The 144,179-nt window shown below is 35.4% G+C and overlaps 1 protein-coding gene and 1 long non-coding RNA gene across 2 annotated transcripts; both read right to left on the bottom strand.

The window, feature by feature from the left end:
• Positions 1-37,844: 37,844 nt before the first annotated feature.
• On the bottom strand, positions 37,845-143,113 carry LOC105198748 (ATP-binding cassette sub-family D member). The gene is made up of 9 exons (XM_039454681.1): positions 142,277-143,113; positions 122,417-122,655; positions 105,145-105,522; positions 81,800-81,894; positions 81,456-81,645; positions 44,014-44,111; positions 41,478-41,704; positions 40,006-40,459; positions 37,845-38,259 (listed from the first exon to the last, which is right to left on the bottom strand). The coding sequence occupies exons 1-9, from the start codon at positions 142,840-142,842 to the stop codon at positions 38,212-38,214; spliced, it is 2,295 nt and encodes a 764-aa protein (XP_039310615.1). The 5' UTR covers positions 142,843-143,113; the 3' UTR covers positions 37,845-38,211.
• LOC120358906 lies at positions 62,949-66,754 on the bottom strand. The gene is made up of 2 exons (XR_005575781.1): positions 64,067-66,754; positions 62,949-63,995 (listed from the first exon to the last, which is right to left on the bottom strand). It is a non-coding gene; the product is annotated as an uncharacterized LOC120358906 (long non-coding RNA).
• Positions 143,114-144,179: the final 1,066 nt, after the last annotated feature.

Genomic DNA, 144,179 nt, shown 5'->3' with positions numbered 1-144,179 from the left:
GCTGGTATACTCCACGATTCAATAGTAATTTTCTTTTGTATTTTATTATTGATTTTGAAATATATTGCAAATACATATATGCAAATAATACTTTTAAATTAAATTACAGATAGGACCTTTCGAAATGCCTGCAAGACTTAATGGCGCAGCATACAATAATTTTTTAATTAACAATTTGCCAGAATTGATGGAAAACGTACCATTAAATGTACGGCAAGACATGATGTACCAACAAGATGGAACACCATCACATAATTCGCAACGTGTTCGACAAACATTAACCGAAAAATTTCCAGAGCGGTATGCAAGTTTCTATTTAGTTTTGTTCCAAATTGATTTCATTCTAAAGTTTAAGACTTACAATAAGTTCAGGAAATTAAATTAATTTAGTTGTTAAATACGTTAATCGTTTATTTATTTGTACTTTAAAATGATGAATAAAAAGTTAATGTATTCATTTATGCCAAATTAATTCGTTGACTTGAACTGTAGGAGAAGGTAGATGCTTAAGTTATTATTTTCTTTTCAAAGATTTAAACTTAAAAATTGGTATTGTATGAATGTTGCAGATGGATTGGTCGGAATGGTCCAACAAGCTGGCCAGCACGATCACCGGATCTAACTCGGTTAGATTATTTTTTATGAGGTCACGTAAAGAAATACGTGTATAAAGAACAAGTTCATGATCGTGCAGAGTTAGTAAATAGAATTATAGAGGCTTTTGCGCTTGTGACACCTGAAATAATTAATCGTGCAGTAAGGAGTCTTCTTCGACGCGCAAGACTATGCATTGAATGGAACGGTGGTCATTTTGAGCATCTTTTGTAAATAGGTACTATACATATTAACAATCATGTAATTCTATTCCAAACTTTAACTTTTCATAACAAATAAATGTATACTTTCTATTTTTTATATTTAATGTATTCACTCTTAATCCTAATATAAAATATCACGTGAAATATGTACATCATAAAGCTAAAATAATTGTTGCAGCTAAAGTAGTACAATTTAGTTGTTGCTTACTTTTATATTTTTTGAAAATATGGATTGATAATACTAATATTTTTATTAACAGGAATCGTACTCTATTCAGCTGTAAATACAGCACTGTACTAATTGAAGAGTCCTGGATAGTCTGAGAAGCCAGAAAACATTATGAGACGAGTCTTTTAACATCAGTTGCAATTATGTTCTCTCTCACATTTTTATTTTATTTACATTACATTTTTATTTATGTTATATTTTGTTGTTTTCTGTTTGCTTCACTGATCACTATATTACTTATTATTTTTTATTGCTTTTGTACAATTTCTTTCTGTTTACTTTACACTCAATTATTCTGTTTTGTTCTTAGTCTATAAGGGTATAATCTCCGTTATTTGTTTTATGTAATTCTGCTCGATATTAGTTTGTAAGAGCACACTCATTTTCTCTGTACGTTCCTGCTTGTAATCCGTTTGTCCTTAGAGGGCTTGCCCTAGGACTGAATAAATGCACATTTATTCATGCATTCTCTCCTTTAATTTAACGCGTTTTATTATTAAAAATAAAATAAATAAAATATCATAAATGTTGAACGTGTAAAATGAGATTGTAGGGGAAAGTTGCTTACCAAAATGCGTATCGATCTACTAAAGCGTATCTATTCAATATTTAACATTTTTACTTCATATGTATAAACAACACTTAATAAAAGAAAAAGAAATGAATAAAAAATATCAAAAATTATAGGATATTTCATAACATATGAAAACTGAGAAAAGATACAGGCTTCCTGAGTATTTCTGAAGTGTTCCAATTCCTATAAAAAATTTCTGAGAAAGTTATAAAGTTATTTAAAAGTTTTAAAAAAATTGGAAGAATTATACAAAGAATTCTAAAAAAATTATCACCATAATATCTCTTCTCTTTTTACTTTTTAAATCATACACTGTGTAAAATTTCACTTAAACTTTGAAAAGAATTTGAAGATTAAAAGTATTTAAATAAGTTTTCGCTTACAAACTTATGTTTATTATTTTAATTATTATTAAGAGTTATGTATTGATATAAATTTTAACGATGTACACATACGTCTTAATATAATTTATATTAATTTTTATATTTTTGTTTTTTCAATATTTTATTAAAATATTACTTATTTAATATTATTAAAATAACTATAAAAATGTAAATCGGTAATTTAATTGATATAAACGCGATAATGTCAAACGTAATTTGATATGTCTGAATTCTACTTTATCAACATATTCAATCTTTTTCATATCATCGCATAAATTATCGATATTATTGATATGTTACCATAAAAGTTCTTATCATATGAACATGGTAATGAATTTATTTTGGCAGCTGATTCAACGGCTATCGTAACATCTTGTTATTGAATTGATATTTTGTTGAAAACATTAATTGTGCATATGTAATGTACAAATATGTTTCCTATAGTAGTAATTTCTTAATGCAAATGTCATTACGTATTTATATGACAACCTCAATTCACAGGTAAGCGCCCGCGTCGGACGATGAGTTGCGCCGCCTTTGTCTACTATGTGTACACGGCCCGTGATTCGCTAACTTTATCCTCTTATTATTCAAAAAGTAAGTGTCGGACAAATTTTTCGTACAGGAAAAATCGTCTCAGAATTTATTCAAGAACACGTCTTTACAGGGACACATGGGTCGTTCTGAATCACCCTTATATAAAGGGTGATTCAGAATAACCCGTTGTCTTTTAAGGGACGTATTCCTGGTCGAATTCTAAGACGATTTTTTCTTTGCCAAAAATTTGTCAGACGCTTAGATTTTAAAATATCAGCCGATTAAGGGATTACACCACCTTGACAGCCTAAAAATCATAGGTAACTTTGGGAATTTTTTTTGGCAAAACGGTAAAAATAGTGAAAAATTTATTTTAAGGCTTTTATAATACACATCTTTAGGAATAAAATTCGATTTTTTGTTTCCATTTTAAAAACAAAATGGCGACGTCAAAGCCGTTTTAGTAAATGCCGTTTTGCTACAATTGTCAAATCGGCGTTGCGAGGATCTGTCACTCGGTTGAACCTGGAATAAAAATAAAAATTTTATTATTTTCTACATAATATTTACTAAAGAAACACGTACGGATTTTTTGAAATATTGATTTTTATGAAAATGGCGAACATTTAAAGAAAAGATCTTGTTTTCAACCAAAAAAATTTCGCATAAAAATGTTAATAACAAGAGAAGTTTTTAATATTTCGTAAAACCCGTACGTGTTTCTTTAGATTATACAAAATAGAAGATTCCGTGCAAATTTCAAATAGATCGGATAAATAGTTTCTAAGATCCACGCAACGCCAACTTTGAAAACATGGTTTTGAAAAAAACGCGTTTAAAGTTTTGCTTTACGATATTTCGTGTGTTTAGTAGAAAATATCAAAGTTACCTTTATTCTGCAATACCTGCGCCATATAGCTGTCCTTCTACATCGATGTTTGCCTCATTTTCTTCTTTCTTGCTTCTTTTGCTTAATTTTCGAGCGTCTTTAGCGGAAGATGACATTGAACGCTCAGCAGCCTTCACGCGTCGGGCATCCGTTTCGATGCAGTAAGAGTAGCAGTTGTCGCCAATAGTTAGGTTTAAAACTTGCATGATCTCCATGATACTCGTGAATCCGTCATTAAATTTGCAAACAGAAATATCTGTCGCTAAGTCAAGGAGTATTTTATTGCTTGAAGTTGTTTTTGGTGCTATTGACCACACAACAGAATTGAAGCTTTCATTATTATTTTGTGTAAAGCCTCCTAAACAACGGTTTAAAAGATTGTCATTACTTAAATCCTCATAAATAGGTTTCACAGCATTGAAAACGTCTTTGTTTAGAGGCGGTTTATGTTGGTATTCTTCTAAATTACCAGAAGCTTTTGCCCTCTGCCACGAACACCAAGAATCTGCGCCGAGCGGACAGTAATCATGTTGCGGTTCTTCATCTGTAGAAATTTTATGGTACAACGTGGCCCATATTTCTTTCTTCATCTTCTCGACAGAATCATAATTTCGACGAATACCGTAATATATTGTTAATTCGTCGATTAATTTTGCTGTTAATTTTCCTTTCCCGCCGAGACCTTTAGTTTTTCTTAAAGCGCGAAGTCGTGTACTCATACGCTTTTGCACGTGTTCAATACATTCTTTTTTCAAAACAATAATATCTGCGTAAGGCTGAGCATCTGTAATACCTTTGAACGTTTTCGAATCTCCGTCACCAATGTATTGACAATATTTCAATCCATGTAAAATTTCAGAACGAGAAAACATCTCGACGATAGCATCTACCTCCATTTTTCCAGCTGATCCTGTATGATTTATCTGACATTCCTCGGTATGCGATTGAGATCATTCTTCATACTCTGTAGTATTTTCTTTAGTCTTCCAAAATTCACAGGCTTTACAATATTTAGATTTTATAAGCACATCCACAATTTTACCTGTGTGCCATCCAATTAATGAAGCTAGCCCATACAACGATGAAAATCCTCTCTTTCTCCATGATCCATCGCCGGACACAGTTATACCGGTAGTCTGTTCTTCTTCTAGAGATTTTTTCTTCTCCTCGGCAGCTGCGTTCTTTATTGATTTTTCGCGAACAGTTGCGGTAGTAACGGAAATGCTTCGAACGACTGTATCATAAAATGATTGAAAACTTGGATGTGGCAGATCTATAAACGCGCAAAATTTTTTAATGCCATTCAAACCAATGCCCAATAATCGCATAGCAAATACAATGCGGCGATTAATATCGTATGCGTGATTGTTAATAAGAGGACTGGCATTTATAGAACTTGGATCACATTTGTCACAAACAACAACAATCTTAAAACCTAAGCCACGACGACTTGCTTCATTGAATTTTATATTTGATCAACATTTTTTGCACACTACTAATTCGGAAATCTCAGAAAATACAGCTATAAAATTTATAAAGCAATATCCAAACGTTCTGTCCACGTGAACTTCATATTGGCCCTCAGATATTTTCAGTTTTTTAGCAGACGTGCTCACACTCTCGGTGTCTTTCTCCATAGAAAATCGGTTCATCAGTCGTTTATTATGAATCCTGCTCTTCGATCGTGTAGTACTAGTTTTAGAGCCTTTTTTCGTAGCATACACAACTTTTTTCATGATGGAATAAGCGCGAAAACTTATTATTACAAGTCTAACCAGCGTCGGCGTATAACGTTCAAACAGCGTGACTAGCTATTTTGATGCTACCTGTGTTATGGTCCCTTCTACCTACTACCTATGTATATATCCCTTCTAGATCCTTACAAAATACTTCATCTATATATCTAAAATCGAAGCTTGTTGGTCGTTGACTTAGTCTTTTATACCTTATGAACCTAAATATTCCGAATTGCTCCGAACCGCTCGACAGCGCTGCAGACGCGCTTCACTAAATTAGTTCAAAAACTTAATTAAAAATGTGAATTTTTAATTGAAACTTTAGGATCTTATTTTTAAGACTATAAACTATCATTTAAGCAAAAAAAAATTGTTTGATTTTTTGAAGCTTCCAAGGTGGTGTAACTCCTTAAGTTAAGTATCACGGGTTGAATACACATGGTATGCAGGGGCGGCGCACTCACCGTTACCCGCGGGTGTGTCGTGAGGAGCCTATGCGCTCAGCTGATACAACACACAAGTCTTTCTCCCTTCTCACGCACTCTCTCTCTCTCTCTCTCTCTCTCTCTCTCTCTCTCGCTCTCTCTACGATCACGTGAGTACTGTCACTTGCTTGCTTGTTTGCTCCGCTTTCTGAGCTTTATTTCTGCTGCTTTCTGCCCTCCGGGGCCGCTTCTTTCAGCCTCTGTCTGTCAAGGGCCTCTTTCACTTGACACCACACTGTCGCGGTGAGTGTCAACTTCACTTTTCGGTGTTCTCTCGCTGCTTTTCTGGCTATCTCTACTCCTGGAGGTTATGGGTCTCTCTTAGCGGCATTCTGCTCTTGCGCCTGCGCCGTGACTGGAGCGCTTTCGGCGTTCTGCTACTCATCGCCGGCGAGCGCGCGCCTGAGCGCGTTCTCAAACCTAGCAGCTCCACATCATCTGTGCGTCCCGCAACACTTCACGGGCCGGCCTAACAATCTCCAGCCAATCAGTATGCCTCTGTCCTGCCGAGTGTGCAAAAGGTTTCTGTCGGCGACAACAGCAATCCAATGCGAGCGCGATGCGAAACACACCTTCCACGCGGAATGCATGGAGCTCCCCACCGACTCAGCAACCTCTCCGGACATTTTTTGTCCAATTTGTCAGGAACCTTGCCACTCTCGTCTTTCCGCTCTCACACCAAGTGACTCAGCCGCTGTCTGCCCTGCTCCTCCGGAGTCCGATTCTGACTCCATTCTCTCCGCTCTGCTCTCCAAGATGTCGCGTATCGAGACACAGCTGCGGGACCTCTCCACAATCAAGACGCAACTGCTGGATCTCTCGACTATTAAGCCGCAACTTGCTGCCCTCGACGCGCGACTCTCTGCTACGTCGGACACTCTCACTGCGTCCATCCTCGATCTCAGGACGCAGCAGGATGCTCTCGGTAGGCGCATGGATGCCCTCGAGATGCGCGGTCCGTCCGGCGACCAACGGGAGTTCGAGGGGATCGAGTCAAGGCTGGAGACTCTTGAGCGGGCCAAGCTGAGCTGGGAACTTATCATCTTCGGTGCCAGGGAGCCACCTTCTGAAGCCCTCCGCGAGACTGTTTCGAGCATTGCTGCTGCCATTGGTGTGGAGGTCGCCCCTGGCGATATAACTTCGTGCTTTCGCATCCCTGCCAAGGGTGGACGACCTCGCCCTATTATCGTCAAGCTGACCACCTGCGACGCTCGGAACCAGTGGATCGCCGGGAAGAGAGCTAGGGGGATGCTGGATGGATCCGACGTTCCCGGTCTTCCGCCTGGTATCATCGACATCAACGAGCGGCTTTCTCCTCGCGCCCGTGAGGTCCTTGGCGAGGCGCGGCGCGCTGTCAGGAAGGGACGCTTACATCGCTCGTGGGTGAGAAATGGGCTCATCCTTGTCCGGCGTCACTCTAACACCCCCCCTATCCGCATCCGCGACCGTGCGCACTTGCAATCGCTGATCTCGGGGGCGCCGGTGCCCTCTTCAGGCGGGGTTGATGTCGGGCCGTCTTCGAGCGGTACACGCTCCTCCTCTGCGCCTGCGAGCGCCGCCGGTCTTTCGCGGCCTCCCCTGGCTTCACGATCGACCCCCGCGCCGCCGGCTCCACTCGGTCCCCTCCCACGGGGTGCCCCTCCTAACATTAACTCCGACGCGGCTGCCTCGGCTAGGGTCCTGCGGTCCAGAAAGGACTGACGGTCTGCCCAGGTCGCCCGTCTGCCTCCGGAGTACCTGCGTCTCTGCCACGTGAACTGCCAGTCGCTCCTCCCCCATTTCTCTGAATTCGCGGACTTTTTCCACCGGGAGACTTTCGATATTGTGGCTATGTCGGAGACTTGGCTTAAGCCTCATGTTCCCGACAACTTCGTCTCCCTTCCCGGCTATCGCGTCATTCGACGCGACCGCGAGGGGAGGGGGGAGGGGGGATTGGCGTTTACGTGCGCGGCGACATCGGCGCTTCTATCCTTGCAGCGTCCCCTGGTCCCTACAACTGCCAGCCTGAATACATGCTACTTCGCGTTTCCCCAAAGGCTTTCCGTCCTTTCCTTCTAGCCGTCATCTATCGACCTCCCAAAGTCGGTCATCTTTCCATCTTCCAAGCCGACTTTGAAAAATTCCTTCCCTCTTTCCGCAACGCAGTCATCATCGGAGACTTTAACATCGACACCAACCGCTCCACTCACGACACGGAATCTCTCTTGGATTTCTGCTCCACCAATCATCTTTTTTTCGTTCCCTTCGGCAACACTCACCATACCACCACCTCTCATACTAGAATCGACCACTGCCTCGTTAGCAGCCTCTCTCTCGTAACGTCTCACCATCAACTTCCAGTTCCGTTCCTGTCCAACCACGACCTCATCGAGGTGTCACTCAACTTTCTCATCCATCGCCTCCCTCCTCGCCTTGTCACCATCCGCGATCACTCCAGGACCGACTTACAGACTCTCCACAGTCTCCTGCTATCTCCCAACTGGCTACGCATCCGCAATTTCTCCCATGTCGACGACATGGTTCTTGCTTTCTGTCAACTCCTTACCTCTGCTCGTGACGAACTCTTCCCGTTAAAATCGTTCATAGCGAGGAGACCTCCCGCCCCTTGGATAAACGACACCATCCGTCATCTCCTGCGTAGGCGGGACGTAGCTAGGAGAGCTTTCCTCCGCCTCCCCTCTCCCTCGAGGAGGGAAACCTTTCGAGTGCTCCGCAACCAAGCCAAGGCCGCTATTAAGTCCGCCAAAAATACTTACTTGACTAAAAGGCTTGGCTCGACCTCCAGCGCAGCACGATTACGGTCCGACTTGCGCTCTCTGGGCCTCGCTAGCGCTGGGACCCAGTGTCCGCATCTAAATGTCTCCCTAGAAATCCTGAACTCCTTCTTCTCCTTAGCTCACCTCGCCTCACCCGACCCCCCTATCACGCCGCCAGGCTCTCTTCAAATCTCTCCCTCTAGCCCACCCTACTCTCTCTCTCCTCTTCCTTGCTTCTCTGTCTCTTCCTCACCTCTAGCAGACCCTTCCACCTTTTACTTCCTTCATATTACACCCGACGCTCTGTTGCGCGCTCTGCGCCACAGCACCTCCAACTCTTCCGGACCCGACGACATCAATCGTCGCCTCATCTTAATGTGTCTTCCGTGCATCTTTACTTTCATCCTTGATATCTTTAACCGGTCCTTTACCACTTCCTCCTTTCCCTCCTCCTGGAAACTCTCTCACATTATTCCACTTCCCAAATCCAAGCATCCCTCCGAACCTTCCCATTTCCGCCCTATATCCTTGCTTTGCTTCCTGTCCAAAGTGCTCGAACGCGTTGCCTTCGAGCAACTTTCCTCCCACCTATTGACCTACAACCTTCTTGATCCTCTCCAAACCGGCTTCCGAAGGGGGCATAGCACACAAACGGCTCTACTGAAGCTGCTCGACGATGTGAGACTGGCCATCGATAAAAGGATGGTCACTTTGCTCGTCCTGTTCGACTTTACAAAGGCCTTCGATACGGTCTCTCACGAGCTCCTTCTTCGTAAGCTGTGCTCCTTCCGCCTGTCTCCCTCCGCCTGCCAATGGGTGCGGTCCTACCTTACGGGGCGTCACCAGCGCGTGCGTGGCCCGGACGGCTCCTTCTCGTCTTGGATGCCTGTTCTCGCCGGGGTCCCCCAGGGCTCGGTTCTCGGCCCCCTGCTCTTTTCACTCTTCATTAACGATCTCAGATCCGTCCTAAAACATTGCAACCACATCCTGTACGCGGACGACCTTCAAATTTACATTCACTTTCCACCTGCTGAAATTGACGCCGCTCTCGCTAAGGTCAGAGCGGACATTGCCGCAATCGAGTCCTGGGCCCAGAACAACTTTCTCATCCTTAACGCTCGCAAAACCAAATCCATGCTCCTGGGGTCCTCTAAATTCATCAACAGCATCCCCTCCATCTCGTATCCAACTTCACCTCAACGGTGCACCAATTGAAACAACCGACAAGGTCACAAATCTCGGCATCTGTCTATCCAGCTCTCTCAGCTGGTCGGAACAAGTTCGCGGCACCTCGAGCCGCGTCAACGGTATCCTTTGGCGGCTAAAAGCTTTCTCCGGCTGCCTCTCCTTGCGCCTCCGTACTCAGCTCGTCACGGCTCTCATCTTCCCCGTCTTTGACTACTGTGCGGCCCTCTTTACAGATTTAACGGGGCAACAAAAACTAAAGCTAAGACGCCTAATGAACTCATGCGTGCGGTTCATTTACAATCTTCGCAAGGATGAGCACATTTCGGGGTACTACGAGAGGTTGGGGTGGCTCAGCTCTGACGACAGGAGGGAGTATCTCACATGTTGCCTCCTATTCTCTATCATCCTTAATTCGTCTCCCCCCTATCTCTCAGAAAATTTCCGTCCTCTTCACCGCCCTCTCTCACACCTGCGCTCCTCCCCCTCCTCTTCCCTCGATCTTGCCATCCCCTTCTGCCGCACCTCCACCTACCAACGTTCCTTTCATTCGACCGCATGCTCTCTTTGGAACAATCTCCCTCCTGCCGTCAGGGAGACTGCCTCAACTAGCGCCTTTAAGCGCTCGCTCTTCGGCTATTTATTGAGCCGCGGTCGTGCTATAATCCCTCCCCCCCCCCGCCAGGCACATAGCGCTCTTCAACTTCACTCACTACAAACATTACTACCACCTATACGAGGTGTGTTCAAAAAGTATCGCGAATTTTGAATTTTCGCGGGTTACGTATATTCGAATTTCGATCTTTTTGTGGCGTTATGTTGGTACTCATGTCTCTCACTTATGCCGACAAGCTCGGCCATTTTGAATGTTCACTTAATTGTTGACAGCTGCTTTGCTTGCACGTGTTTTGGATCGTCTTCGATTTTTACCTATTCAAAAAAATGGATCAAAGAACCTGTATCAAATTTTGTGTGAAAAACGAAATTAAGTGCGCGGATGCATTCCGAATGTTGACTGTGGCATACGGAGAAGCTACCTTGGACCGAAGCAACGTTTATCGGTGGTACAAAATGTTCTCAGAAGGCCGAGAAGATGTGAACGACGAAGAGCGTGCCGGACGCCCGAGCACTTCAACAACAGACGAAAAAATTAATGAAGTGGAGAAAATGGTATTGGCCAATCGTCGAATCACCGTTAGAGAAGTTGCTGAGGACCTAAACATATCGATTGGCTCGTGCCATTCGATTTTTATCAATGATTTGGGCATGAGACGGGTCGCCGCGAAATTCGTACCAAAATTGCTCAATTGCGACCAAAAACAGCATCGCATGAACATTGCTAATGAGATGTTGGACTCTGTCCGCGACGACCCAAATTTGCTCCAGAGGATCATAACTGGTGACGAATCGTGGGTTTATGGTTATGACGTGGAAACCAAAGCTCAATCATCTCAATGGAGCTGCCGCACGAACCAAGACCGAAAAAAGCGCGCCAAGTTCGGTCGAATGTGAAAGTTTTGCTGACAGTTTTCTTCGATTGCAGGGGCGTGGTGCATCATGAGTTCTTGCCACAGGGTAGAACGGTCAATAAGGAATATTACCTGCAAGTTATGCGCAATTTGCGCGAAGCAATCCGCCAGAAACGCCCGGATTTGTGGAAGAACAAAAATTGGCTTTTGCACCACGATAACGCCCCTGCTCACACGTCGTTGCTTGTGCGCGACTTTTTGGCCAAAAACAACACACTAATGATGCCGCAGCCACCGTATTCCCCAGATCTGGCCTCCTGTGACTTTTTCTTGTTCCCTAAACTGAAGAGGCCCATGAAAGGACGACGTTACGCTACGCTTGACGAGATAAAGACGGCATCGAAGGAGGAGCTGAACAAGATAAAAAAAAAATGATTTTTTGAAGTGCTTCGAAGATTGGAAAAACCGTTGGCACAAGTGTATAATATCTCATGGGGATTACTTTGAAGGGGACAAAATAGATATTCATGAATAAATAAATAATTTTTGAAAAAACACAAAATTCGCGATACTTTTTGAACACACCTCGTATGTTATTTCATTTGTTTTGTTTTGTTATTACAGAATTATTATATAGTTTAGTTATCTCAGTTATATCTACTTCTTCTTTGCAGCTTAGTATTCTCCTGCAATTTCGTTTGTTCTTAGTTTGTAAGTGATATTATTGTTACTCTCTACGTTTTTCTGTACTTCTTTGCGTCCTTAGAGGGCTTGCCTTAGGACAGAATAAATGCTTATTCATTCATTCATTCATTCTCTTTTTCTCTCTCTCTCTGTCAAATCACAATGCTAGCTTTAACTTAAAAATGTAATTAATTTTCTTCTTAATTTTAATGATTTTAATAAGAGAAGTGCCAGGAAATTCTTTGTACAGTTTGTACACATTAAATATTTATTCAGTAAAAAAATAATAGTTAAATTACATTAGTGATTCTTGTATTAAAGAAATATTTAATTACATTTAATAAATTATGTCATTGGAAGTATTCAAACAAAAATTTATTAAAATTCAATAACTTTTTTTCAGTGTAGAATCTCTTGATATAAAAAAATAATTTTAACAAAATAAAAAAAAAATATTTTTTAATAAATTTCATTATTAAAAACAATATTAATCACTACTTTACTTTTAAATTGCCGCGTTCTAACTTCTGTTCGACCAATCACGCATTCATATTCGATCATAACATAACCCATAAAATCAGTCGGCTCTTTCCTGTTGTAGAGTAAACACGTGTTGTCTGTTCGTCGCGCGTAAACATGAGTTTTATCGAGCTACATATTTTCGCACACCGAATGACTAATAATTATTTGCAGTGATTGTTACTCGAAGTGATCGTTAATTAGTTACTCAAATTTTATCGATCAAGTGAATGAATTGTGTATTATGATACTAAAGTGATAATTTACGAAAGGATCAACGAAACTTTGGTCTGTCTCATCGTGGAGACAACTAATTGATGTACAGAATAATACGTAAGTAAATGCATGTCCAAACTTGTTCATGCAAGCACGCGCGCGCTGGTTCTCTCTCTCTCTCTCTCTCTCTCTCTCTCTCTGTGACACAACAAATACTACTGTTTCTAAAAACTTGAGATGTAAATACTTTTCTAGATTTCGTGCAATTCTTTGTTCGATTCTTCGACTGTATTAAGAATTTCCTTGCACTTCTCTTATTAAAATCATTAAAATTAAGAAGAAAATTAGTTACATTTTTAAGTCAAAGCTAGCATTGTGATGTGACAGAGAGAAAGAGAGAAAGAGAGAGAGAGAGAGAGAGAGAGAGAGAGAGAGAGTGAGTGAGAGGGGAGAAAAACTTGTGTGTTGTACCAGCTGAGCGCAGCAGGCACCTCACGACACATCCACGCGTAACGGTGAGTGCGCCGCCCCTGCGTACCATCTGTATTCGACTCGTGATACGCTAACTTAATCGGCTGATATTTCAAAATCTAAGCGTCTGACAAATTTTTGGCAAAGGAAAAATCGTCTTAAAATTCGACCAGGAATACGTCCTTTGAAAGACAACGGGTTATTCTGAATCACCCTGTATATATATATATATATATATATATATATATATATATATATATATATATATCAAGAGCATAGTTTGGGACATCCTATTCTTATTCAGCTGATTGGTGCCTTACTATTTCACAAACAATATGCAATTGATAATTTTATTTATAGAGTAATAGACAAAAAAAATATTGAAAATCTTGCAATAAATGCATACTTTGAATCTTTTTGATTAAAAGCATTAATTGGAGACTGTCCTCAAATTATGCATTCAACATATGAATTGTCCTCACATTATGCATTGGACATACTTGACGGAAATGTCCTCGAATTATACTTTCTACATATTTCATGGATATACAATGTCCTCAAATTAAACATTATACCTCTACACTTTAAAAATATAGTTTATCCTCAATGTACACGTTATATATTTATGTCTTGCAAAAACGTGTTATAATATTTACTCTGAGGACAAAATACATTATAAAGGTAAAATGTTTAATTTGATAAAATGTTTAATTTGAGGACATTATATTTCCATGAAATATATCGAGTGTGCAATCCGAGGACATCCTTGATAAAAATTCCATTAGAAACAAATAGATTCCATAATAAACGCCACTTCAACGTAACATTCTAACCATTTTTTGACTATTTTACTACGCGTTTTTTTTCCTGTTATTATAGAATCTATCCGCTTTTAATAGAAGTTTTAGCAAGGACTTCCATTAGATATGTCAAGCGTATAATTTGAGGACAATTCATACGTTGAATGTATAATTTAATGAGAGTCTCCAATTAAAGCTTTTAATTAAAGAGATTCAAATACATATATGTTCTATAAGTACTAATTTCTCTTGAGGCTACCATGTGTCTTTCCAAGAATGCTAAGACGTTTACAGGTTGTCACTGTGTCTTGACTCATCGTTAATACTATCGTTTCATGAATATTGCAGTTTATTAAACGTATGTTTTAAATCTATTATTCTTTAAAAAAGATTCAGGATTATAACTTAATAATTACTACTTAAAGTTTATTAATTTTTAAGATAATTTTTTGATAATTAATTATTATTTTATATGCAAGGTATTAGATAATAGTTTTTATATGCTTCATTAGCTACAATAAATTAACTTGAATAGAAAAATTCTGTCTCATATTGCAATTTTTACAATAATACATAAGAAATTAATTAACAAAGATTTGTGAATAAATGCTTATCTATGCGACTCAGCTACAAGAGACAATCTAATATTATGTATTGATGGTTGTTGCTAGAATTAACTTTTAATGCATCATCGCACGTAGAAACCGTAATTACAGTATAAAGATTGGACTGCTTTTATTGCTACATTTAATTTCACCACTGAACCGCACAAATACATATCGATTTATAAACCTTTAATTATTTTTCTTTTATTGATTATTGTAAGACTCATACTATTGTAAAAGTCCTTGAATATTTTCAAGGATTTTCCATTTAATCTGTTCTACCCACAAGCAGTGTTATACTACATATTCTATAAAAAAAATACAATATGTAGTATAACTGCTTGTGGGTAGAACAGATATTGTATATATTGTATAAAAAAAAATAATTCACAAAAAGATTATCTTAAATATTGATTGAACATTAAATAATAATTTCCAATCCTTAACTTTTTTAAAGATTAGACTTAAAATATACGCTCAATAAAAGAAATTACTACTTAAACATACATTACATTACATCTATTATAGACTTTTAATACTACAGTGTACATGCGGAAGATTTATATGTATGTATATACAATATGTTTATTGCATTGAAGACATTTTCTTGAGTTAACCCATACTTCAGTGACATTTCGATACTTTTTGAACTCATTATTTTCTATTTTTAATTTCTTTATGTTGCTTTTCAGTTTATACAATAATTTTATCAGGAAATTAATAAATATATGTAAATGAGTCTATATATATTTATTATTATGCTTGTGTGCGCTTCTGCTGGAAGGTTGAAGATTGTGAATTATCGTTTGAGATTCATCAACATATAAAACAATTACTTTTTTATAAATAAATAATATTTTGAAAGTATTAAAAATATATAACCGTCAGAAATGTATTATTAAACAAACTTATTTATTTTTATAAAGAACCAATTTTTTTAAAGCGTTGCTTGTAAACGTTAAGTCTTAAAGTCTATATATTAATAGTAAATATTATATACGTAAATGGTATATATACATATATATTCAGCATTCTTTCAGAATAGAAGATTAATTTTCACTCGTAAATCTTTATTTATTTATTATAATTAAACTTTAAAAAGGCTTTTAAAATATATATCTGAAAAACTAATAAGCAATCTCTCTTTAATTCCTGGTAATTAATCGATTATATAAGATAATGTAAATGATGAATAGTTTTATTGTAAATTATTGGTTAGATTCATAAAAATAAATTGTTAAAAATATTATAACTTTTATTATTGAAAATACAGTAATTACGCTTACAATTAAATAGTATTGTTGTACATTTTATAAATCTTAAAGACTAGAACAGTCATTATTTATACTAAAGATATAATTTTATATATATGAATTGTGTAATATATTTCTTTTCTAAAATAATTTAATCAAAATGTATCGATCTTAGTACAAAACTAAATGAAATTATATATCGGCGCAATAACAGTAATAATGATTATTTTGTAATCAGGTTTCTTGAATGCAGGTTTTCAAATGATTATTGCATTAATCTAATTTATTCTGATAATTTTTTCAAGTTAGTTTTTTAAAAATAAATGCATCAATGTTTTTGAAACATCACAAAAAAATATGACAGTTTCTCTCAACATATAATTATTTTAAACAAAAATATAACCAAAAAATTTATTTTTTTACCGGTAAGTTTTACTTTTTCTGCAAAATTAAAAGAATATAAAAAAATATGTAATAAAATAAAAATTATAATAAAATTAAAAATCTTGTAAAAATTTTTAAACTTTGATAAATTTAAAAAATTTTCTTAACAAGTTTGGTTTTATAGAAGGTTTTTGGTTTTACAGCACTTTTTCTACGTTTTTCTAGGAACTAATTTATCTCAGCATTTTGTTACGCAAATATTCTTTTTTTCTAGTTTTATCTTTGCGCTGATTATCGATCCAGGATTTTAATAGTTCAGGCGTCCTTTTCTTTAAGCATGTATTCTGAAGAATCACAGCTCTACATTCGCTCATTGATGGTAATTTGACCAGTTTATGAATATCACCAAAACGTTTTGTTATTGTTTCTTTTTCCATTTGTGTCCATTTAATACGTTTTATTGATCTTTGTTATATGGCTGTAATAAAAACTCAATTTATTATATATTAATAAAAAAATATTTTAAACAAAATCACCTAATATTCTTATACACTGATTGTAAGAAAAAAACCAAAATATTACTAACCGAATGTTTTACGTGTTTTTTTTTTCAATATTTAATCACTGAAAGATAGTGAATAATCACTGATGATCACAGTGTAAGTATAGCACATATATAAATATAAATCAGAAAAATTTCACTGATTTAGATTTAGAGAGTATATTTTGTTATTATAATTAAGTTTTATAACTAATAAATATTAAGAAAAACATCATAAAATATATTTAATTTTTAATATTTCTTTTCCTCCCAGTGTATAAGATGTAAATGTATAAAATAAAATTAATATAAAATGGTAATGAATTTTTTGTTAACTTACAACTTGAATTGTTATATGTATTAGAATTTAAAATTTCATCGTCACTATTATCACTTAATAAACTTTTATAAATACGTCTTCTCAAAAGTCGTGGTTGACGTTCATCTTTATTATTAAAATTATTTGTGTTATTTTGATTAAGCTCATCATCATCAGTTACTGCATCTTCTGTTTGAATACTTTCATCATCCGTATCATCTTTGTCAGAGTCTGACAAAGCAACTTGTAACTAATTAAAAAATTAAACAACAAAGTTGAAAAATTAATAATTTTAACTTAGTTAATTTTAAATAAAGCAATTTTTTATTTCAATGAGTTATTATTGAAATATATTGATTAATTTTTAGGACTTCCGTTTCCGGTAGCGAGAGTGATAGTCGTGTGTTTGTAAGGTGTGTTTGGTGAGATTGTGTTTTTGAGAAGAAGAAGGGCAGGATTGGAGTGTGAGGGGGTGAAGGGACGGAGAAGTAGCAGGTGGAGTTGGGAGAATAAGGGATAGGGCAGGGGTAAGGGAAGAGGGAGACAGGAGTGATAGTAGGGTTGGGACGGGATTTGGAGGTTAGACGGGATAGTAGGTATAGAGAAAAGAGAGGAAGCAGAAAAGAGGGAGGGTAGCGACATCGGGCGGTAGAAGTGAGAAGCATAGCAGGAGAGAGTTAGTGCAGTCGCGGGAAATTTTGAATTGGAGTAATCTACTGAGTATCTAATATAATATCTTAACATATAATTTGATATTTTTACATTTTCTAAACTTAATTGATTTGTTTTCTTAGATTAAAAGTCATAATCTTAAATATAAAAAGAGTCATTCTAGTAAATACTTTAAATAGGAAAATTGGCAGATTAGAAGAAAGACGAGATGGAGGAAGGAAAGAAGGGAGGGAAAGAGAGGGAAAAAGAAGTAGAGGGGAACGGAGAGGAAAAGAGAAGAGTAGGAAGGCCGAGCAAGGCAGAAAGTCTTATGAGGGAAAGATCAAACAGTGCGCCACTGCTAGAATTGTTGAAGAGAGGACAGAAAAGGAAGGGTGAACAGGGGGAGGAGACTAGAGTAGAGGAGGGAGAAATCTTTAAGAGGAGCAATATGGTAAAGAGATCGCCGGTACACAAGAAGAAGAAGGGCTAAGGGAGATATTACGGGAGATAAGGGAAGGTTTTAAAGAAATGAAAAGTGAATTGAGAGAATTGAGGGACGGTAGAGAAGAGATGAGGGAATGGATGGAGGAAATGAGGAAAAGAGTAGACAATTTGGAGAGAAGAGTGGAGGATATAGAGAAAGGTAGGGGAACGGCGGAGAAGGTGACGGGAGGAAGGGAGAAGGATAAAGGAGAAGAGATAGAGCAGATGCAGATAAGAGGAAAGAGTGAAACGAAGGAACTAGAAGAAAGGATGAGGAGACTAGAATTAGAAAGGGAAAAGGGGGAAAGGGAGAAGAGGAAAAGGAATATAATTATAAAGGGGGTAAGAGTAAAGGAGGAGGGAAAGGAGGAATTAAAAAGAGAGATTGAAAAGATAGTAGAGGCAACGGGGGTGGTAGCGAGAGTGGAAGGGGTGAGGAGGATAGGGAATAAAGATAAAGATAAAGATAAGGGGGAGGGGTCATGGTATGGGTGAGATTAGCGAGTGTGAGGGAGAAAATTGATGTGATGAAGGGAAAGATGAAGCTGAGGGATAGGAAGGAGTGGATCGTGGACGACTTGACGGAAAAAGAGAGAAGGATAGAGTGGTGGATAAAGAGGGAAGCAGAAAGGAATAGAAGAAAAAGAAAGAAGGTAAGAGCAGGATATATGAAAATGTGGATCGAGGATAAATTGTGGATATGGGATGAGATCAAAGATTAATTAAGGGAATGGAGGGGAAGAGATGTAAGAGTAGTGGAGAGAGGGGGAAAGGAGGAGAAAGGGAAAGAGTTTTTTAATAGGGGGAGGTGGGGTAGGAGAGAGGGAGAAGGATGGGAATAAGGGAAATGGAAAATATGATAGAAGGAGGAATAGAAAAAGGAGGGACAGTAAAGAATATAAAATAGGTTTTTGGAATGTAGCAGGCATGGAAAATAAAGAGGAGGACTTTAAGGAGAAATTGAAGAAATGGGATGTGATGTTTTTGAGTGAGACATGGTTACAGAAGAAAGGATGGGAGAGAGTGAAAAGATGGTTACCGAAGGGATATATTTGGGAGGTGCAAGAAGCGGGAAGAAAGAGCAAAAAAGGGAGGGCAATGGGGGGGATGATTGTAGGGATTAGGGATGGGATAGAAAGAGGAAAAGAGAATAGGAAAAGGAGAGAGGTGGGTTTACAGGTGAGTAAAGTCAAATTAGGGGGAGAATGGTGGAAACTAGTGGGTGTATACGTGAATGGGGATTTAGAGGAAAAAACGAGACAATTAAGAGAGTGGATGGAGGAGAGAGAGGAGGGGGTAAGTATATTAATAGGGGGGGATTTTAATGCGAGAACGGGCAGAGAGAGGGGAGGTATAGGAGAGGAGGAAGAGGGAGGGGTAGGGGAAAGAGAGGGAAATTCAAAAGATGGGAAGATGAATGCAGAGGGAAAGAAACTGTGTGGTTTTTTAAAGGAATTAGGATGGTCAATTCTGAACGGATGTATAAAGGGAGATGAGGAGAATGGACATATACTGGTGAGAAGGGGGGACTGTAATTGACTACGTAATCGGAAATGAGGATACGAGAGGTAAAGTGGTAAAGATGAAGGTGGAGGACTGGGTGGACTCGGACCATCAGCCATTAACGGTGTATGTGAAGGGGGGAGGAAGGAGGGAAGAAAGGATTGGGAAAAGAAAAGGAAGAGAAAGAAGAGAGGTGTGGACGGAAGAGGGAAGGAAGAAATTTGAGGAATACATGGGCAAGAGGGATAATGTTTCGGAGGTGGTTGAGGAGGATTGGAGGAAATTGAAAAAGAGAGTGGAAAGAGCATTGGAAAGAGTAGAGAGAGAAGAGAAGAAGGTGCGGAGAGGATGGTGGGATATAGAATGTAGGAATATGAAAAGAGAAGTAAGGGAAGAATTTAAAAAGTGGAAGAAAAGAGGAGGGAACGGGGAGAAATATAAGGAGATGAGGAAGGGATACAGAGAATATTGTAAGGAAAGGAAAAGAAGGGAAAGAGAAAGATGGGAGAAAGAATTGGAAGGTGTAAGAACGGAAAGGGATGTTTGGAGGGTAGTAAATAGGGGGAGGAGAAAGAAAAAGAGAGTCACGGAAGGGATCGAAAAGAGGGAATGGGAGGGACACTTTAGAAAGGTGTTGGGGGGAGTAGAGTGGAGGGTGAGAAGGGTGGTGAGGGGAAGAGAAGGAGTGGAAGATGATATCAGTAGGGAAGAAATAGCAAGGGCGGTAAGTAAACTGAAGGAGGGAAAAGCGGCGGGAGGGGATGGTATCGTAAATGAAGTATGGAAATATGGGGGAAGAGAAATAAAGGAATGGCTGTGGGAAATATGTGACAGAGTGTGGAGAGGAGTGGGGCGGCCGGAGGAGTGGAGGGAGGGGGTGGTAGTGCCGATAGTGAAAAAGGGGGAAGGGGAGAGGGTTGAAGACTATAGAGGGATCACGCTAACGCAGATGGCGTACAAGGTGTACGCAGCGGTACTTGCGGAGAGATTGAAGGAGGAGGTGGAGAGGAAGGGGATACTCCCACCGAGTCAAACGGGGTTTAGGAGAGGGGTAGGCACAATTGATCTGATTTACGTGCTGAATTATATGATAAACAAGAGGGTGGCAGTAAGAAAAGGCAAGATGGTAGTGCTATATATAGACCTGAAAGCTGCGTTTGACTCGGTGGATAGGGAAATCCTCATACAGATGATGAGGGAGAGGGGAGTTAGAGAAAGCTTGGTCGTGAGGTGCAAGGAGGTACTGGAGGAGACCCTAAGTAGAGTGAGGGTGGGGGAAAAGGTAGGGGAAAACTTTTGGACGGGGAAAGGGGTAAGACAGGGATGCCCTCTGAGCCCATGCTTATTCACGCTATTGCTGGCGGATTTGGATGAGGAGTTAGAGAGGGAGGGATGGGGAGGAGTGAGGGTAAAGGGAAGGAAATTATACTCTCTAGCGTATGCAGATGATGTGGCAGTGGTTGCAGAGGAGGAGACAGGGATGAAAGGGATGATTAAGGCATTAGGAAGCTACATAGAACGGAAGGGACTAGAGGTCAATGTAGAAAAGACGAAAATAATGAGGTGTAGAAGGGGAGGCGGAAGACAGAAAAAGATGGTGTGGAAATGGAAAGGAAGAGAGATAGAAGAGGTGAGAAAATACAAATACCTAGGGTATGTAATGATGGCAAATGGGGGTCAGAAAGAACATATAGAGGAGAGAGTTAACAAGGGAGCAGTGGTGATGAGAGAAGTATGGGGAATAGGAAAGAGGAGATTTGGAAAGAACTGGGCTAGAAGGATGTGGTTATTTGATAGATTGGTATGGACGGTGGTTAGCTATGGGGCAGAAATCTGGGGGTGGAAAGAAAGGGAAAAGGTAGAGAAGATACAGGACAGGTTCTTGAAGTGGATTGTGGGGGTTGGGAGGTACACGCCGGGGTACATGGTGAGGGAGGAAGTGCAGAGGGAAAAGTTAAGGGGGAGGGCAGGGTTGAGGGCATGGAGCTATGAAAAGAAACCGGCGAGAAGGAGGGGAAGGAGAGTTGGCAAGGTTGTGTTTGGAGGAAATGAGAGACAGGGCGAAGGTAGGAAAAGTAGTGGGTAAATGGGAAGAGGAAAGGAGAGATTTTTATGAGGAGAAGAGCTGGAACCTAACTGAGATAGAAAAGATGAGAGAGGGGGGAGAGCTGAGGGGAGAAGAGGTAGTGGCAAGAGAGAGAAGGTGGCAGGAGGAGGAAAGATGGAAGAAAATTAGGGGCTCTAGACATAACTTATGGTATGGTAGGGTGAAAGGTAAGGGGGTGCCAGAGTACCTAAAGAAGGGATGGAAGGAACAAAAATGGCAGAGAGTGGCGAAGTTTAGGTTAGGAGACGGGATGATGGGGAATAGATATTGGGAAGGGGATGAAGAAAGGAAGTGTAGGATATGTGGAGGGGGAATGGAAACTTTGGAGCACGTATGGGAGGAATGCACGAATTGGGGGGTTGAAAAAGAATGGCAGGAGATGGTGGATGAGGTCTTGGGAGAAGACGGGGAGGGAGAGATTTGGATGAGGAGATTAGAGGAGATGAGGGAGGGAGGAGGGTGGTTGGGTGTGAATGAGAGTGTGGAAGGAAGAGAGGAAAATGCGGCGGAAACGGAGGTCCGGAGAATGAGTGTGGATGTATGGATGGATGAGTGATCTTTCTCTCTCTCTCAGGTGTTGGATAGGATGCGAGGAATAAAATTGCGAAGTTTAAATTTTGTAAGCGGAGCGGAGGTCCGCAGTGTACTCCGCAAGGAATAAAGTACCATATATATATATATATATATATATTGATTAATTTTTATTTGCTTAGTTACATATTTATTTATGTAAAAAGAAAAAATATGTTTTTCCACAAAAAAATAATGTTTTATAAAAACCTTAATTTACAAATAAAATATTAAATTTATTTCATGACCCATATTGTTTTGTATTTAAAGTAAAATCTAATTTTAATAAATTACAACATATATTCCAATTTAATAGTTTATCTTAAATTTAACTTTTAATTTGAATTTAGTTAATTTAATCTTAATGCAACTTTGAACATTACTGAAGTTACTTTGATTTAACTTTAATTTAGAGTAGTTTGAAAAATATTAACTTACCCAACTTTGGTCTCTATTTTGATCATTTTCTTCATTTTCTTTATTACCTATAGCAGCTTGCAGTAAACGAGATACTTCAGTTATGTCAATCAGACCATTAGGGACTCGGTAAACATCTTTATGAATTTGTTTATCATGTCCCATAAAATTTGCAACATCAGAAACTTGGTTTTCTTCTACTCGCAGCATAGCAATGTAAGTAGCGAGATGCTTGCGAAGCATTGTACCCCGTAAACTGGTAGGAACCAATGCACCACAGTTAGCAGCAAATTTTCGCATTATATTACAGGCTCTAATATATCCTTTTTGTGGAGAACTTGTTCGAGGTACAGCAAAGACATATTTGTTTTTTGAGTTTACTGCAGCTTCAGAGCGATATTTGAGTAAAATGTCAATATCCGAAATTAAAAATGTATGCAATAATAAAGGAACGTTTCTTCCTCTCTTGCCTCGTATGACTATACGAACAAATTGCTTGGCTTGTTTTTGAGAATCTTCTGATATATTATTAAATATATCAGCATTAAAAATTTGGTCAATTGTTTCTTGATTTTTATAATTTTCAATGGTGAGTCTCTCAAGCTCACCGGCTCTTCGTCGATTAAATAACTGAAGAAGAATAAGAGTGCCGTCTGATAATTTTTTCCATGCATTAAGATCAAATCCTTTTTGAAGTATTTTCATAGCTTCTTCACATAAATTTTTTGAATAGGTATGTAACTTTTGAATGTCTGATTTTGATGGAAGGATAATTTGTTTTGTCCGGCGTTTATTTGCACGATCTTCCAGAACTTTCTTGTTAATTGTCACTGGATAATCATTGTCAAATAATAGCATAAAATCCTCAATAGCTTTCTTTGCATCAATGTCTTTTCTCTTAATACATTCAGCAGCTTGTATACGAGCACATTTTTTTAAGATTGTTCCTAGAGTAGTTACGTTATAAGGCGTTTGAAAAACTTGTGACTCTGAATCATAATTTGCACATATTTTAACTGCCTTTATAACATCATCGTAGTTTTCAGGCTGGAAAATGGATGCAAAGTCAGATATTTTATTATTGATTTCTTTGATTGTTAATTTGAAACGGCCAAGAAGACGTAAATAATTTCTAATCATATCGTATTGATGAGAAAGTGTATATGTATCGCACAATTTATTGCCAAATAAAATTATAAGTTCATCGTATTTAATCGATCTTGAAATATTATCATCGCGAAGTGCCGGCATGATTTTTCGACGCATCACATGATTAGCACGATATTGTATATATCCCATTAACTGTTTTCCTTTAATGAGTTGATTTTTTCGTCCTTTCTCATAAACTGGGTTACATTTTTTGTAATGCATCCTCAAAGTCCTTCTAGAAAAAAATCCTTTACAATGATGACAACATATGTAATTTTCGGCAGTACTTTGAAATTTTGCTTGAGGACGTCGACAAGATATGAGAATTCCTGTATTTAAATCAGCATCGGTGTTATGAAGATAATTCCCATATTTTCGAATTTTTTCAATAACTACGCGTCGTTCTTTATTGCCCTTTGGAAAATGTATAAATTTTTGTACATCTGGTATATTTTTATGTTTCAATTCTAAATGACGAGCAAATTTTTTTTGCAATGTTTTACAATACGGACAAAAATATCGTTTAAGTGAATAACCCATATTTTCGTTTTTTGAAACAGGTACATAAACATCACGAATATCAACCGGAGGTGCATCATTATTAGAAAAATTCAAATTAGTACTCATATTTTCATTACAAATTTGTTCAGCAGTACAATTTATTTCATTTATGCTACTCGGTATATAATTCGAGCTAGCACCAAGTGTATTATCAGTGTCGTTCTTGGAGACAGTGTCTTCAGTGATGTTAGATTCAATGTTTCTTTCTAATGAATTTGAATGAGAATCCTGCATATTGTTTATTATTTTATTAGAATTTTTAATTTGTTCAACATTAGATGACACATTTTTGGGGGAAACACTCGAGATATTTTGCCATTCATCTCCGATAAATTTCACAATTTCAGACGCGCCACTCGGTGTACTACTTTCAACAGATATTTCTGAATCAATCAATGAATTTTGATTAATTCTAAATGAAGATTTGTTTAGTTGATTATTTATTGCTGGTAGCGTTTTTGAAATAACTATCGAACAATCTTTCACATTGGAATTTTGACGATTAAATAATGATGATTTTGATCTTTTATAGTATTAATATCATCCAACTTCTTTTGCAAGGCTTCATATGAATCTAATAATTAATATTGTAGTATATAATATTGAACAATTCAAAGTTTTAGTTTCTAAACAAAAATTTTATAAACAAGTTATATATGTCCTCAAACTATACTTTCTATAGAACTCATCGAATAACCTAACCCAGTAAATACCAACTATAGTATAGTAACAACATTAACGTTGTAATTTTACACATTATATTAAAAATGTAGCATTATACGTAACTGTTACGCTCTTGAGTGTGAAGTTATAACATTTAACTAATAATTATTGTTTACTATAAGGATAAATTAATTAAAATTAACTTACCATCAATGCTTAATAAATAACCTTCATATGATGATCCCTTTATTTTAATAAGACAATTTAATCTTTGAACAATTTTGACTTTTTTTGAAAGAGATATGAAATACTCTTGATTGTCAAACCTTACTAATGAATACATGATGTAAATATTTAATCAAAATTGTTAATTTTTCCAAACTTTAACTAAGATTATAATTATTCTGAAATGTATAGAAAACTGTAGAACACCTTCTGATTGAGGAGAAGAACAAGAATACACGTCTAATCAAACAGCAAAGTATCTAGCTAAACGCATGGACAGGATCAGACAGGATCTCTAGACTGAGCGATCCTCGAGTTTTTGAGGAGTGGGGGTAATACTCGGGAAAAGACTCTATCCGCCGTTGTGCGTTCTCTCTCGCTTTGCGCATGCGTATAAAACGTATATTGTTGTAAGAGAAGATTGAAAGAGAATATTAAGCATTTTCATATTGAAATAGTACCATATACAAGACCCAAAGTGTCAAAATGTCCCGAAGTAAGCGTTGACCCAAGCAAATGTCTTCATTAAATGCTTTAGGCATATATAATCGATTCCAGGAAATTTTCCGGTGAAAGCTAACACGCTATGAGATACGTTCACCCCCTCCCACTCCAAGCATATATATTTCCGTGGAAACTGTTTTTCAAATGGCCAGACACCGCTCGAATTTCTATTGTCGCACATAATAAACAATTCCCCCCGTACCGCGAACAGCGGACGGTCATCTCTAGCAGCGCGTATACAATTGGCGGGAAACCGGGATAAGTCGTAGATTTTACAAACGTCGCTATATTTGCGAACATTGATATATGATAAAAGATATTTCTGCTTATCTTGTATGTCATCTCGAAAGAGGTGGAACATTTTTTAGCGAACACCCTGTATGTAACAAACGACGATCGCGTGACAAACGCGACTTGTAAACATCAACATTCCCGCGCTTAACAACGAGTGTGCTCAAGGTTGACCACCCAATACTCTCCACGAGTGTCCGTTTGGTTACTGTCCTACCAGGCACGGGTCAACGTGGAAATATTTTATTGTTAAATTTTTATTTACCGACGTATATGTACCACAATGTATTCATACAATATCCTCATCTGATTAAACAGTTAAAACCGTTATTACTTTTTGTGTTAGAAATTATTGGAAATCGTATAATTTTATTTTCTTAGCCAATAAAATATAGCTTAGTATATCGTTACTTTTAAATCTTTTCACTAAAAGCATTGTTTGGGGACAATCTCTATATTGTACGAACTATTTATGCACTCGAGAACGTTCTCAAATTAACCGTGTGTTCTGGAATTTTAAGGGCATATGTTCCGTGTGTCAGAAAAAGATTTTATCCAAATCTTTCTCGATATACTTCATACAGTGGGAATTTGTTAACCGTGGTTTCTTGTACAAGAAAAATAAATATTTATGTTAATATCTTTAATCAGTGACAAAGATTTAGTTTTATTTGGCATATAAATTGAAATCATTTTGATCATTACGGAGATTGCTTTCTTGCTATGGAGAATATAAGGACCAAGGCAATTAAACAAAAATTTCTTTGAGACATGTCCCCAAAGTATTGAAATGTCCCCGAAGTATACGTTGACTCAAGAAAATGTCTTCATTAAATGCTTTAGGCATATATAATCGATTCCAGGAAGTTTTCCGGTGAAAGCTAACACGCTATGTGATACGTTCATCCCTTTTCATTCCAAGCATCTATATTTGCGTGGAAACTGTTCTTCAAATGGCCAGACACCGCTCGAATTTCTATTGTCGCACATAACAAACAATTCCCTCCGTACCAGTAAAAGCGGACGGTAATCTCTAGTAGCGCGGATACAATTGGCGGAAAACCGGGTGAAGTCGTTGATTTTACAAAGATCGCTAAATTTGCGAACATTGTAGTATGATAAAGGATATTTCTGCTTATATTGTATGTCATCCCAAAAAGGTGGAATTTTTTTAGATACAACAATGTATTCATACAATTAACTTATCTGATTAAACTGTTAAAGCCGTCGTTGACTTTTATGTTAGAAATTATTGAAAATTGTATGATTTTATTTTTTCAGCCAATAAAATACAGCTTAATATATCGTTACACTTTTAAATTTTTTCACTAAAAGCATTGTTTGGGGACAATCTCTATATTGTACGAACTATGTATGCACTCGAGAACGTTTTCAAATTAACCGTGCGTTCTGGAATTTTAAGGGCATATATTTTGTGTGTCTGTGAGAAGGTTTTATCGAAATCTTTCTAGATATACTTCATTCAGTTGGAATTTTTTAACCGTGGGTCCTTGTACAAAAAAAATAAATATTCATGTTAATATCTTTAATCAGTGACAAAGATTTAGTTTCATTCGACATATGCATTGAAATCATTTCGATCACAACGGATGTTTATTTCTTGCTATGGCGAAGATAAGGACCAAGGCAATCAATCAAGAATTTCTTTGAGACACCTCTCGAATTTCTATTGTCGCACATAACAAACAATTCCCCCCGTACCGCGAACAGCGTACGGTCATCTCTAGCAGCGCGTATACAATTGGCGGGAAACCGGGATAAGTCGTAGATTTTACAAACGTCGCTATATTTGCGAACATTGATATATGATAAAAGATATTTCTGCTTATCTTGTATGTCATCTCGAAAGAGGTGGAACATTTTTTAGCGAACACCCTGTATGTAACAAGCGACTATCGCGTGACAAACGCGACTTGTAAACATCAACATTCCCGCGCTTAACAACGAGTGTGCTCAAGGTTGACCACCCAATACTCTCCACGAGTGTCCGTTTGGTTACTGTCCTACCAGGCACGGGTCAACGTGGAAATATTTTATTGTTAAATTTTTATTTACCGACGTATATGTACCACAATGTATTCATACAATTTCCTCATCTGATTAAACAGTTAAAACCGTCATTATTTTTTGTGTTAGAAATTATTGGAAATTGTATAATTTTATTTTCTTAGCCAATAAAATACAGCTTAGTATATCATTACAATTTTAAATCTTTTTACTAAAAGCATTGTTTGGGGACAATCTTTAAATTGTATAAACTATGTATGCACTCAAGAACGTTTTCAAATTAACCGTGTGTTCTAAAATTTTAAGGGCATATATTCTGTGTGTCAGTGAAAAGATTTTATCGAAATCTTTCTAGATATACTTTATACAGTTGGAATTTTTTAACCGTAGGTTCTTGAAATAAATATTATTTGAATTATGTACAACTCGAAGAACGTTGTTATAAAACCATTATGTCGGAACTTAAATTTGTTTGTTTTAAATTTATCAAGCTATATGTTAGTTTAATAACGTTTTCATCACGATATTATATCTATGGTATAATTTAAAGACAGTTTCCCATCAATGTTTTCATTAAAATATTTAATGATACATAAAGATAATATTGCATGCTTCTTTATTGCCTTGGAAATAAAATTTTTAATTACATTTTAAGATTATTATTTTTTTTATAACTATTTATCTAATACTGACGTAATGATACTAAACTTGAGTAACAATACAATAATTAATTACTATTAATCTTTTAATATGTTTTCACGTTTCTCTTAAAAAGAATACATGTAAAATATGCATTATATGATTTAATGTAGTCAATGTATTGTTTGAGGACACTCCTCTAGAAGGCTCCACTCTACAGTCCGAATCATATAAAATTTTTGCCCCAAAGTATGCGTTAAATATAGAAATATATAAGTACCCAATGTATGCGATAAAACTCAAATTTTTTTGAGACCAGTCCCAAAAGTATCGAAATGTCCCGACAGTATGCCTTGGCCCCTTGAAAGTGTCCTCATAGGATGCTCCTGATATATATATATATATATATATATATATATATATATATATATATATACATACATACATATATATACATGTAAATACATATATACATAGGGGAAAGTAGGTAAATTGCACGCACCTTAGGGAAATTTATCGCAGTGAAGTGATTTTTAAAGTTGAAATCGATACGAGTACAGAAATAGAAACTTTAAACATTTTTTTATCAGTATGTATTGTCATATTGAACAATTTTTTATTTGGTAATGCTATGTTCAGCAAAAAGAAGCAAGTGGTTAAACGAAAAAATTTCTCGGGCCTTGGGTAATTGTACGTGCGGTTGGATAAATGGACGCGGAGGAAAAATGAGGTTATAGCTCATTCTTTTAACTACACTACACTGCACTACACTGTACTAGTGGCACTACAGTTGATCTCACGTGGTCTCACGCCTTTCAAGATGGATGTGTAAAATTGTCGACGGCGGACTTGATTTGATAAAAAAACAATTACTTGATGACTATTTAATTAAATTTAATAAACAATAGCTCAAAGAACGCAGGAAAAAACGTACTTTTGTTAGGTATAACAAAATTAAACAAATAAAGTAAAAATACGGACTCATTGCCTTATTTTCTATACGCCAAAATTGCAAGAAAAATTATGATTTTACTTTTTCTTATTTTTTTAATTAACTAAGTTTTTAAATGATATAACGTATGGTTATATATTTAAAAAATGCCTTCAGCCTACAAATATCGTCGTGATATAATTTCTATTCATCGGGAAGGTGCCAAACTACGAAGCGTACAATTACCCAGTGCGTACAATAACCCTACTTTCCCCTATATACATATGATTTCAGAAGAAATGTAATTACTATTTATTTTATGTTTAAATCTGCTTCTATTTAATATTACATTGCATTACATTTATCTAACAGAATCAGGTGACAACCAAGTATGCACTCGAAAAGAAATCTTTACCATGATTAAAGATGACTGAGAATCGGATTTGGACACGCAGCTTATGGTGTTAGAAAAAAAATTAGCTGAAAAGACTAAGATGTATTTTAAAATACATCCGGATAACGTAAATGACTTGAAAAAGCAGTTGTGTAATTTGAAATCAAGATGGAAAGCATCGTCTGGAAGACCCAAACGATTCTTTCAGCAAAATGAAAAATGGCTGAATTCTTCAATAACTGTTACGGTTAGTAATTTAGGAATATCTTTGTAATATCAATGATTTTAAAATTTTTTACTAAAATTGGAATATAAATTTGCGTTTTATTATATATTAAAATTACAATTTCTGTATAATAAATTAAATATATATTTTGTAGAACGCTTCTACTATCGGACCTTCTACGGCATCTGGTACGATTAGTCGATCTTGCACGGACTTCGCAAGTTCTAGTGATCGAACAAAAAGAAGAAGAACCGAAGAATTGCATGCAACATACAGCACAGCGGAGTTCGCTTTTGTAACTGAAATGAGCCTTCGCTCTTCCGGGGCCCCTCAAGCTGCAAAGGTTTTGCAGGATGTCACTACAAAGTCCCCAATGCGAGCTTCAAAGTACCAGTCAGCTTTAAAATTGAGTGCGACCCCACGTGCAACTGAGGTATCTAGCGATGAGGCACTTGCTTTAATTATTGGATCAAAATTATCTAAAAGTGCGTACCAGAACATCAAGAACTTGCAGAAAAAGGTCGGCGCTACTTTTTTACCGTCATACGAAAAAGTGTTGCAAGCTAAAATCCGTTGTTATCCATCGGATATAAGAATAATTGAAACCACGGCAGAGGTCAAATTGCAAGCATGTAAGCATGTAGTTTCTCGATGCGCTTACGAGATTGTGTTCAGGATCGGTTGCTCGGATGTGCTCGCCGGATGTCTGGGTTCGTGTTAAATGATAACGCCGTGGTTTAGTGGTGAAAACAAAATAGCTTAAATGTATTTTGAAATGTTGGTTTCGTACAAAATAATCATAATGTCCCGATATCGTTACGGATAATATTGAAATACGCGAATTACGGCACCGGAGTGCTTAATTGCGCAATAGTCAGACCCGCGTGAAACTAAAAGAACGGACACAATTTATTCGCGGCGTACTTAATATCTAAACACAAAGAAGAAACGGATTCAAGTAACTAGGGGGAACGGACGGACGCGTGTTATGCGCTAGGCGCTCGGAGGTAGCAATCGGAGTTGCTCGGTTAAATAATCATCGGTTCCGCGGACAAAATATATAATTCGCGGCGTAACTTAATATAAAAGAACGGACTCGGATAATTATAGAAACAAACGGACTCGGATAAGTCAGAAAACGAACGGACGGATTCGGTTTACGCGCTGGGCGTGCGGAATCAGTGACCGGCGCGCCACGTGCCGTGTTCCGAAAGCGCTGCCACTCTAGCCGGCCCGTCCGCGCGCGCTGATATGTGCGTTCAGCCGCGCGGAACGGTATATAAGCCGGCAGTGGGCAGCCGAGAGAGAGATCCTCCTGAACATCCGATCTCACCGGATCCTGACCAGCGCCAGGCATACTCGGCGCCTCCTAGCTCGGGCATTCTCGAGCACCTCCTCGAGAACGGGCATTCTCGTTCCAGCCATCCCACGATGGGTATACTCGTCGTTCCCGAGGCCGGGTATGCTCAGCCAATCCGATCCGCTCAGCCGCGCGACGGGCATTCTCGTCGTGCGGCCAATCCAATCCGCTTAGCCGTGTGACGGACATCCTCGTCACCCGGCCAATCCGGACCGTTCAGCCGGATGACGGGGATTCTCGTGCGTCCGGCTGATCCGCATCCGTTATGCCGTGCGGCGGGCATTCTCACTGCACGGCCTATCCATTCCGTTCGGCTGGACGACGGGCATTCTCGTCGTCCGGCCAATCCGACCAGACCGTTCCGTGTGTCCCCGGGCATTCTCGGAGACCGTCCGCACCGACACCGCTCCTGTGTCCGCATACCGTACCTCACGGAGTGTTCACCCCGCAAGATGAGGCCGCTCAGGCCGACACCATCGACGACCCTCGCGCAGCGCGGAACCGTCCGCCGCGCCGCGAGCCGCTGATACCGAGACCGTAACCGGTCAGCCACACGGGTCAATCACGACCCGATCACGGCACTCAGAGTTCGCCGCCGCGCGTGATAGCACGTGGTGGTATTATGTAAGTCGAGCGTACGCACGTGCTCGGCTGTGGTGCGTCTGACGGTCGGTCGGTCTAGAGTTGGCGGCACGGTGGAGGGACGTAATGTTACAAGCATTATTGGACCATAATCTGCAAGACTTTTGCAAGTACAACATGACATAATAAAAAAGTTATCACCACAAATTGTCAGCAAGCTTCGATTTATTTTGAAGTGGGGGTGCGATGGAAGCTCGGGACAAAGTGAATATAAACAAAAGTTCAGCGATGCTGATAGCTCAGACGCAAATGTATTTTTAACATCTGTTGTTCCACTGCAACTTATAGCCATGGACACTAAATTAAATAAAAAAATAATAGTGTGGAAAAACCTAAGGTCTTCGTCTCCTCAATACTGTAGCCAATAAGGCTACAATTTCTGTAGGAAAGCATAGAGTCAACTTGCGCGGAGGAGAAATACATTGAAGATCAAATTGCATTTCTCGTTGCTTTTAACATTGTTGCTGACGTAAAAGAAGTTACAGTAAATTACGAATTAGTTTTTCCAATGATAGATAGAAAGGTTATTAATTCGATAACGGGAACAAAGTCTTCTCTACGTTTGTGCAATGCAACATCGAAGGATTTTAATAACATCGATTTGGTTATTAACAAAAAAATAAACGCTTCCAATCTGCGTTTTGGAATATCATCGCTACATGTGTGGATTCGATTTTTCGAATATTTCTTGCACATCGGCTACAAACTCGAAATTGAAAAGTGGCAAGCGCGTACAGAAGATGAGAAAAAACAATAGCAGATCGTAAAAAAGCGATCCAGAAAGGATTTAAGGACATGCTGGATCTTAAAATTGACTTTCCAAAACAAGGATTCGGTAATACTAATGACGGCAACACCGCTCGGCGCTTTTTTGAAGATGAATCGTTGTGTGCTCAAATTCTTGGAGTGGACGAAACGTTGATGAGGCAATGTCACGTTATCTTGCAAGTTATAGCGAGTGGTTTCCCTGTGAACGTGGAAAAGTTTAAGGAGTATTGTTTAGGAATCGCAAAAAAATTTGTAGAACTTTATCCGTGGTACTACATGCCCACGGCTATACACAAAATATTGATTCACGGACATCAAATTATAGAGTGGGGCCCGTTGCCAATAAGGCAACTATCTGAAAATGCGCAACAATCCCGGAACAAAGACATCAAAAACTTTCGGGAAGGTTTTTCTCGAAAATGTTCCAGGGAAAAGATGTTTTTCACCGGCTCCTAGTATCTTCAGATTCATTTATTACGAACTTGAGCAATATGCAGCCCAAGCAAGGAAAAAGTTTGTCATTGGAGGCCTTACAACTTTTATTGCCTCCAGATGGTTCTACAAATCAATGCATCCTTGATATTGCTGAAAATTGTGATTCTGCCTCAGACAATGATTCGGACTAATTTTTTAAATTGTATGTACTTGGAACTTTTTAAATACATTTTGACTCAGTTTCGCTTATACTATTGACAATGAAAAATCGATTAGTTCTGTATCGCTGTATTTGTCATATTTATTATACACTGTTTTATTTAATTTATTTCAGTTTTATTTAATTTATTTTATTTTAGTTTTATTCAATTTATGGCGACATTTTAAACTTGATTTTTTGACTTTTTGATTGATTTCAATACGTTGTATTTTAATATTACCGAGTCTTTAAAAATTTTGTTTTTTAAATACAACTTTTTGCAATGTTCGAAAATAGAAGCTGTTGCGTTGTTATGGTGAAAACTGTTTTGAATTTGTTAATCCTATATTTATAATCACAAAAATCCTTATATACAAATTTACATTAATATCTAATAACTTTTTATTAAATAAGTCGGCCATTTTAGATCCGCCCTTTTGAATTTTTTACTTTTACCCTCATTTTCAAATTCAGCGACCCCAAAAACCTTTATACACAGAATTTCAATCATATTCGAATCTTTTTCGACTTTTGGCCAGCTTTTCGGGCGTTTCAGATCATTGTGCGACGCTCGGTAACCTGTGGTAGGAGGCCAGGGTAAAGCAAGAGGTCGTCGAGTGGATTATGATTGCAGACGCGAACGACGCTTGGTAACTTGTGGCAGGAGCCCAAGGTGGAAGAGGAGGTCATCATTTTGGTTTGAATCGCCGAGGACAACGCTCGGTTATCCGTGGCTGGGGATGGAGCAGAAGAAAGTCTAAATTTTTTTTCTTCCACAATGGTGCTATTTGGGAGTGACGCTGGCGACGCTTAGTAACTCGTGACAATGGCCCAGGGTAGAGGTCGTCGAGCTTCTCTAGAAATCTTCACCTTTGGAGATGAATTTTAAAGATCGTTCTTTTGTCACGCGTTGAGAGTGAACTCCGATCCATTTTTTTTTCTTCTGGATTGCACGACGCTCGGTAACTTAAGGCAGGAGCCCAGGGTAGAGTAGAGATCGTCAGATTAGAGTCTTTTGTGTAAAAATTTTATCTTAAAATTTTGTTTGGGATGCAGGCAACAAGAATTCTTAACTAAAAGATTTTTTCTCTTGCGGGGTTATGCGTTTGACATTGGTATTCGTCGGATTTTAATTTGTTTCAGTTAAAAATTCGTTTGTGACATCTTTGGTACGAGAAAAATTTCATCTTTTGCGGAGTTTGATTTCTTCGACTTTCTAAAGAAGACTGCATCGCCTCGGGTTTTTGAGCTATGATTTTCCTCGTGGGACTGAGGGCAAATGCTGAGGCAAGAGCTTGGTGAGTCTTTTGAGACGTTGGGTTAGGTTCCTGGTAGATACCCCCATCTTGTTCAAAGTTTTTGAAGAAAGAAGATTCCTCAAAAGAATTTTTTTGAAAGAATTTCTCTGAAGAAGCTGTTCTTCGAGAGAGGAGGATTTCTTCGATAAATATGAATTCCAGTACTGTCGTTTGGGCCCAAGGAAGAGAGACTCGGAATCTTGTGGCAGCAGCTCAAGAAGGAGAGTAGTAACACTCATTGTCAGATGAGTTCTGGAGACGACTAGAAGTCTGGTCATTTAAGAGAAAATCTGGACGACAACTTTTAAAAAGGGGAGCAGTGTTGTGCCCATTCGAGCGAGCTTAAAAAGCTGGCCGAAGGAAGGTCAATCGATCAGACAAAGGAGCACGACCGGCTTAGGGTCCGCCAACTCTTATGGGAGATTTTTGTATAGTATTTTGGCGCCATCTATTATACCACCAACTCAAAAGTACGAACTATGTAGCCAGAAATCCATGGTAACAATTTGATTAATAACAACTGCTCTGTGAATAATAATAACTGATAGTAACAGTAAAATTGCGGTGAGAGATATTGTTATTATTTAAAGTTTAAAAAATAGTTAGAACGTGTTGCGTGCCAGGTTGCAAATCAGGTAATAAAGCACCGCGTCATCAATTTTCAAAAAATCCATTGAGATGTGAACAATGGATAAATAATTTAAATTTGGATTTTTTAAAAAATATGTGTGCACAAGAATTATCTAAATATACAGTCTGCTACAGACATTTTTGCGAACAAGATTATAGATGTTCTTCACATCGTCGTATATTAATAGATTCAGCAATTCCTGTTTGTAATCCCGATAATAGTGATATTATAGTTGATAATGAGCAACAAACATTGCACGTTTCGGAAGAAAGCGATCAACGTATTGACAATCCACAATCTGACCTTATGGATATGGCTCAGATAAAACAAGTGCAGCATAACAGTGAACAATTAATATAGCAACAAAAAGCAATACAGCAAAGCAATCAATAACAAATGGAAAATATAAATAAAATTAAAGAAGGATTAGAAAAAAATAATAAGGAACAAAAGAAAAATATGATTGAAATTGAAAAAAGATTAGAAAAGAAGATGGACAGAATGGAGAAGCACTTTGGAATATTTAAAAAAAAAGAAAGTATCACGAAAACCCAATTTGCAACAAATTACTCGAACTAGAAGTTTAACTCCCACTTCCCGAATGTTATATCATACTGTTGTTTCCTTAAGACGTGCAAATATTCGGTTGAAACGTCTTGGTAAACCTAAAATTGAACAGCCTAGGACAAAATTAGAGATTGCAGAATGATGTGCAAGAACAATTTATGAACATGCTAGCAAGAAACAGTGACATACATTCCAAGGTACACAATTTAACTTAAATTCACAATGATAATAAGAAAGCCTTCTTCGGTCGCAGCTAGATCTTAGTGCCTATTTATTCATGTAATTTTATATACTTCTTCGAATTTAATCAGAATTAAATTATTTTCATTTTTATTTTTTTTATTCATGTAACGATAACGTTGAATATTCAAGTATTATAATTGAATAATCACTTAAGTTTATAATAGTTTACTTTAAATTTAAAGTAATAATTTTACTTTATCTGTATAGTATATATTTTACTGTATACTGACTGTGTGTTCAGTTTCAAAGTCTTGTTTCAGATTCGCACGCAAAGACACGCAGTCGGGGGTACATAGATCAAAATAAATACATAAATACGGTCTATAAGAAAATACAAGAAAATATGAGAAAATAGAAGAGTCGTTCACAGCTTGTCATAATGCTTAAAATTAATTAAATAACGAGAGTCTGATATTATAAATTATTGACTCTGTTACAATTTGTTAAGTAATGAGAGATATGCATAATGTAAACAATCAGTATCTATTTGCAAATTAAGGCTATTATTCTGTGATTGTATGTGTAGCATTTCTGATGTTAGTCGCCTGCCCAAAAACCGCTCATTGTTTAGGATTTTTATGTTCTCCCAATCAAAGTCATGGTTAAAATTCAATCTGTCTTCGGTGATTACGGAGTGACTGTTCGTATTCCATTTATTATGGTTACGATGTTCAGTGATTCTTGTTTTCAATTTTCGGCCCGTTTGTCTTACGTATGAAGCATCGCAATTCTTACACATAATCTTGTAAACTACATTTTTCTTATGGTTGTTTGGGAGAACATCTTTCTGCACTTTAATAAATCTGCTCAATTTATTAAGACTGAAAAAAGACAATTTTACATTAAGTTTCTTGGTAATAGTCTTAAATTTCTCGGAAATTGAAGGAATATATGGCAGTAAAAACCATGGTGCTCTATTGTTTGTGTCAATATCTGTGTTCTCGTCTATCTGATTAATTGTCTTTTTATTAATAAGCGATTTAAGGCGGCTGTTTATTGTCTCGAAAATAAATTCTACAGGATAATCATTGGTTAGGAGTGTGTTTACAATAAGCTCAATATTCTTACTGTGGAATTTAGGGTCAGATAGTAAAAACGCTCTGTCAACCATTCCCATAATTGTTCCTCTTTTTTGAGACAAGGGGTGACCTGATAAAAAATTTAAGTATCTTCCCGAGAACGTAGGCTTGTGATACCAATCAAAAATTAGAGAACCCTCATTCTTAATAATGGTGATGTCCAAAAAATCTATCTCTCCCCTATTTCCAATGTAAACTGCATTCTGGGGTGAAACGAATTAAACGTGTTTAACGTAAGGTCAATCAGATTTCCCGGAACTGCCATCACCACGTCATCAACATATCTAAAATAAAAGGGTGGATGCACTCCGATTTTTTCTAAGGCCCAGGATTCCAGATGCCGACAATATTTTATGTTTTAAGCTTTTTATTTACAATTTAAAATCATTTGTTTCCATTGTAGAAACAGAATAACTTTTAAAACTAAAAGAATAAAATTTTATTTCAATAAGTTTTTCTTTTACAATTAAGATGTATATTTTGTATAAATGTGATATATCGCATCTTCAACCAGTCTAAAAATAGGAAAACATATTTTTACAATGCACAATTCTAGAAATATATGTACATTTACATGTATCCACACACCATAATAATTTAACTATCATTTTTTATTTATATCAATATTTTATTAATGATATAGAAAATAGAATACGATTTATATATGTAAAAAGATAGATAGATAGATATATATCTTGTATATTTTTTTCATAGTTATACTCATATCTTGTATATTATATCATATATTTTCCTTTACTCATTTGTAATATAAAATTCCATAGACTATTTTTTCAACTGATTCCCACATAGGTATTTTCAGGATGTATATCGCTCAGCTCCTAAAAAAGATATTACAAATAAATAAAAATAGTAATATAAGAAAAAATGCAATTATATAATATTTACATAGTAATTATATAATATTTATTTTTTTGCATAAAATATAATTTAAGAAAGAGTCATTATGTTTCTTTTGTAGTTTTTTCCTTAATCAATTGGCGCAATCAATTTTTCTTTATATTCAGTTTTTAATAATTTGTTTATAACAATTAATTGCAGAATTGATTTTTGCAACGTGCTTTTTATATCAATAATGTTTTTTTCATGCTCCAGTTCTATATCCAATTGTTATTTTTTGGCTATTTTTGTTGATTTGGTCATGGGTTTTAATAGGTTAATGGAAAATATAAGCTAATTGGAGAAATTCTGATATAATGAAGTTTTTACGTATAGACTATGGTTTTTTAAAAAAATATTAAAATTAAAAAAATTCTGAGAATACAAATATTCTTAACCTTCAGCTGACACACTGATTGTGAGTGTCGTACACCCACAGTATTTTACAAAAATGCTTGACATTCTTAAATCATTTGCTCCTTCTCTTTTAAATATTTCAAATACAGTAGAGCCTTCCATATCCAAAGTTCCATTCAAATACTTTAACATCCGAAATTCCAGTATCCGAATACTTAATATCCGAACGTTTTACTGTCCGAATGTTATAATATATTGTGAAATTAATTTTGTTTTCTTCACATAAAAAATTTAATTTTTTTTTAAATATATTGTATAAAATTTTTTTTTGTTCAAAATTTATGTGTATTTGTTTGAATAAATAATTGAATAAAATTTAATATAAAAAATTTAATATAAAAATGTGTTTATTCTATTATTCGAAAATTACCTTATCCGAACAATTTTAGCTCTATTATTTCGGTGAGGCTTCACTGTATATTCAACTTCTCGATTTTCGTACCTATTTAGTTTTTCTTCTTGGCCTGATTTCTATCGATTGAAGAAAAAATTGATCCAATTTTATGCATTAGGTACCGAGATATACTCACAATCAGTTGAAAATGGTCGAATGATGTACACCCATGTGTGGCAAAACATCGAATTCAATATAGTGTTAGCTCAAGGTTAAGGTTTTTTTTTGTTTTTTCCAAATAATATAAAAAACTTAATCTTTAAGAACAAGTTTATAAATTGATTAGTATATAGACATTTCTGAATTAAAAAAAAATCTTTTAAATGTATAGCCTTTTTTAAATAAATTTATAAAATAGCAATGAGTGTTGTGGAAAAGTTTTAAGTAAGTTAATTGCAAACAAAATATAAGTATTTGAATAAATTATATTTACGGAATAAAATGTAAAAAATATTTTGGAAAAAACGTTTTGTTGTATTATTTTCGTAAAAAAGTTTTACTGTACCGTTTTTGTTAAAAATAAAATGTTTATGGCTTAAATAATTCTCTTTAAGTAGAAAAATTTTACTAGAGTTTTACCAGAGTTTTTAGTGAAAAAATGTAACAAATGTGTCGCTTGTTATTACATTTGAAGAATCAGCATAATTTTTTTAACTTTTCCACAATATTGATTAGTATTATAAGAAAATATTTTTAAACAATAAATTATTGTTACTTAAATTGTGTGGCTTACTTATTATTTTTAAATGACAATGCTATTTTTAATTTTAATATTTATAAATAAATCTTGTGTATTAAAAAATGAATGAAAAGTAATGTGATTCCATTGTACTTTGTTAAGATGAAGAAAATACCATTTATAAAATATTTAACATACCTGCAACATGTGATAGTGGTTAATCTTTGTTTTCTCTCGTGTCGCATCTTTCTCAATAGTTTCCCGATTTGGTAATATCGGTAACTCATTCATGTCCAGTGGACCGAAAGTCCAGCCTCCTTCTCCATCGAATTTCAATAATAACTTATGGTATTTAGCGAGCGACGCCACACGATGAGTGATTGTCAATAAAGTGATTCCTTTCTTCTTCGCGGTTTCGTACATTATTCCTTCAGCTTCGAGGCTGACAGCACTTGTACATTCGTCCAAAAGAGCATATTGTGGAGCATGATACAAAAGACGAGTCATTGCAAGCCGTTGTTTCTCGCCACCCGATAAAGTAGAGTCCCAGTCACCGAGAGCATCAAAACCTTCTGGTTCTCGATCCACGATACCTCGCAGATCCACATCATCCAACAATTGTAGCAGTTTTTTATCCAAGCAATTCTCCGATCTGCAATAACATAAATGCAATATATACCTTTTCTATTCATATTTCAATAAAAAATCGGACGTTACCTTCGAAACATATTATAAAATTTATAGAATGTCTGATCATTACTACCACAATGCAATTTACACAAAAAGTCGAATTGCCCGGCTTATCGCCAATGTAAGCGCGTAAAAAAAATAACACCTAGTGGAGATCATTGCCAGGAGCGCACGAATTATTGTTTACAAGCAGCATTGACTATAATTAATATGCATATACAGGGTGTATAACAAGTCCGGGGCCCCTTGATTATTTTAATAATTGTGAGAAAAGATGTAGACTTTCTGATTATTTCTGAGTATTTCTAAAAAAATATTCCAATTTGCACAAAAATTATGAAAAAAATTTTTATCAGTGTAAAAAACACAAATTTGAACCATTTAAGACTTTGTAAACAAAAAGTTGAGTCATTTTGAGGTCATACTTAATGAAATTTTTAAACAGCATTCTAAAAACAACTACATATTGTTGTGCGGGTTCGGTCGAGCTTGAGAGGGAAGATCAATCAATCAGAAAAAGCGCGGCCGGCTTTTGTTCTGTTTGGAGAGCTGTCAAGAGATATTTTGAATAATTCCGCCACGATTTGATTGTACAAAGTTCTATGATTAAAGTTAGAGTTTCTTTTGTAAAAAAGTGTCTTTTCTTTTGTGTTGCGTGAACGAGTGTCTTTGCGCGAATGGACTGTGTGTTCGTCTCGTCGAGTATAACAATAAAAAAAATTTTGCCAATTTGAAAAAGATCGTTTCTCTCTTCATATAAAATGTGCAGGGTTCTTTGCTTCTGTTACATTATATTAAATTTTGCTGTTAATTTTTAACAGTGTATAATTAATTTTTCATAAATTATAAGAAAATTTCAAACATGCTTACACTTAAATAGCAGTCGTATATATTATAATTTATTTATACATAATAATTTACTTATAATCTCGAAGTTTCGACTTTGTTTTTAATGTAATAGACATAAAATGCATATGAACCTAGAATGTGCTGGATAGATGATTTGATCTCGAAGGCAACCCACTGTCATGTATGGTTTCTGTGGGATATAAAATAGGGCAGGTCTGCTATGTTCGGAAGAATTTCTTTCGGCTGGTCTGATGAGGGTTCCATCATAAACGGGCCAAAGTCCAGAAATAATACGGAAAAGAGAGCTCTTACCGCAACCATTGGGTCCAGTAATTAAAAGATGGTCACCCGGTTTTATCTGTGAATTATAAATAAATACATATAAATGTAAAATAAATAATTGTATCAATATATTATATACAGGGTGTCCCAAAAAGGTTGGGACACCTAAATATCTCGGGAAATGTAAGTTTTACAGAAAAATGTTTTAGACAAAAGTTGCATGGTTTTAAGGGGGACATAAGATGGTGTCATTAATTTGACCTTGAATAGTTGCTTGAAGGTCACGTGAAAAGCACCTTCAATTTTTTAAATGGGACTGCCAACTTTTTATTACATATTCTTGTAGCTTATCTCGAGACCTTTTTAATACACTACAAGAAAGTTTATTTTTGTTGAGTACTTTTTGAGTTGTGAGGTTTGAAAGCTACGGTGTACTGTAACTTTTAAGCATCACAACTCGGAAAGTACTTAACAAAAATAAACTTTGTTGTAATGTTTTGGAAAAGTCTCGAAATAAACTACAAGAATATGCAATAAAAAATATAGATTGTTAGAGAAGTACCAATACCCTTTAATTAAGGAACTACCAATACTCTAATATTGTATTTTTTATTGCATATTCTTATAGCTTATTTTGAGACTTTTTCAAAACAATACAAGAAAGTTTATTTTTGTTATGTACATTCCGAGTTGTGACGCTTAAAAGTTACAGTACACCGTAGCTTTCAAGCCTCACAATTTGAAAAGTACTCAACAAAAATAAACTTTTTTGTAAATAGTATTTTGGAAAGGTGATACCAGCTAGATTCTGAAATCAAAAATAAGGTGTTTTATTTAAAAAAGTTAATGTGATTTCGATCTGACCTTGACGATGCCATCCAAGGTCAAACTGATAAGATCAGTAAATAGATCTTTTAAAACACTATAATTTTTGTCTAAAACATTTTTTCCTAAAATGCTTAATTTTCGAGATATTTGACCGTTGCCAAACTTTTGGGACATCCTGTATATACACACACACGCGCGCGCGTGCGCACGCACGACGCACGCACGCACGCACACGCACACACAAATACACACACGCACGTGTGTTTGCAAAATATAAGAATGGATGTGTATCATTACATTTATTTGGATATAATGAAGAAGTAGTAATAAAATATAAATAAAAGATAATAGAAATATTATAAAAATAGAATAAAAATAATGTATAATAGTAGAAGAAAAACGGAATTGTGAGATACGTGTAAAGTAGTGAGATACCATGATATCTAGTATAAATTGTTTAGAATTCTATGAGCAACCGTGAAAATTACTTCGTAACATTCTATTTAAACACTATAACATAATGACTGATTGGGCGGATTCCAGCATGGGACCGATAGCACACCACCACTCACAGCAGCCAATGCCTAAATTTTTTCCGTTGGTTGGGTTAGATAAGTCAAGATGATTGGTTGGTGGGCTATCGCCTCGTTCGCTATCGGATCCCGTCCTGACTGATCACTAGTTTTCACTATAAAAGCTAAATTTCAGTTTTGCTGATAACAGCGATTTTTATAGATAATATTCTCTACGCAATTTTGAAAAATATATTAGATGTTAATTTTTTAACTTCAGTTTAACTTAAAGATCTTGAATGTGGCTTCAACTAATGAAATTGAATTGAATTTTTGTTGTAATATGTGTATGGATTCGACATATAAAGTCATATTAAATAGTGAGAGGGATCATGAGACGATCCATTAGATCGCACAATAAGAACGCTTTTGCGATTTTACAATCTCGTAATGAATGTTACATAATGCTTATTAACAACAAAGAAATTATTTTAAAAAGTTATTTTTTAAGAAAAAATATCAAAAATAATTTTTTTCAAATAAAACATATTTTATAAAATATTTATAAAACCTTGTTTTGTGGTACTTTTGCATGTATAAGATTTACAAAAAATAATTAATTTGTGACTTTTTATAATTAAAGGTGCCTTTTATGACATTAGTTGTTCTATTCCATGACTTTCTAGTATTTCACAAACATATTTTCCCTCTTCAATAAATTGTAAATTATGTCCGTTCTCTATATACCTGATGAACTACTTACTGGGTTACTGGTAGAACTCTATAGCTAACAAACTAGTGTTGAGAAGAATTGTGTCGTATTAACACTTATTAAGTTATTAAGAAAAACGAACATTCCACTACCCCTTTTCTCCCTCTATATAATTGTATTACATATAAAAGTATGTTATTAAATTTCAAATTTGTATATGTAACCTCTTGCAGTGATTATATAATAAACGTAGCAAGTTCTGCTTGAAAATTGAATGTTAGAATGCAATAATTTTGAACGTGTATAAAATATTCATGATAATAAATTACTTACGCGGACTGTTAAGTTGGGTACAATTACTTCGCAATTTGGCGTGACTATCGGCACGTTGATTAGACTTATACTGCCATCCGTACTTTCGCGAACAATTCCTGACAAATGATAAAGTTACTATAACTGCTTCGTAATAAAATAATAAATGAGAAGTATTAAATTACACAGGTCAACACTGAACATGTAACATGGAAGTTATAATTCCTTATATATAATTTCTTATAGATTTTTATTATATATTTCTAGTCACTAAATCCGAATTTAGAAGAAAAATTTTGCTATCACGTTAGGTTTTTCAGAAAATTGAGAAATTGATCAAATGTTCCAAAAAAGGTTTTTGGTCATATTTAAAACAATTTTGCAGATGAACCTGACATGCTACAAACCATCACTAGGAATTGAATTAAAGTGTTACGTCCTGCGAAGTAACGATTCTTTTCCTTCATGAACAGTGGATGTATTAATAAACAGGGCCAAGCAACGATGATTCACTTAATATTATAATCTCACCCCATTTCCAAGAATAGGGTGATACATACAGCAATGATAAGATGTCACAAATTAAGAAACCATTAATTCATCAATTATGGGGGTTTGAGATGACACCGTTGCTCAACGCCGGAAACACCAAAAGTAGTAAAATCAGGGAGCTGGAAGATGCAAGTATGCAGCCCTTTCGGTTTCCAAATACCCGGAGCTCACATAGCAATAAATTGATTAAAATTTTGGCATGTAATGTTTTTCCAGAGTTCATTGTCAAACTGGCCGGTTTCTCGGGATGATTACCGAGGAATATAAAACAATCGTAAAACCGAATATTGGATGTGGGCGTATAATAATTGGTGTACACGGCCCTTCATAGAACAAAAAAAAAATAGACAAAAACGGTATAAATAGGTGAGTTTTAGCGGAACACGCAGTCTTAATGTTCAATTCGATTCACAGTTCCGTGACATCTTATATGTCCAAGTTTTGTGACTTTGAATCCGCGGATTTTAAACTTGTTTGAGCCGTAAATTTTTGATTGGAAAGTGGCATTGTTTGAAACGGGCCTACTTGGAGTCTGCCGATTGTTATGTATCACACGCGGAATGTCCTTGACCGGACCATCCGTCTCCCGCTGAGTACAGCTCAGTTTATAGGTGGTTCCGAGAGTTTTGCATTGTCTGCACCAACACCATCAACACCAACACTACAACCACCAAGTAGTAAGTTCCAAATTACCCGTTTATTTCTTATTTTTGTTCTCGTTTTCTGACCACCTTTTCTCTCTCTTGCGAACGACTTTGGTATAAATATATATACTTTATAAATTCATTACCCTTCCCTTCTCAACTCTTTCTCTCTCTCTCTTTTCCCACAATCTTTCACCTTTCTCTAGATTAAATCAAATTCTGTTCGAGTTAATCCAAAAGAATCTTTTATCTCAATCTCTTCATTTCTCTGAATTTACTTGAACTCTGTTCGATTTAATCCGAAACAATCTTTTACTTCAATCTCTTTAATTCTCTAGATTCAGTCGAGCTTTGTTCGAGTTAATTCGAAAGAATCTTTTATTTCAATTTACTTCTTTTTCGGGATTTAATCAAACTCCGTTCGATTTGATCTGATAGAACCTTTTATGTTTAATTCAATCTTTCGCAAAACCAGAGAGAAACAGAGTCATTTTTTATTTTAATGGATAACCCAAAAGTCCTTACAGTGCACAAAAATAAGTCCCAAGCAGCCGTAAAGCGTCGCCGAAACCATAAGAACAGGAGAATCCGTAAAACGTTACATAAATCTATTGTAGAAAGAATTGAAGCTCTTACCACGGAAGTCGACGCGATTTACTCACTTCCCTCATATTCGCCGGTTGTTCTTGACGAAGAATTTCTATCCTCCCTCGAACCTCGTGCTAATTCACCGGACTCAGTATTTAGTCAAGCTACGTATAGAATCTTTTCTGACTTCCCCATTTCCCTCTCTCTTCCTTTTCTTACATCTCCGGCTCCACGATTTGGAGGAAGAACTTTCTTTAGATCCCCCAGTCCTCGGGTTGTATGATCTCGAGGACGAGGATCCCCTCTCCTTTTTCCGCTCCCAAAATAGAATTTTCAGACGAACTCCCACCACTTCCCCGTTGCTATTTTGCCTCTGGTCCTCTCTAATCCTTAGAATCTATATTGTCAGTGCTCCCATTATCCTCCGCCCCTCTTTCTCCTGGCCCGTTTTTGATCGGACTCGATGAGTTTGATCTTGAAGCAGTTCGTGTCTTTCTTCCTCATTCTCCTCTCGAGATGCACCAATTTCCGTGTACCTTCCCCATACATATCCCAATTATCTAGTCCCGAAATTAATATTCCTAAACCACTTTCGCCCCAACTCCGCCGTTCTAAACGAAATTTTGACATAAACACACGCACATAAATACACTTAAGGACAATTAGAATTGTAACACGAGCAATTAATATTATAAAAAAATACTAGGGTAAATAAAAAATTATCCGCACTTTTGCTAGAACACGTTTTTAAATTTGTCACTCTGCGTTTTGGGCAGGTAGGTTTTAAGTTGGTACTACTGGAGTCCCATAATTAAAGCTGAACCTTGATCGCGTCAAATTGCTTACTGTTATGAGCGTGTAAATATGACTGCTCCGCTAAAAGTTTGCATCAAGGAGGAACAAAGAGCTGTAATACGATTTCTTTGGTCGGAAGACGTGAAAGGTGCTAGAATTCATCGGAGCCTTTTATAACAATATGCCGATTTACCAGTATCAACTTTTGATCTTGCTGAACCTTTTTGTTGGTAGTGGAAGTTGACGGGCGTCCTGCTCCCTCTTCGTGTGTCACACTTATGCGTCCACTTTTAAATTTTTTGATCCATTCATATACTTCTGCGTGATAAAACACTGTCTCCTTAATGTGTTGAAAGCCTCCGATGAATTTCAGCACCTTTCACTTTTTCTGACTAAATTAATCGTATCACAGCTTTCTGTTTCCTTTTTGGTGCAAACTTCTAGTGACGCAGACATATCTACATGCTTATAGCTTAAAACAAACTGACGCGATTAAGGTTCAGCTTTGATTAAGGCAACCCAGTAGTGCCAACTTAAAGCCTACCTGCCCGGAACGCAGTATCACAAACTTAAAAACGTGTTATAGCAAAAGTGCGGATAATTTTTGACTTACCCTTGTAGCATTACCCACTGTAAAACTAATAGTATTAAACACTGTAATTATCATATTAAATGATATAATTATAACAATAGAAGCGTTAGTTTAATCTGTTTTTTTCCTTTTGTTAAACAATATAATTGTAAGAATAGAAACATTTAATTCCTTCTTTTCTTTATGATATAATTATAACAAACGTTAATCTAATCTCTCCTTTCCTTTGTTTAAATGATATTGTGATCACAATGAATCATCATTCGTTTCCATTGAGTAAATAACTAATTTTTGTAACAGAGTTAGTTTTACAATCTCCTCTTTGTACCGTTCAATATCAACCATGATATGTAAGATATAAGTAAAGGAATAAAACTATATAGTTGTAACGTTACGCCCCTCCGCCGCACCGCCACTCCGGTCCAAACGCCGAACACAACGCGTAAGACCGAGCACGTGCACGCGCTCAGCTAAGCTTGCCGCGATCACGCGCTACCGTGCGTGCCGCGCGCCGCGTTCGGCAAGCGTTCCTATTCCGGCCGGCCCAACCGCGCGCGCTGATTGATACGTTCGACCGCGCGGACCGCTATATAAGTCGGTAGCGGGCAGCCGAAATCAGATAGCTCCGAGCCACCGATCTCACACCTACTCCGCTTCTGCGCCGGGTATCCTCGGCGCTCCTTAGCTTGGGTATTCTCAAGCACTTCCTCGGGAACGGGCATACTCGTCGATCCTAACGGCTGGGAATACTCGGCCGATTCCATTCTTCGTCCGCGACGGAAATACTCGTCGTTTCCGCGGCTGGGTATTCTCGGCCAATAGGAACCGTCCGTCCTGCAAGTCCGTTCTCGGGGATTCTCGAGAACGGACCAACACCGTCGTCGGGAATACTCGACGCCTTCCTCTGGCTCAATCCGTAAACCTACTCCCCACGGGGTGACAACACCCCACGGGGTGAGACCACTTAAGTCTCTAACGTCGACAACTCTCGCGTATCGCGGAACCGTCCGCTGCACCACGCGCCGCCGATTCCGCGATCACGACCGTCCGTCGCGCGGGCCAATCAAGGCCCGTTTAACTGCACGTCAAGTTAGCCGCTTTACGGCGACTCCGATTATTACCTCCGAGCGCAGCGCATAATTCCAGTCCGTCCGTTTCTTTAGTTATCCGAATCCGTTCTTTTGTATTAAGTTACGCCGCGAATTATATTATGTCCATTCTTTTATTTTGCGCGGAACCGATTATTATTTAACCGAGCAACTCCGATTGCTACCTCCGAGCGCATAGCGCATAATACCAGTCTGTCCGTTTTATTAGTTATCCAAATCCGTTCTTTTGTTTAAACATTAAGTTACGCCGCAAATTATATTTTGTCCGTTCTTTTATTTTTGCGCGAGTCCGATTACTTTTTAACCGAGCATTCCGGTGCCTTGGTATCACTTGTGTATTTCAATTACATCTGATAAATATATTGTTACGTTTATATTATTATATTCAACACGGAGTTCTCATTACTACCGAAAAACCCTGGCATCCGAGCACATCCGAGCAACCGATCCTGAACGCAGTCCCGTAATCGCTCAGAAAAGTACCAGCGTTACATAGTAAAGTATAATAATAAACAACTTTTATTTATATGGAAGAAATTCTAATATATTTTCATGCTACAGTCAAAATAAATTATAAATATCTTGTATAAATTAATGCGTGTCCATAATGTAATATAAAAGGTGATTACAACTGTTAAAGAAAATACAGAATAGAATTTATTTACAATTTATGTTTTTTTTTGCTGGAAATAACTTTTTTTATTTCATTTTTTTTCTTTTTATCATTTTGAACATATTGTTTTTTATTTATTTTTCTAACTCGTATATGGTATAGTACGAGTTCGTACTAAACATTGTAATACTTTATCGGGAAGGCATTGATAGTATTCTGTTTTTTTTTAATAAGTGTAATCACCTTTGGTATTACATAATTCTTTTGAGAAAAGTATCAGAAAACTTTGTAAATCATTTTTTAAGAATTTTACTAATATGAATTATTTCATCATAGGAATACATTAGGTACCCGTTAAAGACATATTGATATGTATTAGGTACCAGAGAAAAGAACACAACGCACATGTAGTAGGGTGCAACAAAGATGCAATCAAAACAGTTGTAGCAACCTGATATCACTAAACATTTAGTTTTTTGAAGTTGGCAGGCCTGTAGTTTGAACGGTACTACGATGCGAGAAAGGGGCGTAATTTCCGAGTTTTGCATGCACTATAATATTGTTCGTTTTGTCTGTCCTAGGTCTATTCAGAGCAGACCGAAGCAGACTTGTGTATCTTTGGATTAAGATAGAAAAATTCCCGAAGTGGATCGTAGAACAGGAAGTGAACTACTAATATTGCTCTGAATAACTCTGAAATGAATTCGGGTGTACTTTGACGGCTGTAAAAAGAACATGATAGTATAACCTAATATGGCCAAATATAATTTTCCTGGTAAAAATTTTTCCCAGACTTTTTCATATAATTTTTTAGAATATTTGTATAATTTCATAACTACCTCAAATTTTTTATACAAATTAGAACACTTTTCAGAAATACTAGAAAGTTTATATCTTTTCTCAGAATTTTTCACATATACTAGATAATTGTAAAATATTCTAAGATTTTTCTAAAGACTTTTTGTTCTAATAATTTTTTACGAAATATTATAAAATCTTTTTAAGTTTTAAGTTAAAAGGGAGTTAAAAAGTATTTTTTTGAAATTATAGGATAAGAAATTTCAAAATTTACATGTATAAAAAATTCTGAGAGACAATGTAAATTTTCTAAATATTTCTGAAAAATATTCCAATTTGTATAAAAATTATGAGAAAAATTTTCATTTGCAGGGCTGTGTATGTTTTATCAAGTCAATCTCTTTTCCCTCGTCATATCCACTTATTTTGTTTTGCATTTTCGTGTTACGTTTTCCAAAACGTGCGTTGTCTATTGTGTAACCCGAATGGAAACCGACTTAACCCTTAAACACACCGATCGTGTAAAATACGGAAACACATTTTCGGGTCTGGGAGATTTTTTCAACTTTGAGAAGCTAGAACTTTAATTACAATCAATATTTTTCTACGATTTCTTTTTAACAAAAGTTCAAAATCTCAGGAGTGTGACTGCACAATCGGCGTTGCCGAAAAATAATTTATTGTGATAAAAGAAAAACCATTGAGCAAAAATGAGAAATTGGTTAAAAATCCACTTTTCCTTCAAAAAATCATATTTTTGCAACAACAAACGTTTAAGGATTTTCAAATACGGCGTTTTAAAGCTGAAAAGTCACACTTTCAAAATAAAATTTGACAAAATCATTCCTTTTAAAAAGTATAATTATGTAACACGCAGAATACAAGGTATTTTTGGGCATCTAAAAATTTTCTTTCAAAAAAAATTATTTCTTTGCAACAAAAAACTTTAAAGAACTTTACAATACGGCGTTTTAAAGCTAAAGATTCATACTTTCAAAAAAAAATTATATTATTTCTATTAAAAAATATACTTATGTAACAAGGCGAATATGAGGTATTTTTGATTAAATTGTGTCTAAAATTGAAAATTGATGTGTTTTATGATATATTTCGGAAAAACTCCTTTTTCTACAGCATTTTATAGTATTCCAACTTTAGACAGAGTATATGCGAATAACATCCGCGAACTGACCTGTTCGAACGTATTTTGTCCAGCTTTTTTATGTAAAATATTCACAAAAAAGTTTCACTTACACACTATAATGGTCGCATTGACCCTAACAAAACTTTGCTGCCGTGCCGTTTGAATTCTAGTTGACTAAAAAAGTTGATCAACCATATCAATCGAAAGAGGAGATTTCAAACTTTTTTTACGTCTTGGTCCGAACCTCCTATCTTATTCCGTCTTCACATAGCAAGCGTTCAAAACTTCATATGGGGTCTCTCAGACCCACTTACGTGTTTAAGGGTTAAACCATCGTTTCGCAAGGGAGCATTACAGGGAAACTCTGAGTGGACCTGAATGGTTTTCAACTACTCTAACGGTAGGTAATAAAACAGAACCAAGTTTTTATCCCGATTGCCCTCTATACAATTTCTGTCTAAAAGAACATTATCAAAATCGCTGGGTTTATTCGGAGCGACTCCGAGCAGCTCCCGAAAGACAAAACAAACAATATTCATGTCTACTTTCATCATAATGGGCCATTGATCTATATATCCCGAATTGTCGACGGCCACCGTTGCGCCACTTGGTCTAATGGGCGCCATTTGGGCACCACCTCAGACCGTTACGTCTTTCCCTCCCTTGCCTACATCCTATTTATCTTTTCTCGGGGTTGGACGTAACAAAAGCTTGAATCTTGTACTTTGAAATGTTTATAATGAAAATAATGTTGCACCAGCTTTTCTTGAGCGGTTGAGATTTTTATTGCGATCGAGTAAGCTCATCGTCACTTCTCATTGTATGCTGCCCGGGGAATGTTAAAATTGTGCATTCAAACAATCATTTATTTCTTTGATATTAACTTTTCTTTATGTTTGATCTTTGAATTGTTGGCCTGTCGGCGGAGCGCAGCACAATTGCTGCACAACGTTGCCGCAATGAAAATATTAGACAATTATACTTTCTGTTACAAAATGTAACATTTAGAAAAAAGTTATAATCAAAATAACGTAAAAATAAAATGTAAACAATAACATATAGATATTGCTGCGCCCATCATTTCTGACAGCCTAGTATTACGGCTGATATCGGTTGATGAAAAGAGCGATATTGGAAGATAGCGCCTTGACATCGGCAAACGAATTTGATGTTTGTTGTTGTTGTTGTTGTTGCTTTTGAGCTGTTAACGCGTGTGTTACGATTACTTTCCATTTTGTATTATTCTACGATTAAACCGCAGTTTTCATAAAAGAATCTTATAACAATACGCCCCTCCACCGTCTGCGCGCCTACGTGTTACTCTGTCCACCCGAACATCGAACGCCGCCAGAAGCCATGTGCACGGACACCATAACCTTTCGGCGCGATCACGTGGCAGCATGCGCATTGTCTGTGGCGTTCTACAACGCCACTCCGGCCTGGCCGACCAAATGCGCGGATTGGTGCATCCAACCGCGCGTTCAGATATATAAACCGGCAGTGGAAACGCAGAGACAGATCTCTCCGGTTTTCCGACTCATGGTGGAAGTAAGAATGGTGTGTGCGGAACTAGAAAACCACGCCCCTTTTGCGCGTCGAGTGTCGTGAAAACCTTGTGTTGCCAACTGCAAAAAAACTAAATGTTTAGTAATATCAGATTGCTACAACTGTTTTGATTGTTTCTTTATCACACCCTAATACATATGCGTTGTGTCCTTTCCTCTAGTACTTAATACATATCAATGTTTTTAACGGACACCTAATGTATCCCTGTAATGAAATAATTCATATTAGTAACATTTTTGAAAAATGTTTTACACAGTTTTATAGTGACTACTTTTCTCAAAAGAATTATGTAATACAAAAGGTGATTATACTTGTTAAAGAAAATACCGAATACTATCAATGCATTCCCGATGAAGTATTACAATGTTTGGTACGAACTTGTATAGTCGTGAGCTAAAAGATAGCAACACATTTTTTTTATGGTAGATGATTTGATGCTTAATTGGTTGGATCCACAGGTAAGAACCAATGACGTTCGCTGTTTAATGAGCAAGTCTACATTTCAAAAACAATCGAAGAAAATGTGTTGCAACCTTTTAGCTCACTATACTATATACGAGTTATATAGATATATAGAGGATTAAATAAAAAAACAATACGTTCAAAATGATGAAAGGAAAAAAAGGGAAAAAAAATGAAGAAAGTTATTTCTAGTTCTACAAAAAAAGTAACATAAATAAATTCTATTCTGTATTTCTTTTAACAGGTGTAATCGTCTTTTATATTACATTATGGACAGACATTAATTTATGTAAAATATTTATAATTTATTTTGACTGTTGAATAAAAATACATTAGAATTTCTTTTATATAAATAAAAGTCGTTTATTAGTATTCTTTATCCCATGGAGACATGATAAGTCGAATCGACGTCAATTTGACGTCGATGTTTTCCAAGTCGAGACATAGCAATCAGATCGACATCAATTTGACGTAGATCATCGACGTCAATCAGTTTGACATCAATTTGACGTCGTTCATCGACATCAATCAGACATCAATAGCATTTACAATATTTGATAGGTTTAGTTAAATAATACCTATAAAATATTTTAGGTTTAATAACACTTAAAAATTGAATAAAAAATAAATTAATTAAAAATTGCATTAAAAAATATTAAATTAAGTTAAAAGTAAATTTTTAAAAGTATTATTTGTCTTATTTTAAATAAAAATGTAATTTTTTAAAATTAGATTTTTAAAATTATTCTAAATAACCAAACAATAAGAAAACATATATGAACATATTTTATATATAATTATATATGTTTTTTACATAAAAATATTTTACAGGTAATTGAAATTTAAAATTTAATTATGTATAAAACAGAAAATTAAATTATTATTATTAGTAGTAGTAAGGTACTTTATTCCTTGCCGAGTACACTGCGGACTTCCGCTCTGCTTACATAGTTTCAACATTTTATTCCTTGCATCCTTTACAACGCACGAGAGAGAGAGAGAGAGAGAGAGAGAGAGAAATCACTCATCCAATCATACCTCCACACTCTTTTTCTGGACCTCTGTTTTCGCCGCACTTTCCTGTCTTCCTTCCACACTCTCATTCATACCCAGCCACCCTCCTCCCTCCCTCATCTCCTCCAGTTTCTTCATCCAAACCTCTCCCTCCCCCCTCTCACCTAAAACCTCTCCTACCATCTCCTGACATCCCTTTTCCGTCCTGCAATCCGTGCATTCCTCCCATATGTGTTCCCACGTTTCCTCTCTCCATTCACATATCCTACACTTTCTTTTCTCTTTCTCTTCCCAGTATCTACCTCCTCTCATACCGTCTCCTAACCTAAACCTCGCAATCCTTTTCCATCTTTCCTCCTTCCAATCTCTCTTTAAGTATTCCGGCACTCCCTTCCCCTTCACTTTGTTATACAATCTGTTGAAGCTCGGGTTCCTAATTCTTTCCCACCTTTCCTCTTTCTGCCGCCTCCTCTCTCTTGCTACCACCTCTTCCCCCCTTAACCCACCCTCTTCTCTCAACTTTTCTATCTCCTTGATATTCCAGCTCTTTTCTTCATAGAAACCTCTTCTTTCTTCCTCCCATTTTCCTATCACCTTTCCCTCCTTCGCTCTACCTCTTATCTCCCCCAACACAACCTTGCCAACTATCCCCCTCCTTCTTCTCCAAGTTTCTTTTCATAACTCCATACCCTCATTTCTGCCCTTTCCCTTAAGTTTCCCTCTACAGCTCCTTCCTTACCATGTACCCCGGTGTGTACCTTCTCACTTCTATTACTTATTTCAAATACCTGTCCTGTATCCTCTCTACCCCTTCCCTTTCTTTCCACTTCCAAATTTCTGCACCATAGCTAACCACCGTCCACACCAACCTATCAAATAACCACATCCTTCTAGCCCAGTCTTTTCCGAATTTTCTCGGTCCTATTCCCCATACCTCTTTCATCACAACAGTTCTTTTTTTGACTCTCTCCTCTATATGCTCTTTCTGTCCCCCATTTGCCATTATCATGTACCCCAGATATTTATACCTTTTCACTTCCTCTATTTTATTTCCTTTCCATTTCCATATTATCTTTTCCTGTCTCCCACCCCCTCTTCAACACCTCATCACTGTTGTTTTCTCCACATTTACCTCTAATCTTTTCTGTTCTACATATCTGTCTAATGTTTTTATTAACCCTTCCATCCCTGCTTCATCCTCTGCCACCACTACCACATCATCCGCATACGCCAGAGAATAGATTTTTCTTCCCTTCCCTTCACTCCCCCACCCATCCCCCTTTTTCAAATTTCTCATCCAAATCCGCTAGCAGTAGTGTGAACATGCATGAGCTCAACGGACATCCCTGTCTCACTCCTCTACCTGTCCAAAAATTTTCCCCCTTCCTTTCCCCCATCCTTACTCTATTTATTGTCTCCTCCAAAACTTTCTCACACCTCACCACCAGAGTCTCTCTCACTCCCTTCCTCCTCATTGTCTGTACCAGTATCTCTCTATCCACCGAGTCAAACGCTGCTTTCATATCCACGAACATAACTACTATTTTGCCTTTCGTTTCTGCTATTTTATTATTTATTAGATAATTTAACACGTATATGTGGTTTATCGTTCCTACCCTTCTCCTAAACCCTGTTTGACTCAATGGTAATATGCCTTTATTTTCCACTTTTTCCTTCAATCTTTTCGCCAAAACCGCCGCGTACACTTTATACGCCATTTGCGTAAGCATAACCCCCCTATAGTCTTCTACCTTTTCCCTCTCCCACTTTTTCACTACCAGTAGCACTATCCCTTCTCTCCATTTTTCCGGTTATCCCTCTCCCTTCCACACTCTATTGCAGTGCTGTCAGCTACTTGCAACTTTCGGCCGGATTTTTCGACGCACGCCTATTGCTCCTCTTTCGCCACTCGCGCCTTAGCAACGGCGCCGCCGAACGGCGTAACTAAGGAGCGCGACACATCGTCTCAGGACCGTGCGTAATACAAAAGTTATAAGATCATGAGTCAGAAAACATTCTAATTTTTTAATGTCTTATAATTCTACAAAAGTTATTGAAATTTTTTTTTTTTTGATATTTTAATAATTACATTTAAGTAATATTTTATTATTACATAATTAAATAATTATTACTATACTATTATTACGTATATTATAACGTATAAGTACTGTAAAATTTGTGCAATTTATTTATTATTTAAAATTCAAAGTTTATAAAGTACCTTTTCAATTATGTTGGTTTATTTAAAATCATTATATGTATATAAAATTATAATTATATAATTATATACGTAATAATAGTATAGTAATACAGTTATATAATTAAAATTTTATATACATATATTGATTTTAAATAAACCAACATAATTGAAAAGATACTTTAAAAATTTTGAATTTTAAATAATAAATAAATTGCACAAATTTTTTATTTCATAGTACACATACGTTATAATATACGTAATAATAGTATAGTAATAATTATTTAATTATGTAATAATAAAATATTACTTAAATGTAATTATTAAAATATCAAAAAAAAATTTCAATAACTTTTGTAGAATTATAAGACATTAAATAATTAGACTGTTTTATGATTCATGATCTTATAACTTTTGTATTACGCACGGTCCTGAGACAATGTGTCGCGCTCCTTAGTTACGCCGTCCGGCGGCGCCGTTGCTAAAGTGCGAGCGGCAGGAGGGGAGCAATAGGCGTGCGTCGAGATATTCGGCCAAAAGTAACTGACAGCACTGCTCTATTGCATATTTCCCACAGCTATTCCCTTATTTCTTTTAACCATATTTCCATACTTCATTTATAATCCCATCTCCTCCTGCCGCTTTTCTGTCCTTTAATTTCATTATCGGCCTACCAATTTACTCTCTACTAATCTCTTCTTCCTCTTCTACCCCTCTCCCCATTATCATCCCTCTTATTCTCCACTCCATTCTCCCTAGCACCCCTCTAAAGTGTTTTTTCCACTCCCCCATTTCAATCCTTTTCCTGATTCTCTTTTCTTCCTCCTTCTTTTATGTACTACCTTCCACACATCCTTTTCGGATCTTATTCCTTCTATTTCCCTCTCCCATCTTTCCCTTTCCCTTTTCTTCTTCTCCTCACAATGTTCCTTGTACCTCCTCCTCATTTCTTTATATTTTTCCCCTCTCCTCCATCACCTGTTTAATTTCTCCATAACCTTTCTTTTCTTATCCCTACATTCCTCATCCCACCATCTTCTCCGTTCCTTCTTCTCTTCCTTCTCTACTCTCTCTAATGTCACTTCTCATTTTCCTCCAAACCTCCTCTACCCCCTCACCATCATTATTCCTCTTCCCAAAGTATTCCTCAAATTTCTTTTTTTCCTTCTCCGTCCAAACCCCCCTCCTTCCTCTCCCTTTCCTTTTCCCGGTCCTCTCTTTCCTCCGCCCTCCTCCCTCCACCCATACCGTTATCGGCTGATGATCGGAGCTCACCCAATCCTCCACCTTTATCTTTTTCACCTTCTTTCTTTCTCCTCATTCCCGATCACGTAATCTATTACGGTTTCTCTCTTCCCTCTTGTATACGTCCATTTTCCCTCCTCATCCCCCTTTACGCTTCCATTCAATATTGAACATCCCAATTCTCCTATATAATCACATAGCTTTTTTCCCGCTCTATTCACTTTTTCATCCTTCGAGCTTCTCTTTCCTTGTTCTACCCCTCCCTCTTCATCCTCACTTATTCTTCCCTCTTCTCTCCTCGTCCTAGCATTGAAATCCCCCCTTATTAACACCCTCACCCCTTCCTCTCTATCCTTCATCCACTCTCTCAGCTTCCCCATTTTTTCCTCCAAATCTCTATTCACATACACTCCTATTAGCCTCCACCACTCTCCCCCTAAATTTACTTTCACTGCTTGTAATCCCTCCTCTTTCCTTTCCTTATCATTCTTTTCTCTCTCTATCTCTTCCCTTAGTCCCACAATCATTCCTCCTATTGCCCTCCTTTTCTTACTTTTCCTTGCCGCCTCTTGCATTCCCACACGTATTTTTTGGCAGCCATTTTCGAACTCTTTCCCATCCTTTCTTCTGTAACCAAGTCTCACTCAGGAACATCGCATCCCATTCTTTTAGTCTCTCCCTGAAATCCTTTTTTTGTTTTCTATGCCTTCCACATTCCAAAAGCCTATTTTATACTTTTTACCATCTTTTTTTTTCTTATTCCTCCTCTTTTTCCTACGCTTCTCATTTTCTATATTTCTTTCTTTTTCCGTCTTTCCCTCTCCCTCCGTTCACCACTCTACTAAAAATCCTTTTTCTTTTTCCACCCCTCTATCCTTCTCTATCCCCCCTTCCATTCTCTTACTTCTTTTTCGTGCCATTCCCTCAACTCATCCTTTATTTCATCCCATACCCATAATTTCTCCTCAATCCATATTTTCATATATCCTACTCTTACTTTCCTATCTTCCCTCCTTATTTTTTCCGCTTCCTTCCTTATCCACCATTCTATCCTTCTCTCCTTTTCTGTCAGATCATCTATTATCCACTCTCTTCTTTCCCTCAGCTTCGTTTTTCCTTTCATCACTTCAATTTTCTCTCCTACACTCTCTAATCTTACCCATACCATTTCCCTTCCCTCCTTATCTTTCTTCCCTATACTCCTACTATCCACTCTCTTCTTTCCCTTAGCTTCGTTTTTCCTTTCATCACTTCAATTTTCTCCCCTACACTCTCTAATCTTACCCATACCATTTCCCTTCCCTCCTTATCTTTCTTCCCTATACTCCTTATCCCTTTCACTCTTACTGTCGCTCCCGTCGCCCCCACTATCTCTTCTATCTCTTTTTTTAACCTCTCTATCCCTTTCTCCTTTGCTTTTACTCCTTTCATGACTATATTTCTCTTCCTCACTTTCCTTTTCTTCTTTTCCCCCTCTAACTCTATTTTCTTTATCCTTTCTTTTAATTCCTTCATCTCTCCCTTTCTCTTTCTCTCTATCTGCTTTACCTTTTCCTCCTCCTTCCTTTCCTTATCTCCTTTCTCTTTCTCTTCCCTTCCTCTATTTTTCTTGATCTCTTCCACTCTTTTTTCTAAACTGTCTAATCTTTTCCTTATATCTTCCATCCATTCCCTCATCTCTGCTTTCCCCTCCTTTACCTCTCTTAATTCAGCTTTAATTTCCTTAAAACCCTCCCTTACCTCCCTTAATATCTCACTCAACCCCCCTTTTTCTTGCTTTTCCGGCTGCTTTTCCAGCTGTTTTTCCGGCGATCTCACTTTTATACTTTTCTTAAAGATATCTGCCTGTAATGCATCTATCTCCTTCTTTTTCTCTCCTCTCTTAAACGCATCTATCAGCGACAGATTATATACTCTATCCCTCATCCCTTCTGCTTTGCTCGGTTTTCCCACCTTCCTCTTCTCTTCCCCTTTCTCCTCCTCTACTTCCCTTTCCCTCTCCTTCCCTTTCCCTCTCCTTCCCTCCCTCCTTTCCTTCCTCCATCTCATCTTTCTTCTAACCTGCCAACTTTCCCTATTCAAGAGTTTATTTACTTGCAATCGGGTTAAAAATTGTTTGAAATATTTATTTATTTATTTATTTTTTTATATTTATGTAAATAAAATGTAATTGAAAAATGGTAATTGTTAAGAATACCCCCTGCACCTCCGATTTTGACGAAATTAGGCTCATTCGACGCGTTTTCACTCTAAATGAAAGAATCTGGCAAGAAAAAGTGTCGCTCTGGCCCGCGAACCGAGATATCAAGCGTTAAAGTTGGTGATTGCACAGGTTAAGATACTTGTCATCTCGGCGTTATGTAGCAAACTGAGCATGCGCTGTGGTCACGTTTGCATGCTGGTGACCGCATGCGCATGCGTTTTAGTAACTTAATTTATTTAAAAAGTGTTAAATAAAAATTTTGAAATTTATGAATCTGTACAATATTTCTTATAATAACCTAACCTGAATCTTAGTTTTAAATAAAAAATTGTTTTGCATGAAAGTTGAAACTACCGATGTCTGTTTTACAGTGAAATTAACTTTTATCTTAATTTGCATGATACAAAGCACTTTCCACGTGAAGCGAGGTCCATCCCCATCCTACTTTCTCCACCTCCAGCGTACCCTCCCCCACAGATGTCTGCTTTGCAGCCAAATTAATTGTTATTTTAATTTACATGATACAGGGGGCTTTTTACGCGGAGCGAGGTCCACACCCTTTCTACCCCCACCCCCCGCGCGGGGGGTTTTTTCGTCAAAATCGGAGGTGCAGTGGGTATTCTTAACAATTACCGAAAAAATTTTTTAATTAAGTAATTTATTTTTGCAGAAAATATTTACTAGAAAATATGACTCTTTTTATATTTAAGATAATCACACTTTTTAATTTAAGAAAACAATTTAATCAAGTTTAATAATATTTTTAGCTTATTTGTAAAATCATTATATAGATGTAGCAAATGTAAAAATACAAAATTATATATTAAGATATTATATCGGTTACTCAAAAGTTATTCAAATTCAAAATTTCCCGCAACTGCACTTATTCTCTCCTGCTATGCTTCTTACTTCTACCGTCCGATGTCGCTACCCTCCTTTTTTTTCTACTTCTACTTTTCTCTACTCTCTATACCTGCTCTTCCGTCTAACCTCCAAATCCCGTTCCAACCCTACTATCACTCCTGTCTCACTATTTCCTTACCCCGGCCCTTTACCCTTATTCACCCTGCACCACCAGCCTCTTTCCTTTTCCTTCACCTCCTCGCACTCCACCACGTCTCACCTTATCCCTTAATACCTGCTTATCAATTGCACTCTCCACACACACACAGACGTCAATCACTCTTGCTACCGGAAACGTAAGTCCAAATTATTATTATTATATTTACTTGTATGTATAGAAAACCTTATTTACATAATAACATGCTTTAAATTATTTAGATGTTTAGTTTTCCGTTATTGGGTGCATAGATGTTGCAAGAAAAAAGGGGCGCTGCAGAAACTACCGCGGCCTAGGCGGCCATGTTGCGGTGGATCTTTTTGTAAGTCAAATGCGGCCACAGGCGTTATATCTAAGCGCCATCGTGACCGACTTCCTAATTCATACTTCAGTGAGACTTTTAGAAACTGCTATTGTAACTTCGAGCTTAATGCTCACTCTCGTTCTTTTCAAAAATGATGTGTGTGTGGAACATTGTTTCACATAAAACTTTATATTTTTACATATAAATAACAATTTGTATTGTTATTATTATTATTTAATCTTTTACATGAATTAAATATTTAATTCAAATTTAATCATTTTTTAATCTTTTTTCAAGAAAAGGACACAAGAAATACTTTTTGTAAGCTAAACATTTATTACCTTTACATTAATGTATTCTGTTTTAATAAATCTATCTGGGTTTCTATTTTCAATTGATTTTAATACCGTATTTTTGGCGCGGAAATCCCGATCGATTCGGATTACTTTTTTTCAAATCGGTTTTAATCGCACATTGTCGACATATTATATTTTTTAATAAAATGTATTTTTAACCCTTAAACACATAAGTGGGTCTGAGAGACCCCATATGAAGTTTCGAACGCTTGCTGTGTGAAGACGGAATGAGATAGAGGTTTGGACCAGGACGTAAAAAATGTTTGAAATTTCCTCTTTTGATTGATATGGTTGATCAATTTTTTTGGTCAACTAGAATTTGGACGGCACGGTAGCAAAGTTTTGTTAGGGTCAATGGAATCCATATACTACATGAGCTGAAAAGTCCCGAGATTTTTCAATAGGTGACTAGAAAATGAATATGATTTATTTTGAGAGGTTCATCTGTCACTAGTTTAAGTGTAAAGTTCCATGACGTTTCGTTCATTCATTTACAAGCTACAGTCGTTTAAGTGTCGCTATCTTTACCTTCATAAAAAAATGAAAAAAACAGAAATATCGTATATTGATCAAATATTGTTTTTTGATGGGAAAAACTCTTGAACAAGCAATGAAATAGTTGAAGAAATGTTATCCCACATCTGCTCCTTCAGGAACAATAGTTTATCGATGGTTTAGTGAATTTAAAATGGGTCGTACAAACATCGAAGACGCATCTCGCTCTGGAAGACCAAAAGAGGCTACAAATCCGGAAATCATAAAGCAAGTGCATCAAATCGTTTTGAGCATAAAGTAAAGTTGCACGAGTTAGCTGAGGCCGTTGACATCTCAAAAAAACGGGTGGGATACATTTTGCACTATGTTTTGGATATGAAAAAGCTATCTGCGCAATGGGTGCCGCATTTGTTGACCGTCGACCAAAAACAATAGCGCGTTGGGCGTTGTTGTAGCGTAATCGAGCGGACTTTTTTTGACGTTTTGTGAGGATGGATGAAACGTGGATCTATTACCATAGAGTCTGAGTCCAATAGGCAGTCTGCAGAGTGACTGAAAAGCCACAAAAGCCGACCAAAGCGACTAAAAAACCAACGCTCGTTCGGGAAGGTATTGGCCTCCGTTTTTTGGGATGCGCATAGCATAATCTTCATCGCTTACCTACAGAAGGGAAAAACAGTACGGAAGAATATTATGCAGCGTTATTGGACAAACTGAACGACGGAATACAGAAAAAACGGCACACTTATGGCGAAGAAAAAAGTTATGTACCAGCACGATAACGCACCGTCACACACGTCCTTGAAAGCGATGGCCAAATTGGATCAATTACGACTCGAATTGGTTGCTCACCCGCCGTATTCTTCAGACTTGGTCCCCAACGACTATTATCTATTCCCAAACCTCAAGCGGTGGCTCCAGGGAAAGAGATTCATATCAAATGAGGAAGTCATCGCGGAAACCAAGGCGTATTTTGAAGACTTGGACGTTTTGTACTACAGAAAAGGCATTGAAATGTTGAAAAATTGCTATACCAAGTGTATCGCACTCGAAGGCAACTATGTTGAAGAATAAATATAACTTTGTCCAAAAAACGCTTGTTTTCATTGAAAATCCCGGGATTTTTAGCCTATGTTGTAGTGTGTGAGTGAAACTTTTTCGTGAATAATCTTATGTAAAAGAAACAGGACAAAACACGTTCAAATAGATCCAAACGCGTAAGTTACTCTGTCTAAAGTTAAAATACTATAGTGCCGTGAAAGAGAAGACTTTTGCGTAGAGTCCGAAATATATTATCGAACACATCAATTTACAACTTTAGACACCTTGAGTTAATCAAAAATACCTCATAGGCCTGTATTCATAATCGTTACTTATTTTCAAGATTGTCTTAAGTACGGTCTTAAGTTGCCCTCTAGATTCATAGTTAGAAATCAAGCAAATGCTTGAGTAATATCTCAAGTCAAGACTTGTCCAAGACAATCTTGTTTGGAAATGTCTTGTTTGGTCTCGACATGATTCATAGACAGCTCTTATTCGAAATAAGAACAGACTTAAGACTATCTTATTAGTCATAAATTCATAGTCGTAATAAGACGTCTTATATGACGTATATACAACCGAATAAGACGATCTTTGCCAAGTCGTGGTCAAAGTGGACTTAAACAAAGCTGTAGAATATTGTTCTAACCTCAAATTAATGTTTGCCGGAGTTGAAATACTCAAATTTCAAAGAATGACAGCAAGGACAAAACTAAAAACTAGTTAATCGTAAATTTTTAATTTTTTTATTCTTGTAAAAACATGACTGGTATTGGAAAAAAATATAACAAATATAAAAGATATTTTTAGTTTTTTTACACAACTTACATTAATATGCTCTTTATGCAGTTTTTCGATCTGTGCAAAAATTGCATAAAACAGCTGTTAAAATTTATAATTATCTGTAATTTTTATTATGGCACTTAAAATATAGGAGTGATTTGCAATAATATAAATATAATAATATAATCAATAATATTGTTTGACAGGAAGAAATATATTAAAAACGTTAAATATATTAAAAATTTCCGCGGACACGCAATTTTGGCAGCGGACATGATAAAGTTAATATTTCTATATAATGAAAGTTGTAGTGTTTTTTCTAATGAGTACAATGATGTACGATATATCAAAATTATTTGACAAATTATATAAGTTATGTTGAATTAAATTTTTATGGGTAAATATTACCTTTTTAGTTTCGGCCCTAGAGTATGGTTAACTTCTGACTCCCGCTTTATAATCAGATCCCAACACGTTACATGTCAATCACCAAAAGCGAGAGTCAGAAGTTACCTGATGATTCAATTTTATTTGTTGGTTTATATTGCTTAACTTGTATAAAATTGTCGATTAACAAACCAAGTACGAATAAGGGGGATTTCATACTATAGGAAAGCATAAAACAGAAGAGCAGAAGCCAATCAGATCTCATGCTAATAGGAAACAATACATTCTGATTTTCCACTACTAGCGCAAGTTCTGATTGGCTTCTATTTTTCTATTTCCTGCTTTTCAATTAAATTATGAAGTATCCCAAAATTTGAATTAATAGATTCATGTTTGATTTGTATGAAGTTGTTATTGTTGTTATTGTAGTCGGGTACCTTACTCGCTCAACTGTATAATGTACACCCAAGGACTTTGATTCTGTCCATGGGGAAATTTTTTAAACTGAGAAGTCGTTATTTTTCTACATACTTACAGTTCATGATTAACGTAACGACCAATAAGCTCTAGTCGTTTCATTAATCATGAACTGCGAGTATGTAGAAAGTGGTGACTTCTCAATTTGGAAAATTTCCCCATGGACAAAATCAAAGTCCTTGGGTGTACGATAATGATCTCTAACGGCTTGGTATAATAGGCACGGTAAACTTTAAACGATTGTTAATTAACTATCGCATATTGGCAACAGTTATTGTACTGTGTAATAGTGTGAGGGGTGAGAGGAAATACTATGTCGTATTTAAAATTTAGCAACATTTGTTGTGGGATCAGATTTGGATTTCCCCTTGTTAAATTAATTTTTAACTGTTTCTAAACAGAAAATGTCATATTTTCTTTCCAGAAAATAAAGTTTATTACAATTGTAGTTAAAAAGCTTTAATAAATAAACAAATAAATTAAAATCAGATTTTACTTTCTAAAATTTAACCTACTTTAATTTAAAATTAAGAAAGTTAATCCGATAAAAAATATAGTTTGGCTTGTTTGTTATATAATTCCAGAATTCTCCAAGCAGTGAAGAGTTACAAGCGCACGCGTAACGAAAATCTTTTACCGTTCAAAATAAGCGGGTGCAACATTATTTTCATTGTGATCATCTTAAAATATAAGGTTCAAGCTTTAATTCAATTTCTATTGAAAGCTTTTAACACGTCAGGTTTATTTAAAAAGTTATTTCAAAAATGTGCAAATAACAGGTTATTTGTCACATTTGATCTTAATTTTCTGAAAAATATAATGTGATACAAAAAGGAAGGTGTTAAAATGTGTCAATTTTAGCCCTCAAGACACTCTTAAATAAATCTTAAAAAATCATTGTTTGGGTCCTCAAATAATAAGAAAAAACAGTTATTTATCCGAGAAGTGGTAAGAACGTTGCAAAAAAAACTTAAATATTGTAAAAAATGACATTAATCGGTATGGTTAATAAATAAAAGTTATGATTTTATAGCTAAAGTTGTAGGTACATACTACATGTAAAAATTGCAGATTATTTTGCACTATTCAAAATGCATTACGTAAAGATATAATCTATCTAGCATCCCTTGGCAGAGATCGGAACTTCACAGTTCATCACTTCTGTGATATTTTGTGACATCAAACTCTTTCCTTTTCTCTGCTGTATGTATGTGTGTGAGCGTGTATAATATAAAAATAACCAAATTCACATCTTGTTTGCACTTTCCAAATCTAATGATAATGATTCTTTATTAAAGTAATTATCGAGAAATTAAACAAGCATTGAAATGTTCTTTTGAAATTGAGCTTTACCAAGAGATCAAAGAAATACAAGTATTGAAAGCAATATTCAAAAACGTAGACTCATTTTGCATCCACAAGTACACCTAATAATAACATCAACTTCCATGTTTCGTTTTATCAACGAGTAAATATATAAATGGTTACTTTAATGGAGAATCATTATCACCAGATTTTGAAAATGTGAATAAGATACAAATTCGTTTATATTTATATTATATATTTGCACACACACGCATACACCCGACGGAGAGGGGTTGAAGTCACAAAATATCACAGGAATGACGTTAACTGTAGGGTTTCGATCTCTGCCAAGGGATGCTAAGCGGAATATATTTTCACATGGTATTGTACGGATAGTGCTAAAGTAGTTCGCAATCTTTACATGCAATATGTACCCAAAATTTTAGCTAAAATAGTTTTCCAATTATTAACCGTATATGATTAACGTCATTTTTTACTATATACAGGATGATTCAGAATAACCTCATGTCCTTGAAGAGACATATTCCTGAGGTTATTCTGAATCAACTTTCCCTTTGGCAAAAACTTGTCCGAAGCTTTGTTTGTAAATTATAAATGAAATAATTATCCAATAATTAGGGGCGTATAGCGGAGAAGCAGGGCTGGTGCAACTTACTGTTTGATATGGGCGATTACGTGAGGCAATCGCAGTGATCAACTGACAGCTCAAGCGCTGCTTTCCCTCCCCCCCCCCTCTCTCTCTCCCACTCTCTAAAAACTTCTATCCTATTCTCATTCTTTTCTTATTTATTTATCAACTTATGCATTGACATTGAAATAATGCTAGATTTAAAAACAATATTTAATCTGAATTCTATAATCTTAATTCTTTGAAACCCGCAATAGAGAAAGCAACCCTTACGGAAATGGACTATTGTAACTATTAGTAAAGCTATTAATAAAACTATTGGATTATTCGTCATAGTTTTTCGCGGATTATTGGGACGAACTATTACACAGAACTATTGAAAAATTATTTGAGCCCAATAGTCACTACGATTTATATATGGTAGTCATATAAAATATGTATTGATAAATCAATAATTAAACGTAATAAATTATAGTTTCCAAAAAAATATTTCTTCTTCTTCGTTCAAAAGGATTAAATGAAGATTAAATTTGAATTAAACATTTATGTACAAGATTTAATAACAATACAAATTGTTATTTTTACATGTAAAAATATAAAATTTTATATGGAACAGCGAACCACATACACATTACATTTGAAAAAAAACGAGAGCGCAATTTGTCTCGAGGTTACAACAATTAGTTCACAAAAGTTTCACTGAAGTGCGATTTAGAAAGACGGTCACGGTGGCGCCTAGATATAATGGCTGTGGCCGCACTCGACCCACGAGAAAATTCCTCGCGGCATGGCCACCTAGTGGAAGCCGCGCAAACCGCAAAGGCGCGAAGACTGGCGTCGCGAAAAAGTTTTGAGACCATAGACATAGTACAAAATCTATGTTTGAGACTCAAAACCAAAGCAAATCGCTTGATTTTTGAAAGCACCGTAATATGTTTTTACGTGTAAAATAACTATTAATAATTGAATGTCTTAGATTTTAACCGTATTTGGTATTTCTGAAATAATTTATAAATGTTTTTCATTTCATAAATAATATACGTTTTCAATAAACCTATAATTAGCTATACCGAATGTGTATAAAATACGTTTATTATTCGTTTAAATATTGCTGCAATAAAAACGTATAAATATAATTTAGGCTTAAACTTTTATTAATATATTTAAAAAGTATATCATACCTGGATATTAAATCCTATTTTTGATACGTTATTTAAAGGGACAACTTTTAAAAATCATAAACGTATTTAAGAAACGTTTAATTAATATATGATAGTATTTTATACCATTTTTATACGTGTTATAAACCTAAACACATTTTTGGCATTTTGTAAAACATTTTTCAACGTATAAAATACGTTCCGTATTATATATGTTACGGGCAAAGTCCGCATGGTGTGCAGTGTCGACATTGCCCGGGCAAAGTCAGCTTTGCACAACGGAACTGGGCAAAGTTGTTTAAAATGCTTTATTAGCGGACATTGCCCGATTTGATGTGGGCAAAGTCAACACTGCCCATCCAGCGGTGGCAATGTCAGCAACTGTTATTTCATTGCTGACTTTGCCCGGTTTCAAGTGGGCAATGTCGACATTGTCAAATCTCTGTGGGCTAAGCTGCGCTAGATGAACGGAATTAATACCTGCAAGTTTCTTAATTTTTGAGGGTTAATATTTATGTAATAAAATAACAATTTTAACAATATTTATTAGACAATATATCAGTAGAGTACATTAACAGTATTAGATTATATATAACAGAGTATATATTAAAATACATATATTTATTAAAATATAAATCCAAAACTCAGTTATAGTTTTCTTTTAAAATAAAGTAAACACTTATTGATTTATTTAGAATATTGCAAACACAAAAAAATTAACCCTTATTGATTTAATTAGAATACTGCAAACATAAGAACATTAACTCATTGTTGAAACTATATATGATTTTTGAATCATATACCGATTTAGATAATTATTTATTTTGACATGGCAATGAGTTGTGACATTTTGAATTACATAAAATGTTTGCTTTTCTACACTTACAACGGTTTGTTGTGCATTTAATTTTGCAGCTACATTTAATATAGCCCTGAGATCCAAACGCTGATTGATCAGCATTGATACTACGTAGTGACATTTCACACTGTGGTACATCTGTTGAAGATAGAAACATTTCGTTACAAATACCGAACTGATTTCGAGAATAAAGAGAAGATAAAATGCCACTCTTGGTGCCGATTTTGTACAATCCATCTTCTGTCACTTCTAATATGACTCCTATAATATTTTTCGGATCACCTTTATTACGATCAACACTTGGTAGTGGAATGGTTACAGATGTACCAACTTCAGCAGATGGAAATTTTTTCTCGCTCATGCGCAACATTCTTTTAGCTTGTTCCTGAATACCGTCTATCGCTTTGTTTTTGTTAGAAATGAGATCGCGTTTGACTGTGCAATTATGACATAAAACGTTAGAGTTCTCTGTTGGTAACTCACAGCAAAAATTATGAACAGGCACCTTGCATTCTGTGCAGTGATATATGTCGCCATCTCCTTTCTCACAAATAGAACATATTAGAACAACCGACGCAGAATTTACATTTTCAAAAAAATCAATGTTTTCGCGAACTTCTTCAGTAATAGGTGTATTATTGGTAGTCTCAGATGATCCGTTGTCATGTATTTCAGTTGAATCAATTATGCGTTCTAATTCTTCTTCTGTTACTATATCATTTATTACGGACAATGGTAAATGAGATGATCGAAGACCAACGTGAGCCTTTCTACCAAACATTGCCTCATATGGTGTTTGTTTGATTGCAGAATGCCAACTGGTATTCTTTTTCCATTGACAGAAACGTAATCCTTGAGACCATTTAGTCAAATTGTTTTCCTCCATCCAGGCAATAAGTATGTCTTGTACATCTCGGTTTGCACGTTCAACACTCCCTGACTCTCAGAATGTCTCGGTTTACCGTGCACTATTTTAAGATCAGGCCACATACTTTTTAATTCTTCGATAACGCTATTACAAAACTCTCTTCCATTGTCTGATTGTAAGACGGATGGACAACCAATAATGCAAAATATGTCTACAAGATTATAAGCGACCTCTACAGCAGTCTTGGTCTTTAGCGGGCGAAGACACACAAATTTAGTTAAGTGTTCTTGATAATTTAAAATAAATTTATATTCTCCGTCCTTGCTCGTTTGCATGTCGATTAGGTCTACTTGTGCTCGGTGATTAATTTCTTTAAATATCAAAGGCTTTACTACAACACCTTTTTTGAGATGGGTTTTCTTTTTTTTACAGATGAGACAAAGCTCAAGATAGATATGAATCACTTCTCTTGTTATATTTACGTACTTTGTTTTAATATTGTTTTCCAACTTATGTTTTCCACCATGTCCAGTTTCCAGATGTGCCATATGAATAATGTCAAAAACTTGTTCGTTATGTACGTAATACTTAATCTTCTTCTCATGTTCCAACACAGGCTGAATAAGTTTCTTAGACTCACCTAAAGATGTAAAATTAATCAGATTCTCTATGACAATTATTCAATATGATAATTATGGTACGATAAGATGGTAATTTATTGGTAATTTTGATAAAATTTATTGTGTCTGATAGCTTTATGCGCTAATAGTTTAGGTAGTAATCATTGTCCACACTAATCCATAAGTTTAACAAAATTCTTTTATGTTCTTATTAATTGTGCTCTAATTACTGTATATTACATGTAGCATGCTACATGTATGAATATACAGTATTAAAATATTTTCTGAGCAATATGAATTAGATAAAATGTTTTATTCGTTACAGTCTAAATATTCCTTTTAAGCTTCATATCAACCTATTTTATTTCTGAAATTTCTCGAAGTAATTATTTAGAAATAATTTTTCCATAGTTTATCAAGTAAGTTACCGTCAAATTGAGTCATCTTCATTTCTGTATGAAAACATTTCTAGATTCTTAGACATCTCTAGACTCACCTACTGATAATACATCGTATCTTTTTAGGCGTCTATAATCAGTGTATGTTTTTTTATTTCTGATTTTTGCTTCTTCTACTGCACAAATTAAATTTTCGTATGCGTCTGAATTTTCTATTAAAAACGAATTTATACTTAATTTTAAAGATTTCAATTTTTCGTTAAATTTTTCACGCATTTTATCTGCAGCCGTGTTTGTAGTCGAGTTTGTATCCGTGTTTGTATCCGAGTTTGTATCACACATTATCTGCAAATAGCAAATACAATTTCATTCAAAACTTTAAAGACAAGGTACAATTTCATGCAAAATATTCGATAATCTTTCGCTGTCATGAGCTGTGTATTAGTGTAAACGAATAACATAATAATTTACAAATTAATAAATTATTTTGCGCTCAGTGCCTACCATAACCTCCTGCATCAACTCCGTGATCTGTAACGTGCAGACTGTGTGGTGCGGTGGCGTTACGATCGTCTTAAGCGCCCCTACGCTGGAAAGTGGCTCACGCGCTCCAAGCACGAAACAAAAAAATGTTTAACGCTGTTCTACAAACGAGCTCATTGAGCCGACCAAGCATTTTATGTTTTTATACTTAAAAAATTATTGGCGCATATTAAAATTTTGCGTTCTTTCAAATCTTGTGCCTTATGCTAGAGCGTATGTTGCGTACCGTATCTCAACGCCTCCGGTGTTATGTTCCTGTGACTCTTCAAAGTTTGAATGAAATTGTATTTGCTATTTGCAGATAATGTGTGATACAAACTCGGATACAAACACGGATACAAACTCGACTACAAACACGGCTGCAGATAAAATGCGTGAAAAATTTAACGAAAAATTGAAATCTTTAAAATTAAGTATAAATTCGTTTTTAATAGAAAATTCAGACGCATACGAAAATTTAATTTGTGCAGTAGAAGAAGCAAAAATCAGAAATAAAAAAACATACACTGATTATAGACGCCTAAAAAGATACGATGTATTATCAGTAGGTGAGTCTAGAGATGTCTAAGAATCTAGAAATGTTTTCATACAGAAATGAAGATGACTCAATTTGACGGTAACTTACTTGATAAACTATGGAAAAATTATTTCTAAATAATTACTTCGAGAAATTTCAGAAATAAAATAGGTTGATATGAAGCTTAAAAGGAATATTTAGACTGTAACGAATAAAACATTTTATCTAATTCATATTGCTCAGAAAATATTTTAATACTGTATATTCATACATGTAGCATGCTACATGTAATATACAGTAATTAGAGCACAATTAATAAGAACATAAAAGAATTTTGTTAAACTTATGGATTAGTGTGGACAATGATTACTACCTAAACTATTAGCGCATAAAGCTATCAGACACAATAAATTTTATCAAAATTACCAATAAATTACCATCTTATCGTACCATAATTATCATATTGAATAATTGTCATAGAGAATCTGATTAATTTTACATCTTTAGGTGAGTCTAAGAAACTTATTCAGCCTGTGTTGGAACATGAGAAGAAGATTAAGTATTACGTACATAACGAACAAGTTTTTGACATTATTCATATGGCACATCTGGAAACTGGACATGGTGGAAAACATAAGTTGGAAAACAATATTAAAACAAAGTACGTAAATATAACAAGAGAAGTGATTCATATCTATCTTGAGCTTTGTCTCATCTGTAAAAAAAAGAAAACCCATCTCAAAAAAGGTGTTGTAGTAAAGCCTTTGATATTTAAAGAAATTAATCACCGAGCACAAGTAGACCTAATCGACATGCAAACGAGCAAGGACGGAGAATATAAATTTATTTTAAATTATCAAGAACACTTAACTAAATTTGTGTGTCTTCGCCTGCTAAAGACCAAGACTGCTGTAGAGGTCGCTTATAATCTTGTAGACATATTTTGCATTATTGGTTGTCCATCCGTCTTACAATCAGACAATGGAAGAGAGTTTTGTAATAGCGTTATCGAAGAATTAAAAAGTATGTGGCCTGATCTTAAAATAGTGCACGGTAAACCGAGACATTCTGAGAGTCAGGGTAGTGTTGAACGTGCAAACCGAGATGTACAAGACATACTTATTGCCTGGATGGAGGAAAACAATTTGACTAAATGGTCTCAAGGATTACGTTTCTGTCAATGGAAAAAGAATACCAGTTGGCATTCTGCAATCAAACAAACACCATATGAGGCAATGTTTGGTAGAAAGGCTCACGTTGGTCTTCGATCATCTCATTTACCATTGTCCGTAATAAATGATATAGTAACAGAAGAAGAATTAGAACGCATAATTGATTCAACTGAAATACATGACAACGGATCATCTGAGACTACCAATAATACACCTATTACTGAAGAAGTTCGCGAAAACATTGATTTTTTTGAAAATGTAAATTCTGCGTCGGTTGTTCTAATATGTTCTATTTGTGAGAAAGGAGATGGCGACATATATCACTGCACAGAATGCAAGGTGCCTGTTCATAATTTTTGCTGTGAGTTACCAACAGAGAACTCTAACGTTTTATGTCATAATTGCACAGTCAAACGCGATCTCATTTCTAACAAAAACAAAGCGATAGACGGTATTCAGGAACAAGCTAAAAGAATGTTGCGCATGAGCGAGAAAAAATTTCCATCTGCTGAAGTTGGTACATCTGTAACCATTCCACTACCAAGTGTTGATCGTAATAAAGGTGATCCGAAAAATATTATAGGAGTCATATTAGAAGTGACAGAAGATGGATTGTACAAAATCGGCACCAAGAGTGGCATTTTATCTTCTCTTTATTCTCGAAATCAGTTCGGTATTTGTAACGAAATGTTTCTATCTTCAACAGATGTACCACAGTGTGAAATGTCACTACGTAGTATCAATGCTGATCAATCAGCGTTTGGATCTCAGGGCTATATTAAATGTAGCTGCAAAATTAAATGCACAACAAACCGTTGTAAGTGTAGAAAAGCAAACATTTTATGTAATTCAAAATGTCACAACTCATTGCCATGTCAAAATAAATAATTATCTAAATCGGTATATGATTCAAAAATCATATATAGTTTCAACAATGAGTTAATGTTCTTATGTTTGCAGTATTCTAATTAAATCAATAAGGGTTAATTTTTTTGTGTTTGCAATATTCTAAATAAATCAATAAGTGTTTACTTTATTTTAAAAGAAAACTATAACTGAGTTTTGGATTTATATTTTAATAAATATATGTATTTTAATATATACTCTGTTATATATAATCTAATACTGTTAATGTACTCTACTGATATATTGTCTAATAAATATTGTTAAAATTGTTATTTTATTACATAAATATTAACCCTCAAAAATTAAGAAACTTGCAGGTATTAATTCCGTTCATCTAGCGCAGCTTAGCCCACAGAGATTTGACAATGTCGACATTGCCCACTTGAAACCGGGCAAAGTCAGCAATGAAATAACAGTTGCTGACATTGCCACCGCTGGATGGGCAGTGTTGACTTTGCCCACATCAAATCGGGCAATGTCCGCTAATAAAGCATTTTAAACAACTTTGCCCAGTTCCGTTGTGCAAAGCTGACTTTGCCCGGGCAATGTCGACACTGCACACCATGCGGACTTTGCCCGTAACATATATACGTAATAAAAACGATTATAATAAACGTATATTGCACTAACGTATAAAAACCGTTTTACCTATATACATGTCACCTATATACACATACCTATACCTATACTTGTTTTATACCATACTTGCGTTTAATATACGTATAAAACAATCCAGTTCGTTTTGGGTTTATTGTGAATAGTCGACTAATAATCATTTATATATTAACTATTAAAAGTAGTGTGCTGGTGATTATTCCAAATAACCTAATTATGAAATCAATAATCTTTCCATATAAGAACTATTGGGGAATGATTATTGTAAATAATCTCATTATGAAATCAATAATCATTAATTCAAAAACTATTAGGAAATGATTATTGCGAATAATTCCAATCATTAGATACTACATAATCACTAATAGAGAATGAATAATCATTGTTGTAAGTCAATAGTGATTATTGGCTTTCCAATAGTTCATTTCCGTAAGGGAATGTCTATCAAAGTTATTCAGGAAAACAGTTTTCCACAGAAATTTGAAAGGAGAGGTAAACGGTTTTTGAAAAGAATTCTGAGTGCGCGCAAAAAGAGTGTTGGCAGTGCGGAGTTGTGGGACATTTCCGCGCGGAATGACTTCTGTAGAAAAGGGAAACTCGAATTAATCGAATTTTGTGGAGCGGGTTTGACTAAAGAACGGAGGGTTATGGAAAATTCTTGTCAAGCGCGTTTTACACTTATATCTTTTTCTATTGATTTTTACTGTTTTAGTTAACGCATGGCGTATCGCTTTCTCTTAGAATTTTCAATTTCTTGAGTAATTTAGAGGAAATGAGAAAGTTTTGATTTTAGTTTAAAATTTCTTCTTTTCGAGATTAAGATTTCATCCCAGGAAGGAGAGAGACGGTCAGAGATTTCTTTTCTTCAAAAACGGAGTTAGTTTGGGAATGGCTCGGACAGCACTCGGTAACTCGTGGCAGTGGCCCGGGGTAGAGCAGGAGGCCGTTGTGTTTCCCTGGAAAACCTTGTCTTGAGAGATGGATTTGAGGACCATTCTTTCCTCAGAAACTTAGCATTAGTTTCTATTCTTTTTAGAATTTCTTGATTTAACTCAAAGGAATGGATTTGCAGCAAACGGTGTTCAGTTTTCCGAAGCAGAGGCCCGGGTGAGAACAGAAGATCGTCATTTATGTTTGATATTGCTTAAAACGATGCTGGGTGACCTGTGGCAGAAACCCAGGGTAGAGCAGGAGGTTGTCAAGTAGATTGTGATTACAGACGCAAACGATGTTCAATAACTTGTGGCAAGAGCCTAGGATAGAGCAGGAGGTCGTCTGAATCGCGGAGGACGACGCTTGGTTACCCGTGGCAAAAGCTGGGGATGGAACAGAAGAGAGTCCAAGATTTTTTTTCTTCTCTCAGAATGGTATTGGTTTGGGAGTTAACGAAGCTTGGTAACCCATGGTAGGAGCTCGGAGTAGAGCAAGAGGTTGTCAAGCTTCCCTAGAAATCCTCGCCTTCGGATATTAGTTCTAAAGATTGTCCTTTTGTTAGGAGCTGAAAGCGAGCTTCAATTCTTTTTTTCTGGATCGCAAAAGACAGCGATCGGTGGCCTGAGGCAGAAGTTCAACGTGAAGCGGAGAATCGTCGGATTTAAGTCCTTTCGCGAGAACTTTGTCTTAAATTTAAGACTTGTCTTATGTTTAAGATATAGGAGACGAAAATTCGTGGCTAAAAGATGTTTTTTCCCTTACAGAGTTATTTTATTTTAAGTGAGATACTCGTCGGATTCTGATTTAATTTCACTTCTGAGATTCGTGCAAAGTGACGTTTTTCGTAAAAAAATTGCCGTAGTTCTTTTTAAAAAGACCACCTCGCTCCAGTTTTTAATTTGGGGTTTTTCCGTGGGCCTAAAAACGAATGGCGAGACGGAAACTTGGGATGCCTTTTAGGCATTGGGTTTCCGAGAGTCAATTCCTCTCTCCCTTGTCCGAAGAATAAAGAAAAAAGCACGCAAGACTCAAGGTGAAAAGTATAAACAGGCAAGAAGTCGTGAAAATTTTTTGGAAGCCTTCTGAGTTAGTTGTCGGGACAACAACTTTCAAAAAGAGTGCAGTGTGGCGTGCCCGCCCTGTAGAAGCTGCTATGTCGCGCTCATCGATTCATGCGAGGCGATCGATGAGCGCGACAGGAGAAGATCGTTCCCTGCCAACGGTTGTTGTTATTGTGTGTTCGGTCTTGGTTTTATTCTTGTAAAACAAGCTATTACTTATATTTTATTAAAGACCGTTAGTTTGTAAAGTATACCTTATTTATTATTTTTAAAGAACGTGTGTCCAATTGAAGTGCGCGAGTGTACGAGTGTACAAGATGACCTACCCGGTTGTAACAATACTAAGTAAAATTTCACAGTCATAGAGAGAGTATGCTATCTTCTCTATCTACTTACACGGTGGGACATTTACACTTCGGGTCTGGCACCGTGAGTGACTACAATAAATATCGGATCGATGATGACCAGATGATTAGTCATTATTATTATGGGAGTTTGGGGAGTTTGTGATCTAGCACTCAAAGTCGGCCATATTTAAAATTTTAACATGTTCCAACTACGGTAAAATGTTTCGTTCCATGCGATCTTACTTTTTGAATAGCATTCGTAGCGTCAACACAGAGTCTAAATATCTTTTCACATTTCGACTTTTAATTTTTTTCATAAAGTTTTTTTGACTATTTGTATTTCTGACCTTACTTATTTTTTTCAAGCTAATTGCAAAAATAAATATATTACAAAATTATTACTCGTGAACTATTGTTTCGATGCATAAAAGGAATTTTGCATAAACATTCGATGTGTTAATTACTATGCGGTCATTTTAATAATGTAGTATCTGGGAATTGTGAACCACTACATTTTTGCCATTTTTTCAACTTGAGTTAGCATTTTTCATGAGTATTTCGCAATATTCATGCATTTGGATGTTTCATGCAATTTCATAGTGTATTTAGTAGAGTTTTTGTGATTTCTTCGTGTTTTAATTGTAGGTAGTCATCATGCCGCGTCATAAGTATACAAGTTGTAACAAACCGCCTTTCCGCTCCCCCCTCGGACCGTCCATCGTTCCGGGCTGTCCGGCCGAACAACCGCCGGACAGCAGAAACCTGGCACATAGCGCCGAAAATACACTCAGATACCGGCGTAGCGCGCGTTGACGCATCCGCACGTGAGATCTGCGTGACAGATCTCCGCGCGCACGCGCTCGACCGGAGTGGCGACCGCCGGACCGATCTCGAGCAGCGGGGAGACCCCCACCGACTCCGTACCGTTCCGTACCCCCGCACCGTCCCTGCTCTCGAGATTCGGGTATATAAGCGCCGCCGCTCCGAGAGTCGAGCGGTCTTCTTCTCCGTCCACTCTCCGATCCATAGAAGAAGCCCATCCTAGCGCTCACTTGGGAGTTAAGAGCCTTAGCTTCCGCCAAGCAGTCTTGGCAAGAGCCTTCCGCCTCTCCGACACCGCCGATAGAAACGGGCTCAAGTACACCTTGGGCTCCACCAGGAGATCCTGGTCGACAATTCCCGATCCGCCGTCCCCGCTAAGGTATCGACTCACGACCTGGGGTGTGGAGTTCCGCGCCTCTACCAAGGGCTCTTGGCGTGAGTTGATCACCACCGCCGAACATCGCGGTATTAACCGCTCGCGACGGGAATCCCCGATCCGCGTACGTTCGCACCGAGCGCGCGTCATTCACGGCCGTGGCCACGGCCTTCGGCAAGGCCACGGTCTGCGCGCGTCAACACCGGCTTCGAGTTCTCGGAAAACTCGAGGCCGGAATTCCGCGAACTAAGTCGCGACAATAAGCGCGATTCCGATACCGCGGCAAGCACCAACTGTAAATACCGTTCGTTCCGTCCGCGCGTTCCGTTTCTCGTCCGTCCGTCCGCGCGTAGTCTGTAAGTTTTGTTGCGTCCGTCCGAGCGTCACCGCCATCCGTCCGTCCGCGCGTCATGGCCAAGCCACTCCACCTGTATATAGTCAACGCGAAATAAACGCACTATTGTATTTACCACCTAAAGCAAACGCAAGTCTAGTTTCTCTTGGCGACCTCCCTCCGCGTCCTGGTCCGTCCGCACTCACGCACCGCCCCGTGCGCGGAAAAAGACGGGTCGTTACAAAGTGAATTTAGTAAGCCAGCGATCGATGTTAATGTCTTAGTGGCTGTCATCAAAGAGGTGACGATTATAAAGAAAGCGGTGCGGTCGAGCATATAACATTGATAAAAGCAATTTGACTCGCTACATTTCGAAACTAAATGAGGCATACGTAGATCCTTTAACCGCATCGAATGAAAAATTGGGCAATTTTGTTTCATCGCTAAGTAACCACACTAGCGGGAAGAAATTGAACAAAAATAATTCCCCTAGTAGCAATTTTCTGCAAGACTGCTGTAAATCTTGTAGTAGATTCTTAAAAGATTCTGCTAACAGGACGTTATGATCTACTTCCTCATTCTGTTCAATTCTTCTGAAAGATTCTGCAGTCAAATTCTTGCAAGAAATTTGTATATATATCTGCTGCAAGATTTGTAAAATTCTTTCACCAGAATATTTTAGTATAGTCTTAAAATGGATTAGAAACAGATTAAATTTGAATTAAACATTTCATTTATGAATAAGATTAAATACCAATACAAATTGTTATTTACATGTAAAAATATAAAATTTTATGTGGAACAGCGTTACACGCACACGCACACGCCATGTTTGAAAAAAATGAGAGCGAGTATTCGTCTTGAGGTTACAACACAGAGCTCATAAAAATCTCACTGGAGTATGAGCTGAGAAGTCGGCCGCGGTGGCGCCTAGATATAACGCCGGTGGCCGCACTCGACTCACGAGAAGATCTTCCGCAGCGTGGCCACCTAGCGGTGGCACTAGCATTCACTTGTTAAATCCATTTTATTCCGAAATTGTTATAAACTTTGCAGCAGATCTTTCTGCCGCTGATTAAGCAGAATCTGTACAATATCTGCACAAGATCTGCGCGTCATTTCTGTTGTAAGAAATTTGCAGAAATCTGCAGATCATATTCGTGCAATATTTGCACAAGATCTGCGCACTACTTCTGTTAAAAAAATCTTATGTCATTCTGCTGAAGAACTTTGCTAGACTGCTTACAGACTGCAGTTGCGGGAAGAATCTGCTTCAAGATAGCTCAATATCTGTACCAAGTTTCTGCAAGCAGTTCATATACAAGTACAGTGCACGAATATTGAAGCAGTCTGCTAGCAATCTGCCAGCATAGCTCTTTTGGGAATAATCTTTTACACATTTGACTCAATTCTACTGCAATTAACTGCACACAGATTCTGTCCTGCAGAAAATGCCAGAAAATGCTACTAAGGTACATTGCAATGAATACGATGCAATCAAGCTGTGCACTTGAAATGTGCCAATTTAAAAATTGGCTATTAAATCTGTGTTTACTGTGAATTGGAATAATCAGATTATATGGATTTTATTTCTTTATCAGAATTATCTTAATTTTTTTTCTACATATTAAATAAAGAATACCACTAAAATATATCATTATCTTCCATTTTAAGTCGTGGCTTAAAACTCTCCAAAATTTTTGAAAATTTAAAAAATACACCTCGTTTTCAAGCATATCAAAATTTTACAACCGTTAAGCCTTTCAATAAACTTTTTAAGCCAGTACTTGCTTTTTGAGGTGTATTAGAGAATCTAACCTTTCAGGTGCGTAAAATATCAATTTTTGTGGTGGTTAACATTTAAAAAAAAACCCGGCTCACAACTCTTCAAACTCCCCTATATTATGTTAGTTAAAAAACTTTTATGTTGAGAATAACTCAAATAAGAGTCGAAACGTTCATATTTTTGTAATTTGACTGTATAGAATAAATTTTTTGTGCGCATTGACAACAGCGCTGATTCTCATTAACTTTTGCTCGATATTTTTCTATTTGTTAAAAGTTATAATCATAAAAAGATTATGAAAATTATAACGGGTTTTCAACTTTCCAGGTCCATCTTAGTACTATTCCATATGAGTTTGCCACTTTCCACGCGAAACACGGTCTATCCTACCTTCTCTGCTTAGGGTCAAAACGAGATCAATGACTATACCGTTCCACATGGATTTGCGACTTTCTACACGAAGCGAGGTCCATCTCATATCTCCCTTTCCTTTCGGAGCGAATCAAATATAATTGTTACATTTTATATGAATTTTGATTTTCAACGTAAATATACTATATTAACGTAAATTATATGAATGTCTCAGAATGAAAAAAGTTTGTTTTGACTGCACACAAAATATTTCTATTTACATTTTAAATGTACATACAATATCAATTTAAATACAGTAGCTATATTCCAATGCTCATTTAGCACGATACTGAAGCATAGCCAGTATGATTACTTTTAATATGTAATTACATATTGCAATTTTATGAATTTATTGATTTAACATACAATTACAATGGTTTAATATGTTTTTTCCATGTAAAGAAAGTTCTCTGAAACCGTATTCCACGGTGTAATAAACAAATTCAATTAAGCTAAATAAATTACTTTTGATACATTATACTAATATTACAAGCAAATACATGAACCCAAAAGGCAAAGAAAAATGTGTAATTTTAAATTAAGTGCGTTAACAGCATATGATTTGCTAGAGCACATTTATATTTAGTTAAAATGTGTCGCATTATTTATTATTACTTCTGACTGCTGCCAAACTTTGGTTGGCAAAAAACGGAGGGAGTATGCCTTTCACCGAAGTCGTACCTTTGTTACCTTAGTTCTCAGTAACTACAGCCGTGCTGTAGCCGTACACCCAAATCAGTTGCGAGTACAGAGAGGTCTTTCTCGAAATTAAAAGTAATAAAAAATTACTTAAGAAACACTATGTTATACTTGTTTTTGTCATGAGTTTCGCATGGAAAGAATACATGTATGTATGAGCAAGGGAAGGGCCCCGCTTTTTCTTTTGTACAATTTGTACCATCACCCCGAAGAATTCTAACCTAACCCTAATCAAATTTCTTAGTAATGAAAATATAGTTCCATTCATAAAATTTTTTACGTTAATAATTTTTAAATCAAGGATGAACGACGGCTAAAATCTCTTGAAAATCACACAGAAATATGACTTTACAATATATATCAAGCTTATCAGAGCTGCTTCTTCTAAAGAATAATTACTGTCGACCTGTGTAATTAATTTACTCTTACATCAAGATATAAAAATTAAAATAATTTTTTAATAGTTTAATTTTACCAACCTCAAGTAAAAAATAGTAATTTATTAAAATTATATTAATTAATAATTTTAAATATTACACATATTGACACAAGTCATCTGACTTTAGTTGATATTCCAAGACAGAATAATTCTTGCGTCAAAATGTATATTTTTCTAAAGTTTTCTGAATATAAATTTAGTTGAATCATATGACTTACCTTTTATTATTGGAATGCCGTTACTAAATTCAATTACTTTTTCTGCGAGTTGTTGAGTGTTACCATTTGGAAGGGATCTCGCTGGACTACTGGTGACAACGTTCCTCTTGTATTTGCAAAGTGCAGCATCCTTAAACACGTCTAACATTTCACTGACGCGTGCTGCATATCCTGCTAATGCGACTAATTCCTGGTTTTTTAACAAAAATTGTATTTATAATAATATTTTAAACGTATCTCTTCGAAATCTTTAACTCTGGTGTTCCGCACGCGCGCATTTGGATTTATACTTTAATTTCAAAATATGCAAGATTAAAAAAATTAATATGAATTGAAGTACGTACTTTATAAGATGACATAAGTCGTTCGACAGCATCTGCGCCAGAGCTCAGAAGATTTTTCGAAGTGGTCAGATATCTTGTTCGTTCACTTACTCCTCCTAAGTAATAGACGTAATTGTATTATATTTGTAACTCTTAATGTTAATATTAATATTACAATCATTATATGTTATTATTAATCTTCTCTTTTTTTCTCGTATGATAAACATGTATTTGGATTAGCTGAAAAATCGAAAAGTACTGTGGTCAGAACGAAATAATGCTTGAAAGTTATGTTTTGGCCTCAGAATAAAATCCCCAAAAATGCTTTCTCTAATTTGACATCTCTTTTATTCCGTATTGCGTGTTCCGTATTCTGTGTCTTTGTTCCTAACAGGATCCAAGTTTTAAAACATGAAATAAAATACTAAAATAAGTAGTAGAGAGAAATATTTTTACGTTGCTGTATCAATACAAATTAAACAAGAATGCTTTTTACGGTTGCAGCTAGGTCTTTGTGCTTGTATTGTTTGTGTAATTTTATATACTTTCCTTAAGTTTAATAAACTGCGCGCCGAATTAATTTTCAGTCATAACACAATTTTAAATTGAACAAGATTATGTAATATTATGTATTATTAAATATTAACCCTTTTTACCCCTGAAAAAACTATAAAGAAATTATTGCAAAAAATATCACTTTCCAGGGTTCAGATCTGGGACCTCCCGATATTTTTCGCAATAATTTCTTTACAGTTTTTTCAGATAAAAAAAGGGTTAATATTTAATAGTACGTAATATTACTTAATTTTGTTCAATTTAAAATTATTATGACTGAAAATTAATTTCGGCGCGCAGTTCATTGAACTTGAGGAAAATATATAAAATCACACAAACAATACAAGCACGAAGACCTAGCTGCGACCGTAAAAAGTATTCTTGTTCAATTTGTACTAAAATAAGTGTTTTAAAAAACTAATTAAAGAATTTATTGCTAAAAACCTCGGTTAGCGCAATATTTTTTGCAATAAATATTTTACAGTTTTTTAGGATGAAGGGAAATAATAAATACTTGTAAGCACAAAAAATTATTAAATTGATTAGCAATTCAATTTCCGTGATATTACTTTCTAGGTTTTTCTTAAAAAGCTGTGTTTTAAGCCCGACAAGTATACGACGCGTACTTCTTTTGAAATCTTGTAAATGTTTGTAAATTGTAAATATACGTGTTGTGTCTTTAAAGTCGTGAATGAATGAGACGATGACTGACACAAAAAAAGTATATACATTACCGGCCAAAATTATATCACCTTTCGATTTTTGAAGCATAATTTTTATCAAAGTGTATCAAATGCACTCAAAATTTTATAGTAAATTCTTGATGGAAGGTACACCTCGTATATAAAGTATAATAAGATTTGACAACATACACTGTAATCTTCGAATTTTTTATTAATTTTTTCATAGTTGCACTTTTGTCCTTTTCTGTTTTTCGTGTCGCAATCATTGTTTTCACCACCATAACTTAGTTTTAGCAGTTAAATTTAATATTCCACATTATTTATACTTGTTACGGCTTAAAATTAATTATGATTCAAATTTTACATATTTTGAAAATTTGAAATAAAAATAATTTTTCACATGTTGCTGTTTTTATTATTTAATAAAAAGTTATTATTTACGTAAGTTATATTTATCATTAAAATATATTATGATTTAAGAGATTTGTGCCTTTAAAAAGAAATTATCAAAAATAATTGAAAAATGATATAATTTTGGCCGGTATTGTATTTAATTATACAGATTAATATCGTAATGCACGTGGTACTTGAATATCGGAAGTCTGTAGAATGTCTGTCTGTATGTATGCATGTATCTGTGTAAGGCAGATTTTCAAGGTGCGCGTATAACGCTCCCACTAGTGCGCTCTGTGTGTATTGTGTAGCGCGGCAAATATGAGTCCTTAACAACACTTCCCCTTTTTAGTGTCGAACAAAGTCTTTGAATCGGTGAGGAGCTATTTTTCTTTGGTTGGAGCTCCTGAGCTGTACTTGTCTTGGTTGAGAGCTTTTGATGTAATTTGGAGTGTCAGCTAATTGGTTGTCAGGTTCTGTGTGATCTTCTGATGTAGATGCGGATGGAACATTTGGTGGTTCCTTACCAAGTGGTTGATCAAATGTTGGAATGTCAAAAATATCCAGAAGGATATCTAATAGTATAATAGTTGATTGTATTGTTCAGCTTTGCTTGAGATTCTGAGTCTCAGCTGATTTGCGTGCGATCTGACTAAACGATCTTTTGTGCCCAAAAGGACATTGTATAGTACCCGATCAATGCGTTTAATTATTTTTTCTGGAGTCCACTGCCATTTGTTATTGTTGTTCTATATATCTTGACGTATACTGTATCGTCTGGTTCAAATTGTTTTGCCTTGACATGTTTTTGGTTATACTGATGTTCCGTTTGACCTTGTTCTTGTCCTTGTAATGTTGTTTTGCTTCTGGAGGTTTGAGTAGATCAAACATCAAATGATTTGAGCTGAGCGTTTTGAGTGGCTTGCCCAGGAATGCTTCAGCTGGAGATAACTTATTTGGAAGATTTGAATTTAGCGTTAAACGATAATGTTGAAGGAAAACGGGCAGGTGTTCCTTAATATTTTCCTCTGCCTTGAGTTTTTGTACGTCTCTTTTAAAGGTGTCTCTCTTTTAAAGCGTTCTGTTTGTTCGTTTGAACTTGGATAAAACGGAGGACAACGAAGATGTGTAATGCTCTTGGAAATACAGAAAGATTAGAAAACCTTAAATGTAAATTGTCTGTGTCAATGGTGTTTGGGATTCCAAAACAAGCAAGAATATTTACAAGAATTTCAACAGTTTTCGAAACTGTGATATTAGAACCTTAACTTAGTTTCCGCCCAAAAAAGGCTGAGAAAAAACGTTTATTGGAAAAAATTTGTACAAATTATTTCAATGAAAGTATTTTCCATCACCTTCTACAAATTTCTTCCATCTTTCTGGCAACTGAGTGATACCATCTCAATAAAACAATTTCGGTTTCGAAACAATCCATTCGTCCACTTATTCTCGTACTTCTTGAACATTTCGGAAGCGTGTACCACTCATATGCTGCATCGATCTAAACAAGTGGTAATCAGAAGGCGCTATGTCTGGTGAGTATGCTGAGTGAGGAAGAGTTTCCCATTTGAGTTGCATCAATATTTCCTTGATGGTTTTTCCAGTGTGTGGCCGAGCGTTATCATAAAGGAGAATAACTTTGCGCCTGTTACTCACTATTGCTGATCTTTTTTGCAATAGCTCATCATTTAATTTGTTCAATTGACATTTATAAAAATTGGCAGTAACAGTTTGGTTTCAGCAGCTCGTAATACAGCACTCCTTGCTGATCCCACTAATTTTTCTGAACCCATTCATTTTTCACAAAGCAAAAAAAATTGTTATTTATACAAACAATTGTTTATGCTGACTGAATGTTATCGAGAAATGTCAGAACTAAGAAAAAAGTACCAGATGCGTTAGTAATGACTACTAGAACTTTTTAGATCGCCATCTAACATTTGCGGGCGAAAACTAAGTTAAGGTTAAAATAGATGTCGTTGGATAGATTTCCGGCCATTTAAAGTAAGAATCTACAAGTAGAAAATAGTATTCTCTTATGATGCTATCATGATCTATGTGAAACCTTTTCCATGGTTTTATTGGAGTAGATCAACTTTGCGAGAAAACTACGACTAGAGTTCTCGCTGCTAAAGCGCAATTATTGCATGTTTTGACAGTGTTTTCTATTTGAAAATCCCTTTCAGGCCAATATACATGTGAGTGAGCAATAGCCTTCATGCACTGTATTCCTGGATGACCTTTGTGTAATTGTCTAAGGATTTGATTTTGATAACGTGTAGGAATAACAACGCAATCTTGCAGCATTAAGCAATCTTGTGTTACTGATAAAGCTTCTAGACGACGATAAAATGATGACCTGAGCGTCACCCAAGGATGTTGGCCAACTAGATAATGTGTATTGTTTTACTTATTGTAAGGTAAGGTCTGTTTTAGTCGCTTCCTGAATATGTTTGAAGGTGATTGGTGTATTCTGCATTGAATCTTGAAAGATGGCAGTAATATCTTCTTCCAATTGAATCGAAGCAATAACGGTTTTTTTCAGGTTTGTTTTGCTGATTGATTAACCTGGATAAGATATCTGCATGACCAAATTCAGATGTTTCAACGTATTGAATTTGGAAATCACATGCAAAAAGTTGGAGAGCCCAACGCTGAAGTCGGTTGGCCGTATGTACTGGAATGCCTTCATTGTAACCAGAAATAGCGAGAAGTGGCTTGTGATCTGTTTCAAGAATAAATAGTCTACCGAAAATTATTTTATGAAACTTAGTGACAGCAAAAATTAAAGCCAGCCCTTTTTTTTCAATTTGGTTGTACTGCTTTTCGGTTTCTGTAAAATCACGAGCAGCGTGACGAATGACTTTAACTAAATGATCTGGAAATTTATCTAAAATGTAGGTGCCAATGCCATCATTAGAAGCGTTTGCTACAACTAAAATCTCGTACTTAGGATTGTAATGTGTGAGCAAAAGGTTGGATTGCAAAATCCGTTTGAATTGCTTGAATGGCTCATGACATTGACGAGTCCAGCTCCAGGATGAATTTTGTTTAAGGAGTTAGTCAAGGGTTCGTCTGAAAAAATGCATTTGCGGAATAAACCGACCGTAATAATTGACAGCATCTAAAAATGAACGTAACATTGATTGATTTGAAGGAATTGGCCTGTCAATTATAACAGCAACTTTTTGGGCATCTGGTTGTAAACCCTAACCATCAATAATATAGCCCAAGTATTTGATTTGTTGCGTGAAAAATGAGCACTTCTCAAGACGGATACGAAATCCGTAAGATTGGATGCATTCAAACAATTTTAATAAATATTGGTTATGTTCTTGTTCCGTTGCCCCTCCTACGACTAAGTCGTCAATATGAGCAAAAACATTGTTGAGGGTTGCAATTATAGAATCGACAATGGCTTGAAATTGGAACGGTAGTAATACCAAAGGGTAAACGGTTATAGACGGTTATAGAGTTCTTTATGCGTGTTAATAGTTAGAAAATGTCGTAATTGTTCTTTAATGTGGAAGAAAGCATTTGAAAGATTGATATGACTAAAATAATTGCAAGTTGAGCAAATATTCCATCTGGATATGGAAGTAAATGCCGATTAGGTTGTAAAGAATTATTTATATCTATAAAAAAATCAGCACAGATGCATATACTACCATTCTTTTTACGGACTACAACAATGGGCGCAGCCCAATCTGAATAATTGACTGGAGAAGTGATACCTGCTTGTTCGAGACGTGTGAGTTCTATGTCGACAAGCGTACAATTGAATAAGCGACAGATCTCTTTGCACGGAAAACAGGTCTAGCGTCTGGTTTTAAGTAAAACTGTACATTGGTTTTTGTGCATCAACCTATTTTTTCTTTGAAAATCTCATAAAACTTCTGCTTGAGAGATTCTGTGTACAAATTGTTTATGTCGCTAGGAGAATGTGCAGTGTGATTGTAGAAGCTGTAAATGGACAGTTCCAGAGATTAAAATTATTCAACCAATTCAATCCATTAATATTTAGATCAGGATTGGAAGTGATAAAACAACGTAATTGTTTAGTCTGTTTAAAGAGACCGTACAGTCAATTTCATGTAAAATTTTCAAAATATTACCTAAAGCATCCCGCGTAATTTTTATAGATACTTGAACTGGTGGCTAACCAAGAGAGTGCTACGTATCTTGGGAAATGATGGTAATATCTGAGCTTGTAAGTTGGAGTTTCACCGGTTAAGAATTTATCTCAACGTCGACATATTTCCGCAATGGTACTGTGTTGACCTGGTTGACTACGGAAATAAGGCTTGCCTGTGGCTGCTGTGGTTTCTTTGTTGCAGAATTTGCCATTAACTTCTTGCTGGAATAGCAATATCCGTCCTTGTGACTAATATTGTTACATTTTTGGCACTTGTAGTTTTTGTAGGTGCAGAGCTTTGAATACGCTGCCAAATCAATCAAGGTGTTGAAGGAGAATGATTTGAATCTATTGATTGATTTTTGCGTGTTTGATGTGATTAATCCTTCTTCCCTTTTTTAATGAATTTCCTTGTTCTCATTTTTGGGATAAATTTTTTATAACTGCAACAGTTCCCGCTTTTAAGTTTTGTATTAATGAAGAATCGATTTTGAGATTTATAAGGCGCTGACATTGTGTTGTGAGATCCTCGATTGTGATTAAATCTGACTTTGAATCTATGAGGTTAAGAAGCTTAGTACGAATATTAGCATCGGCAGGAGAACGCATCCCTCAGAAAAAAATTAAACATTTAAATTGATCTTTTGGTTTTTCGCTATAAAAAATGCTATAAATATTACAAAGAACAAAATACTTAATAATCGGGATCACAAGTGTATAGCGTTGACGCGTACCACGGCGTGGTGCGAGAGTATAAAAGAGCGGTGCGGTGCCAAGCTATCCTTCTCCTCGCCGCGCGCCACTTACCGTCGCGGCGTCGCCTATAGTCGGGCCGCGGTGGGCGGTCCTACGGCTCAGGTAAGCGACCGTTTGTCTCTTTGCGCGGTCTTATTCGATCGACTTTAACATTTTATTACTCGAAAGTTATTGTAAATATCGCAAAATGGTATTAGACTTTTTGATTTATCTCGATCCCTTCTACCTCATCGTGATAATCAATCTGTATACATCGCTCTGGGACACCCTGTATGTGTGTGCGTGCGTGCGTGCGTGTGTGTGTGTGCGCGCGCGCGCACACACGCACGCACGCACACATAAAATATAAACAATATCTTAATGTAAGTGGCAAGTGTATCAACACATTTTAAACGAGAAATGCTGTATCGATCGAAAGCAGATCGTCACGCTTAATAACTTTTTAAGTAAATTTACAAACATTACAAGATTCCCCAAAATACATATACTGTACATATAGGGTGTTCTATTAGGAGTACAAATTGAAAACCGCCGTTTTTTGTCAAAATTTGACGATTAATTGTTGAAAAATGGTTACATACTTATTCTTGAAAGTATTGTCCATCGCTGGCCACTACTTTCTCCCTTTCGGGCAGCATACGAATCCCGCGTCGAAAAAACTGCTCGTCTTTTGCGGCGATCCACGAATCGACCCAGTTTTTGGCCTCTTCGTAATAATGGAAGTGCTGCTCAGCCAGGCCATGCGCCATTGATCGGAACAAGTGGTAATCTGAAGGGGCGATGTCAGGAGAATACGGCTGATGAGGTAAGACGTCCCATTTCAATGTTTCCAGATAGGTTTTAACGACCTGAGCAACATGTGGCCGAGCGTTGTCGTGCAGCAACATCACTTTTTCGTGTCTTTGCTCGTATTGTGGCCGTTTTTCCTGCAATACTCGGCTCAAACACATTAGTTGCGTTCGGTAGCGAGCTCTTGTGATGGTTTTACCCGGTTGCAACAGCTCATAATAAATCACGCCGAGCTGGTCCCACCAAATACACAGCATGAGCTTCGAGCCATGGATGTTTGGCTTGGCCGTCGATGTTGATGCATGGCCGCGGTAGCCCCACGATTTTTTTCGCTTTGGATTATCATAATGGATCCACTTTTCATTGCCGGTTACAATACGATGCAGAAAACCCTTCCGTTTTTGCCGTTGGAGTAGCTGTTCGCACGCGAAAAAACGCCGTTCGACGTCTCTCGGCTTTAATTCGTATGGCACCTAGTGTCCATGCTTTTGGATCATTCCCAGGGTTTTCAAACGATGTGAAATAGCTTGTTGAGTCACGCCCAATGAATCTGCAAGCTCCTGTTGCGTTTGAGATGAATCTTCATTCAGTAATGTTTCCAATTGTGCGTCTTCAAACTTTTTCACCTGTCCGGGACGCTCCTTGTCTTCTACGCCGAAATCACCACTTTTGAAGCGTTGGAACCATTCTCGACACGTTCTTTTACTAATGGAAGCCTCACCATAAGTTTTTACAATCATTCGACGCGCCTCAGCCGCAGATTTTTTCGAATTGAAGACGAAAAGCAAAACTTCCCGCAAATGACGCTTATTGGACACAAATTTCGACATTTTCGATCACAAAAAATATATAACGCCGATAAAAATTCACAACTGCAATGATAAGGAATTGTTGCCAGATGCCCAACCTTACATTTAAAATTTTTGATCTAACGTTTGGCGCCAACATTTACCGCTGGCGCCATCTACTGAAAAACGGCGGTTTTCAATTTGTACTCCTAATACAATTTGCGACCGAAATTTTAATAGCGTATTCTTAACTTAAAAATTAGAAAAAATCCTGATACAAAACTGTCGAGGCTATATTACTTTTAAGTGGGAAGTATTTATAAGTTATGTTCCAAAACATTTTCAAGGAAAATTTTATTCAATGTGATATAATATATGTTAAGTGTGTTATATATTTCGAGTAAAATTTTATTCGGAAAGGACGTTTTAGAACCTAACCTAACCATAATAGAACGAATCAGACAGTTTAAAGTTCACACACTCGGATGATACATTATACATTGACAGAGAATTCTCTTACGCTCTTGTAAATTTCTTCTTCTTATTACATTGAAGTTGTGATTATACACTCTGAAATGCATCGCCCCCGGCAAATACCATCTGGAAATCCGCCGAGCTTTAAACGGGCTTTAAACGATGTGCCCATGTTAAACTCTTCCATATAAAACCGCCAATTGCAACGGCTGCTAAAAGAAGTACACCTACACTGTTAGAAATATTTGTAAATTTACAATACCTTTACACTAAAAATGTGCAGTAAATTTACGAATTTGCGACATTTGTGAATTTACAATAGAAGTTTGCTATAATTTCACAAAACTATAGCGCGACGCCGATGCGCATTAGAGGTCTGCGCATCTCGAGGTCCCGGAAAGTTCCGAGCCCTGAGCCGACAGGACGAGCCTGTTGTATCTTGTTGTTATTGTCGCCAGCTTCGAAATACGTGTCTCCTAATCAGTTTAGTTCAGTGATATTAATAACTGACTTGTGCAGCGAGCTGTCAGCATTAACAGGTATGTTGTAATTCAGTATTTTTTGTGTTTTATGTTACAATGTACACGCCTATAATATAACTTAACCTAACCGGCAGGAATGGTGTCTTGCGCTGACACGCGTTTTCTGCGCACACATGATGTACACGTGACATACACGTACACGTACACATATACGTGACGTGATTTTTTCCAATAGGGTGCAACATTTGGACATTATGTTGCAGAAATGTCGTGCTAACTTCTTGACAATAACTAATCCCTCTTCTAGAATGTTTCAGCAGTATGTTTTCTTCAGCAGAACGTTATTGCAACGCAAAAATAAAATTGATTGTTACGTTATCTGTACGTTGCAATAATGTTACAAAGAAAACATTCAGCTGAAACATTCTAGAAGAGAGACATTAGCTGTTGCTGAGATGTTAACATGACATTTCTGCAACATAATGACCAAAATGTTTAGTGGGTACACCTTGTGCATATATTAATACGTTTAGTTATCATTTCAATATAATTTATACAGTTTTAAATTTGTAGAATGTATCACTGCCACTTTTGTTCATATACATCTGAGTCTTGGAATGATAATCTTCGACATCAGCAATTTTACAAAAGCACATCTAGTCGCTTTCATTGTGGATACAACAGCTGCCGTAAATTTTTAAAAAAAGAAAATGATTTGCAAATGCATATGATTTGCACACATCGTGTTTTCATTAGAACGGAAAACATTTCGGCAAAAATACGTCTCATTGACCAAAATGCTCAATTAATTTGCACTGTGTCTGTATGTAAGAAAATATTTCAAAATTATTCCAAATTTTTAAAACATCTTAAAGAGCATATCAGAAACGATATACGTGTAAATTGTCCGCATAATAATTGTAATAAGACATATGATAATGTCCAGTCCTTCACTGAACATTTAAGTAAATATCACCGGGATAAATGTTTAATAAATCAGGAAATTGACAACAGACAATTGTTAACTGAAGATATTGACAATATTAATGATGAACATAGAAATGTAGTTGAAATAGCTTCGTTACCAACCGATAGGTGTTCTACTCTTTGTATTAATGATAATGAAAACAAAGATGAATTATTTTTAAGTTATATTGCACAGTTTTATTTAAAGCTTGAAAGCCAATATCTCATTCCCGCATCTACAATAGATCATATTGCAGGTGATATAGAAAATATGTATAATTATGGATGGCAAAATATGTTAGACAATGTTCGTCAATGTTTAAAACAAGAAAAAATATCAGAGCATAACATAGATAAAATATGTAAACATTTAACTTTAAATGATCTGTTTCAGAAAAACAATAAACTTTTGAATAACAAATTTAAAAGAACTTATTATTACACGCAAAACATGAAATATGTATCATCAAAAAAAATAAAGCTAGGTACAGATGCTAAAGATAAAGAAACTTTTTTTTATTACATTCCAATTTTGGAAACTATAAAGGCAATGTATACAGATAAATCTATAGAAGCATATTTAGACTTACCATTCTCAAATATCACAGATACTTTTCAAGATTTTATTGATGGACAAATGTTTAAAAAAAATGAATTTTTTGCAAAAAATCCTAAAGCAATTAAAGTTATATTATATCAAGACAGTTTTGAGGTAGTAAATCCTATCGGATCAGCACGAAAGAAGCATAAAATTTTAGGAGTATATATGAGCCTGGGTAATCTTCCTAATTATATAAGAACACATATTAATTCGATTCAATTAGTGGCTTTAATAAAAGAAAATTTATTTGAGCATAATAAAGTGTACGGTCCGATAGTTAAAGATTTACAAATCTTAGAAACGTTTAGAATCGAAGTTGCTCCAAATAATATAAGAAAAGGAGGTTTAGTTTTCATAGCCGGTGATAATCTTGGTAGTCACGCTCTTGGTGGTTTCATGGAAAATTTCAGTTCTGCAATATACTTTTGTCGTTATTGTTTAATAAAGCGTGATGATTTTTTTACAAATAAAAAGAAATGCAACAATAACATTGAAAATACGCATACATTCAATGAAAGCAAATCATATGAGTGTAAATCTTTCGAATTACGTTCTGAGGTATCCTATAAATCGGCTGTAAGTATAGTGCCGATAAATGATGCACAAAACAATTATGGCATTAAATTTGATTCTATTTTTAATAAATTGCAAAGCTTTCATGTTTGCAAGCCTGGTTTATCTCCATGTTTAGGTCACGATTTGATGGAAGGAGTTGTTGCTTATGATTTGGCTCTCATTGTGCAAGAATTAGTGCGAAAAAAGTGGTTTACATATGAACAATTAAATTACAAAATAGACAAGTTTTCTCTATCACCTAAAGACTCTAGAAATAAACCGGTACAAATACAATCAAATTGTGCTAGAATCATTGGTGGAGCTTGGGAAATTCGAACACTGTTAAGATTCATGCCACTTGTTCTGTATAATGACATTAAAGATATCAATGATCCAATTTGGCATAGTCTTTTATTATTAACTGAAATCGTGGAAATTGTATGCGCGCCCATTATTCATAAATCCTTTTTACCTTATTTACAAATAATAATTAATGAATACTTGGATTTTCGAACAGAATTATTTAAGAAAAATTTACGTCCTAAACATCATTATTTAAGCCATTATCCTTATCTCATTAATCAATTTGGTCCTTTAATTAATGTGTGGACAATGAGATTTGAAAGTAAACATACATATTTTAAAAGAGTAATTCGAAGTACAAAAAATTTCATTAATATTACACAATCTTTAAGTAAAAAACATGAGCGATTACAATGTCTCTTACGATCTGGTTCTGATCTGCGAAATTTAGTTGAGGTACATGAACAAACTATTTTTAACGAAGATCTGTATTCAGATAAAATAAGAAATGTAATACGAAATGCTAATATTTTTCATATTTCTGAATGTAAGAAAGTAATTTATAAAGGTACTCCTTACAAAATTGGAGATGCTGTCGTTATTGATCAGAAAAAATATCAATATGGTGTAGAGGTTGGGAAAATATGTCTTATATTAATAGATGCAGAGGAAAAAAATATTTGCATTGTTGTAGAAAGTTTCATTACAACTTTCAATCCTACATTACGCTTTTATGAATTGATATTTGGTTCTGAAAATAAGACATACAAATGTTTAAATATTAATACGTTAAACCACGTTCCTCTTCATATTTATACATTAGGCACTGTAAAAGGCATTAAATTGAAGCCTGCCTTGGTTAATGAGCGTATTTAAATTTATAAACGAAAATGGTTCACATGTATTGGAAACCTCAAGCAACTATTTGTATGTTAATCAATTATATTACTTCAAACCAGGAATGGTAAGTAACGCTCGTTACTTTTTTATATCTTTTTATAATTTGGTAATAATGTTGCAATTTTCCACAATAGAAATGGTAAGGCCAGGGTTGGAAAAGTCACTTTTGACAGTCAACTCGTTCTCATTATGCATTACTCATTGGAAAATACTAACTAAAATGTAACTTTATTCGTTACGTAGCAAGTCAAAGTAACGCGTTACTTTTTGCGATACTTTTCATTGTTTCATTGTACGAGTCAACTAACGAGTTACTTTTTTCAATAAATAATGCATGATAACAAGTGATTTATTGAAAGTGATTGTTCTCTTACTCTAACGTTATCACTATCATAATGAAAAATTCTAACGTCATTACCAAATCGTTATTATAAAAAAATAAAAGCAATAAAGTAACGAAAATGTAACGACTTGTCATCCCTGGTTTAAACTAATGTGTTTATTTAACTAAATATTAATTTAATTTACAAACACTATTTTAATTGCACTTTCAGCAAAATGCCCATATTCAAAGTAATAGGACAAGATCTTATGAGAAAAGTTTTAATAGTTTGCACTAATCTCAAAGATCTAATTAATGCTAGCGTACAACGTTTAGGGCTTCCAAACGTGGAATATGTGGTGAATATTTGGTAAAATACATTAATATTTTTGAAGCTTACATTATTAGTTTTTTCAATTTCTTTTAGGTTGTGCTACAAGAAGATCAAACCGAAATACATGATGATGAAGTTTTATTAGCTCTGTCAGACAATTCCCCTACACCAGTTACAGTGAAGCTTATCGAGAAACGCATTTTATGTCAAAATGAACTCTCTGCCAATGATTTTATTAGATTTAATAATCCTAATGAAACTGACAGTATTGAAATGCAACTGACAGTATTGAACCAAGAATCACTAGATCAACTGAATACATCTTGCACTTCAGCAGGTATAAATACTAATTTAACTGTTGCAAATTACCATATCGATTAAAAATATAATTTGTAATTTTTTTGATAATTATTTGGTTGTGTAATTTATTTAATGAATTACGTTTACAGATTTACCAATATGTATTACAAACATCAGTCAGTCAAATGATGACGTTTTGCCAATGGTAGACTTAAAAGAGAAAGATGTTTCTGAAAATATAAAAAATAATGAAGTAATAAAAGGCGAAATACCGTCAAATAATCTTGCAGGTAATATATATATATATATATATATGAATAGTTCCTATGATAAAATATATTACACGAAATAAAAAAATAGTGAAAATGTGACATGTTATAATAGTTGTTTGAAAATTTTGAACGTACGAGTATATTTTATTTCTCTTTTTCTAATTGAGTAAATTATTTAAATCCTTGGTTTCATTTCATGTTACTTTCCACAAGATACACTCAGAAATAAATAAATTGCCACTATATTTAAAACATTTTAAGTTATTTTTTTACAATATTATTATATTTCATTTTACAATAGCTACTTCTGGAAAAACATCCGTTGATAAACATATAGATTTTTACGAAACTGAACCGATACCATGGTATAAATTTCCGAAACAGTTAATAGAAGCATGCGAAAACGGAAAAACGCCACTGCCTGCTCATAGACGAGCGATGATTTCAATTCTCGCGGAATATCAAGTTGAGCAATTGAAAACTGATTCTAGAAGTGTATCTCGAAAAATAGCGCAGCGAATAGTATGTAAATACCCACAATCATTTTCGGATCAAATTGAAGGCGCAGTTCTAGGAGATGGATCAGAATCACTATTTTGTCAATTATACACCAAAATACATTACAATCGACGTATCCAGACGGCAGCAGAAAGGCCAAAGGAATCGGCTAATTCCTCTGGATCAATGGTACAAAAAAAAGAACGTTCCAAAATTTGGAAACCGATGAGTATGGTTGCATTGCATATGAGCCTTCGTTACCATTTGATGAAACAATGGATACTCAACGTATGAAAAAAAATTGGCTTAAGGAAGAAGCAACAAAACAGAAACGTGATATAGCGCGCATTAAAATGGTACTTCAAGAGACATATCCATTGCAAAGAATGGAATTTAATTACAGGCAAGGAACAATTTACTCCTGTCTTGAAGAATGGCCGCTTCTGAAGGAGGCAAAATATTTGATTCAGCATGCTTCTATGCTATTAGGTAAAGAAGTCGACATCGTGTGGAACCAAAATATAAAAAAAAGAAACTACATATATTTGTTGAATATACAAGAAACTACATATATTTGTTGAAGAATTTATCATTGAACATAAATTGAAGAAGTCAATAAAAAGAAAAACGCAACTTCGATTACTTAAAAATGTATTAACTGAATCTACATTAGCAAATCAGAATTTGACATCAGAAACCCCATTAATTTTCCGTTGATTCTGCATTACTTTGAAGAAAATCCAGACATGATGTTCACAGTTATCCATGTAAGTTCATTTATTAAATATTATTTGAAAAAATACAATTTAAAAAAACAATATTTTTCGTAATTTCTTTTAGTAAAGTCAGTCATTAATTATATACATATTAGTTTTCCTTTTAAAATCAGCATCTGCTAGAATATACATACTATATTTCATTTAATGTAGTGGCGTAAATAAAAATAAAATAAAATTTTTTATAATATATATTGTTTTTTAGGATACATTGACGGAAGAAAGGCTCAATTCATTTGCGGATACTTCAACTCCTCTGTTAATCATAGAAGGTATATACTATTATTATTATTGTTGAAATTCAAAATCACACTGTTTAACTAAAAATATGTTAATAGTTTCAACACGCATTTCACGCGTCTCCCTCTGAACAGTAATTACACTTTGTAAATATGTAGAAGAAAATCGCCAATACTGGCATTCTATTTTTTGAATAATACAAAGAAATATAAAGAAATAATATTCGTATTTCTTTATAATAATATAAAGAAATACGAATATTTTTGCCTGCTTTACAAACCCATCAAGTCTTATTAAAATTAAAGATGGATACTTGGGAGTCTTCCTTTATCAGATCGCATTTATAAATTACTATAATTGATTTTGTTATTTTATTTACTTTTACAGAGATATCACTGTTTGATGAACATGCAAGCTGTTCAATTATAGTAGAAGGCAAAATTTGTTATAAAGCACAAACAATTTTACAAGGATTTCTAATAATATTCTTAATATATTATATTTTTAGTTTGTGCTACTGTACCAATACGGTAAAAACTTTAGAGTTTTTTCAAAGGTATTAAAATATTTTTATAATTTGTATTAATGTTGTTACTGTTGATGAATTAGATAATAATTTGTAACTACTAAGTTCAGAGTAATCTATAGCCATATTTGTGGCTATAGATTACTCTGAACTTATTGTTAGTAGATACAATTTATTATTAAAGTACCAATTCAAATATTTTATATAAATACTGTTAATTTGTTCCAGAGTTTTTTTTAATATAAACCCAAGAAGTGGAACAAAAAATCCTAAAGGTTCTAAAAAAAAACACGATGCCCTATGACCCGGCTATTAAAAAATTATGGGATTCTCTTCAAAAAATCAACCCAGCAGAAGACGATTAAATAGATATTAAAACTAAATGTTTTAATAGTTATCGTTTAATAAGTTTTAATAATTTAATCAGTACATACTATATTCATTTAATGTTTAATATATTCGTTTAATGTTAATGTTAATGTTAAATATATTCATTTAATGTTAATGTTTAATATATTCATTTAATGTTTAAGTGCCAATAAAATAGTGAAAAGTAGTCAAGCGCGTTTCTTTAGGCGAGACGTAACTTAAGTTATGTTTTATTATTTTTCACATTTGACGCTATTTTGGATGCGAAACAAAGTTCTTGCTTTATGTTTTTATTATTGCATGTTAAACCTTTTAGTAATAATATCTTTCAGTAACTTTACATAATATCTCGTTTTATGCATGCATATATCCGCATTTTAGAAAATATCTAATATAAATTTTGTATTAAATCATAGATAATAACGTATGTAACATAAACTATACAATTTTATTTTGAATTGTTATATGTTAAAGAAAAGTTTGCTGTAGAATAACATTTATTATTTTAACATTTATTATTTATTATTATTTCTAATAATTCCTTTGTAATTTTTACAGGACTCGGCAAAAAGTATATATACTTTCAGATTTAAAGTTTACCTCTTACCCCACTATTTTGCACGCAGCCCAATGTCAATGGCATTCGGATTGCACGCAAAGTAATGAGGTAAGAAGTAAACTTTAAGCTGAAAATCGGCTAAAATGTATATTTTTGATCAAGCCCTGTTTCACAACATAGTATTATTGTAATTTCACAACGTAGTTATACTTTCAATATATTTGTGTTGGATAAAAGCTTCCAACACTTTTGTTGTGATTTTACAATGGAAATTTCTAACAGTGTAGTCTTTGCACGCCCATGCGAATTTCGTTAAATAATATTTGCACACAATAGTTCAATTATGTCGATATTGATGTGTCAAATATCAAAATTATTATAATAAAATGTCAATCATTATTGTTTTTTGGTTTATACGATAAAAATTATTATGTAAGATCGATCTATATACACATTTTTTCATTGTTACTAGAAATTGGATATTAATGTAGATTAATGTAATCGGTATGTGCATATTCTACCCACATTAATATCCAATTTTTAGTAACAATACAAAAATGTGTTTATAAGCCGATCTTACATAAAGACTTGTATCATATAAACCATAAAACAATAATGATTAACATTTTAATAATTTTGCTATTTGACACATAAATATCGACATAATTATGTAGACATAATCTAACCTGCAAAAATGGGTATTTTCTGTGAATATAATGAAACTAATAAGTAATTTTTATAGACTTTTTTGCATGTTAAACATAAATCCGTTGAACAAATTTGGCTATCAGAATTTTGAGAAAAATGACATCAAAAAGGTAAAAAAACGACAAGATTTGATAGTCTTCATGGTGTTACAGTACCCGCAGGAAAATTCTTTACTAAATTTCGTTAACGCTAAAAGTATAACAGCAAAATTCTTTACTAAATTCCGTTAACGCTGAAAGTATAAACTTTTAACTTTAAAATGTAATACTTCGACTTTTTTATTTTCTAACAAGGGGAGGACCAGGTGAGAGACCCTGGGATTTTGATCCCAATTTTTTTAGTTATTCTGAAGACGAAAAAAAAGTTTACGTCTCCCGGCGTTTCATCGAATAGGCCTTAGTTTTGAAATAATAAATTTGTGAAAATTGGCCATACCGCGGCGCGCCATATGAGCCTTCCTGGTAACTGTTCTCGCAACTAGTGCAGACGATTCCGTGCGTTAGGTGCTTGCTTCACAATCGTAAGATCCGGGTTCGCTCCCGGATGTGTGCAATATTTTTTTTCTTTTTTTTTAATTTAAAAAAATGTATTTATTTATCTTGATGATATTAATATAGTATGCAAATTTCTAAAATAGAAAACTTAATTTAATATCATTTTCTAAACTTCAATTTAAATTTAATTAGAAGGGAATTTGAATCCAAGTAATAATATTTGAAATAATAAATAGGTAATAATAACAATAATATATAAGTTATTTGAAATGGATAACATATAAAGGCAACGTATCTAAATTTTCAAATTGTTTAATTTAAAATTTAATTAGAAATAATGTTAACAGTATTTTAAAATTAGAGTTTTTAAAATAATTAATCGTAAAAGAAGAATAATAAACAAACATTTGATTGTGAATGTGAATGTAAATACTTTTATTACAAAAGTTAATTATTTAAGTATGGCAAATTTTACTTATATATTATTATTATTACCTATTTATTATTTCAAGTATTATTACTTGAATTCAAATTCTCTTCAAATTAAATTTAAATTGAAGTTTAGAAAATAATATTAAATTAAATTTTCTATTTTAGAAATTTGCATACTATATTAATATCATCAAGATAAATAAATACATTTATTAAAAAAAAAGAAAAAAAAATATTGCACACATCCGTGAGCGAACCCGGATCTTACGATTGTGAAGCAAGCACCTAACGCACGGAGCCGACTGCACTGGTTACGAGAACAGTTACCGAGAAGGCTCATATGGCGCGCCGCGGTATGGCCAATTTCCACAAATTTGTAACGCTGGTACTTTCTCGGTGTCGGTTACGGGATTTTAGGTTCAGGATCGGATGCTCGGATGTGCTCGCCGGATGTCCGGGTTCGTGTCGAAATGATAACGCCGTATTTTGGTAGTAAAAATGAAAGAGGTCAAATATATTTAGCTATACTTTAGTACAAAATGAAATTATACAGTTCCGATATCGTTATCGGATAATACTGAGCTCCTTGTACACATTACGGCCCTCAATTGCGCGGTCGTCGGCCCGCGGGAAATCAAGAGAACGATCACGTGGTATTCGAATAGTGTCGCGGCACTTAACTGCGCGGTCGTCGGCCCGCGTGAATTTAAGAGAACAGTCGCAACGTATTTGCGCGGTACTTAATATCTAAACGGAAAGGACTTTAGAAAACTAGGAAACAGACTTAACAATTCGGAAACGGACGGACGGTGACTAGGCGCTTTGCGCTCGTAAGTAGCAAGCGGGGTTGCTCGGTTCGACAACATATATCTATATACATAGTTCGCGGCGGAACGTGCGATGTCGGAACGGACTCGCGGTTATCGCAATGTAACGACTCGGATGAGTCGTGATCTACGGACGGCTTCGGTTTACGCTCTATGCGTACGGTATCCGTTTGTTAGAGTGGCCGCGCGGCGGTCCACTCTAATGCCGTGCTCGGGGCCCGATTGGCCCGTGCGGTTGACCGGTTACGGTCTCGGTACTCGACGCCCTCGCGCTGTGCGCGGGCTGTCGACGGGGTCGGCCGGTTCGGCCTCATCTTGCGGGGTTAGCCCGGGAGGTACGGTGGCGGACACTGGAACGGTGTCGGCGCGGACGGTCCCCGAGAATTCCCGGGACACTCGGAACGGTCTGGTCGGAGTGGCCGGACGACGAGAATGCCCGTCGTCCGGCTGTACGGAAACGGAATTGCCGTGCGGGGAGAATACCCGCCGTACGGCGCAACGGATTCGGATCGGATTTAGCCGGACGTACGGGAATGCCCGTCGTCCGGCCGGACGGTCCGGATTGGCCGCGTGACAAGAATGCCCGTCACACGGCTGATCGGATTGGATGGCCTGCGCGACGAGAATGCCCGTCGCGCGGCTGAGCGGATCGGATTGGCCGAGCATACCCGGCCTCGGGGACGACGGTTTTACCCGTCGCGGGAAGGTTGGAACGAGAATGCCCGTTCCCGAGGCGGTGCTCGAGAATCCCCGAGCTAGGAGGCGCCGAGTATGCCCAGCGCTGGAAGGGATCCGATGAGATCGGATGTTCGGACGGATCTCTGGTACGTTGCCCACTGCCGGCTTATATATCGTTCCGCGCGGCTGGACGCACCAATCAGCGCGCGCGGACGGGCCGGCTAGAGTGGGAGCGCTTTCGGAACGCGGCGCGTAGCGCGTCGGTCGTGCGCGGTAGCACGCGGTGGTCTTACGTAAGCCGATCGTACGTGCGTGGGTCTTACGTAAGATACACGTGCTCGGCTGCGGTGCGTTCGACGGTTGGTCGGTCTGGAGTGGCGGCACAGTGGAGGGGCGTAATGTTACAAATTTATTATTTCGAAACTAAGGCCTATTCGATGAAACGCCGGGAGACGTAAACTTTTTTTTCATCTCCAGAATAATTAAAAAAATTGGGATCAAAATCCCAGGGTTTCTCACCTGGTCCTCCCCTTGTAAGTTTATTCTATTTTTGATTTTTTTTTTGTAGACGTATTCTTTTATGTAGCCTCTCAAAATTGTGACGTGATAGTCAAATTTGGGCAACAAATTTGTGTTCAACATGTAAAAAAGTCTACAAAAATCACTTACAATTAGTTTCATTATATCCGTAGAAAAATGCCTATTTTTGTAAGATAACGTAATTGATATGTGCATATTTTATTTACATTAATATCCAAGCTTTAGTAATGTAATAAGAACAAAATGTTTTTATGCTGATCTTACATAAAGACCTATGGCATGAATTAAATAACCGATGATGATTAACATTAAACTTATCGCATAAATCAAATAAACGATGATTAATATTTTTACAATTTTGATATTTAACACAATATCGATATAAATGTTAAACTATTACGTGCAAATATTATGTACTTTATTTTATATAAAATTTATCATAGATAAACAGAATTAGTTTCTCAGTAAAACTCTCATTGAGTATTTTTACAATAATTTCATTATTATTAAAAGCATTCGATTTAGGGGAGCACATTGCCATCCCTGACCGCGCGAAATTCTAACTTTATTATTTGTAGTCTTTAAACCTTTCCCATTTGAAAATTATTATAGCCTCTACATTTTGGTGTTAAAATTTCTGTCTTAAAATCTTCAAAAAAATCTGTCATTAAAATATTTATCGTTAGGAACACCCTATATATTAATTTTGGAACACTCTATATATTAATAATGTATAGGGCCCGGATGTTCAGTCACAATCTTATGGAGAATCGCTGCAAGCTGTGTGCATGCGTCCATTTGTGTATACATTCAGCAGCCTCGTATTAGACAAAAATTGACGATCATTACACACATAATTCACACGCAGCGGTTCTTCGCACACATCCCGAGATCATGCTTGAACATCCGCACAGTCGGAGAAATCCTGAAAAAGCAATGTAAAATCTATAACTCTGTGAATTATAAAGAAAATATTTTGAAAATTGATTCTTTAGGTTTATTGGGACACTAAATACAAATCCGAGGTCAAAATTACAAAATTCAAAGTAGCTGATCTAATATGACGCCACAAAAGGATGAACCGAAAATATGAGGACATAATTGAATAATAGTTTTGCAAAATATAACTCATATGTATAATTCCACCTTCTTAAATTAATTTGACACGTATTCTATGGTGCCGCGTCATCCACAGGTTACGAAATGATCGCTTCTTATATTATTTGTAAAAGTTACATCTGTAAATATCTGCAGGGGTTTTCACTAACTCTTACAAAAGATCTTAAGAAAGAGTTTTAAATAAAGTACAAATTGCCTATCTTTACACATTATTATATAAAATGTGTTGAAAATAAATATGATTTTCTATTATAGGCCTAAAAAATAAGTGCCTCGATCCACCCTCCATACAGCCGCTCCCGGTCCCTACTATATTATAGTATGTGTACACGACTCGCACGAGTGGAAGAGGAAACGGATGCTCGAGCTATAGTTTGTGGATCATACATGATTTACATGGAAATTTTCAATATCTTAAAATTGTTTACAGAGTCTTAAATATTTTGGAATGTGCTGAAAAAGATTTTGATAGTTCAACAATAAAAATATTGTTCAAAAACTATTTTTGACCGCTTTTGCCGGATTTCTCCCACTGATTTGGGCTCTAATAATGTAGTATTAAATTAGAAAATTTTTTATCGATACAATAAACAACGTAGTTCACTTTAAAAGTTTTGCGAATAACAAAAAAATCATCAATTATTTTAACCAAAACTTTTTATTGTTTTTTCAAATATTCGCCTTTCTGATTTATACATTTTTGCATAAGGCTTCAGTGGAACCAATCCTGTAAATAGGACCATAATCTAGGCTCACTGTTCTCTAGCTACCTTTAAAGAAAAGAGGTTTTGTAGGCTTCCACCGTTGCTTCTGAGGTGTTAAATATCAATCTACGCATTTTGCCTTTGATGAATAAAAATAAGAAGAAGTCACAAGGTGTCAGGATTATAAGGCGGATAAGTCATCAATTTCACTTGTGAAGCGGTTAAAAACTCTGTTATTTGAAATGCGTTATGTGATTGTGCATAGTCTTAATGTAGAATTTATTCTCTTGGTTGTTTTTTACGCACTTTTTTGAACACAATTTGTAAACAAATGGTGGCATGACATTCAGCATTGACTAAGTGACAATCATCTAATGGAATAAAATGACAGCATTACTCGTGCGTTCGATGAAAAAAACCATCGTTTTCTTGCCATAGCTTCGTTCGCATTTCACTCTTTCGAAAGTTTCTTTTCATTTTAGAAGACCCATTGATCCGATTATTGCTTGCTTTCTAGCTTGTAACGATAGTAATAATAATAGTAAATCCAAATTTTGTTACTTGTTACTATGTTGTACACTGATTTTGCCTGACTCCCCATGATTGAATTTTTGGACTATTTTGTTTGCACTAATCCACTCACGCTTTCTTTTAAGCTTGTGTTAAATTATATGGTATCCACTAAGCGTAAAACTTTTTGACGACAAAATAATCATGCAAGTTGATTCTGATTTGGTTCATACCTATGCTTAGGATGCCTAAATATCCTTGTATGTATAATGGTTATCTATCTTTATCATGGTGCGCACGGCGTTGATGTTTTTTGGAGTGATTGCAGTAGTAGGCCTACTTTCACGATGCTCATTTTTGAGCGAAACACGTCTACGTTGGAACTTGTTGAACCACAGTCCAACAGTTGCCAAGGATGGTGTTTCATCACCAAACAATCGTTTTGATTTTTTGCGAGCATTGTTGTCAAACCAGCCCGTTTTTAAAATCATAGAAAATGATGACTCGAAAATGTTTGCGTATTAATTTCATTTTTCATAAAACTGACTTTATTTTAAAAATATTAAAAAAAATATCAAGAATATAGGTTAATAAGCTGTTACAGCTTCTCTTCATAACAGATATTAAAAAATCCAAACAAAATATCGCCGACAGCGCTGTGTTACGGGAAGTAGCCGAACCGCAAAACTTTAAAGCGACCTACGTATAATGATACAATTATTGCTATTTTCTTTGTACATGAGATATTTTGTTCAAAATTATGAATGCTTGTACATACCATCGCCATCCCTATTAATCACTCCGCTTCCTGATGTATTTGTGTTATAAAGCAACGGCATTGCGATGACGAAGAGTCCTGTGCCAGACCACACGTACTTCATAAGGAACTGTTCCAGCATCACGTACCACAGTTTGACAGCAAGGATACGATGCAAATGCATTACCAAAGATTTGTAAGCGGAATTTAAATAACGATGTTCTGTATCGTGACCTCCATAGAAAGCTATTTCTTCTGCGTGCGCACTGATACGAGCATGTGCTTCTCGTAACTTTCCTCGTCGCGCTGCTTCTTCAGCAACTAGTTGGCCAAATTTGGGCGAAGTAAAACGTAGAATTTGTCCAGTTAAAGCAATAACTGCTGCAGCTAATAGTGGTCCTAGAGAATAAAATATAACAGTAATAATTATTATTATAAGGAATTAAAAAGAAAAATTAAAACTTTAACTTATTAATAATAATTATTATTACAATTATAATATTAAATATTAAATATTAGCCATTTACAAAATTTAAAAACATAAATAAAAATAATTAATCAAGCGTCAAAACCAAGCTAAATTTTACTAACAATAGTATAATATTTATTTATAAATTTAACATTTTAAAAATACAAACATTTTGATCTTGTATAGGGTCATCTTTATGGATTACATGCGGATTACAAACATTACATGTAAGTAGCGTACTGCTCTTTATGTTTCTTGTACAATTTCTACGAATTTCATTATTTCTTGTATATTGCAGGGCAGTTGTTCCGATCTGTTCCTATTCTCGTTGTTCTATTTTTTATAGCTGCCCATGTATTCTTAGTGCACATCTATAGAATAACAGAGTTCTGTTTATCTCCATAAGAAATTGCATCAAATGGTCAACATAATCATTCTGTTATCTTACAGATGTATTGAAAAAACATAATTTTGTGGGCAGTTATAAGACTTATAAAAAACAAAAACACAATAAGGATAAGAACAGTTGCCCTAAGATATACAAGGAATAAAAAATTCTGTAAAAATTGTATATAAAACTCCAAGAACAGGACGCTATTTATATATAATATTCGTAATCTATGTATGTAATTCGTAAAATTTATAGTATGTACGAGGTGTGTTCAAAAAGTATCGCAAATTTTGTGTTTTTTCAAAAATTATTTATTTATTCATGAATATCTATTTTGTCCCCTTCAAAGTAATCCCCATGAGATATTATACACTTGTGCCAACGGTTTTTCCAATCTTCGAAGCACTTCAAAAAATCATTTTTTTTTATCTTGTTCAGCTCCTCCTTCGATGCCGTCTTTATCTCGTCAAGCGTAGCGTAACGTCGTCCTTTCATGGGCCTCTTCAGTTTAGGGAACAAGAAAAAGTCACAGGGGGCCAGATCTGGGGAATACGGTGGCTGCGGCATAATTAGTGTGTTGTTTTTGGTCAAAAAGTCGCGCACAAGCAACGATGTGTGAGCAGGGGCGTTTGGTACGAATTTCGCGGCGACCCGTCTCATGCCCAAATCATTGATAAAAATCGAATGGCACGAGCCAATCGATATGTTTAGGTCCTCAGCAACTTCTCTAACGGTGATTCGACGATTGGCCAATACCATTTTCTCCACTTCATTAATTTTTTCGTCTGTTGTTGAAGTGCTCGGGCGTCCGGCACGCTCTTCGTCGTTCACATCTTCTCGGCCTTCTGAGAACATTTTGTACCACCGATAAACATTGCTTCGGTCCAAGGTAGCTTCTCCGTATGCCACAGTCAACATTCGGAATGCATCCGCGCACTTAATTTCGTTTTTCACACAAAATTTGATACAGGTTCTTTGATCCATTTTTTTTGAATAGGTAAAAATCGAAGACGATCCAAAACACGTGCAAGCAAAGCAACTGTCAACAATTAAGTGAACATTCAAAATGGCCGAGCTTGTCGGCATAAGTGAGAGACATGAGTACCAACATAACGCCACAAAAAGATCGAAATTCGAATATACGTAACCCGCGAAAATTCAAAATTCGCGATACTTTTTGAACACACCTCGTATGTACAAAATTAGAAATTTTTAAATATTATCGACTAAAATGACATTAAGGATGATCCGATACAAAGGTCGAAATGTTGGTTTTTAAATGTTAAAATTATTGTTGCACGTGTGTAAACACATACACACGTACACATACCGTCGTGCACGACATGCATACAGGTATACCCACACACTCACGCGTAATTACAAGGTTTTTGGACTCGTTGGTTTCAAAAAGACACGCAGTATCTTTTGGGGCCACATGTGGACGGCGCGGCGTCACGGCTTCGAAAGCGCAATTGTTATATTACCCCATTCAGACATTTCATGCGCGCGTATTACGAGTGTACTGTACATACATTCTTCAAATGAAACAAACTATGTGTTACAAACAGTCAAAACCCAATGAGTGAAATCTAAGTTTTTCACACTGAACAATTTTTGGTACCTGCTGTGAGATACCTATAGGAAATCTACACGATGAAGCAAAACGTTCTCCACATAGAGTCGGAGAGTGACGGAACACGCCTGTCGATATGTACGTACGTCCTACAGCCGAACTACGCGAGTCGTTTTCTGATATCTTAATTTAAATTGCATTACAATAGTGAACAAAGTTAAGATAGTCATTCAAAAGCGTCCTTAAAATCGCAAATCACGAATTTGGCCAATTTCCTCAATAAAGGTAACATGGACAACACTTTATTAAAATTACGAATAACGTGTTCGAGAGATTTATATAATGCATACGAAGAATACAACGATGGGCTCCTCGTATTAGACCCGAGCGAGGTGCATTCGACAAGTTTACGAATATCCAAAATTGTTTTTACGCGCTCGATGGCAAAGTCGAAAATGTTTTAAACGTACCCAGTACGTCGAATTCGGTCAGTAACATATCAAACAAAAAAACATGAAATGAGAATGCAAGCCTCGCGAATCCGATTAAAAAACGGAAAATTAAATTATGCAATGCGTCCTTGCCAACGTTCGACAGCAAGTACAAAAATTGGCTGTCTTTCAGAAACGCATTCCATAACATAATAGGCTCGCAAACGAACTTATCAGAAATAAATAAACTACATTATTTGAAATCCGCGTTGATCAGTAAAGTCGCCGCCAAGGTGAGAATCCTCGAAGTTGACGGAATAAATTACTCCAACGTGTGGAGACTGCTAGAACGTTCCTACGAGGTAAAACTTATTCTCATTTTGCGACACCTTGCCTTAATCTTAAATTTATCCACATTATAAAGGCAGACAACCTGCGGTTTAAGTAAACTCGCGGACAATACGCAGCAATACGTCGCTTTGTTAAATGCGTTAGGTCCTTTCATCGGGCCGGAAATAATTGTGCACATACTCGAGAGCAAGCTTCTAAAAAATACACTGGAGAAATGGGAAACGACTCTCGACAGAGATGAGTTTCTGAAACCGGATCAGATGTATGCATTTTTTTATAAAACCGTGTGACTTTAAACGGGAGAGATCAAAATCAGAGGAATTAGAGAAGGATAAAGGCAAACCTCCCGTTAAGAGAAAGAAATTCACGAATTAATTGTTTGCATTATACGCATCGCGTAATTGTGTAGCGTGTAAGACTGCCCGTTATCTTCTCTACACGTGTAAGACAACTATCCGCGCAGAAGCGAATTGACGTCGTAAAGGGCATTAAAATTTGTTACAATTGTTTGCGGTCACATCGGGGCACCACTTACAAGTTTTCTAATTGCATAATTTGCCAAAAATGACACAATACGCTTTTACATATCGATAATTACGCGACCACGTGTAAATTGAGTTTGGCAAAGGCCGACGATACAAAGAAAGATTGACTGAACAAAACCACCAACCAAAAAAAAAGACGAGTCTTGCGACGTTGCATATTTCCGCGCCGCAATTGTTGACGAGTGCACTCGTAGACGTATGCGATCGCCGGGGTAATCTAATCAGATGTCGAGCTTTACTGGACACATGCGCTACCACGAATTTTATTTTTAAAAATTTCACAAGACATCTGGATGTACGGCTCTCACATTCATTACCGATTGGTATGAATAATACAAATACCAAATTGAAGGGGGTAGTGCGAATTACCATACAATCGGTACACGATAAGTTTAGTAAGACTTTGACATGTTTAACTATTGCGGCTATCACGGATTTGATGATGTCAAAAGTTTTTCGCGATGTGATTAAGTTACCGAAAAATGTTATATTAGCGCATTCAGTTTCATCTTCCGCGTCCCGTCGATTTGTTGATCGGGAGCGATGCTGTCGTTCTCTGTCGGGTAAATAAATTTATCGAATGAGGATCACAATCTCATTATCATATTTGCAGAAAACTTGTCTTGGCTGGGTAGTCGCCGGTAATACAAATGTTAATTTATCCAAAACAACGACGTGTTACTTATCAAGTTTAGAGAATTTGATACTTAGATTTTAGTCCGTTGAGGAAGTTGTGTCAGATAAGCCGAAATTGAGGGAAGAAAATAAGTGCAAAGAATATTTTATAAGGACAGTCTCACGCGATACGCAAGGTCGTTATACAGTCCGTTTTCCGTTTTGCAAAGCAGACAAGCGTCTGGGCAAATAGCGTTCCAATGCGCTTAAGCAATTAACAACAATAAAACGAAAGAGAATTGGCTACATACAAAAGCACATGCCGCAATAATAATAAATTACAAGTGATAAGCTATAGAAGCAATGACAACATACTGTGGAGAAGAACCAAAGAAACGGAGGACAAGATAGAGGATGAATTCAAAGATGAAAACCTAAGAGCGTGGCGTAAAGCTATCAGAACTGATCTGGCGTGCAGAAACAGGCATTACACATTCAAACACTCAGCGAATATGCTCACCATAAAGCAGATACTAGAAGATAATTTAAATAAAGCGGAAGTAACAACTATACTGATAAAGATAAATCGATTGTTAATAAACACTAATAAATTTAAAAATTTAAAAGAAGATAATCTAAATTGTAAGATAGTTGAACCAAAACAGAAACGAGAATAATAGTCAGAATAATAGTTTCTTTGAGGAACACTACTCTGTACTCCTTTGCATCTTATTTACATAAGTTATTAAATGACAATTTACCACAATCTAGAAGTTTTGTTAAAAACAGCTTTGATCTCTATGAACAACTGGCAAAAGAATATCAAGTGATGAGATTTTAATCTCGTTAGATGTCGTTTCGCTATTCACGAATGTTCCTCGAGATCTTGCAATAGAAGGTTTTAAAAAAAAGTGGGAATTAATTAAAAATAACACCAGCTTACCGGAGGATGAATTTATTTTGGCTGTATAATTTATTCTGTCCTCCACTTATTTCATATTTAACAACACAATTTATCAGCAAACTTATGGCACACTGATGGGATCGCCACTCTTGTCAATTATAGCAGATATTGTTATGCAAGATCTAGAGAGCATTGCTCTGAATAATATCGGAATTGTTTGAAAATTCTATTTCCGTTATTGTAGACGACATTTTGTTGGTTTCATCGAAAAATAAAGCAAACATAATTTTGGATACCTTTAATAACATAAATAAGAGATTACAATTCACCACGAAGAATAGAAAACGATCGCAACATCAGCTTCCTAGACATTTCAATCAATGTACACAATGAAACTTTAATATTAAATTGGTACCAAAAACCAACATACTCAGGCAGATATTTATCTTTTTTTTCGGGCCACCCCATACACCACAAAATTGGTACAATATACGGTTTAATTGATAGAGTCATATTATTATCCCATCCTTGATTCTTTCAAAAGAACTTAGAAGTTATAATCGACAAACTTTTGACTAATGGTTATCCTATTGATTTAATTTTTGACAAGATGCGAAGGAGACTGAAGAAATTATTCTTTGAAGTTAAAGAAAGCGAGATGCCTGTTTCAGAAAAAACAACGAAAAAAATCATTGTCGTTTCATAAATAAAAAATGTTTCTAAAACCGTCGCATCGGCAATAGACAAAAATCAGTTTACTATAGGCTACAAATGTCTGAACAAACTTAACAGTATTATAAAAAGACACAAATACAGAAATCAAATAGATAACAACGACAATGTTGTATATAAAATTAACTGCAAAGATTATGACTCAACTTACGTAGGCCAAACCAAAAAGAAACTAAGAACGAGAGTGAACGAACACAGAAAGAACATCAATATAGATGCGTACTTGGTAATCACAGAACATAGAATAGAATACAATCATAGTTTTGATTAGGACAATCCAGAAATTTTGGATTATGAACAAAATTACTACAAAAGATTAATCTCCGAAAAGATTCACATAAAAGCTCAAAAGAACAACATCAATTTGAATAATGACATCGAGTATGTCGATGGATCTTATTTCGATTTATTAGACAGAATCGAAAACAGTAACTTTCGAGACACACGATGAAAAACGTTGTTACGATCAGCTTTGGAATTTTTCTGAGATTTCACCGATCAAATCTGAGGTTACATCGGCCGGCTGTCAAAACATAATTTACTAACATTACGATATATTCATGATTGCTGACGCAGCATCCGGTTATAATAGTCATGAACGTAAAAACAACTAAGAACAAAACGTGGACCCTAGAATTGGACCCCAGGCATACCTGGCACGAACTGTACATACGAGCAACACATAGTATACTATAAATAAGTTTATTTTTGTTAAGTACTTTCCTACAATGTATTGTAACTCTCAAGGGTCATAACTCGAAAAGTACATAACTAAAATAAACTTATTTATAATGTTTGTGAAAGCTTTTGACACCAGCTATTAGATTCTGGAATGAAAAATAGGGTTTTTCATTTCCAAAAATTAATATAATTTTGATTTGACTTTGGCGATGCCATCCAAGATCAAACTGATAAGATCACTAAATAGACCTTTTAAAACCCTACAACTTTTATCTGAAACACTTTTTCCTAAAATACTTAGTTTTCGAAATATTTCGCCGTCCCGAAACTTTCTAAACAGCCCGTATAATAATAATAGACAACGGAAATCTTAGTTTGCTCAATTTCCTTTTACGAAGAAGAGAAGATTGTTATAGCCTAGCCATAACACGGTGCATGGCAGCCGGAATTAGATTACCATGCCCCAGAAATAAAATTGCTTATAAAGCATTTTTGCAACACGAGGCAAATCAGAAAACCCGAAAGCCTAAAACGGCTTAGAAACGTGGTGCGAAAACGCTTACTTCGCGGAAGTAGCAATTGCGCCAGTGGCTTTGCGTAATTACTACATTTAAAAAGCATCGCTTGACACTCAAGCGATGGAGAGTAAGTCAAGTGTCAACACGGAACACATCTACCTGTATTAGCAATACACACAAAGTCATTCATGCAAAAAAACCACCTCTACAAAGGTGTATACGACGAGAGCACAACTGCTTAGCAATATACACACGCACCCAGCAAGATACGAAGCTGTAAAACAAGCCGCCGCTCGTGAGTGTCACAAGACACTCCAAATACACGCATTTCCAAACAACAAACTCATTTCTCCGCCTACCTTCTTGCGGGTCGTTACTCCTTCCTGGTATCTTTGGACTTAAGCTTGACTTCGTACTTTAGCCTTATAACAAAGTGGTCAAATTTCTTTGTACTCGTTTATTCAGTGAAGTCATTATAGTAATTTAGATTAGTGCATATTTATTTGAAAAATTTGGACAACTAAAATATTTTTTTTTGTTTTGTTTAAAAAAGTAAAAAACATGACATACCTAGATTAAATTGCGATTCAACATCTTATATTTGACAATAAATATAAGGATCATTTTTCGAACTATTAACAACATTTACAACATGGACTTACAATTAAACTATTCTCACATGGCACGAGAATTCAGCTATACATATTAGTACACCAACAGACAACAAAGAACGAATACAATTTGAAATTGAGACATATACTTGTTCTGCAAGTTGTGCAAATTTATATAAGATTAAGGTATTAAATAATTGTTACTGACGGCTGATGAACGTCAAATAGACCAAAATATTTCGTCCTACTAAAATATATTATTGTAAAACAACATCTGTCATTGTTCGTTTTGTAGCAAATTAGAGATTTAGCCGAATTGTGAGGCGTAGTGGAAAGAGAGAGAAGAAAGATAGAGGAGAGAGACGGGTATAAGAAGAAGTGGGAAATATGCCCAGCGGAAAGGGAAAAGCACGAGACGAGTGAGGCAAACGATGGAATATGAGAGAAGAAAATAGAAGAATAGAAGTAATGGCAGGACGGGAGCGTGGCGAGGGAAAGGAGTCTGGGACCAGAGCATTAGAAGACAGAAGCTTTCGGACCGGCCTGGGCACAAGATCGAAACCGGAGAAGTCTGGTTGTGTCGTGTGATTGAGAAGGCGTAATCGGAGATACGCTGACACGACGCCCAAAGTCTTGGAAGATACGCATTGCTTCAAAGTTAAAGGCGTCGACGGAGCATGACGCAAGTGCGGAACACCGAGCACGGGTGAACGCGTGAGGTCCTGTGGCTCCGAATCCAGCCACAACACGGCATTGCAGCATTGGATCATATGGCTGATGAACGTGGAGAATCGCCATCTCCTTCGCTCTAAAGGCGCTACGACATCGAACATCACGCCAGATCGTACTCTCTTTCCCTTATCGCTCGCAAACAATACGTGTCGACTATCGTTGGTCCCGCCTGTGGGACTGCGCTCAATGAATTTTGTTAATTAAATTGTCTTCAAGTCTATTGGAAATATAATTAATTTATGCAAATTACTTGTGCATTCACTCTGAGTCTTCTGAGCCCAATTTACGTTACATTTGGCGCCCGAACGAAAAGTTAGGAAACGGTAAATATTGACTCTCAGATCGGAATGTGGCCTTGGATGACTGTATGAGTGATTTGAATGAACCCATACAGCACAGAGAGATTCCAGGAACATTGCAGAATGATTTTATTAAAACATTGTAATATTGCATTTTGATTGCAAAACATTGCTGCAACATTGTTGGAAGATTGCAACAACATTAAGATGTCCGCTTTTTGAAATATTGCATTGAAACATCCCATTTTTCCCTCGTATCATTACATCACATATAGTAATTCCAATGAACAAAACAATATTTGTGTAACATTTTAGAAAAATATTTTTTGCAAAAAAAATCTCGCAAATCTTTTTCGGAAATTTCCAAGCGGTAACCCGTCCAAATCGCGACTTTGGTGAACGTTGCTTGACTTCCGTGATCGCTGCGAATTGATCCCTCATGATGACCTGTAAACACTTTATGCTGATATGTGTATATAACTGGTAGATCTGGTCAATATACGTTATTGAAAAAATGAAATATGTATAATTAAAGCTCAGTATTTATATAAACAAATATAAAATTATAGTTTTTTTTTACTAATTTCTCAAATACAGAATAGCATTTGGAATAACTTTTTTGTTATTTGTTTAAATAAGAATGTAATTAGAAAATATATATCAATATAATACAATAATTAAATTAAATATGAAAAAATTTTTATTAAAAATACAATTAAAAAATATTGTGTGTTCATTGGGCTGTAAATCGACATTTCTTCATATATGGACCTATTTCGTCTATTGATATAAATATTAAAAATTTATGATATTGCAATGTTTCCGGAATATTACTGGCATATGCCATGAGACGTTGCAGGCATTGTTAATTTATGTTTCTGCAATGTCTCCGTAATATTACATTGCAATCTACAACATTGCAACATTGCTGCAATGTTGCTGCAATTTTCTGTGCTGTATGGGGATACGCGTAATTTGGCTAAGAAAGCGTCGGAAGGTATCGAGAAGAACATTAGTACAAAAAAGGCTGATAAAAGGCAAAGTATTGGTGAAAAAATAAAAACGGAGGACAAAATTAAAAAAATAAAAGAACAATTAAGCCAATATAACGCTTTAAACGCGGAAGTGTTAAAGTTGCGTGAAAGACAGGATAAATTCAATAGAATAGAGCGTGAGTTGCAGGAATTACGCCTAAAATGTAGTGAGGAGCGGGAACAGACGCAAAGTTTGCGCGAAAATATTGATAGTTTGACGAGTAATCAGAGTGGCGCGGCTGTACCGAGTTTGTTAGTAGACTTCCAAAGAATGCATCTAGACATTAAAATTCCCAAATTTAAAGATGAGGATGAGAAACATCCAATCAAATATTTAGATGATCTTGAGAATTATTTGAATGTGAAAAACATTGCGAACGCGGCAAGAGTGTTGGTAATAGGAAACAGTTTTGAAGAAAATGCAAAATATTAGTTTGAAAATAATAAGCAAAATTTAATAACGTTTGAACTATTTAAAAAGCATTTTAAGAAAGCATTTTTCTCAATACCTTTACAAATAAAAATCAAAGAGAAATGGCAAAATAGATGATATGAGGAGAAAAACAAGTCGCTAGAGGCCTTTTTCTCGGAATAGAGGAGATTAGCACAATATTTCGAGCCAAAAATGCTAAATTTTGAAGTTAATTTTAAGATTGCGCAGCAGTTGCCTTGGAGGGCGCGGGAGACGTTAGCTGGGGCTGATTTTGAGGATGAACAAACTATCATTAAGAGATTGCAATATATAGATTTAAATTCAGTAGAGAAAAAAGAAAGGAAAAACGATTTGGAAAAGAAGAGTTCAAACTTCCAAATAAAAAATTTAAATGTTCAGGATAGCTAATTAAATGCGAAGGGTCATAATAATAGATTGGGTGACCAGAATAATATGTATAGAAATAAAAATAAAGCTGTGAATCAACAAAATCAATAGGGGAATCAACGGGAATAGATACAAATATCAATATGGTACACAAAATAGAGCGAAATTTAATAACACAGGCAGATATAATTATTACAATCATTACAATCTAAACTATCCAAATTATCAGAATTCAAATTTCCAGAACCAAAATTATCAAAACTTTCAAAATCATATAAACCCAAATTATCAGAACCAACAATATCAAAATTATCAAAATTATCAGAATCACCTAAATAATTATGAACAAACGAAGTCGTATAATTGGGTAAACAAATCAGCACAACCTTGGATGCCAAGAATTCAGAATATGCCTCTCGCGGTTCCAAGCAGCGCAAACATATACATGAACTAATTCAACTGATATTTTGCAGCATTCTTTCAATCGAAATACTATGAACAAACATTTAAACTAACTGCGTACTCGACAGACAAGGGTCCCGTTTTGAGCAGAGGAGATGTTGACATTGAAGAGGACCTACAAAATGGAATTGAGGACGGTGAGACTGGACGTGAAGATGTCAGAAGGACGGACATTGGATGCCCAATTGTAAAGGTAAAGATTTCTGACGGCGTGTATAGAGCGCCCGAGATGCATGTCTCACAATTTTCCGTATAATTAATACGGGAAATTGTGAGACATGCATTTCGGACGCCGTATACGAGAAAATAAGTCGGAAAGACGGCGTGCAAGTGTTGCCCGTGAATAGTATACGAATTTATAATTTAATTGGGAATAAGTATGTTCAGATAAAAAAGTAAATTTTTATAGAAATAATGATTGATCAACAGATAATCGACACAATTTTCTTAGTTGTCCCGCAATTATCGGCAGATGTAATTTTGGGATCAAAATGGCTCGCTCACAATGAAGGCATAATTGATTATAAAAAACTAGAAGTTAGATTGCAAAATGCGGTCATCCGTCCGTTGTGGGTGTCGTTTGAGTGGGTCGCGCTGTCGGAGCAGAATTCGCAGAATAATCAGGAAAAGACAAAAATAAATACAATGAGTAGTCTTACATGTAAGGGGATAAATAATACAAATGAGGACAATTTTGGTTTAGATATTGAAGAAAAAGAAAATATGATGGATGATAGAAAAGATGAAAATAATTTTAATATTAGCAAATTGTTTAAGGAGGAATGAAAACAATATGGAGATGGGTAAGCGCGGAAATATAAAAAAATAATAAGAAAAGAGAAATGCGAGTGAGATTCAAAGGTGAGATGAATGAATTTAGAAAAGTGAAGGAATGGGATAGTAAAGATAATAGAGGTACAGATAAAAATATAGGTGAAGTAGTATTGAGACAAATAAATAGTCAGGAATTTGAGGAGAAACAAAAAATAGAAAGTAGAGTCTGTTCCGACGACGAGATTCGTTCGTGCGTGCGGAAGCTTGCGACGTTGAACGACCGGCGAAGGGCTGCATTGTGCGAAATTTTATACAAAAACAAAGAAGTAATGGAAAATAATATAGTAGGTATTAACGTGTATAAGCACATTATTAAAATGCAGAAAAACCCTTCATACATAAGTCATATCCAGTACCGATACATTATAGAGCTTTAGTGGATATTGAGATAAATAAATTGTTAAAGCAGGGCATAATTGAGCGTGTCGATAGTGAGTTTTGTAATCCTTTGCGCATAGTAAAAAGTCCAACGGTCAAATTAGGATTTGCTTAGACGCGTGCATGCTAAATAAATACGTAGAAGCTGACAACGGGAGCCCACCATTAATTAATGAAATCCTGCAAAAGCATGAATGGGTGCGATTTATGATCTCGTTAGATATGAGGAACGGATATTGGCAAGTCCCATTAGAGGAAGCTTCGAGAAGATTCACCGCATTCATTCATAACGGTTCGGTATATCACTTTTGTAGAGTGCCTTTCGGTCTAAAAACTGCAGGAAGTGCATTCATGAGGGCGATTAGAAGGATTCTTGATTATTCGGTAAACCTTTACAAAAGGGGAGCAGTCTCTGACGACCTTGACCTTGACATATGTTATCAAGAAGGGAGGGTACTGAGTAACATACAAAAGATTTTAAGTAATGCTCACGTCTTATTAAAAAAATATCGTTGCAGAAAGAAAAAAACAGTTTTTCTTACTTATTTCAGAAAATATTCATTTTACAAAGAAATGTGTCAAACAAAAAATGAAGCTCGTAATAAGCTCTAAAAAAAGGTCATATACATATTTTATCTAACTTCAATACTTTAGTCGTTATAATAGAAAAACTGTTTTAAAATAAGTTTTTTAAATTCTCAATAGTTTTGCGTGAAAAGTAGATGCTTGGGCGGGGAGCGCCCCCCCGCACCCTTTCACCGTATTTTTTCTAACCCAACCCACCTCGTCTCAGTCGGTCCACTAACGTCGGAATGGATGCGGGAGGGGGTGGACCGTTACATGTGTGTGTACTTGTTTCGCTCCCGAGACAGAGGGGGGGGGGGGGACCTTGTTTTGTGTAGCTATTTAGTACAAGCATGGAAAGTCTATACATAGAAAAATATGCGTTGTTTTGATTTCGTTTACGGTTTAGTGTATGTCAGACAGTCAGTCAAATAACTTCGTGTTCGACTTCTGTAAATCATGCATTTCCATGAGTTTATTCATTTAACTCACGATATTGACCGCTTGGGGAATTTTTTGTGTGATAAAAATGTTGTACGGAGTGAAATAATATGTCCAAGATGTCAACATTCACTGTACACACATACATCTAACGGTCCACCCCCTCCCATATCCATCCTGACATTAATGGACCGACTGAGACGAGGTGGGTTGGGTTAGAACAAATACGGGGAAGGGGTGCGGGGGAGAGGCGGAGCCCCTCCCCCGCCCAAGCATCTACTTTTCACACAAAATTACTAAAAATAAAAAAAATTATTTTAAAACAGTTTTTCTACTATAACGACTAAAGTTTTGAAGTTAAATAAAAAATGTGTATGACCTTTTTTATAGAGCTTATTACTAGCTTCATTTTTTGTTTAACACATTTTTTCGTAAAATAAATATTTAGTGAAATAATTAAGAAAAACTATTTTTTCTTTTTCTGATAATATTTTTTTAATAAGACGAGAGCATTACTTAAAACCTTTTGTATGTTACTCAGTACCTTCCCATTGATAACATATGTCAAGGTCAAGGTCGTCAGAGGCTGCTCCCCTTTTGTAAAGGTTTACCGATTATTCCTTTGATTCGTTTGTAACAGTCTATATCGATGATATTTTGATAACATCCAAAAGTTTTGAAGAGCACCTCTGGCATTTAGATTTGGTGCTACAAAGGTGAAATAAATTTAACTTCAAGATCAACCTAGAAAAAGCAAGATTTTGTTAAGATGAGATGCCTTTCCTTGGTGTAATTTTGTCGAGAGATAGCATTAGGCCAGACCCTGACAAAATAAAAGTTATTCAAAACTTTAACACCCCCGCAAATAGGACTCAATTGCAGCAATTTATTGGAATATGTAACTGTTATCAAAAATTCAATCAAAATTATTTGGTACTGTTGCAGCCATTCAGGGAGTTGTTGAGTACAAAAAATAAATAGAAATGGACTATGGAGTGTCAGAAAGCCTTTGAAAAACTAAAAAATGCATTCCTCAAAACAGTCATTCTTTATCATTTTATTCCAAATAAGCCATTTTTTTCTGCAAACGGATGCGAGTAATGAGAGCATTTCAGAAATCTTGTATCAATACGATAATGAAAATAATCAGGGAATTGTGTCGATTCTCAGTAGATGACAAAGTAGGAAAATAATTATACTACAACTGAAAAAGAGATGCTCGCAATAATTTATTCAGTAACAAAGATGAGAACGTATCTATTGGGGAAACACTTTTACATTGTCACGGATCACAAAACGTTAATTTTCTTTACATTAATGTCGTATAATAATTTGAGAATGATGCGTTGGAATTTATTGCTACAACAGTATTCCTTCTCTATAATTTTTTGTCCTGGAAAAGAAAACATAGTCGCAGATTTTTTTAGTAGAAATATGTTGGACATAAAACCAGCCTTAAGTGACAACGAGTGTACAATCCTAAATATACAAAAACAAATAATAAGATCTCAGGAGGATCATCAGAATATAATAATATATAATTTAACAAGTATTTTTCTTGAAGTAAAGTTAAAGAGTGAAATTAAGAACACTGTAAAACTACAACATAAAGATAGTGAGATTAGAATATTAATACAAAAGATTAAAAACAACAAAGAAATTGTAGGATATTGTGTGAAAGATGATGTATTATTTCAAAGATCCAGATTTGCAAATGTTTGGAGACTGGTCATTCCCAGAGGATTTGCTAAAATGTTGATCGACGAGGTACACATTAATCTTGGACATGTAGGAATGTACAAAATTATAAAATATCTGGAAAAATTGTACTTTTGGAAAAAAATGCATGCTGAAGTAAAGAAAATAATAAAGCAATGTGATTTATGTCAAAAAACAAAACCTAACAATATAGCAATGATTGGTGAATACTGTGCAATAATTCCATCTGCTCTGCATGTTTTAACAACAGTAGATTTATATGGTCCTCTGCCGAAATCTAAGACGGGCATGCAGTATCTATTTGTCGTAATGGATACATTCTCAAAACTTGTATCTCTAACCCGATAAAAAAAGCCACCGCTGAAACGTGTGTCAGAAAGCTTTTGAATGACTACGTTAAAAGAAATGGAAAGCCTAAATCGGTGTTGAGCAATCATGGCACTCAATTCACTTCAAAAATTTGGAAAAACAAAATCAAAGAAGAAGGAGTCAAAGTAACGTATTCGTCCATCCGGCATCTCCAATCCTACCGAGTGAGTGATGAGGAAGTTAGGAAAGATGTTGCGAGTACTGTGTCACAATAAACATTCAGCGTAGGTAAACCACATAAACAAAATTGAACAGATTTTAAATGTAACGTCGCACCGGATTTACTCCACACGCGTTACATTTTGGTTCGGATCCTACATTTAAGATAAAAGAGTTGATAAAATTCCCACAATCCGAGGAATATCCAGCAAACGTTAAAATTCAAATAGCGCTAAAAAATGTAAAAGAAAAATTTGAGCAGCGCAAAAAAAATCAAAAAAGCATCAGTAAAATTGTTCTCAAAGTACACAATCTAGTACTGTTAAAGGTTCCGCCTATTTCCAAAGCGATAGATAAAACCGTTAAAAAATTCTTCCATTTATATGAAGGTCCGTATAGAATACATAAAGTATTAGATAACAATGCATTTGTATTAGGTAATATTGACACAAAAGTGAAAGGTACATTTAATAGACAGTCCTTAAAAAGTATTATAGTTTGGACGAAACGTGACAATAAAACGTAGAAATAAAAATGTATATATTGTAAATTATATATTTTGTAAATAGAAGAACTATATATTGTAAATAGAAGAATTAAGAATTTAAGATAAATAGAACATAAGATACAATGATAAGGACACGATGTGAATTACATTTAAAGTAGTAATAGCATATTTTTTTTATTCGACTTGTAATTCTCGTCAAATAAAAAAAAGAGGGGGGGGGTAAATGTAGCAATTTAGAGATTTAGCCGAATTGTGAGGCGTAGTGGAGAGAGAGAAAAAAGATAGAAGAAAGAGATAGGTATAGGGAAAAGTGGGAAATATGCCCACCGGAAAAGGAAAAGCGCGAGACAAGCGAGGCGATGGAATGTGAGAGAAGGAAATATAAGAATAGAAGTAATGGTAGGAGGGGAGCGTGGCAAGGGAAAGGAGTCGGGGACCGGAGAATTAGGAGACAGAAGCTTTCGAACCGGCCTGGGCACAAGATCAAAACCGGAGGAATCCGGCTGTGTCGTGTGATTGAGAAGACGTAATCGGGGATACACTGACACGACGCCCAGAGTCTTGGAAGATACGCATTGCTCCAAAGTTAAAGGCGTCGACGGACGCAAGTGCGGAACACCGAGCACGCGTGAGGTCTTGCGCCTCCGAATTCAGCCACAACACGGCATCGCAGCACTGAATCATATGACTGATGAACGTGGAGAATTGTCATCTCCTTCGCTCTAAAGGCGCTACGACATCAAACATCACGCCAGGTCGTACTCTCTCTCCTTTATCGCTACGCGCGCAAACGATACGTGTCGTTGGTCCCGCCTGTAGAACTGCGCTCAATAAATTTTGTTAATTAAATTGTCTTCAAGTCTATTGGAAATATAATTAATTTATGAATCACTTGTGCATTCACTCTGAGTCTTCCGAGCCCAATTTACGTTACAGTTTCTTACCTTTTATAATTTATATTAATTATAATGATATCATTTTTGTACGTTAATTGGGTTTAGCACTCTTTAGAAATAGTTTTTAACATAAATGAACTGTTTTTTTATTGTCAGCACACATTTAGTTTTATAAATTAGTTACTAGTAAATTCTACTTAACTAATCAGAACTTATTCTAATTGTTAATTATTACTTGATAAATATAAAAATCTCACCTGGTATCGTTTTTGCGCCCATTTTATGTGAAAATGAAATTAGCGCTATACCAACTAAAGCGCAGTCTAGCAGCGGTTTTGTTAAACTAGAATACAGATGCGCTACAGAACTGGCTAGCTCTGACAAGTCATCTGTCAGTCTTTGCTCGGCCCCACCGAGCCTAGTGTCTAGAGCTGATACCCTATAGTAAGTCTGTTGACTCAGGTACATCTTGTAGGCGTATTTAACCAGACGCTCCCTGCAGAAAAAAATAAAAGTATTAAATTTTATTTTACATATTATAATTTTTTAATTTATCTAAATTAGGATATTGCTATTGTTTTTAACTCTAATATGGTTTAAAGGGCAAATGCATTCCAAGAAAATTTTCAAACTACGCTACTGACAAGGGGAGTCTGCGACACGGTGTATCAACGGTTTTAATAAAATTTTATTGGTGTGTAGTATTGACTTACACTTTTACTGTAGTAAAGCCATTTGTTGAAAAATTTAGACATTTTTGAGAAAATGATGATTAAATATTTCCAGCATCTATATTATTATTACAGAAAAACGATTATCGAGTTATCGAAATAGCGTGGTGCGTTAGGACGTCAACTACGTTACGATAAAAGTTTCCTTGAAGTCCGGATAATTTAACACCGGAGCTGTCGTTAGCTTTTCTTTTAACGTGTCGAACGCATACTGTTGAATAGTTGCCTATAAGTTTTTTATCTTCCTGAGTCAGTGCTGTGAACTTTTTATCTTTCTGAATCAGTACTTAGAGGCTTGGCTATTTTAGAAAAATTATCTATAAATCTTTAATAGTACCCGGCTAATCCTAGAAATGCCTGTACGTCCTTTACCTTATTTGCTGTGAGAAAGTTTTTTACTGCGATTATTTTTGCAGGGTCTGGTCGTATTCCACTTTCGGTGATTACGTGATCTAAGTAGTTGACTTCTTTGCGCAGAAATTCACATTTATTGATTTGTAATTTAAGATTACTTTTTCTTAATCTCTGAAATGTTTCGATAAGGCAGCGGTTATGTTCTTGCAGGCTGACTTATAACGATATGACAATATCGTCTAGATGTATGAGATACCTAATGCCTTGTATGCTGGCAAAAAAGAAGTTCATTAACCGCTGGAATGTCGCCGGTGCGTGTTTTAGCCCGAATGGTATTCGATTGTACTCATAATGCCCGTAAGATATTGAAAATACTGTTTTGCATTTATCTCGTTCCGCCATCCAAATCTGATGGTAGCCCGACGCTAAGTCTAATGTTGAAAAATATTTGGCGCTTTCCAACTGGTCCAATATATCCGTGATATTTAGCAGTGGAAATGAGTCGCCACTGATCAAGTCATTGAGTTTTTTGAAGTCAACTACGATTCGCAATTGTTTTTCCTGGATGTATTGCTCTTTTTTAGAACCACCATTATCAGTGCGTTCCATTGGCTCGCACTGGGTCTGACTATCTTATCCGCTAGCATTTTGCTTATTTATTTATTAATTTCCTTGTGTTTTTCTGGTAATCTGTATGGCCGGATATTTACCGGGGCGCTGTCGCTTTTCGTATTAATTTCGTGTTGTACTGTAGTTGAGATATGCGTTAGCGTGTCTTCCTCTAGAAAAAACATGTCAACGAATTCTTCACATTCTTTTTATAATGCTTTTCGTTCTTCTTTGCTTAGGTGCTTCGTGCGGAGCAATTCTTTTAATTTTTCTTGCCGCATTAGTATCGGAGGTTCATTTTTTTTCTCTTATGTGTGCTGTGTACACCGTTTTGGTGTCTCCTTCCTCCACGGCGTCTAATGTTACGCACGCCGTCTGTATGTCTACCGCTTCTTCTTTTGTGTATATTACGCACGTGTAGTTGTGCGGCTTTACTAAGCATGTACTTCTGCAGTCATTGATCGCTGTGTTTCCGCTTGTCATCTATCCCCGTTCTTCCTTCTTCTTGCCACTGTTTAATCCATTTTTGCACATTCGACTCATTGCATGGAATAATCGGTAGATGATCGTCGTTTACGGGTGTGAAGACTGAAAAATTGTCGCCATGATTCCAAATATTTCCTTACGGGTGAAGTAGGTAGGATACTGGACTGACTATTGAGTTGGTTCCAATATTATTAAATGGTTCTTTTCAGACCCACCAATTTATTTAACGGTGCAACATTTATCCAAAACGCATAATGTTATTATTATTTAAAAAACATTAAAGAACCAACTTTTAATTTTAATTTATTTAATTTTAATATATATAATTTTAATTTATTTTTTTATTTTTTTCGCTTCCAGTAAAAATATTTCATATATAACTATACTCGTAATTATACATAAATATGTAGACTAATAAAGTAATAAACATTAATAATAAAAATATTTGATCTATAAAATTATTCATGTCCATTCCAAGCGCGCGCGTGCGTTATCATTTCCGATTCAGCGTCGGTAAGTCAAGCTACTTACTATGATTTTCGAATCGTTGCACCGCACTGTACACGCCGGGTGCACTTTTGGCTTTTCTTATAATGCCGGTTCTGTTTACGTCTGCAATGACTTGGATAATTGTTTCACTCCGTGGTTGCAGTGTGATTTGTTTACATGGGTAGAACGTTAATCGTGTATTGTCGATTATTATTTGCGTAATTGCACGTTGCTTTATTTTTTCGTATGAAATCCACTCCAAGCATTCCGTCGTAGCTTATTGGCGCATTATCTTTTATAACGTATAATGGATGTTTCTTTAATGTCGTATTTATGATTACGTGTATGTATGTTTTCCTCAGTGTTTCTAAGACATGACCTAATATTTCTGTTATCCGTACCTGTTCTTTTATTATTTTGTTGTCATTTTTCAACGTCTTTAATTTGATTAGGGAGATCGCCACTCCCGTATCAAATAAAAACTCTATTTTATTTTTTGCTGCTTCCTTTATGGGCAGTGAGATTAAATCCAACCCGTTATCGGCGTGTGACGCGCGCGCAAGTACCACTCGATACTCCACGGCCGTTCGCCTGGACAGTTTCCTTTCTTCGTCTTTGTCGTCGCTACTATGCGCGTCCGCGGCCTTGATTGCTCTCATTCTCTCTTGATTACCGTCTTTCTTATATTCTCGTCCGTTTTTATTCGGGCTGTTCGTGAAAATTTCGTTTTTTCGGGTTGGCCGTTTAGAGTCCAGCATTCTTGACGGGTATGTCCCTTCTTCCGACAATGATTACAATATTTATTGACTGCATTTACCCGGGGTCGTTTATCTGGTTTTGGCAGTAAGAATCTGTTAGTGTATCTGCTACTTCGGCAGTTTTGGCCCCAATGACCAGTTCTGACATTGTATTGTGCCGTGCAAGGAAAACCGTTTGTTGGGTTCATATTTATTCTTATCTTGGTAAACGGAGATACGATTATTCGCGCCCTTTACTTTCTCTTCGGCGGTTGCGCCTCTTATTACTAGAGTAGTGTACCTTTGCAATCGCACAAGTAATTTTATCTCCTCATGTAGCCCGGTTTGATAGATATTGAGTGCCTGTTCTTTAATGCTATCTAATATGGCTCGCTGTTGTTCCGAAGAGTGATCTTTCCTTTCCTTCAAATGAATAAAATAATTCCATTGCTAATATGTCCGTTCGACGGCCGAACTCTTGAGCGCTCTCGTTATTTCTTGACTTTAGGGAATGAAATTCTATTTGCAGGTGCACGGTGCTTTTTTTTCCTAAGTATTCACTCTCGAGCTCTCGTTTGAGTTGCTCAAAGTTCTCTATTTTTTGCGTCTGGTCATTGTTTTACCTTTAAATTTGGTGCATACGTATATTATAACTTCCAATAATGTACGTTCCTCCGCGGGATGAATATTTTTTATCGCATATGAGCTGGTGTTTAGAAATTCTTTAACGCGGTTTCGGAATGTCCCGTCGATCTTGGGGATATTACGCGCGTCATTTAGAAAGCTTACGGTGGACTCGCGCTGATTACGTATGTCGTGAGATGTTCGACCATACGTTGTCTCAAACGCGTGATCGTGAAAATTGAGACGGCAGCTTGTGTTGACGCATAGTCTCGGTTCACAATGCCCGCAACTTGTGTACGTAATTCCTTTATATTTTGAATTAATTGTCGTATTGCGGCGTTGGTTACGGGCATGAGATGCACTACTTCTTCGCGTATGCTATTCAGTCTGCTTGGTTCTGCATTCATTGAATCGTGCAGTAATTATATTTCATTATTGATTTCATTGTTCGTCGGAATCGTTGGCCCTACGGACCTGTCGACAGGAAAGTGGGCTAACCGGAAGTTAGCGTCAAAGTGCGTCCGAGTGTCATCGGCGTTCTGTTCCATTAGGCTGAAGTCGTGTGTTCGTACCGCGAATTCGCGTTCAGTTACGTTGTTTTTGATGTCTGAGTCGTCGTCACCTGTGAGTGCTAGTGTTCTTAACATGTTGTCTATTATTTGCTCTAACGTTTATCTTGATAGCAGTCAGAGTGTCATTCGACATTTACGGAAAACATGAATGAATTAAACGACTTGCAGTATTACGGCAACTACTACCGCTCCCATGGTGTCAGTTTTCTGTTGCGCTCCGTAACTGGATGCTTGGCGGCTATTTCTGTAAGGCAGTAGATCAGCGTGGCCTTTTGTCGGCTCGGCGGCTCGGCTATCCGGTAATTCGGCGTTTTGGCGTCTCGGTGGCTCGGCGATTCGGCGTCTCAGCGATGCGTAGGTGGATTTCCACTGGTTTTGGCAGGGGTGTCTCAACCTGGCTTGCCCTTTATCTTTTTGGTCTTTCAGAATTATCTCTTCTCCGTAGTGTCGGGATAGGTTCCACTTCTGGCACCAGTTTGTTGTGCGGCTAACGCACTAAGCGGGCCTAAGCTTGCGGACATCAGGTTCTCGAAGTCCCGTGAAGTGATTTAAAGAGGAAGAATCTGGTGATTGTGTAGAATAAATATATTGGTCTTACAGTTGTTAGTTACAGCGTTGTTACACCTGGTATAACTCTAATATTTGGCGTGGCACGACGGGACACACTGTCTCACACTCAGTTTAATGAATTATTTATTACATGAATTACTCATTGCTCGATCGTTTAGGCGGCGGTTTAATACAGAAGTAATTGCGCAAAGCCGCTGTTTAGCGCAATCGCTTGTCAGCGTTTTCGTGAAACAGTTATTCTAAGTAGTCCGTGGGTTTTTGGGATTTATGTTGTGAAAATGCTTAAATGTGCTTGTTTTCGTGGTATGGTAACCTCATTTGGTTGCCATGCCCCGCGTTATTGCTTAACTATAACAAATATAATTTAACGTTAATGGGTTACTACTATTTAATTTGTGAAAGAAGAAATTTTGGCCTATTTTACGCAAAATTGCTTTTTTCTGAATTTTTTTAGAAATAGACTTTTATAAACCTTTCACTGTTGCAATATATAGTGATGTTTTTAAACCTATAAATTTAAATAGTTTTTTAATAGAGTTTGTTATGGATATAAATAATGTAATGAATAACGAATTTTTAACAAATAAACCATTTTTATAAAATTTCATTGTTTCATATGTAATACGCCAGTGCAATTTTTTATAAAAATGATAAGATGAAATTTGTTTGGACATAGTGAAATATAAACTATGCATCTTTTAGATGCACTAAAAGATGCATAGTTTATATTATAAAAACCAAAGTGGTTTTAGTGCGTGCGAAAGATACATGATTTATGGTTCAGGATATGAAAACATGATGGTTTATTGTTTTCCAAATAGGCGACTTCAAATAGAAGAATCATTTAGAAATCATGATAATGCTGAGCATCATATTGGGCATATCCTTTTAGTACGAGTATACATAAAATCAAAAATTAACATTATTTTGGATTTTGTATTGGATAAAATGCATTTATGTAGTGAAATTACTAAAAAATTAATTGAATATTGAATTTTATGTTCTGACAAAGCGCAAATAAGTAGAGTTAAGAGATTAGAAGGTAAATATGTTAAATAGGGGAGGCAGCCTCGACAACCTTGACCTTGACATATGTTGTCAAGGTTATGACCCTGAGTAACGTCCAATAAGTTTTAGCCGTCGCTTGCCCTTCGTTAAAAAGTTATAATCATAAAGGTTTATAAAAATTAAAAATAGTAACTACACATATATTATTTCTAACCTAACCTACCTACCCCTATTTTTGTTGTAATTTGTAATGATATTAGATTTGACATTTTGGGTTAGGTTACGCGCGCACACGCACACGCTAACGCACACTGCGCGAAAAACTTGAATATTCACATGTAGTACAGAAAACGCGTGGGCGGGGGAGAGGCGAAGCCTCTCCTCCTGCATCCCCATCCCGTATTTTTCCTAACCTAACTTAACCCTATTTTAGTTGTAATTTGGCCAAGGATATCCAATTGACCACGTTGCAATATTAGATTAAAAATTAAATTAAAATAGAATTAGGAATTAGGTTGAGTTAGGAAAAATACGAGAAGAGGATGCATGAAAAGATTCTCTGTACCACACATAAAAATTTTTCCTAATCCATAATTTCAAATCTAATATCATTACAAATTTCGTCAAAAATAAGGATAAGTTAGGTTAGAAAAAATACGGTAAGAGGGTGCAGGGAAGGGGCGGAGCCCTGCACTCGCTCTCCGTATTTTTGTGTAGTTATTGCTTTTAATTTTTATAAACTTTTTATGATTATAACTTTTTAACAAAGAACGAGCGACGGCTAAAACTTGTTGAGCGTTATTCAGGATCATGACCTCGATAATACATGTCAAAGTCAAGGTCATCGGGCCTGCCTCCCCTATTCGATATATTTACCGATTAGAATTATCATGAAGAACGTTATTCTTTCCAAAAAAGCATGTAAAGAATATGTCAAATATGTATCAAAGTAATTGTTGCCGTTTTTGCGCGATGCTGATTGGTTCTCTCGCTGCGCTAACTTAGTAAACGGCTGTCATCGCGGAGATCGCTTATTTTGACTATGTGTATTAAAAGATTAGTAAAACTTTACAAATGGGAGCAGCTTCTGACGACCTTGACCGTGACATATGTTATCAATGGGAAGGTACTGAGTGACATACAAAACGTTTTGAGTAATGTTCACTTCTTATTAAAGAATATTATTGAAGAAAGTTTTTTTTTAATTTTTAATAGTTTTGCGTGAAAGCAGATGCTTGGGTGGGAGAGGAGCTCTGCTCCTCCTCCGCACCCACGCCCCGTATTTTTTCTAACTTAATCAACTCTGTCTCAGTTGGTCCACTAACGATGGGGTGGGTGCAAGAGGGGGTGGAATTACCGTGTGTGTGTGTGTGTGTGTGTGTGTGTGTGTGTGTGTGTGTGTGTGTGTGTGTGTGTGTGTGTGCTGTGTGTGTGTGTGTGTGTGTGTGTGTGTGTGTGTGTGTGTGTGTGTGTGTGTGTGTGTGTGTGTGTGTGCGCGTGTGCGTGTGCGTGTGCGTGTGCGTGTGTACTTGTTTCGCTCCCGATGCACAGGAAAATAATTTGAGCCTAATAGCCTAACATAACCCAACCTACTAAAAATAAAAAAAATTATTTTAAAACAATTTTTTTTACTATAATGTATTGACGCTAGATAAAATATGTATATCCTTTTTTATAGAGCTTATTATAAGCTTCATTTTTTGTTTAACACAGTTTTTTGTAAAATTAATATTTTCTGAAATAATTAAGAAAAACTGTTTTTTCTTTTTCTAATAATATTTTTTTTAATAAGAAGTGAGTATTATTTTAAACCTTTTGTATGTCACTCAATACTTTCCCATTAATAACATATGTCAAGGTCAAGGTCGTCAGAAGCTGCTTCCCTTTTGTAAAGTTTAACCTTTGCTTTTTTTGTTGTATTGTGGATTAATTGTATTAAAAGATTTGTGAGATAAAAATCATTATAAACATTTCTTATTGTTACATACAGCGTTTCGAATATTGTCTAACAAATATTTCTTAACACATGATAACAATTAACAAATATATTTATCTGCATTTTTCAAAACACTTCTATTATCTGATAAAAGATGTCTTTGAATATACACAATCTTCTTTATGTTGTAGGCAATTTAAAAAAAAATTAGGTCACAACAGTGCCGTAACTAGAGCGGTGTCCCCGCACCGGGCGCAAGCTTCAGGGGAGCGCAGTCAAGATAATAAAATTAGAGACCCTCTAATCAGAGTCTGGATAAGTCAGTTAGGTTAGATTATCCGACATTTTTTTTCAAGATTCTGAGAGAGAGAAAGAAATATATGTACTAGCAATTTCACTCTCTCTTAATACTTCCTAACTTGCTTATTCTGCGTGATTCTGCGTGAATATAAAGTAATAAAATAAAGTTATAATGGTTGGATGTGCGGCAGAATTTTGTAATAATTCTTCATCAAAGGGATATATAATGAAAATATTCCCAAGAAATGAAAAACGTCGAGTTGACTGGACTAAAAATACAAATCATCAAAATTGGACGCTAACAAATGGTTCTTATCTGTGCGAGGTAAATTATTGTTTATAAATTTAATGTATAATAGTTAATCTATATATAATAATGATGTATAACTATATATAATTATATTGTTTAATATTATTTGTTAAGTATTACATTTAAGTAGACATTTTTAACAAATTTAATGATTTATTATATTTGATAGCAATATAAATTTCATAACACTGGCGCGAGTTGAAAAAAAATGGCGGACCAATCAGAAGTTACCGTCTTATGTCCAGACTCTGATTAGAGGGTCTCTAAATAAAATAAAAGAAGTTTGAAAAAAAAATGTAATTCCTTCTCCATGAGCTTAAGTTTTATGGCCGCTTTAAGCCGGTGTCGTATTAGTTCCGCGAACGCTACTAAACAATTGAAACTCACGCGAAAAGTTGGATCTTGAACCCCCCGAGGGCGCACCGGTAGCCAGATTTTGATTTCTCCGCGAAATCTATGACATAGATTTGCCGTGCCATCACCAGCGTCATGACAGTTTGCCACTAATATTGTTACTGCTTGTATAATATATCAATATATTTTATTAGTTTATCTTACCCTTGAATAACATGAAGGTATTAAGTATACTTATAATAACTCGCTGGACAATTTGCAATGAACAAGTAAAATACAGGCAAATGAGAGCCAAAACGCCGATTACAAGGCGACAAATATAACAAATGTATTTTGTATGAGTGTCTTCGGAGAGAAGAATCTTACAATTATAGTTGTAAGATTCTTCGAATCTTACATTTATAATTGTCGCCTTGTAATCGGCGTTTTGGCTCTCATTTGCCTATATTTTACGTGTTTGTTGTTGCGAGAGCTTTAACCTTTTATAGTATACAATTTGCAATATTTGAATTTTGTTCTAATTGCTGTTTCGTTTGCTTTAAACTAGACTACATAATTGTTCTATAATGCCTCCTAAACGCCTATCTGGAGCTGAGTTTCGGAAGAGAAAGCGGGATAAAGAAAATGAGGATAGAAAAATGTCAAAAGTTTTGATTAGCTGGACAAAGGCCGATCTGAATGTATCCGAAAATTGTCCAAGCAACTCTCACATGAGTAATATAAAAACTGGCGATATAGTAGATGAAATATGTCAAGAACCAGAACCTATCACATCACATCATGATCAAACAAACGAGATCGAATTTTTAGATACAACTAATTTAGATTTAGACGATTCTATTTTGCAAGACGGAAGTCCTGAAATCCCCAAAGCTTTGCAACCAGATAATACGTCCGCCTCTCTTGATAAAAATGATCCAGGATCATGGTTTCCGCTGAATGATTCTATTCGCAGTTTTCTTATAGAACAAGGCCCTGATCAAGGAAAAGAATCAACTTTTCACTTTCCGAAACTACTAACAATAGAAAATTTAGCAAGGAATGGTTTAAAAGAAAACTAGCTAATGGCCAATTTATAGAACGAATGTGGTTAATTTACAGTAAAAAAAGAGAGGCTATATTTTGTTTCCCTTGCATTCTCTTTAATTCATCATGGCCGTCAAATTCCGCAATATCATTACTCACTAATCCAGCGCGAGGTTTTAACGACTGGCAACATTTAAATCCTAGAATTCCTGACTATGAGAACTCCGTCCTACACCGTGAAAACTATATTAAATGGAAAACTTTGGAAAAGGGTTTACGATCTAAATCTTCAATTGATGCCTCCCTTCAAATGGCAATAGATCAAGAAAAGGAGAAATGGCGACATATACTAAGAGTTCACATTGATATTATTATGTTTTGTGTAGAGAATAATTTAGCTCTAAGAGGATCTAATGAAAAAATAGGTGAACCAGGTTCAGGAATACTTTTAAGTGCTATTAATACGATAGCAAAATATGATCTAAAATTGAAAACGCATATTGATGCTCATAAAAAAAGAAGTACATTTTATTTCTCTCCATTAATCCAAAACGAATTAATTGATTTAATGGGGACTACAGTTAAAATACAAATTATTAAAGAAGTAAAAATTGCCAAGTACTTTTCAATTCTATTTGATTGTACCCCAGATGTATCGCATCAAGAACAAATGTCTCAAATTTTAAGATACGTAAAAGTTTTTAACGGAAAGGTTAGCATAGAAGAACGTTTTATAGACTTTATTCATTCTCATGAAAAAACAGGTGATGGATTATTCAATGAAATTTTACAAAAGTTGAAAGCGGACGGCTTAGATATTGCAAATGTTCGAGGGCAGGGTTATGATAATGGAAGTAATATGAGTGGAAAATACAACGACGTTCAAGCTAAAATTCAATAAATTAACGAATATGCACGATTTGTACCATGCGCAGCACACAGTTTAAATCTAGCTGGCGTAAATGCTGCTAGTGTTACATCAGACATGGTAACATTTTTTGACATTGTCCAAAGATTATTTACGTTTTTTTCTGGGTCGACTCTACGTTGGGAAGTTTTAATGAAAAATGTTAATATATCTTTGAAATGTCACGCTGATACAAGGTGGTCGTCCAAAGCAAATGCAGTGAATGCTTTATATACTCAACTCCCACAAGTTGTCACTGCTTTAAATGTTTTGTCTTCTAATACTTTTAATGCATAAACTGTTGCAACAGCTAAACTTCTTTTAACAAATATAAATTTTAAATCTGTATGTACATTGCAAGTATGGGCATGAATTTTGACAACTATTGATAGAGTAAATAGAAATTTACAATTAAAAAATGTCACAATAGACACGGCTGCAAAAATAATACAGGGATTGACTAAACAAATTCAAAACTTTAGATATGAAAATTTTAAAAAAATCTTTCATGAAGCGTTAAAATTAAGTGAAAAGATAGGAATAGAAGGTGATTTCGTAAAAAGAAGAAGACAAGCAAAAAAACAGGATACATATTGCAATATAACACCTAAAAAAAGTTTTAAAATTAATATTTTTCAAGTAATAGACACTTTAATAACTCATTTTCAATGGAGATTTGAAAAACTTAATGATATTGCTAGAGATTTTCATTTTTTATCTATTCAGAGTTTAAAGAACATTATTATTGAAAATCTAAAAAAACAAGCGGCAGATTTAACACTTAATTACAAACACGACATAAATGGAGCAGAATTTATAAGAAACTGAATTAGAAACTTTAAAGTTTCAAGCGCACACACTTTTTGCTGATTCCGAATCCACAAGTTCTTTAGACTTGCTTCAGAGACTCCATCAATTTTCATTAGTGGAAACTTGTTCAAATGTCGATATAGCTTTAAGAATATTTTTAACGCTGCCTGTTACTGCAGCTTCATGCAAACGGAGTTTTAGTAAATTAAAGCTCATCAAAACATATTTAAGATCTTCTATGGGGCAGCAAAGACTGACGAATATGCATTTTGTCCACAGAAAATTCGGTTGCAAGACAACTTAATTATGAGAATATTATTGACGAGTTTGCATCGCGTAAGGCTCGTAAAGTTCCGTTGTAAAAGAATTGATATATTTTAATATTTATTATTTTGTCTTGTTTAATGACTTAATATTTTATTGTATGTTTTGCACTAAAAACTCTTTATTTAGTTTAAGAATATTTAGTCATGGAACTCATGGATATCGATTATCCATAATATTGCAATGTTTATACGTTTTAAAAAATAATTGGTTAATTTATTTATGTTTATTATAATTACAATAAATATATAATGAAGAATGTGAGATAATAATAATAAATATAATAATAAATGATAATAAAAATAAAAAATAAATTTATTTACAGCAAATAACCGTCTTTTTTAATTCAAACGTTCAATTTTTTATTATAGGTATTAGGGATAGGGATATTAGATATATAGGTATTAGGGAAGGGAGGGACGTAAAATGTAGAGCTCGCACCGGGCGCAACGCAGGCTAGTTACGGCACTGGGTCACAATTAAAATTATATTAACTGTTTTTCATATTTGAAAGTTACTTAGAATTGCTAAAAAAATATATTCAGAAGGTATGTCGTAGGCTATAAGACACAACAAAATATAACAAGCAAAGTAAACTTCGCCATTTAGGAAAATTTTAAATTTAAAAAATCAAGAAACAATAATGATAGAATTAAAAAACAATTAATTAGTTCCGGACTCTCAAGATTTAAACACAAATAGTGGAAAATAGATTAATGAGAGTCAGCGCGGGTAAAAATGCGCAATCACAAGTATTGATATTAAATCATTTATTCATTTCTAAATTACAAACGCACAAACGTTTCGATTTACTTTAGAGTTCTCTTTAGCGTATCAATAGTATAAAATATTTTAGCCGTTATCAGTCACCAAAGACGGGAATCAGTCAAGTCACCATTCCCAATAATAAATTTTTCCATTTCAGAAAGCAATCTCGCGACATGTTCCAGTCAATATCTGTCATTTTTTTTCAAAACATACAGGAGGTTATTTTCCATTTCCATCAAAACCTAAAAAGTTAGACAAGAAATTGATTGATCCTTAAGACTAAGAAACGTTTGTTGATAAAATTTATTTAATTTGTGTCATTTTAATTGTAATAGCTGACTTGTCGCTAATTTTATTTTTATTTATTTATTTTTTTAATTAACATGACTTATTCTTCCGTTTGTATATATTTATTTATTTCTTATTTGCTTGTTCCTGACCGCTTGACTTTCCGTATTGGCGTTGAAAAAAAACGTTAATCCGAGCAACATGATTTAGTTAGTACACATTCATACTTGAGACAGTAAGCATGCATTGTTTTTGAACGATAAACGCTTGAGTATATACTTTGACAGGAAAAATTTATTTTCTATGACCAAAATTTATCCAAGTTTTTATTAGTCTTTATTAGTTCAAATGCGTGAGTCATAAAAATAATTAAGATAATTAATACTTTTTAACATTACTCTGGTAAAAAATTATTCACACAAAAATTTAATGAAATATTTTAAGATAAAATTTTAATAACTTAGACTGTACTAAACTTGTATTAGCACTTGAATTTTACCACCGATGAAGTACTAGTAAAGATCGTCAACCTTTTGTGGTAAATGTTCATTACTTCAAAAGGGACTCTGGAAACGCGGATGTAAGATTGAAAGGCAATGACATTATCGATTGTAGATAGAAATTTGTTATTTTTAACATAAATATTTCAATAATGTATTATTAAATTCATGACTTATTACAAATATTTTATAAATAAATATGTACGTTTATATTGCTATAATATTTTATATGTATATATATATATATATATATATATATATATATATATATACCTGTATATACATATTGTTATAGAATTACAATTCTTTTTGTTCCGTTATCATCTCTGTAGATAATCAAACTTGGACATTATAATTGCAGTTTTTAATAAAAATCGAGTATTATCAAGTTCTAAACTTATCTACAAAACATCAGAAAAATAATGAATCATAAAATTAATATTATATTAAGCACTTTCTCTTAAGCACTTAACTCTTAATCATTACGTGAACTTTCTTAAAATCATTGGTCTTTAACAGCATCTTGTCAGTGCTTTTACTGGCAATTCATCTACATTCCAACCCAAATAGCAAAATGTCAGCAATTTGCCTACAAATTGCTAGCAAATTTAAACAAAAATATTCAGCAAATTAGAGTCAACTGTGTCCGCGTTAAGATTATGTTTTGACAAAGCTTGTTGACACAATTCGACAATAAATTGCCATCAAAAACCGAGCAAAGATTGCACATATAACATGGGAATAAATTGTCGGCAAATATCGAGCAAAGCTTGCAGACATATTTTTACAGCAAATCGTTGACAAAAACCGAGCAAAGCTTGTATACATTACTTGATAGTTAACTGTTGGCAAAAACCGAACAAAGCTTGTTAATATAATTTTATAACAAATTGTAGCCAAATATTGAGTAAGGCTTGCAGACGCACCTTGACAGCAAATTGTCGGCTAAAATCGAGCAAAACTCGCAAACATAATTTGACAGAAAAATGTTGGCAAAAACCAAGCAAAACTTGCTGACATAATTTGGTTGCAAATTGATAACAAAAACTGAGCAAGTTATTAAAATCAACCCGATATTTAAACGATCATTGATCGATTACGTCATTTAAATTGTAATTTAATATGCTCCTATTGATAATCTGTATTAACTTTGAATATCTATTCGTATTAATTTCCAATTAGCCATTGACAAGATTTGGGGAGAATGCCGTTGTCTCCGAAATCTCCTCCTTATATACTATTTGTGGTATCTTTCTAATTTGTGGTTTCTTCGCCATCTGGTTTTTGATTTAAAACTTCTATTTCTTTTTTTGTTAATATTTTTATGAAATAATAATTTTTATAATTTATTTTTCTTTCTAAAGTGTGTCCGTTTTCCTTTTGCTTTTATAATTTATTTTTAGATTTTTAATTTTATAATATTTTATTTTACGTGTGATTGGAATGATTGCCACATTACTCCATTGATTGTAATAAAGCCATGTTTATTGGATCTTAGAACGGACAATTGGGCGAGAAATTTGTCCTGTTTTTATCTTGATCTCTATTTGTGGAGTTTCTTTAGTTTCTTCAAATTTAGAGACAAATCATTTTTCTTTTTTTTTTAAGATATGCTGGTTTCAATCTATCTATAGAAATATATACTGCTTTTCCATTTATCTTGATTTTAAATGTTTATAGACCTCGTTCTAATACATTAAATAGACCATCAAGGTTGCTGTAATATTTCAATAGGTGGTCCATGACGAAAGAAGACTTGCGGAGTTGTTTGCATATCTTTAAAAATAAATGCTGCTTTCTCTCCATGTCTCTTGTTTCTAGGATGAAATCTTGTAATTATTTGTCGGATTTTTCAAAAAAAAGTTTTTCTTATGATTTTATTAAGAAAAACAAAATTAATAAAAATTATCAATCAAGAAGCAGATTATATTACAATTTAAATGATAACACATAATCAATCAATTATCGTTTAAATATCGGGTGGATTTTAATAGCACAACTTGCTCAGTCTTTGCTATCAATTTCTAACCAGATTATATCAGCAAGTTTTGCTTGATTTTTACCTACAATTTGCTGTCAAATTATATTTACAAGCTTTACTCGGTTTTTGCCGACAGTTTACTGTCAAATCATGTCTGCAAGCTTTGCTCGATTTTTGCCGAAAATTTGTTATCAAATGTCTACAAGCTTGTGTGTGTGAAGCTGGCGTATCATTTCGTGGAAACTCACGAAATGTTGAGAGTTCTGGCTTTATTTACAATAGTTCTATAGTTCCTGATAGATAAAACAAATAGTTCTGGCCTTTAAAGCGAAAAAAACGTATAGGACAAAGTGAGACGTCAGGTTCACGCAGCGTCTCAGTTTGTCCTGCGTCATTTTCCAGACCCAATTCTTGTAGGATTTTAAAAGATCTATAGTTCTAGATGAGTTCTAGAAAGAGTTCTAGCGTTTAACATAGTTTATTTAATAAAAAAAAAAAAAATTATTATAAAATATTTATTTTATAATATTACATAATAGAGTTCCGTGTACAAAAAAATATTTTTCCTCCAGTTCTGAATGTATCTAAACGCCTTCCGAAGAGTTCCGGTCGATTGCATAATTTATTAGTTAATAATAAATTATTAACTCCCGCCAAACACGTATTTTGTCATATATGGGTGAGATGCTGGTCTTTTTTCGAGAGTTCTGTGTACCAAAAAATATTTTTCCAATAGTTCTTAACATAACAAAGCGCCTTCCGAAGAGTTCCGGTCGGATGCATAATTTATTAGTTAATAATAAATTGTTAACTCCCGCCAAACACGTATTTTGTCATATATGGGTGAAACGCTGGTCTTTATTCGAGAGTTCTGTGTACCAAAAAATACTTTTCCAATAGTTCTTAACGTAACAAAGCGCCTTCCGAAGAGTTCCGGTCGGATGCATAATTTATTAGTTAATAATAAATTGTTAACTCCCGCCAAACACGTATTTTGTCATATATGGGTGAGACGCTGCAGCGTCAACTAATAAATTATGCAATAGACCGGAACTCTTCGGAAGGCGCTTTATTACGTTAAGAACTATTGGAAAAATATTTTGTGTTAAAAAATGTGATGTATTGTATAATTAGTTTTTGTTAGTGTTGTCGACTTTCTTTATTTATATAATAAATTGATAAACCTGAGAAACTTACTGACTCTTGTTATATTCAAAATTTCCGAAAAATTAACTTTTTCCGGTTCTGGCAGATTTAATGTGTTTTCAAATTTATATTTTTCTAAACATGAAATTCGGGTACTTGATGAGATTTGTAATTCATAATTAACATTTCCATTATTAAATTGAGTTGCTTTTGGTGAACGAGAAGGTGCACCGTCTAAATGAATAATCTGTTAAAAAATGATCAAAATAATTTATTAATTATGCGACATTTATAATATACGTATGTCGTACATGTATGTATACATACAAGTATATATAAATAGAATAAAGTGCACGATGAAAACACCTACATAATTTGATTTTATGTAAGATTCCACCCGGTCAATTTCGTCATTCCAAGATATCCTTGGACACGGAAGTGTTGCAATTTCTTTCTTTAATTTCGTTACTTCCATTGCCATATTTTTTATATCTACCTTCTCTTTTATTACCTTCTCTTTTTTTTCGAGAGAGAGAGAGAGAGGGGGGGGGGGAACTGGGTGCAGCATACACACATTTAAATCTTTCCGCATCTTTGAGTGGGCGACATTGAATTGATTGTATCCTTGAGACAAAGTGCAGAGTTTTTTTAAGAAAACTGGTTCCTATCGGTGACGTTTCGCGACACAATCAATCATGAGAGCGGCAGCTATACGGTAATAATAAACATATCAAGGACTTTTGGAAGAGTCTTGTCTGTAAATAATTATCAACACTCGGGAAACAAGGATACCTGTAAAAAATAAGAGAACCATAAGATTTAAATTGTGAATTACTCGGCTCCTCTACTGATTAGGCGATGCTCGATTAGGCCATTCACTAATAAAATCAGGTGTACACCTAATTTGTAATAACGTGTAATCAATAGTGAAATCAATTCGTAATCACGTGTAATCTTGCAATATATTTTGAAATCATTCAAATGAAACTAAAAGCGTAATCAGTGTAATCAAAGAAAAATAAGTGAGAAATCACGTGAAATCATTGCGAGTCGTTTGAAATCAGAACGAAATCAGTCTTGGTAACATGCGATCATGAGACGCTTATGCGTGTGCGCATAAGAACTTCGCGCACGTCGGGTGTCAGACAGACACGAGAAAGTTCCATAGGCATAATAATAGTAAGAACAGGCCGCTAAATTTAACCGTCGGTTAGATAAAAAAATGCTTAATAGGTTTTGTCCTTGGATTTGCCTATATGGAAAAAAAATTCTGGAAGGCAAGAGAATACTCCAGTAACACTGCGCGAATTAAAGGCAATAAAAATATTGTGGGAGCACTGTGCCATTGGTATTCTGTAGATAATAAGGAAGAATGCTTAAAATAGAGCAGATAATTTGTAAAAATATTTAGACTGAAAAAATTACTTTCAATCACTCTTTATGGATTAAAATGCGTTATATGGCCCGCATAACTTTTTTGGATTGATAAAAATAGAAATTCCGTAATTTTAATTTCACTTCATGGACTAAAATGGATTCAAGGAATTCTTATACTTTAACTGGATAAAAATGGATTTGTGTGGTCATTGCCGAATCCAAATTCTTGATTTTTTAAATTTATTTCTAACCATTTTAAATATTTTGAATCCATTTCCGTTTGCTGGGATGTTTTAAAAATAGATTAAGATATTGATTTTAAAAGAACAAATTGTTCTTCCAAAAAAATATTATGATAATACATTTTTAAAAATAAAAATATTTTTAATGAAGTTTACGTTAATTAATTGTATATAATTGTATAATGTTAATTAATATGTAACTTATAAGAATACATATATGTGTATGTTTTGCATACTCAAACGATCTATAGATGTACTACTATATACTAAAAATATACTAAATATGTACACAATAAAATTCAAAAAATGTAATATATATTAACAATTAAAAAATTTTCACAAGTCTGTGTTGCTTAGATAGCCGTTTAATTATATTCTCTGTATCCTGATATTTCCTCGTTTTCTTTTTATTCTTTTAAATAATCATCTGTCATTTTAATTGTAGAAAATATAAGAACCCAGGTAGCAACATGTTTGTATTGTTGCTATCAATCATAACACGTGTATCAGAATTATTGCAACTGAATCTGCATTTGGCAAATTAATGCCTACACAATATGATAATTGTAGTAACTTACCATAAACTTGTGGGCAACTTTGAAGTCAACATTGAAGTGCCATTATATTGCTAATAATTTATCTCACAGTATTGTCATATTACTGCCTACGCGAAATAAATATGCTGCTGCTATCTTTCCATTAAACGGTTAGTAAATACATATACACATTGCTGCTTGCGGCTTTAATATTGATATATTCGAAATCATTGAAGATATAGTACGTTGTCAATTTAAAGCAGATTTTTGCAATTTTGTTCAGATACATTTTGTTATTTGAGAAGATATAAAAGAAAGACATTTTTATATACACTATTAAAAGTTTTAGCACGCTTAAAATTTTCTCTTGCTTCATGAAAAGAATAAAAAGCCTTTAAGAAATGTTAAAAAACTTTATGCGACATAAGCACATATTATAACAAACATCTTTTTTCTTAATTCCTGAAAAGTTAAAATAAGTTGTATAAAACGTTTTTTTACACAAGAAGTTCGATATCGTTGCGAAAAATCATCAAATTAAAAAAAAAAAATTATTTTAAAGCTTAAGAAAATTATTTTAAAGCTAAACTTTTACTTTAAAATCATTTTTTGTTGATTTTTATCCAATAATATTTCAACAAACTTCAGCGCTTCAAAGTAAAAATGATGGAAAAATATCTATTTTTATTTTTATAATTTAAGAACAAAATATTGTAGAGATGCAACTAAAAGATAGTTCCTAAGTTCTACTTTTTTCTCTTTAAAGTGCATTTTTGATAATTTTCCTACAATTTTTTAAAAGTGAAATATTTAACTTTTCATGAAATCTCAAACGTACTGAAACTGTTGAACGATAATGAATGTATAAATATGCTATTTGTGCATGTTTCTCTATTTCTCTGTTTTCTTTTCCATGAATTTTAAGTTTGTCTTAAATATAGAATGGTGAGATACGGATGATGCTACTTTTAAAAAATAATTGAGAAACTGAAAAGAAGCAGTTAACATGCGTGCACTTCAATGCATAAGAATTTTTGATTCTAAGGTATGAAAGGGAATCTTTCCAAGAAAAACACAGATAAGCATTCATTCATCTATGTCAAAGAAAGAACTGGGAGTAGCAGGAGCGTACCTAAAACTAAGCGCCAGCCGACCCTCGAGATATCTTATAGCGGAGTTGACAAAGGTGGCGGGCAAGGCGATGGCGAACCATCGTGCTAGCATTAAGCCGAAGCCGCGTATGTCGCGTAAAACTATCCTCTTCACGATCTGGCCCTCCAGTTCGGCTACATATACCGACAGAAAGGTTCTCGTTAACAATGTCAGTGTTGCGCACGACAATAAACCCATTTCTCGACTACGCCATCCCGGCACCATAATCTTCAATAACATTATTAACTGTCGGAAAAAATCATAATCCAATCCGACTGATAATCTTTGTTTTCCTTCTCCATTTCCGGTGGAATTGTTATCTGAAGAATTGTTTCGAAGAACACCGATATTGTTTTTGTTGTGCTTAGTGTAAGAGAGATGATTTTTCTTCTGGGTAGATTGTTTAAGACGAGTGACAATGAACGGATAAATAAGTTTGAGAAGATAAAGTGTTGTAGCCGCGCCGGCGACACTGCACGTCAGCGTCTCCTGTTGCACGCCGCTGCGCGCGGATGCGCCGTCGATCAGCTTCGAGAACACAGACATTCTTCGTCTTTGTGTTGTCGTTGGACGAGAATTGGCAAGTTAGCAGATCTTAATAACGTGCATCCCGTACGAAAATCACAATAATGATGGCGACAACGACGCATCTACTCCGATTCAACTCCGCTTTACTGCGTTTCGTTGCGGTCCACACTACTTTAGAATGAGCGAGAGCGCCTGTTTCGATTACGCACACGCGGTTACATGAATGCGCACAGGCGTGACCGCACGGACCGGCCATCAGCTGGCAACTAACGCTTCGCTTACTCTTGCGCGCGATACGCCGCAATGGAGAACACGTCATATCCCCACGGCTAGCTTCGTTCTCGCGCGTAGCCCTCTCTACGATTGTCTTCAGTTCTCATTTCAGTATTAGCGCTCTGTGTGTTAGTAAATGAGTTGAACTCTCCTCTTCGCTCAGTGACATGCGTCACATTGATCGTTTGGATTTATGTAATAACAAGCGATTTATGAATCATCATTAACAAACAAGCTAATGGTTAGGAGATTATGAATTTTTATATAAATTTATTGATGAAATTGAAAAAATTTCCAAGATATTTATAAAATAACTCAAAATAATTTTTTAACAATTTTAGGAATAATATTGTCAAGACTGACTTAATCTATTTGAATAATTTTAGGAGTTTTAGTGTCTTTTACAGCACTGAAATTTTTTAGAGATATCTCAGAAATATTTCAACTAGAAAGTGAAACATTTCATAAATGTTATTAAATTATCTACAACATTTGAGACAACTTTGTAATAGCAAAAGTGCGATACTTATACTTGAAATCTTATATGAAAAAGTTGCTGAAAAGTTATTGAAAGAATATATAATTTTTTTTAAATATTACTAAGAGGTTGCTGAAATGATTAAAATATTTTTTTTAATCTAACTAACTGTAATTCTTTGAATATAATAAACTTAAATATCTAAAATAAATACTTCGGAAAAGATATTTAAACTTATTATATTTAAAAGTTACATTAAAATATTAATAAAACTTATAATCTGATACATAATTTATGAAAAACCGCTTTTTTCATATTGCTGGAATAAAAACAAAAAAATTTCAGTTTTTTCCTGAAAACTTGCTTTCTTACAAAAAATTGTAGTTTTTGCTATGATATGCTACATGATTTTACAGTATAATGAGAAATTAATATAAGACTTGTATAAGCGCTGGAATTAATATTGAGCTGATTTTTGTATTTTGAATATTGCATCATTCAAAGTTTAATAATTATTAATTATTAAACAAATTGTTGTAAGGACAAATGTAATCCTAAATCTCCCCCTCCTTTTCAGGGAAAGGGTTAATATAGATGCTAGTAA

The sequence above is a fragment of the Solenopsis invicta genome, chromosome 10, assembly GCF_016802725.1.
Source record: "Solenopsis invicta isolate M01_SB chromosome 10, UNIL_Sinv_3.0, whole genome shotgun sequence".
In the NCBI taxonomy this organism is placed as follows: domain Eukaryota; kingdom Metazoa; phylum Arthropoda; class Insecta; order Hymenoptera; family Formicidae; genus Solenopsis; species Solenopsis invicta.
The sequence above is the reverse complement of the archived record's forward strand: the minus strand, read 5'-3'. Positions and strand labels throughout refer to the sequence as shown.

Bases quoted from the DNA above. Each gene is read 5' to 3' on its own strand.
- LOC105198748 (XM_039454681.1), bottom strand. From the start codon at position 142,842: ATGTCTGTGTTCTCGAAGCTGATCGACGGCGCATCCGCGCGCAGCGGC. The intron at 105,523-122,416 runs GTGAGATTTTTA...TTTATTCTCTAG, and splicing joins GGGCGCAAAAACGATACCAG to GACCACTATTAGCTGCAGCA. The intron at 41,705-44,013 runs GTAAGTAATTTA...TATAATTCACAG, and splicing joins TACCCAACTTAACAGTCCGC to ATAAAACCGGGTGACCATCT.